Genomic DNA, 144,179 nt, shown 5'->3' on the forward strand with positions numbered 1-144,179 from the left:
ATCGCTTGGGCCCAGGTTTTGGGGCACGAAAGACCTCGCCTCGATTGTTATATTACAAAAGGGGGGGAAGGCAAACAACTAAAAGGCCTGTTGGACACTGGGGCGGATGTCACGGTCATTCCTTCTCGGGAGTGGCCGTCGCATTGGGAGTTGCAAACCGCGCCTGGACATGTCCGTGGTGTTGGGGGTTTACAATTGGCCAGACAATCTAAGAGCATCGTGCAAATCACGGGGCCGGATGGGCAATTGGCTTCTATACGCCCATTCGTTTTGGATTATACGGAGCCCCTGTGGGGGAGAGACCTCTTAGCCCAGTGGGGAGCCCGAATTGACCTTCCAGCGGCTCCCCAGGTTTTTCGGGCGGCGGCCACTGATGAGCGCCCTACCTGGAAGCTCAATTGGAAATCAGATAAGCCTGTCCAGGTAGTGCAGTGGCCGCTCAACAAACAGAAATTGGCGGCGCTCAAGGGGCTCGTCGAGGAGCAGCTACTTAAGGGCAATATCGTGGAGACCACGTCACCATGGAATTCTCCCGTGTTTGTCATCAAAAAGCCCAATAAGGACAAGTGGCGGCTCCTCCACGACCTCCGCCAAATCAACAACATTATAGAAGATATGGGGCCTCTCCAACCAGGGATGCCCTCCCCAACGATGTTCCCACAAAATTGGGAATTGGCTGTGATTGATATAAAGGATTGCTTTTTTCAAATTCCCCTCCACCCGGACGATGCCCTGAGTTTTGCGTTCGCGGTTCCTTCCATCAACCATGAGTCCCCAAGCAAGCGCTACCATTGGCGGGTTCTCCCGCAAGGCATGAAGTGCAGCCCAGTGATCTGCCAATGGTACGTCACTTCCTTGCTGTCCCCAATACGTGCAGTGGTAAACGACGCCATCATTTATCATTACATGGATGACATCCTGGTGTGTGCCCCAACCGCCGACATACTTGGCCACGCCCTTGACCTGACAGTCGATGCGCTGGTTGCTGCAGGGTTCGAGCTCCAGCAGGAAAAAATTCAAAGGGTGCCGCCTTGGAAGTATCTGGGCCTGGAGATTACTAAGAGGACCATTGTTCCTCAGAAATTGGCTATTGTAACAACTGTCAAAACCTTGGCGGATGTCCACCAGCTGTGTGGATCTTTGAATTGGGTAAGACCTTGGCTGGGCATACCAACAGAAGACTTGGCCCCCCTTTTCAATTTATTGAAAGGGGGAGAGGAGCTAAGTTCTCCCAGGACCCTTACCCCAGAGGCGAGGATTGCACTAGAGAAAATTCAGAGACTCATCTCGGCTAGGCAGGCCCACCGTTGTCATCCGGGCCTGCCATTTAAATTCATTATTTGCGGCAAACTGCCACACCTCCACGGGGTGATTTTTCAGTGGGACGACGCCATCAAAGGCAGAGACCGAGGCTCGAGTGACCTCCTCTTAATCATAGAGTCGGTATTCCTCAGCCACCATCGGTCCAAGAGAATGACACAGCCCGCTGAACTGGTGGCAGAGTTGATCCGAAAAGCTAGGCTGAGGATCAGAGAGCTGGCAGGTGTTGATCTTGCGTGCATACATATTCCTCTTAAATTAGATTCGGGCCACCTAAAACAAAAGGTAATTGACAGCCTCCTGCAAACGAATACAGCTTTGCAGTTCGCTCTGGATAGCTACTCCGGCCAAATTCGTGTTGATCGGCCGGCCCATAAATTATTTAACTAAGAATTCGTGTTATCTACAAAATCGATCCAGAGTAGAACCCCTCTAAAGGCAATGACCATTTTTACTGACACGTCCGGAAGATCCCACAAGTCAGTCATGACTTGGAGGAATCCCCAAACTCGGGAGTGGGAGTCCGATGTCACCGAGGTTGAAGGTTCACCTCAAATTGCCGAGTTGGACGCAGTCATCAGAGCCTTTGAGAGGTTCCCTGGACCTTTCAATTTAGTTACGGATTCGGCCTATGTAGCGGGTGTAGTGTCCAGAGCTGAAAATGCTGTGCTGCAGGAGGTGTCAAACCCAAAATTGTACGACTTGCTCTCCAAATTGGTTCAATTGGTCTCCCACCGAGAGCAACCCTTTTATGTCATGCACGTGAGATCACACACCGATTTGCCGGGGTTCATAGCGGAGGGCAACCGGCGTGCTGATGCCCTTGCCGCCCCTGTTCAAGCGGCCCCGCTCCCTGATCTCTTCAGTCAAGCCAAGATCAGCCACCAGTTGTTCCATCAGAATGCGCCTGGCCTAGTTCGGCAGTTCCATCTGACGCGCGAACAGGCCAAGGCCATTGTGGCTACATGTCCTCACTGCCAGTCCCACCAGCTCCCTTCCGTCCCTCTCGGAGCTAACCCCCGTGGTTTGTCCAGCTGCGAGGTGTGGCAGATGGACGTGACCCACTATCCGTCATTCGGCCGTTTTAAGTTTGTACATGTCTCTGTGGACACTTTCTCTGGTGCTGTCTTTGCCTCTGCCCACACAGGTGAGAGGGCTGCTTATTGCAGGAAGCATATGCTTCAGGCATTCGCGGTCCTGGGCATCCCTAAGGTAATCAAAACAGATAACGGCCCAGCTTACAAATCCAAGGAACTGCGGAGCTTCCTGCAGCAATGGGGAATAGAACACAAGACCGGCATCCCCTATTCCCCAACAGGCCAAGCCGTGGTGGAGAGGACCCACCAGAGCCTTAAAAGGGTTTTGGAGCAACAGCATTCGGCAGTGAAGGTGGAGTCCCCTCACATCCGTCTCGCACGGGCGTTGTATACTATCAACTTTCTAAATTGCTCCTTTGAAAATCTCAACCCGCCCATAGTGCGACACTTCGGGAAGCACGAGGAGCTGCGACCTAGGGCCAGGCCTCCGGTCCTCATTAAGGATCCGGAGACCTGGAAAACGGAAGGGCCATTTGATCTCGTGACCTGGGGTAGGGGATACGCTTGCGTGTCCACTCCCTCAGGTCCGAGATGGATTCCATCAAAGTGGGTCAAGCCCTTCCGCCCTAAGCGGGGTGCAAAACCAGAACCGGTCCCACAGGTAGCAGAGGCGTGTTGGCGGCGGAAACGGAGGAACTGGTGGGCGAGCCACCATTGACCACGGTCCTGACCCCCCCCCTCTCGAGCCAGACCTTCTTAATTTATATTTCTGTTTCTTTTTAGTTGATCTCCCGCCTGCATAGACCCGATGCCATAGTTCGGTCCGCCTCATATTCTGTTTTAGTTATATTCGTAATTGTCATCGCCTGCTCCCTAATGTGGGGATTGGTTAAGAGACTTCTGCTGAATGCCTCAGCGGCCAACATAAACCATCTGGAGCTTTCAGATGTCGAGGAGGACCCTGCCTCGACTTCAGACTCTGAAAGCGTGAGCGGTGGAAGCCTGGACTTTAAAACAGCACAAGAGACAACTGCCGCCTGATTATAAGGGACTGTTTGTTTTCTCCCTTCCTTTTCTTTTTAAAACAAAAAAGGGGGAGATGTTGTGGTTTGTGTTTGGTTTGTTCCGTTCTCCCCTCTCCTAGCTTGGCAAGTTGGTCTGGCTCAAACCCCCAGTTATGTCAGTCACGGTTTTCCCCTCCTTATTTTCCCTCATTATCCCTTATTTGTCCTTGTAGCCCCTCCCCAGGCCTTCTGCCAGTCACCGGCACCCCACCCCAAGTTCCAGAATCTTCCAGCTAGGGTGTCGAGTGATTGGCTGGTAGGCCTGGGCTCCTCCCCTGACCTATCCCCATTGATCCACACCACCCATCAGTCTTCAATGTACCCAAATTTTCGTTCTATGATTGGTTTCTTGTGTACCCACCCCTTCCCTGTAAAACCCGGTCCCCGGAGGGGCTCGGGGCTCCTCCTCCGCTCGCCAACTTTGGGTGGCCACCCTGCACTTCCCCTACCCTGGATTAAACCAAGTTATTTCACCCAGCAGAGGAGGGCCGTCTCTTTTCTTCACTCCTGCGGTGTGGTTGCTTTAATATCGGTGACTGTTTCCTCTCGCCCCACCCACGGTCGGCACATGCCTCTGGCTTCGTGCCAGGGGAGTGCTGGTGTAACTGAAGGTGGCTGGTCTCTCTAAATCCCTTCAGCCGGGCCCCCCTTAAAAACAGCCACAGCTTCACCTGGTTTTGTTTTTATTGTGACAAATGTCAAAGAAGCCAAAGACTTGTAGTGTTCTTCTCATTTCTTTTTCAGTTTTTAACTTACTCCTTCTTCTTCCTTATCCCTTGGAGCCTTGCTCACCTCGTGTGGTGTTTTGGATACAATCTCAACTTAACTTCTTGGACAGAGCACCTCACTTGTGCCCTTTCATTAGTATTTTCTCCAAGATGTTTTTCTGCTGTTCTTCTTGAGGTTTGACTTCCTGACATCTGACAGGTCTTTTCCATCATTGTGTCCACAAATTCTCTGTGTTTTCCCAACATGTCTCTTCTGGTTTTCTTACCCTTCTCCATCTAGGGAGAAATTTCAGAAGAATAGGATGAATTTGAAGTAAAAATCTCTTAGAAAGTGGTGATCACATAAATGCCAACATAGCTAGTTGTACTCAGTAACATAAAAAATAATACAAAATATTTTGACTGAGTTTGTGAAATGAAGCAAAGTTCCTAGTAAAACTGCTTTTAGGAAAAGAACTCTTCCTTGGCATTTAAGCTTTCCCAGAGAAGTAGATCCAGTATTTCCCTATCTTGGGGCAGCCATTGGGCTGAAGATTTAAATCTCTTGAGCAGCAGTAAATTTCCCCAGAAAAGCTAAGCCTTTGCTCATTAGCCCAACCTGCCTAAGGTTTTCCTTGAATCATTTTCATGTGGCAGGTGTCTGTCCTTATTGTTACTTAAACTGAGCTTGAAATTAATTGATACAGACTGAAGTGTCTCATAACTATTTGGCAATAAGCTAGCCAAGTGTTGCAGAAAAATGTAATTAAGTTATTAAGTTCCCTATGCTATAGAGGCCTCACTTGAAAGAGTTGAATTTTTATTCCTTTCCAAAGGGAGAAGAGCTTAAATTTGAGATCTAATTTTTTGAAATCTAATTTTCTCAATGCTTTTGAGAAATCTCCAAAGCATTTCTATGTCCTTGTGTGAAAGATGCTACAGGAACACAAGATGTGATTGTTTCTCTGTAGTGAAACTGGAAGTGTTACTGTTCCAGTGTTTCACAGGATACCACAATACACAGAGGAACTTATGTTCATTATACTCTTTCTTTTTCTGAACATGCTTATTTTTTTCATTTTCTTTTCCTCTTCCTCTTTTTTTTTTGTGGTTTTTTTTTTTTTTTTTTTTTGGTTTTTTTTGTGAACAACAGTAATGAATGACGAACACCAGCAGAAAGCATCAGAGACTGAGAAAATAGTTAAAGATTTGCAGTGGAGATGGATAACATCCACAGAGTACACCTTGCTGAGCTAGAATTCCTTTTTAAAGAAAAAGCTGAAGCAGAAATGGCTTTTCAGGTATGATGTAGTAATAGATGGAAAGTTCCATGAGATGCTGGCTGAAAGTTTTTTGATGCCAAGTGTGTGGTAGGTTGGAGTTTTTCTGGTTTAAGGGAGAAAAAAAATCCCCCAAATAGCTAAATACTGCAGAATAGTTCTGAAGATTACAGAAGTAATGAAGTTACAGAGTTATGAAGTTACACTTAGTGTGTAATGCTGGTAGTGAAAAACAGAGGAGCTTGTGGACAGGACAGGAGCTGCGGACAGGACCTAATGTCCTTCTCAAAAGAAGCCAGTTTTTATTCAAAGCTGATTCTTGTAAAGGTAGGGCAGGACATAGGCTGTGAAGAAGCCTACTTTTAGATAGAGTTTTCTTTTTTAAGTTGCCAGGGGCAGCAGGGTAAGCTCTGAGTTCTGCCTAACAGTGAGTGGCTGAGTTAGTTTGAGGAGGCTCTGGAAGGGTATTGCCTTCTGTTGTGCACAGTGTTTTGTAGAAGCTACCTTCAGAGAGTTTAATGCTGCATCAAAAATCAGTGTTGAAAAAGTCTGCCATGCTCTGTCGAGTGATGTTTGTCCTTGAAAAAGGACAAAAGGAGCAGTGTATGGCTCAGGACATTGTCTTCTCTGTCAGTTCCCTGGCAGTGTTCTCTGACAGTGGTTGTGGAGGAAGGGGTTTTGTTGGTAAATGTATTAAAGCTACAAACTTGTAGGAAATGTAATTCACATGAGTAGACTAAGATTGCCATGAATACATGTAGCTCGTTAAACAGGCCAGAGTGAGCTGTAGGGTTTCAGAATCTTGATGTCACTGGACTCAGAAGTCTTTCAGAACTTTCAAGAATCACTGAAAGGAAAATGTGACTCACTGCTAGGTGCCAAACCCTAACCTGCCTTCAGTAGTAAAAATGTTACATTTTTCCACTTTGCTTTTGTAGCTGCTCCCCTGCCCCTCACCCTAGAGTTATGTTACGTATAATTATAAAATTCTGGGAAATAAAAAAATCTTACATCTTGATTGTCCTTGACTCGACCGCATTGAAAGCTTAATTCATTTGAGCTTGTCAGATGAACATCAGAAATATCTGGGTTTATAAATGATGACTTTGAATGCATTGCAGTCTTTTGTGTTGTGTATTTATAGGCCCAAATTTAAATCTCCTTGAGTTATTCTGAGTTATAAAATGAAATGAGTTATAAAATGAAAGGAGATTTAATTGTGGTCTTAATACATGCAGAGAAGTGGGATTCTGAGCATGTAGGCAAATCCTGACTGGAAAAACTACACAAACTGTAATTCTGAACTTGGCTGTGAAAATGCTGAGGTAGGCGTGGGAGTGGAGTCATGGAGTATTGAAATGTGCCTCTGGAACGAGCACGCAGGAAAAATCACCCTCCCTGCTGTGTGACAGGATCTATTGGGCGGATCCTGGCCCGGGATGGGAGGGGTCGCATTCGCTAGGAAGGGCAATAGCATCACCTCGTGGATAGGCAGGAGTTCATATCCCTGCACGTTTTTTTCCTTCAAATACTTGGGAGAGTGTGTCGTTCACAAACGGTTTAAAAAAAAAAAAAAAAGACCAGCTGTGTTTTTCATGAGCAAATATTTGCAGGTGGCTACGGGGATAGTATTCAACAGTCATATCACCTCCAAAAAGTTCAGAAATTCTTCAAAATTCTGAAATCCTGCAGCTCATGCCGACTTGTTTAATGAGCTTGATATACTCACAACAGTTTTAGTTTTCTAATGTTAATTATATTTCCAGTAGAAAATGTTTTAAAATTTTTTGTTGTATTTCACAGCAAACTATCTGTTATTTATTTCACATTTCCCAGTTTATATTTGTTAATATTTAGAAGATAAACCTGAAGAAATAAATATTTCTGTATCTTCCCAGATATAGAGAAGAAATGTTAGAAAATGTAGAAAACAGTTAATTTTGGCTTCTTTATTTATTTATTTTGCATTCTGAAGGGTAGAAACCTGTCTTGCTGGACGTGCAAAGCTAGAGGATTAGCTTAAATTTAATCCAAATTCATATGGACAATGGGGATTTTGTAGCAGTGACTTCATGGAGCTGCAGTGTCCAGTAATGTTAATAATGCTTCCAGCCTGTAGCTGAGTTCAATTTCTGTATGCAGAAATTGAAGTGGGGACCAGATCATTTTATTCTACTGAGGACTTCTTATTTCATCAGTTTTTAAATTCAGTTTCTAGAAAGAAGAAAATGCTTTTCAGAAAAGCAGAAATCAAAATTATTTAGTCTGTGGGACTAACAGTTTCTAAAAACATCTGAAGTTTCAGCAATCAAAATCATAACAGAAATGAACTTTTGTCCCCATGCATAATTTCCCCAAATGCACTCTGTTTCTATCATTGCCACTGAGCTGGGAGACAGAAGAGATTGGAAGGGCTGTACTCTTTTAGGGAAAGGTTTCCAGTGGAGATCTGGCTCTGATTTTAGTGTTACCACAGAAGATCATGTTCACAGTGATTTTTGGGCCAACACAGATTTCTTGGTGGTGAATCAAAAGCATGTCTGCTGTTGGGTAAACACTTCTGTTGACGTGTGCTGGCGTCGTAGATTTTAAAATTCTAACATCATCTTCTGATGCAGTCTCCATTCCTCTCAAACTGCAGCTGAACTCTCAACTGCAATACTTTATCTTAGAAAAAGTGCCTCTTGATGTATTGATTTATTCCTTTACCTATTTATCTTTAGAAAACTAATGCTGCCCTGCAAAGCACTGCCAAGAAGTTGAAGGATATGGAGGCAGAGCACAGTGGCTGCACCAAGATGCTGAAGCTCCAGGCCGCCTGTTTGGAAATCAAGAATAAACGGCAGGAGAGGCTCCTCCAAGAACTGGAGGTAAAGCTTTCTGCCTGCTGCTGGGAGCCTCAGCAAGCACTGGCACAACTGAGCGGTTTCATTTCTGAGGGGTGAAACCTCTGAGTTAGGCTATGAGTGCCCCGTGTTTGATTAACAAAATGCAGAGCATCACTTGGCAGGAAAGGTGGATTCACAGGTGAATGCTGCGAGCCTGACCTGAGAGTGGTGTTTGAACTGCAGATGGAAAGGGGTTTATGTCACTGGGAAAGTACTCTTAGCAATATGGGTACAGAGGGAGTATTTGCGCAGGATTTGTGACTTTTTTATTTTTTAGTTAAGCATCTTAAGCAGATAGATCTTGTGGGAGGAGGCAAAGCTTAAGCCTTTTGGCTGATGCTTTTGTGGAGTGGGTTTGGTAAGCTCTGTGCTGTGACTTTCTCTTTAATAGGCCTTCCACAGATCTCTGTTTCTCAATTATTTCCTTTTGTGAATGTGTGAGCTTATACATAGTTTAAATTTATTGCCAACAGCTCGTATGTTCATTTTATGTATTAATTTATTTTTCAGTTAATGTTTCCCTAACTGAAGTGCTTGGAGTTAGGATTCAGTCTCACATGCTTGCTCCTTTGCTTTACCTGTCCAAAATCAATGACTTGACTTGTATCTGTGTAACCTTGAGTGTCTTAAATTACTTTTAATATGAATGTCCTTTTCTTCATCTTTCTGGCATCACTTGAAGGCAGAAGTCATTTTGGGGTGTATTGTTCTTTTCAAATCAATCATCAGTCAAAGTGAGATGATGTTTTTGATAGGAAACAATGTAGCTAAAATTTCATGTGGATTTCTATTATAGCAGCTCTGTAGTTACTGCTTCTGCTAAAAACATTTTTTCTATTGAAATACCATGTCCAGGCCTTTAGATAGAGACAGGTATCTGTGACTATGAAAACTGTAGCAAGAACGTAATCCTACATCAATTTCTTTAACTAAACAGAAAATATTACTTTAATATTCTGGATATGTAATTGTTTCCTTTCATTTATTTATTGACATGAGTTTTCACAGTTCCAAAGTGCAAGTAGTTCAGATACCACAGGTTGGTGTATGGAGACCTAATAAACTGAAGAAATTAAGTTGTCTTTACATGATGTCATCATCTTTCCGGACTTAGATATTTTTAAAATGTACTTTTAGGCAGCTGCAGTGAAAATAAAGAAACTGGAGGATGATGCTGCAGCAGCAAGACGAGTGCATGTAGAATGTAAATACACTACAGAAGTCATGCAGGTAAACTTTTGATTAAATATTTGGTAGAAGTTTGCAGTAAAATGGAAGATGAACTTGTAAAGGTGCAATCTTCCAAAAATGTTCAGACTTCCTTGCTCCAGTGAAAACACTGAGTAGATTTTTTGCAGTGATTGATGATTGTCAAGACTGTAAAAGGTAATAGAAAAATATCTCCTTGATTTCCAGGAGATATGGAAACACATTCTTGTGTTTTAGAATTCAAAGGAGCATTGAAAGAGTGAGGGGAAAGGAAATGTTTCACAATAGTTAAACTGCTGAGATATTCTGTCCTATATCTTTGGAATGGGCACTTAGGTAATTTCAGAGATAGAGTGCATTCTCCCAACTTCTCTAGGTGTGAGATATTAATGCATCCTGAGACTGCAGTTCCAAATGTAACTATTCAGAGTACATTTCAGCTATTACATCTGCTGTTGCCAGAAAAGTTTGAATATATGAAAAAATGTGATATGTATATTGAATATTAAATTTTTGTATCACTAAACTGTGTCACACAGGGTTTGATCCATTAAAGTAATTAGGGTTTATTAAAAAAACAAAAGTGAAAATCCTGTAAGGTGATTGTTGAGTGATCTTGTAGTGACTAAGGAAGACTTCCTAGTGGATTTTTGAAGAACTAAATGAGAAAACAAAAGGGAATTTCATTATTTTTTTCTTGTTTTCTGAGGAACACAAACAAGCATTGCCACTTCTTCAGTCATTTTCTTATGACCTTCTCTAAGTACAGGCACTTGGATTTCTGAAGTGATGATTAAATAAATTGTGATGATTCAGGTTTTTTATTCCCTCTCTACTTTTACAACATACAAAGGAGCTGGAAAAGTAACATTCCGTGAAGTTAGAGATTTATCTTTTATGGGTGAAGACCTCAGAAGGTTTTCTTCCTTGTTTATGTACATGAACAAGCTCCACATGAGCTTTGCTCTGAGTGCAAGTGTAGCTTTTACTGTTAATCCTACCCTTTTATGAGTCTACTTAATGAATAGAATTCCCCTGGAAAACTTCAGTAATATAAATAATGGAAAACAGGAAAATCCAAACACCATGCAAGGAGAACAAAAGGTGCTTTGGGTCAGCATATCTATTTCTTTCTGTTTTGGACTCTATGTATAAATCCATTTTTATGTGTGTTAAATGCTTTCTAATTCCATATAGAATTAATAGAAGATATTCACCTATAAAAAGCAGAACAGAACAGTGAAGAGCATTAAAGACCATGGCAGTCTTTCCTAACTTCCTTCAACTGCTTTCTTATCACTTGGTAGTTGAGAATTCAAGAACTGGAAGACATTTTGAATGAAGGGCATCGCGGCAGGAGAGAAGATTTTCCAGAAGGGATAGCAAGGGAAGAGTTCAGAGAGCCAGTAAATGCACTTGAGACAGGAAAAAAAGAGTAAGTTTCCTTTTAAAGCCATTGCAAAATGGCACTAGACAGCCTCAGTACAACTCGCAGTTTACATTCCCTGCATTTTTCAGTCAGCAGAAAATCTGGTGCAAAGTGCCAAACCAAACTAAAGGTTCAGAACCTGGCAGTCCATTAATAACAGGCCCATATCAGTAACCAAAGGTATTGTGAATGGTACAGATAATAACTGGCCTGCTACAGATTATTTGCCAAACCAAAAATTTTGCAAATCATAGTTATGGTTAGGTCCAGGGTCCAGTAATGGTTGGGGTGAGTGTAGGAAAAGATATCCAGCAGGTCTAGAAAAGATGGCTTTTCTATATACACTTAGATTATTATGAAGACATTGTTTTCCACTTCAGTGAGTCAGTTGGATCTCTAAGACTCCTGTCAAGAAGTTGTGTATCATTTATAGTGGATAATCTTTGTTTTCAACTTTTGAATGGCCGTAGAAAGCTTTAAATGGTTAAAAAGTATCGAAAAGTGTGAGAGCAGAGGAAATCTCTTGGGATGTTTCCTGGCCAGCACAGTCTGCTGTGCCTGTGGTAGCAGAACTTGGGTGAGCTCTCTTTCAGCCTGTATACACAGGTGTTTATGTTGACTTACTCACACAAGGAGCAGTGGAGAAGGAAAAAATTGTTTTCCCACAAGGAAGGAAGTTTGTGGCCTGAGCAACTCATTCAAGATTCATGATTATGGCCATGTTTTTAGTAAAATATTTAAAACTTGAGCTGGAAAAGCCTTTGTCATCCTGTGCAAACATCAATTTGAAGCAAGCTTTTGGCTTTCCTGACACCATGCCTAAATACTCAGGCAATCTTTTAAAATTCTTCCTTGGATTCCCTCTCTGTGCTTCTGTGTCCTTTATGCTATTGCTTGGCCTTGGAGTTTCCTCATCAGCTGCCTGTTTAGTCATGCCAGGCTCTTGATAGATCTGTTTTCCTGAGTGACACAGTACAAGAACAGATTAAAATTCTGGATAGTTTGCTTTAAAAGCCAGACAGAGTAGAGTCAGGCATGTGGAAACCTGGAGAGCAAGAACTGTACTTGAAATCAGGGTTGATGATGCAAGATGTGACACGGTCACTCTGAAGACAGCTGTTGTGTTAATTAAAATACGAAAAATTCTGTTTGTTATATGTAACTTTGAGGCCACATCCAAATAATCTTATGAATTACATGACACGAGGCTTGGTAACTGAAAATATAACCTCTTGCAAAATCTTCCTTAGAAGGAATATAAATTTCTTCATTCAATTAGGAAAGGCAAGCAGCTTCAGAATCCATGTGTGGTGCTAAAGTAGTATCTGTCATATCCATTGATTATCCTTTAAAAGAACACAGTGCATTTGACAAAAGTCATTTTGGTTAAAGTATCTTTTTTGTGGAAAATTTCCAGTTCACAAGGACAGCGTTTATCCTCCGGTGTGCAATGGAAAGACCAGGCTGAGGAAGGGAAGAGAGCTCAAGATGCCAATGCAACATTAGTGGCTCCTCCAGACAGCTTCAGCCTGCAGGAAGGCTCAATAGTAAGGAAAAAAAGCCTCAATAGTAAATAGTAAATAGAAAAAAAGGCTCAGTAGTAAGGAAAAAAATGTGGCACACATTGCTTAGGTTTTTTTAAAGCATACTGTCAAAATATTTACTGTGGGGAGAATTTGCTGCATTTGCTGCGCTGAGCTGCGGCAGAATTCTGCCGTTCTCTCACCCTTTTTGTTATTATGTTACCTTTAAAAAAATTTACTACATGAATAAATGTAAGCAATGCCTTGGAGAAGCTAATTTGAAAATATTATTTAAGTATGGGCAGGATGTACTGGCATTCCTAATTAAGGCATTTTGTAGATATTGATGATCATTTCATGTGAAGAATGTTCTTTCTACCTAACTTTTTTGTCAAGTTTCATGAGCTATCATTCAAGAAATGTTTTTTTTTATTTCATACACCCTTTTAGTTTTAGTGCAAGTATTTGACTGTAAAAATTGCTTGAATATTATTTCAAGCTTTCAGGTGGAAAAGCACAGGGGATTTTTTGTTGTTGTTTTGTTTTTTACTTGTTTTGCTGTGGATTTGGCACATTGGATGTATTTCGCTGGATTATTTTCTGAAAAATTTCTCCTCTTATATGACCACTTTGGGCTTTTCTACTGTCTTTACTCAGCTACATCTTGAATAACAATTTTGCCATCTTTTTGCGTAGCAGCAGGGACAAAGGAAAGTTGTCAGCATGTTTAGAAAATCTCTCCTTTCATTGTGTGGTTACATTTGCTCTCTTTCTACTCTTAGCAATATACAATTTTTTTTGCTGGTGCCTTGGAAACTTCTCCTCTTTCTCTGTCAGAGCTCTGAGCATGGAAGGTGCATGAGGTCTGTTCCCTGTGGAGAGGAGCAGAGACCTGCATCAGAGAGTCTTCAGATCTGTGGGTGTCTTTTGTTCAGCTGATGGAGTTATTCCACACTTTGTCTTAGTGCTGTCCACTGCCCAGGCAGATCTGTCATTCATAAACTGGAGACAAATAAAATCAGGATCTTCTTTTTTCTTTCTGGGAGAATAACAGCTCCTTCCATGCAAGCATTAATGTATTAAAAGACATCTGCTGGCCTAGTTAGCCTGAAAAAGTCATTTCATCAGGCACAAAAGGAATGCATACAGAGAAAAGCAACTGTCTGCCCTAACTACAGGCATTAATGATTGCTATTTCTAACTACAAAACACAATTGCAAGCTGAAAATATTCTACTGAAGTGCTTGCTTCCAAACCTGAAGTGCTTGCTAGCTGTTGCTGTGGTAGGAGTTTTCCTTTTTATTTGTATTCCTTAGTAAAATATATGACATGACAAGAACTATGGACAAGATTCCATTCATGATCAAGATTTCTGGTAATGGAAACAGTATTTAATGCTAGACTCAAAATTAATGTTACGGTATTGAAAGGGTAAAAAATAATAATAATTAGCTCACTGTCATATTCATAGAGCTGGTTGTTTTAATTATTTTACTCAAAGGCGTTCAAACCACAAGACTGTGATAAAAATATTCATTTTTGGAAGAGTTGTATTAGTGGTTGCCTTATGAGATCAGGTATTTATGGCCTTGGATGGCTTTGCATTTTTCCCAAAGCTGTATTTGTTTGGGAAGCAGAAGTGCCTGTGTGTGATCCTGTTTACTCCATTGAGATAGCTCTGATTTTGCTGCGCAAAATGAAAAAGCAGAAGACTGTAGCAGAACCTAAGTATAGATAACATTTAATATATTGCTGTTGGTCTTTGCTATACCCATGCTTAAATTGGGTAAAAATGTCAGTGTGTTCTCTTCCCCTCATTTTCCCTTCCTGCTTTCCTGACCTGTAGAGTATTTTTTTCATATTTTATAACATTTTTATGCTTCCTGAATATGTTTTTCCACTCTAGTCTGATAATCTTATCTTGATCTCTGACTGTACTAATACAGCATCTGAGAAACAGCTTTCTATTATCTTAACTTGAAAAAGATTCTAAGGCACTTGTATGTACTAAAAGTATGAAGAATTGAATTTCTACTGCATGCTTTTGTTGCTAAAATTTATTTATAATCTGAATCAATTTAATATACCACTGATTAAAATCACTGTAAATAAATGAGGCACAGCTTGTGGAGTTTGACTGATGGAGCTGTAAGCCCATTTTGGCCAGCTGTTTAATCATATCTAATCCATGCAAAACAAATTTTTAAAGGAATTTAGAGTGTGTTGTGCTGCCAGGCCAACTGGACAGTTTTCTGTGTGCTGTGCAAGTGTTGGGGCACAATTTGGAGGCACCTCAAGGTATTAACATGGGTGAATGAATTGCATCCACTAGAGCATGGAAATTTTTATCAGTGCCAGATCATGGTTGTGGCCCCCACAGGACTGGGATCTACTCACATACTTTATTTACATACTGTGTCTAATTAGATAAATTTTGTGAAATCTGTTTTCTTACTCTGCTGTAATATCAGGCAATATTATGGCTGCAATTATTAGAAATGAACTGAGGAATTTTGTGAAGCTGTGAGAAGGAGCCTTGAGGGCTCATTTTCAGCTGCGCGCAGCACTGCTACCACACATATGATGCATCTCTTTTGATTTGAACATTGCCCAGCTACAGCAATTAATTTTTTTCTTTGTGTTCCAGAGGGAGATGTCCATCCTCCTGAACACATACCAGACTCTGGCAAATGCCCAGGTGCTTTCCAGACAGACAAACGTCCCCCTGGAAGAGTTACCTTGGACAGAGCTTTGTGCCCTCTTGCATGAGAATGTTGAAGCCCTGGTCTCGAACTTCAGCAAGGCTAACCAGAGGGTGAGTGTCCCCAGGCATCAGCTGCCTCTGCTGAGCTCAGTGACATTTGTTCACACTGCAGTCTCGTTAAAAAGGACTGATATTCATCCCCCCCAAAGGATTTGGACACTAACAAATAAACACTGTTTATTTTGGCTTGTCCACAGCTCAGTTTGATGCTGTTGCTGTGGGCCTTTAGATGTGACTGGAGTGTGCCTCAAGTCTCTCAGCTCCACCTTCTGTGCAGGACATTCTGAAAGGAATATCTGATACTAGCAACAGGGACCTAATTAAAAGATAATAAATTCATCTTACTGATGAAGAATTCACAGAATGTAGTCATTTACAGTCATAAAGCAAGTTTTTCTTCTACCATAATCCATTGGCAAAATAGGCTTTCTCCAGGAATACCATTTTTAAATTATGTGTTTATGGTTCAGATCTACTATTTGAAAGAATGCCAGTGTGGGTTTTTTGTTTAATTGTAACTTTTGGATTATGACATTTTTGGAAATACCTATTATAAAACATGTCAGCATTTGTGTGAAGGAGGAGCTGTACTTTTCTGCATGATAATAATGCAAGTGAGCTTACATGACCTCTCCTCCCAGAAAACCTTGTGGTTTTAGGAAAAAAAAGCCCCTTTTTAGGTAAGTCAGCTGGCTCCAGAGACTAAGCTAAGAGTGGCTAAGCCACTCTTTAGGATTTCACTTTGTTTTCTGGTTTATTTCTCTTTTGAAGTAGAAGAGGAAAGGGAAGGAAAGAGAAGCTGGAAGGGGTGAATATTGTTGAGAGTGTTTGTGGGGCTTGTATCTTTTTGTGCCTGCTTTTTAATTAAGCATTTTTTTTGAGACTGATCATGAGGTCTGTAGGGCTCTTCTCATGTACTTAGCATCTGTTCTGGGATTTTAGACTGTTGTTTTTTTTCTACAGTTCAGTTTTCCTACAGTTCAGTGTGATCTATCTGGAAGTGTCTTGCTAATATTTTCTAGCACCAAGTGCAAGTGTGTGCATTTGGAGATCATTGTTGGCTCGGTTCATTCCTCCATTTAGTTTGCATGGGATGTGTGGTGTTAAAACCACAAGAGTGAATCCTTTCATGCTTGTTGAAAACACATCCTAAACTTAGGAGCTATTTATAAAGAAAACATTCTCTATGTTAGAATTCCCTGAAATTGTTTTAAAACTTCATAATAATCTGGAATGTCTTGGCTTTGCAAAAAAAAAAAAAAAAAAACCAAAAAAAAAAAAACCAAACCAAAACCAAAACAACCCCACCAAAACCCAAAAAAACCCAAACAAAACAAAAAATTAAATGCCATTTTAAATTATTGTTTGCAATCATCACAAGATTTCAACGGAGTTAAGCGTCTCTGCTTTACTGATACTACGGTGAGAAGTGGTTTTAAAATGTAAAACTGTCACTGCTTATTAAATGAGTTATTTGCAATCCAAAATGTTATTCCACAAAAACTATTTACTGTCTTTATCATCACATTCCTTCACACCTGTTTCAGTTAAAAGCATTGTAAAGAAAGGAAACAGATGTCCCTTTTTATTTGTGAGTTACTGCAACTTACTTCACAGAATAATGCTGTATTTGATGCAGATTTCAGGGCTGGAAGTCTTTGCATGGTGAAAACTTAAATTTGTCTAGTTTCATATTCCAACCTTCCTTACACTTTTCCTTTCACTTACACTGGTTTTCTACTTGGTAGAGCAGTGTTCTCTCTGAAATTGGAGGATGTTACTACTAAGTCAACCCCTAAAACTGTACTGTGGGCAGACAAGTGGTGTTGGACCTTCTGTGAGCTGTCACAGTATTGGTGAATTGTTGTCAGAAATCAGGAGTACATTTGCAGTTGATGATCGTGGCAATTTCCCTCCTACCATTGCTTTGGTTTCATATATCTGATTCTCTAATTGTTGACTAGAAGAGATACTTTTATCACTGTCATTACTAACATTTTTTATTCCTTTAATGAATCACTGGAATGGCAAAACTAAGAATTTTCTTTTTGCTCTTGTCTAGGTAAAAACCATCTAGTTAATATTTCTTCCACTTTGGTTTGGTTTCTTTCTGTTGCAGGAATGTGAAGAGAGGAAGCAGAAAAGCAGGCAAAAACTGTGTGGCCTTGAACAAATGCGTGCACAACTGACCCAGGAAAACAATTCCTTGAAAAATTCATTATTAGACGCTCACCCCTGCTGGCAGCCTGTGCGCTGCTGTCAGGGGCCCTGTGCTCTCTCTACGGCCGACTGTGCGCCACGTCTTGCCAAAGAGACATTCTCCAGGAACAGGTGAACCAGAACCAACTCCTGAACCACAAGATCGTCAGCCTCCTTTATGCTCTCCCTGCTGTCATGGAAAGAAACCAGGACGAAGGCAGGCTGAGGCAGAGAAGAGCCAAGAACCTGGTTTATGTGTTCCGAAGAGCCGTGATCGCAGTTCTGGCTGCTAACAGGCTGAGGGCTCTGGCCCGACATTCTTGTACATTTTTCATCTGGACAGATGGATGCAGAGGAAGCTCTGGAATTCAAGTTTGTCTGGGAGAATCCAGAGGCAGGCATCCTTTGACACGCAAGTGAAATGTTCTTAAGATGTCAAATTACATGCTTAGGGAATAACAAAGAGCAATATTATTATTATTGCTAGAGCATAAAGACATATTTAATGACATTCTGACAATTACTATTTATGGATTTATGTTTTTTGTGTTTCTTCATGAAAGTATTTCACTCTAAGAGCAAATGCCTACTCTTATGTTAAGCATTGCAAGTAAAATTGCAATTATGCACATGAACTCAACAGTATCTGATATCCTTGATATTTGTGTTACGGATTTCAGAACTAGGCGCTGCAGCATCTTCTCTGTGGTAAAGATCTTGCAATGTTCCTAAATGATTAACTGTCACCTTTTTTTTTTTTTTTTAAAGTATTTCCTCTTCTTTTTCTAATAATTTTTAATACCTATTTCCTACCAAAATTCCTAGAATTTTCCACCAAAATTGCTTTCTGATTCAGGTAAAATATTAGCATAGGATTTTAAAATTTTCTTTCGAGATTATGTCTACTTGCCCCTTTCTGTTACCAGATCAGTTTATACTTCCCTCTAAAAGGATAAATAGTATCAAAATGTTTTCCAAATTAGAAGATTCATCTACTTTTTTTAAAAAAAGTAATTCTGGAAGCATGCTTAAAACAGTCTAAATTGTTCCGTCTAATTTGTTGTTTATATGCTTATTTTTGGTTAATTTCTGAAAGAGCTGGAGATAGCAGTGTGCCATATCTTAGTGATTCAGTTATCCTGCTAGCTGCAATTCTCTTTCACAGGTTTTGGAGAGGAAGGAGTTGACTGTATTGAAGCACTTCACTGGTTGACTAGTTCTAACCTCTATACCGCAATAATCAGTTCCATCTCAGAACTGGAGAGTGTTCTCAGCAAACAAGGTAATTTTAACTGGATATTGTTGTAGCAGAAATACATAATAGACGCCTTTGACTAGAGGTTATATCCTGAGCTAGTCAATACAGATTTTAGTGGGACTGTTTCCCTGAAGGAGTAATTTCATTGCAAGATACAATAGTAACTCTTTTCTACATTCTCTGAATGATCACATCTCTGTACTGTTGGAACAGATCCATTTTCTTTAACAGCTGATAGGATATTTTATCCTTTCAGTATACAGAGCCATGGAAGCTGAAGGCTGGAGAGTGTTTCTGCAGTTTATTTACAGTGAGAACTGATACACGTTCCCTTGGTCCATCTGCATTGCTGCCATCCCTGGTTCTTTATTAACCTCTACTTTTAGAGTCTCCACATTTTTGTCCCAGAAAAAAGGATACAAGAAGAGGGATACTTTATGTGAATAAAGGGAAATAGCAGGACAAAGACAAGATGATGCATTTTCCAAAAGGCTAAACACTAAATTGGTATAAAAGTTGCCATTCAATCAAATGTCTTTAGATTCAGTTGCAGGCACTTTCTTCTTTGATCATGCTGTTTTCAAGAAATTGAAAATTAAAAAGCAAAGTTTGAACAGTGCTTCAGATTCTGTATTCTGTGTTTCAGAATATTTACAGATTCCATCTTGTATAAATGAAAAAGAACGGGATATTACAAGAAACCGGAACTAATAACCTGCTCCATGTTTCCTTTGTGGTGGTGTTTCTTAAAGATGCACAGTCCTGGCTTTTTGGACACTCACTTATCAGTGCAGCCAGGAACTGCTTTGCACAACTGATGGACAACCTGAGCCTTCTGATGGAGACAGTTCAAGGGAACGCTCGTGGGTGCAGAGCCTACCTGGAGAGGGACTTGCTGATAGAGAGGCTGGCTCGTGGCCTCCAGACAGTAAATGCCCAGGCCCTGGAAACTGGATTGTATGACAGACTGCCCAGCACAGTAAGCAGATTTACAGTCCCCCTTCAGGAAAATAGGTTTACAGCAATGGTGAAGCTCCCTCGATAGCAGCATTTATTTGGTTTCAGGCTGGTAATGAGTCCATGACAATGAAGTACTACTACATGGGCACTAAGAACTAGATTTGTCACACATTAGAGTGTGAATAGGTCTTTTTCTTTATTGACAAACGATTTCTGGAGGAGGCTTAGTGAAGTCGGCCGGCAGATGGTGAACGCCCAGGCTAGCCGGCCAGCCCGCCTTCAGCCAAAGGGACGTTGCCGTGCAGGACTGCCACTCCGCAGGAGGAAGAGGCGACTCTCCAGCTAGTGGCAAAATACGGTTTATTGAGCCCCCGGAGGGACCAAGCACACCCAAGCAATCCAGGAACAACAGAGCCCCGAGGGCGGGGAAACACTGCGTTTTTAAAGGGAGTGGGAGGTAGGGGTGGTAACAACACATGAACAAATCAGAGTCTGGGGAAGGGGGATACATAGGTGACAGACATAAAAGGAGAACCAATTCTAACAAACGGAGGGAGGGCCCCCGGCCCCTGAACCAATCACCCGACGCTCTGGCTAGAAGGTTCTAGAGATAGAGGCAGGAGTGCCGGGTGACTGGCAGGCAGCCGGGGGCGGGGAATTAAAAAGATACATCGGTAACTGGGGCAACCGGGGAGGGGTTGGGAGATTGACAAGTAACTGTGGAACAGAGGGGAACAAAGGCAGAACCATTAACATCATAACATGGGGGAAACAGAACATACTAGACACAAACTACAACAGGTTAGCGTATCCAAGGAAAAGATATTTTTTTAAGTTCTATCAGATCTGTATTAGCTTATAAGAACAAATTTGCTTTTGGCTTGGTGTAAGTGTTAAGGTTGCTTTTTATTATTGTTTCCTATTTTCTCATGTTTACCATCCTTTCTTTCAGTAAAGATAACCTTCTTCCCTTTAACCAAAATGAAAAGACAAACACTTTCTCTCATAATATTTTATAGTAGACTTTAGGTGAAAATAGTAGTTCTTTGTAAACAGAATTTGCAGTAACCCTTGGTAGGTGACAGGTTCAGACTTTTGTGTATGTCTTTTAGAGATAGAGGAAAAAATGATGGTTTTGTCTTCACTTTCTTGGGTCTTAAATATTATTCATTTTATTGCTAAAATAGCAGACTTTATAGCCCATCAACTTGTTTTTGTTTGCTGACAGAGAAACATAGCAATCTTGCAGCAAGAAGTATTTGGATTTTTACAAAGGCTTCATGCAGCAGAGGTAGAGTCCCACTCACTGCACCTGCAGCTTGCAGAATGCAGATGGGCTTTCAACAAGATGCAAAAAGATGCTGAAAAAGCCTGCAGACTGCAAGAGCAATTAAATGAACTTCAGCGTGTAAGTACATTTGACTTGGAGACTCTCTTGCTTAAAAGAGATTCTCCTTTCTACACATTTTTTGATTTGTTTTATTTTGGAAAACAAGCATAAAATTGATTTCCTTTCAATAGAATTTTCCAGAAAACTTGTCCAGTAAATGTCACTAAACTAGAAGACAGATGTATTTAGAAATACCCTTTTCCCACTGGAGTTTCCTTTTGATTTGTAGAAGGAGGTATCCTGTATAAATGACAGTTTGGTCTTCAGCAATGCAGGTTCTCCCATTTGTTGGAAATGTTGATGTGATTTATGTATCCTAAAAGAAGATTTCACTTCCACAGAGTAAAGTCAGCTGGAATGAACGTATTCAATAAGAGTACGTTCATGAGAAGTTCATGAAATATAAATGTAGCAGTTTTAATTCCGAATGGATGTTGATGAAAAACATAGTAATGGATGTTGTTATAATAAAAACAATTCAAATTTTACTGGGTCTGTTTCCATGAAGAAGTTACTTTATGGCAGGGGGAGAAAAAGCCTTCTCCGACATTCTCAGTAGCACAAATGCCCAAAATTCCCCTGAATCTTTTGCTGTTGCTGATTGACTTACTGAGACACTGTGGGTTCCCTAACCTGAAGCCTAGTTGGTAGAACCTGTCAGGGTGTCCCAATCCAAACACTTCCAAGCAGAGAATATCTGCTAGATGATGTCTCACCCATTGTCCTTCCTATTCTTAGCTAGTGAAATGGATTTTTTTTTTAACTCAAAAATCTCTAATCATCTTCAGTTTTGTTCTTAACAGGTTTTATTCCCTTAGTGTTTTGGGACAGTTAGATGAAACTTGCCGCATTTTAGATTGTAGTTGAAATGTAGATGATGACTTTCCTTGAAGAATTATTTTCTCTATCTGGAACAGTTTTTGGAGGAGAAGAACAGTCCACAAAGGTGTTTACGAGGATTAATAAGCTATCCACTAAGTTTTTGAACATTGATCTGCGTATTTTTCCTTCTAAATATTGAAGTTTTGCATCCTAGGGTGCTACTTTGACAAGAATTATGAATGCCAAAACTTTACATGAATGTTCTTTATAAAAAACACAGCAATTAACTGGTCTGCCATTTTACTGTCCAGTGATCTGTCTTCATGTTAAAAAAACTTCAATACTAATCCTAAGCATGCATTTGTTTTGGAATTTGCTAGGTTTGCAAGTGGAACTCACTTAGTGGTAGGGAAAGCACTGAATATAATTACAGAATCAGGCACAACTTCTTTCTCTTTCCAGAGAATCAACCAAGACAATGTACAGGAGGAGTTAGATAATGCTGTGCAGCATGAGCATGAGGCACAATTGCTTTTACAAGAACACCAGCGACGGGTTCAGGAACTGAGCAATACACTGGAATTGCACTCATGTACCAACAAAGATAGAAGCCAGGTCTCCAATGTACCTCTGATGGTAATGTTATTCTTCTGGAACAGTCACCAGAGTTTCACCTTCTGTTCAACAAGCCAAATAGTGCAGTCCTTGTATAAATGAAATAAGAGGAGTAAATACACACACTACTCAGTCTGCTGAGAATTTTAGGCTACTGAGAAAACACTTCAAAGACTCCATTTTTTTTCTTAAGCTATGGATGTTTTATTTTCAACAATTAAGGAAAAAGTCTTCAGTGGGGGTTTGATTTGGGCTTTTTACCTACAATAATTTTGTTTTCTAAAACTCGGGGGGGGGGGGGACGGGGGGGGGGGTTCTGAGTCATTAATGCTTTTGCTAGGAAATTCATAAAACTTTAGTATGCAGTGGTCCAAATCTACTTCGCAATCAATTTGTCTTCCACGTTGGTCAGTAGCCAGTGGCATAAAGTGAGGTTTATTTGGGTTAAATAGCAACTCTGCTCTCTGCTGGCAGAGCCTCTCTAATGCAACAGAAGAGCTGAGGAGAAGAGACCAAGTTCTGGATCACCAGAATAGACTCCTGAAAGACCCAGAGCAGGACCAGCAGCGGCTGCAGGAGACTCTCCAGGAGGCAGAACGTGCCATCCAACAGGGAGCAATGTGAGCCCTGGGGCGCAGGGGATGTCACTTAAAATGTATAAAAACTGAAATTCCTACTTCCATGGGCAGGTTTTAGCCCTGGAAAGTGTAAGGTTAGAAGAGAAAAGTACATCTGTCTCCTTTTTTTTTGAAATTCAGACATAGTCTTCTAAAAGCAAAAGTGTTAGTTCAAAATACTAGGTCATACATTTTATGCAGTTATCCCCTAATAGTGCTCCAAATTCTGGGTGCTGAAATATCTGGTAAACAAAAGACCTGTGTGATCTTACTGATCTGACAACATCTCTTTGGCACATCCTTAAAGTTCTGTTTATTTAAGAAATGATTGTTTGTTCTCTGTGTTTCCACGCCATCTTGTTATAGGCAGATACAATTTATTTATAGTAAATACAGAAGCATCAGCTAGGGGACAGGTCTTCACTGCCAAAGGGACTGAAACCCATTTTGGATCTCGCCTTTCCTGTGGTACAAGACAGATCTTCCAGCTGATTTCAGGGAGTTTTGGATTTACACCTAATCCCCACACCACTTGCACCATAACCTGGAGTGGCAGGAAAGGCTCAGGCACTGGTTTTGAAAAGACTGGTAGTCAAAAGGAGCCCCCATGACTTGAAGGAGCTTATTACTAACCAATTCTTACGCCATATGGTGAGATTAAAATAAAACAACAACTTCGCAGACTTTGTTTCTAATACTTACCATAGTATGAAGCATGTATTATGAATATTGTTGTTGTTCCATGGCTAGGATCTAAAAGACTTTTAGTCATACATGGGTTCATTTGACCTCTGAAGACCAACGTCTGAGAAGCTGTAAGGGCTTTATGCACGAGGGAAATAATGCAATTTGTATAATCCTCCATGAAATGTTTAACAAGCTCATTAAAATGACAAATGTTATTTGGTAGGATTTGATCCAAGCAGCTGTCACCTGCAGAAGGATTTGTTCTAGAACGCTTGCCCTTTCCATTGTAATCACCCCAATCTATTTTGGACATTCTTCTTTGTGGCCACACATATATCCAGAAAAGATTATTTTCATGTGAAGAGACTTTAAAAATGGCATTTTCTTTCTGTATATAGCAACTGAAAACCAACAAAGATAACTTTCCCTTCATTGTTCTAGCAGCTCTTCACAACTAATAGGGTTTTTTTTCTCCCTTTGGAACATAAAAGCAAAGCAGATGAAATAAACAGAATCTGTCAGTGTTTTCCAATACAAGAATATAATACCATCCTGCTAGAGACTTTTAATGACCTCTGTATCCAAGCCATGATAGTTTTGATAGGCATATAATTACATCAGTTTTAATTGCTCATCCTCAACAGAAGCATCTTTCATTTGGAAATGCACCAAATGCACCAATATGAACTATTTTTAGGGTTTGCATTGGAGTTTATCAATAATTTATCAACAATTTAAACAGTTTATCAACAATTATTTTACAAGACATCAAAACCATAAAGTAGCTGAAGAATAATTTGTACATTGGAAGAGCTTCAGTTCTATAAAGTTACTCCATTGTTGTTTTGTTTTGTTTTGTTTTGTTTTTCTTTTATAATAGAGACGAAGAGTTGATCATTAATCATATAAAAGCTGCGGAGGCCGCCCTGAATGAGGTATGAATTTGAAGTGCTCCCTCTGATTTGTGTTCCAAACATGCCAAACTCTTAGAACTGTTTATTCTCAGGGGAGGAGAAAAGTTGTTGCAAAGCAACTTCCTTTCCTTAGAGTTGAAGTTTCCTTCCTCAACTTCTACCATCTTAAAAAACTATTGTGGAATAAAATGCAAGCTTGCAGTATACACACACCTTGTTCTAAATGTAGAATTTATGACAAAATTCACTTGCCTTCCCTCGCTGAGCACTATTTCTGGTTGCCAAGACTAATGCAACATACAAAAAATTAGCAATTGTGGTGGTTAACCCTCTACTGAAGAATGAGAGATCACATACTTGGTGGCCATAAAACATTTGGCTTTGTGTCTGCTACTTTAACCTCTGAAAATTATTAATAGGAAAAGAAAATGCAGGAAGTCATAATCTGTGGTCAGAACCTTCCATGGTATTTTTTTAAAGCTCATTTTAAATTTAATAATAATCTCAAGTTTTCTCTCTGACTTGTACAAGTGTGGCCTGGTATAAGACTATTTGAAGGTCCAACAAAGCTATACATATTAATTATTTAGGAGAAAGGAATATTTTCATATTATAGTATAGCTCTAATGGTAGGTGGTTTTATAACTGCTTTCAATCTACAGCAGCACAGAGCAAGAGATGTTTTCATTACCTTGGAGTGTCCATTTCCCTTACTACATCTTTAATTCCTAGCAAAATGGGAATCTCTTCTTTATTTTAGTTTCTGTATTCACCAAAACTGTTGTTAACTTTATTTTCAGATATCTTTTTCAAGTCTCTTTCCTTTAATGCTCATGGAAAGTGACAGAACCTAAACTGCGTGGTTCACCTACAGCAAACTGTGCTGATAAGAAATTTCCTTTGTGCCACCACCATCTTCATACTGGCTTCTTTCAAACTTTGCAAGTGAATGTCATGCAGCAACTGCTGTGTTTTTACAGTAATAGATATGTCGTGCCATGTCCTTGGCCTTTCTCTTTTCAGGGCAGGGTGCTTTTTTCTTTTTTTGGTAGCATTCTCTCCCAGCACTGTGAATGAGAGATTTATTTGCAATGAAAATTCAATCAGTCGTACTTTATCCATGGATGTTAGGTCCAGTGATCAAAGCAAGTCCACTCAATGGGCTCAAGGGGACACCGTTCATCCCCGCTCATGTGTCTGAAGGAGAATTACCACTGATGCTGGGGTATTTTCCCTTTAGGTCAGAGACGAGGCTGTGGCATCAGATGCTGCAGCAGCCGCGCCACTCCCCAGCCTGAAGACCCTTTCAGAGGAAGCAATGAGAGACAGGCCAGAGGCTGCATCATTCCAGGTTAGAGTCTAAAACCAATCCTGTTTGGTTTTTTTTTTAATTTTCTTTCTTTTTTGCATCTGAGCTGCAACAGGCAGACAGATTATGCTCTGAGCATGTGGAGAGCAAAACGCTTCAAAAGTATTGCAGTCAACGGTTGAAAGAATTTCCATGTATACGCTTGCACATGGTATTTCAGAGATGATGTCAACTTTCAGTTTTGCAGTTACAGTATTAAATAATGGATGGGAAAACAAACATGGACAGAAGTATATATAATTGAAAATTAATATCCCTCTATCCCCTTCACTTTTTTTCCCATTAATATACACAAGACTAATTAAAAAAACCCCACAAACAAAACCAAAACTAAGATCCCCACAAAAAAGCAAAACCGAACAAACAAAAAAGATGAGATTTTCAGGCTCCTTCTTGGTCAGTATCAGATTTTTTCAACCCACGGTTCTAGAATTAACTGTGGTGTTTAGAGCATTCCTCATTTAAAAGAGACTGCTATTTACAATGTTTAAATATAGAAGCTATTTTGCTTCTGTAGGTTTAAAGACTTGCACATTTCAAAATACTAATTTTTTTAGGACAAAACAATGAGTGGAAAAAAAAGAGAAATTTACCAATAATGTGCCATATTTTCAGCTCTGAATGCAGATTCAGTGCAATGCATCCTTATTGTTTTTAAGTTTGGTCTTCTACAGAAACTATCCCTTAGTCTTTATAGTTGTGCAGAATACATTAGTGCTAAAGCAGAATTTTTTTCCTAATGAGAGAACAAAAGGCAGAGTGAGTACATATTTCTTTCATTGTGCTTCTCTGTCTGAATTAGGGAGAGAGTAGGTAATCAAGTAAAGTGCAAGGAACTTAGACAGGGTAAGTATTGTATACAGTGTGTAAGCTTCTGCAGTAATTCCTCCCAACTGATTGTAGATTTTCTGTTCTAATGCAGAATACAATGCAGGATCAGGGTCACAAAATCAAACATTCAAGAAAGGCAGATTATAATTTCTCACTGTTGCCCTCTTGCATGCATACATACATTTCAATATGATAAAGACATAAATTATGTGTGCATTATCGTGTTTCCACACTAAAATATGGAAATATGAAATATATAATGCCTTGAGAGTCCCATGAAGCTTAATTAGCACAGATGAATTTTTTTGTCAAACGGTTGAATTACAAATATTTCCCCAGTACAGTGATGATCCATTTTAGAGCTGCACAAAAGGTCCCATGGGTGGCATCTTTCCACAGGAGGCATTTGTGGCAATCACCAGCTTTAAAATCCTTATTTTCTAATTTGGTAGTGGATGCTGCTTTTTTTTTTTTTTTAAGTCCCATCTCAACTCCCATTCTTTTTTGACCTCACAATGATTGCAGAAGCACCTGCAGCCTTTTCCCTCTTTCTCTCCAGAAGAGAATCATAAACACGAAAAGTTGCATTTCATATTTGCACAGAGTGCTTGTGGTATAAATAAGATAGTACAGTATGTGCTGGGGAGCTCGCTGGTGGGGCAGAACTGTGAAGTTCTTGTTCACCTGCAGCCTCAGGTGCACTTGGCAACTCAATACATATACAAACAGCAGCAATGGCTCACAGTCTGTGTCACTGTGAACTTCCTTTTCTCCACACCTTTTCCTCTTTCTCCCTTTTCACATCTCTCTTTCCCCCTTTTCCCTCTCTCTCTACTCTGCCCTCATCTCTAGTTCCTGTTTGATTCCTTTCCAAGCACATTATTGAGGTTTTATGATAAAATTTGCCTTTTTATAGACAGAGGTCACCTAATGGATTTTAATTTTACTCCATGCCAAACTGTATTAAGGGCAATCCTGTAATCTTGAGTGAGGTAAGCATTTAGGAATCATTTTAGGGACACTTGTCATTGAAAGCAATGGAGTTGTTTGCAGGCACATTCTCTAGAACTGCCTTAGTTAGTCTGCGATGCGCATATTTAAATTAAAGGCCTTATAATCTTCAAGAATCCTCTTTTAGGACTAGAACCACAGAACCAAGACATTTTGGAGATTTTTTTCTCATGAAAAAAGATGTGGTATGGGTTAATTTGCCACTGCTGTTTCCTAGGCACCACAATGAAACAACCCGATTGATTTTAGCTGGGTTAACATCTATTCTGAAGATCAGCAATGTGAAAACTGAAAAGGAAAACTGAAAAACCTTTGTAAATCCCTGTTTGTGGTACAAGGTTAATTTTTGTCTGTATCACAGGTTTACATTCAAAAGTCCAATTTCATACCATCTGAAGGGAAAAATTATAACAAATAAAATATGATTATGCATTGTAAAGAAGACCAATAATTTCAACAGTTAGTTGAGACTACTTGGGGTAGATATAAAGTGACCAATACTGCCAAATCATCTGTGCTCTCTTGTCCTGCTAACTTTATCATCAATCTAAACCAATATAACAAATTGGGACATTATTCCACTACATACATGGAAACAGCTACATTTTTCCAGTTCTAGTGCAATCAGATTATTTGTTTTCAGAGGTCTGTAGGTTTACAATGCTTCTTTTGTTACTGCAAGTTAATTGTTTTGCTGTGGAGTGGAAGGATTAGTAAATTGACTCATCTTGGAAGTGTGAACATCAGCTTGAAACTATGTGGTAATTTTTTGTGAACAAAAATTGAACTTGCAGTGAGCCTTGTATTTAAATAAAATGAAAAAATTGTATCAAGAGCTCAGTGCTGTACTGCATACTTGAAAACATCACAGCATCTTCTAAATAGGGTGTGGACTCATTCCCTGCTCCTCAATTACATTAGTATTCAACATTCTAGAAGAAATACAAAATCCAGTGTTAGACCTTTTTGATGTTCAAGTCCTGGGACTAAGAATCTGCCTGGCTTACAAACTGTATTTGATTTCTCTGCTAAAAAAAATTTCTGTCTTTTGTAACAAATGTGGATGTCTGCTATTTGGCATTTAAGTGTAGCTAATGATTCCTTTTACTTTTATTTAAAGAACATGTTTAGACATCTTAGGGATCTCTACTCACTGGCAGCTGCCAGAATTGGAGCATTAAGTGCAGGAAGACAATCTTCACAGGCTCACTTTGAATCCCAAGCAGCTTTGGTGCCTCTTACTCCTGTTCCTGATGGTAAGTGTGCTTTGCAAGCAATTACAGTCACTTGGATGTGGGTTCCCAGCCAGCATCTCCCTTCATGCTGCACAGCTTCTGTAGGAAAATACAACAGCAATTAATTGTAAACATATTGAAGCAATAAAATTAGTGCAAACAGAAATGTTCAGAGACATTTTTCAGAAGAGAAAGAAGGTGATGAAAGTTAACACAGGACTTAAAATTAGTGCTGTATTTTTTTTCTATTGGTCATTATTTGATTAGGGGTTTTTTTGTTGTAGTTTGAATGTTGCTTGGTTGGTTGGATTTCTTTTGGTTTTGGGGAGTGGTGGTGGTGGGTGGGTATGTGTTTGGTTTTTGAGGTTTTTTGGTTTTTTTTTTTAATATTATTATCCTTCCTCCTTTCCTGGAACTTTCCTTTCCTGGAACTTTCCTTACCTTGAAATTTCCTTTCCTTGCCTTGAAATTTCCTTTCCTTGAAACTTCCTTGAAATATCTTTTCCTTTCCCTGAAATTTTCTGTCCTTTCCTTGAAATTTCCTTTCCTTTCCCTAAAATTTCCTTGAAATAGCCTTTCCTTGAAATTTCCTTTCCTTTTCTTGAACTTTCCTTTCCTTGAAACTTCCTTGAAATTTCCTTTCCTTTCCCTAAAATTTCTCTGAAATTTCCTTTCCTTTCCTTGAAATTGCATTTCCTTTCCTTTTTTTAAAATATCCTTTCATTTCCTTGCCTTGAAATTTCCTTTCCTTGCCTTGAAATCTGCTTGCAATTTCCTTGTCTTGAAATTTCCTTTCCTTGAAACTTCCTTGAAATTTCCTTGAAATATCCTTTCCTTAAATTTCCTTTCCCTAAAATTTCCTTGAAATTTCCTTTCCTTTCCTTGACATTTCCTTTCTTAAAATTTCCTTTCCTTTCTTTGAAATTTCCTTTCCTTTCCTTGAAATATCCTTCCCTTGAAATTTCCTTGACATTTCATTTCCTTTCCTTGAAATTTCCTTTCCTTGAAATTTCCTTTCCCTTTCCTTTCCTTTCCTTGAAATTTCCTTTCCTTTCCTTCATAGACTTTTCCCTTTCTTTTTGTTAGAAGCCATTAACATTTTGTAACAGCCTTTCCTTGCAAACACAACCATTCCAGTATTGTGCATTTCCTTGCTTATTACAATTTACTTTCTCCAAATTGAATCTTCACACTGCCACATTGAATCTGAAGCAGGTGGTTCACCGCCTCCACCTCCACCTCCTCCTCCTCCTCCTGCTCCCACTTCTGCTCCTCCTCCTCCACCTCCTCCACCACCATCACCTCCACCTCCACCTCCTGCTTCTGCTCCTCCTCCTCCTCCTTCTGTTGCTGTTCCTGCTGCTGCTCCTGTTCCTGTGGGTAAGTGTGCTTTGTGCCTTTCAAGCAATTAAAGTCACTTGAATGTGGGTTCCCAGCCAGCATCTCCCTTCATGCTGCACAGCTTCTCTGGGCAAACAATACTTAAATATAAACATAAGGGAGTATTAAAACTAGTGCTAAGAGAAATGTTCTGAGACTGTTTTCAGAAGAGAAAGGAGATGGTGGAAGCTAATACATGGATTAAAATTATTAGTCTAGTGTTTTTTATTATTGGCTCCTATTTCCTTGTGGGGTTTTTTGGTTTTAGTTTGGGTTTGGATGCTTGGTTGATTGGAATTTTTTGGTTTTGGGGAGGGGTTGAGGTGTGTGGGTGGGTGTTTGATTTTTGATTTTTTTTCTTTTTTTACTTCTTTTAATTGCTTGCTTTCTTTCTTTTTAACCAAAGGCTTTTCCCTGTCTTTCTGTTTTAAACCATTAACATTTTGTAATCACCTTTCCTTGTAAGCATAACTATTTCCATTCTGTGCATTTCCTTGCTTATTAAAACTTACTTTTACTAAACAGATCTTCTTCAGCATCACATTTCACCCCAAGCATCTGGTAGAGCTGCTGCTCCTATTCCTGCTCCTGCTGGTAAGTGTGCTTTTCAAGCAATTACAGCATGTGGGTTCCCAGCCAGCATCTCCCTTCATGCTGCACAGCTGCTGTAGGCAAACGCAACAACACTTAATTGTAAATGCACAAAACACTTAATTGTAAATGTAGCATTCCATAATGTAGCATTAAAACTAGCGCAAACAGAAATGTTCAGAGACGTTTTTCAGAAGAGGAAGGGGATGGTGAAAGCTAAGACAGGGATTAAAATTTTTGTAATTTTTAGTAGGTTTTTTTTTTTCCTAGTGGTCCCCATTTGCTTGGTTATTTTTATTTTTGTTTGTGTTTGGTTGCTTGGTTGTTCGGATTTTTTTGGTTTGGGGGAGTCTTGGTGGCAGGTGGATGGGTATTTGGTTTTTCATTTTTTTCTTTCATTACTATTTTAAATTTTTTTAAAGGCTTTTTCCTTTCTTTCTGTTTTAAACCATTAATGTTTTTGTAATAGCCTTTCCTTGCAACCGCAACCATTGCAGTTCTTTGCATTTCCTTGCTTTTTAAACTTTGCTTTCTCTAAGTTGTAGAAATTTGTCAGACTGGGCTTTTTTCTTGTCACCTTCTGTCTTGCATTTTTTTTTCTTGGAAATAGTGTAGGACAGAATTCAGTAAATGTGGACCTCAAATAATTGTAACTTTTTCTTAGTACTGTTAGTAGTGAATGGTTTATTTGCTTTGAAACATGTGAATGTTCTTACAGTGATAGTAAGTAAAGTAAAATCTGATAGTGTCATGGGTTTGACATTGGCTAAAAGCCAATGCACCTACAGTGCATTAAAAGCCAGTGCACCTGCAAAAAATCCTTTACTTATTCTCCTCTGCCACAGTTGAGTAGAGGAGGGGGAAAGAACAATTAAAAAGCTCATGGGCTGAGATAAGGATTAGAAGTAAAACACTTCAAAGGCAAAACAGGCTCAAAACTTTAAAATATATAAAGAAAAATCTATTAATGAAATTTAAAAAGAATCATGAGATTTAAAACCCTTCCATAGCCCTTCTTTCCTTCCGACCAACAACAGAGGGAGACAAAACATGGGGCTTTTAGTCAGTTTGTCACTTCTAAAAGTCTTTCTTCAGTCTGCTTAGGGAGAGGTGGATTTTGCTATGCCATGGAGTCTCTTCCACAGGAGACAGTTCTCTGTGAACTTTTCCAATGTCGTTCTAATTTTCACGAGTAGCAGCCCCGCCCAAATTTGCTGCAACATGAGTCACTCCCAAGGGCAAAGAAGTCTTCCCACAACTGTTTTTTCATGGGCCATTTGGTTCATGGGGTTTTGTTTTAAGGATAAGCTGTTCTAGTATGAAAGCAAAAGTGTTTTTCTTCTATCTCTGGAAGCAAGGCTTCTCTCTCTCTTTCAAGTCTTTCACTTGATCACAGCTTCTCAGCATCCACACATTCCAGGATGAGCACCTCTTTCTCACAGGCTGCAGGTGATTTCTGTATTCCCCCACGCACTTAATGAATTACAAGGAAATAGATTGTTGTGTTATAGTCCTCACCACAGCTTGCAGGAGAATTTCAGCTTTGAGGCCCAGAGCACCTCCTCCTCCCCCTCCCTCTTCTGCACCAACCTTAGTGTCGCCATGTTGTTCTCCTCGCATGTCTTCCCCTTTTCCTTTACTCTGACTCAGGAGAGAATTAGTGTTCGTAAGTTCATTTGTTCTCAAGTTCTATCAATTGAAAAGTTTTATAGACCTCTGCAGCGTTGAAAGGTTGATCCCATCCAGGCTTCACCCTGGGCAATTGCTCGCCATGCCCCTCACACTGATCACACGGCTCCCACCGGCGCCATGCGGGACGCGCCAGCTGCCAGCTCCACTCAGTGCCTCTCCTCATGTGGTGCACCAAAAAGGGGAAAAAAATCCACTGCCACTACTTCTGGCTCTTCTGTTGGCAGCATGGCTGGCTAAAAGCGGCTAAGCAAATAAAGCTCATTGTGAGCCACACTGAGACAGCCGCACCACATGGCGCCAGCCTGGCTGTGCCCATCTTGGCTGCGCTGTCCTGGCCACATGGCCAGCCCTGGAGCAGGAAGACCGTGGCACCTACCCACCTCTCCGAGGAAGAAAAAGAGAGTTCCCAAGGTTTTGTCTTTCATAAATAAATTATCATAGAGGCAATACAAGCTTTTGTAATTGACTTAGCAGTGTGCCTATTCTCAGAGGGAGACAGCAATTGGTTTTGCTTAGCATGGAGGAAGCTTTTAGCACCTCCTCACAGAAATATCACTTTCATGGCTGGCTTCTTCCCTCCTGACCAAAAATAAACCCATGCAAAACCAACATATGCCACAAAAGAGAATTTTCCAGCTACTGAGATGATGGCAGACATGAAAGAATGGAGATATCAGTACAGGCAAAACAGAAAAGCATACTGACAGTGTTTACTTATCTGGAAGTGTCTATAATACACCAAGCAGCGATGTCTCCCAGAAACTAATTTTTTACAGGAGTAGTAGCGATTCTTACCTGACTTTAATCAACTGAGCATCACTTGCCAACATTACTACATAGCCAAGGAATGCACATATCCCAGTACAAATGCTCTCCTTGTCATGTGTCTTTGCTTACACAAGTAATAGTTGTAACTAAATATTACAAATCATGCAGTTTAAAATAATAACAATATGAAACTTATATTATAAATCACATTATGTAACTTAGGACAAAGTTTACAAAAACACGTTAGTTCAACCCCACACATGCTATTTGGTAAAGAAAGTGCCTTTTCTATGCAAAAATGGTTTGATACTCAGTATTTTAGTTATGTGAACTTTTAACTTGTCAGATTATTGTAACATACTGGAATATTACAGTAATTTCATTAAAATGTTGCCTGCAACAATATGCTTGACTAATATTTGAAGAACATTAAGTGTTGATTTCAATTAATAGTGAAATATATCCAAAAACAAATAAATCCCTTCTGTGGCCAACAGGGCAAGTGTTCCCCAATAACAGTGACAGGGAGACTGTAGAATAAGTTTGTTTACTTGATTAAAAAACACAGCCTTGGAATTATAATGATGAGGGATAAAAGATCTCTGTAAGTATTGTGTAGCACTTCAAATAAAGTGCCATTGTTTTCCAACCCTTCTGAGGGCAGGATACTTGTGCTAATGTCCTTTGTCTATTAAAGATTAGTATCTATAATCAGGTGCCGTGTGTTTCAAATGAGCACTTAAGAAGCAAACAGTTATAAGTACTTCACATACATACCCTTGTGAGAGGTATTTAACAGGAAACGTAGATTTGCTCTTGATTTGTTTTTCTATTTTTATTATTCCAGCACACAGAGGAGAGCTGAGACTCAGAACCTATACTGTTTCTGGAACTGACACAACATCCACTGTGGCACCAGACAGAACTGTGCCTGTACCCAGGGTACCTTCCAGTGTGGTACCACGCAGAACGCGCACTCTGTATACCACCAACACATCATCCAGTGTGGCACCAGACAGAACAGGTGTTGGATCATCAGTGGACATATCCTCCCACAGGATATCCGACAGAAGTTACAGTTTGTCTGCAAGCAACATACCCATGTCCATTGTGACGCCAGACAGAACAGGTTTTGGATCATCAGTGGACATGTCCTCCCATGGGATATCTGACAGAATGTACCCTCTGTCTCCAACCGACACATTCTCCAGTGTGACACCAAGCAGAACAGGTTTTGGATCATCAATAGACATGTCCTCCCATGGGGCACTTGACAGAATGTACCCTCTGTCTCCAACCGACACACTCTCCATTCTGATACCAGAGAAGGCAGGTTTTGAATCATCAATGGACATGTCCCCCCATGGGGTATGTGACAAAATGTACATTCTGTCTCCAACCGACACATTCTCCATTGTGACACCAGAGAAAAAAGGTTTTGGATCATCAATGGACGTGTGCCCCCCATGGGATATCCAACAGAATGTACACTCTGTCTCCAATCGACACATTCTCCAGTGTGACACCAAGCAGAACAGGTTTTGGATCATCAGTGGGCATATCCTCCCATGAGATATCTGACAGAACGTACCCTGGGTCTGCAACCAACACACTCTCCAGTGTGACACCAGACAGAACAGGTTTTGGATCATCAGTGGACATATCCTCCCACAGGATATCCGACAGAAGTTACAGTTTGTCTGCAAGCAGCATACCCTCCAGTGTGACATCAGACTGTCCAATATGTCCACTGATGACCCAAAACCTAAGTACAAGTTTTGGATCATCAACGGACATATCCTCCCACAGGATATCCGACAGAAGTTACAGTTTGTCTGCAAGCAACATACCCTCCAGTGGGACACCAAGCAGAGCAAGCATTGGTCATCAAGGGACACATTCACCAACCTGACACCAACCAGAAACAGTACTGGGTCATCAATGGGTGCATCCTCCCATATGACAGGGAGCAGAACTGGTACTGGGTCTTCAGTCAACAAAACCACACAGAACTAGTTCTTTGCCTTCAGTCAGGTCTTTCAGCCTGAAGGTCTTACCCAGCACCAGGAGAAATCAGGGAATTTAATTATTGGATGTGACAGTTTTCTTGAGCAGTATCCTAGCTTCTCTTCAGAAGAAAAAAAAATCCAGCAATGTAAAAAGACCTAATTAAAGTACAATTAAAAAAGGAGTAATTAAAGTACCAACCTTTGTATTATAGTTCAGTGTATGTAGTTTTTGGTTGTGACAGCTGTAGGTGGCCTAAAGCTGCACAGATGATGTGGCATAACAAGACAGCAACTCAACCAGCCTAATCCATTGGATAGTAGAAGCAACCAAGTCCCCGGGTGTGTTACTGATAGGCTGGATTCAAGTTCAAACAGGGGACTTCAGCCAATCCGTTTGAACCATGAATGCACCCATATCATTGGCCAGTGAGCTGGTGGAGCTAAGACCCTTGTCCAATCAGCTAGGTAAGAGTGGGAAATTTGAAGCCCCTATAAAAGAGGGTGCCTTTTGTTGGTTTTCCCAGCTTTTACAGAGATGGGCAACTGGAAGGCATTTAAAAAGATTTGATTCCATTATCAGTCTCGATGAATAGTGAGACACAAGAGATGTAAAACTCAATGCCATTCCATCAGAAGCCAACCTATTTCCTGGTTACAATACCTTATAAATGTTTTTCAACCTATTAGCTTTTGCCACACAATGCTGCTATTAACTCTAACACAAATTGCCTCTATTTTTCCCCACATGGTCCTGCTACAATGCATCTTTCACAGTTCTAATTCTCTAAAATATCTAGTCTTTTTGCAGGGCCATATTTTGAAACTTGTTGAAACTTGTTTCTAGTTCAGTCTCTCTCCACAATGTCATCTCTATTCCATGGCCTTCCTAAGTCAGCACACCTTACCTCAGTGTTTGCATACAGGTGTACAAGACTGTGAGCTTTCTGTCAGGTTGTGAGAATTCTTCACAAATCCATTTCCCACAGCCATTCAATAAGCATTGGCTGTTGCTGCATGGACTCAGTGTGTGTGTATGTCACATTCCTGTCTCTACCATCAGCGACTTTTGTCTGTAATTTCATATTTTTATGAAAATATGCATTCATATCTTCACATTTCTGTGTTTCTAATTATTTGTACACCAAAGAACTTACTTTTTAAATTCTTACTTATTGCAGTTGTTAATTTTTATGTAGTATATTTTAAAATGTTACAAAAAACCACCTTTTGAGTAATTTTCCTCATTCTTAAAAAAAAAAATCCCATAAGCCATTTTAGTCTCCGTCTCCCAAAGTTGTTTCATACCTGTCTATTTTAAACCAGGACTAGAGTACTTTAATAGGATTGAGAGAGGTCCATGAAATGCACACCAGTGATTCCTCTTGTGGAACGTCATAGCCCTGCCATGAGGCTCTTTTTTTATTGGTGTTTTTTTGTTTGTTTGTTTGTTTTGTTTTTCTTTCCTCCTCATCAGTGTAACTGCAGCCACACATTGAGTTGCAAACTTAAGCCAGATGAGCAGAATAAAAACGATGTGATGGGCCTTTGGGAGCACCCTTGCTGATCTTTCTGTTTTTTCCATTGAGCAAGGCTCTGATCCAGGCAAAGAGATTGCACTTAGCGCTACAGAACCATTTGGCAGGAACTCCATTGATTTCTAGGAACAGCTGGAGGCCTGTGTCTCCCCAGAATGTTTTGGCTGTCCCAGACTTTGTTGGGTTTTGGCTGCAAACACCATTGCCTTTGCTTTCTGATCTAGAAGTACCATGGCTGGGCAAAAACTGCCCATGGGCCATATTTCAAAGGCAGTTTGGTCTGGAGTTTGTGAATGAAGGAGACCTTCATCCAATTCCATAGGAAAAACCATAGGAAAAAAAATCATAAAAGAGAAGTTCCCATCCTTAACAAGCAACTGACAATTCAGAAGGGAATGTAGAGCTTATTTACGGAATGAAAAGGAAAGGAATCTTCCAATGGAGTTGTGGTTTACAGAGTCTTTATTCCGACTCCCACTCACAGCTGGCACTGGAGAAAGCCATGTCCCTGGAATTGTCAGTGTCTTCTGTCTGCCATGAATTGTTTTGCTGCAACAGAGGCATCAGGTGGAGAGAGGCTCAGCTGATGTTAGGAACAGGAGCTGCCCCAAGGAGAAAAAAATAAACAAATTTTTACTTCCCAAATCCATCTCCGCACAGGCTCAAGCAGGATTCCTCTGGTTCCCAGAAATACACAGAAATAGGGCTGAGAAGGCCATCTGGACATACATGTTCATGCCCAAGACCTTGCTGATGCCATTTGGGTTTTGCCTTTTTTTCTATGTTTTCTATATTCTTTGCATATATGTTTGTAGCTCTGTATCCTACTGTATTAGTCACCAGTTTTCCCAATACTTTTCCAAGTCCTTTCCCTAAGCAGAAAGACAAAACAAATTCCAGAGCTCCAAGCGCTGGGGGGGGTCCAAGGCCCTGGTGCCATCTTGGTTCTTCCTGGCACACAAGAACAACTCTTTGAGATGCATTTTAATGGACAAAGTACAGCCAGTGCCAAGAGGGGGGACTCCAGAGAAGGAACTTGACCTGGGGGGGAATTGCATCACCACTTGTTGTCCTAATTAGTGCTTTTTATCAATTACGCTAATTTCCTAAAACCTACAAATATGTACTCATCTCTGGAGGGAGTGGGCTTTTGTGGACATCTTCCATAACTGCCCCTGAAAACTTCCAAATAAAGATCCATTTTTATATTATCTCCTTACTAAAATTATCTCTACTTTCATTTCCAGGTTTGGAAAAAGGCAACATTGCCATCACAGGCAAACGTGGCTCATAATCTCACTAATCTGTTCATCAAGGTATCTTCAGTTTGCTGCTAGCTCTTTGGGAATGCTGCTTGCTGTCCAAGAATTTTGTTCTTTTCAGGAAACTCAAGATACTTGCTTAAGTTCCCCTTTTCTACAGACTTGGGCTATTGTTGAAAAAAATGAGGGGCACAAACCATTGCTTAGGCAACTTCAACAAATCTAACGTTGATCCCAGTAGGTCTTAGGCCCTTGTTCTGTCAATTGACAGGGGTGTTTTAAAGGACACAGACACCAATGGAAAGAAAGATCATATTTTACTAGGAATATTAAGGCAACAGAAAAGTGAAACAATACATTCAATAAAACTGTGTGCTTGGCTTTAGTGACAAGCAAAAACAAGCAAGGTAATCTCATTACTATATGAGAGACGGGACAGTGTTTGAGAAAGATCCATCACCAATGGCGTGAACGCCTGGATCTCTTGCCAAAAAAATGAAATTTATTTACTGTATCTGGGTGATCTTCAGGACAATGAATAACTACTTTTTAAGCTTTACATGACATATACCCGGTATTGAAGATTAATGCTTATTCCATAAAATAAAATTAAAGAAAAAAATTTACTCTGCTCTAATCCATTTCATTTTGCTCCAAATTCTGCTTAGCATTTGGATCAATAGAAACACATGTGCCTATGTATTCCTCCGTCTTTCTCTTTCAATTTTGCCATTCATATTTGTTGTAAAATTGGTGAAATTAAAGATTCTGAAGCAGGATTTCTGTTTGCAGCATTTATACTGAGATGGAATGTCCACAGTTCACTATTATAAAGAAGACATTTATTTTATAGCATGATTTTCTGGAACGTGTGTTGTTTTTAAAAAATAAGAATGCTATATCATCACTAGTACTTTGTGTTTCAAATAAATTGCTACAATGTTCCTGAAGGTAATACTAAAATTAGATGAATCAGACCGGACAGCGAACTGCAGTATAGGGAATACTACATTAATTTCAACTACTCCTTCACTTGTCTTTCTAACACAAAAAAGGAAAAAAAAAGCAAAGTATCTCCCCTCGAAGGTTTCAAAGATGGGTAGGGGGGTGGCAGCAGAAAACAGGAGAACAATGAAACAATAAAAATTAAATACTAACAGAATCTGTCGGCCTCAAAACAATTAAAAGATTCAGAGTTCGTTCAGCCCTTGTCTGTCATTTCTGTACATCAGAAAAGAGGGAAATCAATATTTGTTTCTTGGAGAGTTCCAACCCCAGCACGTGGTATTGATAGTTTCAACAGTGTAAAAGATCAATACTTTTCACAACAAACCTTTCACTTTTCCGCTGTTAGAAAAGGTTTGTGAATTGGCTGGTAACACTGCTCTTGTTTAACGTTTTCTTTTGGGGAGTTTATGTTATTTCTATTGGCATTACTAGTGAAAATTTTTGCACTACTATTGCTGTTTTAACACAAATGATGAATGCATAAATAAAAAAAACCTTCACCACACAGGTGACAGCCATGAGAAAATATGCAACCAAAAAGTGCTGCAGCAAAGTCCCACTAGCCATGGGTGACAGGAGCTGCTTTGTCCCCAACAAATGCCTGAGGCATTTGCAGGCTGCAGCAGTTTATGGCAGGCCCTTTTTATAATTTTCTGATCTCATTGCTATCCTGCAAAGCCCAGAGACACATCTGTGGAGGCATGGCCAGTCATGACTTCTAGTTGTCACGGAACCTTGACACAGCTGGGACCTCTCTACTGGCAGATTGTTTTCTCAGTTTCAGCTCTGAATGGGAGGAACTCATGCGAAAATGAAATTTATCCTGAACTGGTACTATTGAAAAATGCTATCTGTGTTTCTTTGACTCCTGTTTTCAATGTGTCATATCACCTGATTCTTTTATACAGCTTCTGCATTATCAGTCTACTAAGTGCTGTAAGGGGGTTTATATCTCACCCCTCAGGAGAGGGGGGAAATAAAAGGCTCCTTACTGTGTTTGCAGGAGAAAAAGTAACCGATCTCTCTTAGAGCAGAGGGAATAGGAAAGGGGATGCTAGAATTAAACTCCTACCTGCTATCACTAAACTCTTCTCTACTTTTCCAGAGCAAATTTACAAAAATCGAACTTGCATGTGGTTTTCAGATAGGACCTCATGTGCTCTCCAGCAGGTCTGAGCACTGCTAATTGCTCTGTGGCTGTCTCATTCTTCCCAAGAGTGTTGTAAACTAGGCTACTGGAACCACAGCACATTTGGGATCTGGTAGCAAGGCAAATCTCCCCGTTCTCCTTCCACAGCTTCAAGCATTCTGGTTTTAGACATTATTGTTTCATTCAGTTTGTGCCTCCCAGTATGCTTCTCTTGAACATTCTTTGATTCAGGATGATTTTTTTTTCCATTGCTCCAGGCTTCCAAAATCAAGTGTGAATTATTTTACCTTTTCTCCAGAGTGCTAGGACTGTTCTAGGTTGGACCAGCAAAACATTGCTGTTCAAAAGTCCAAAGTCTGTAGAGCACTTCTTGTCACTATGGTCTGTGGCAAGCAACACTGGGTGAACTAGTGGAATTTAAGCATATATCTTGCATGAAATATATTCAAATAAGTCAGTGTCACTCTGCATTTATGAAAAAATTTTGTTTGATCCGCAAAAAAGAGAACCACAATACTAGAGAATATCGGTTCCAGGGAAACGGGCCTTGGAACGCGCCCTCTCCATGCATGCCGAGAGAAATACAGAGAGCTGCCTGGATAGCTCAGCCTCCCACGGAAGAAGAAGAAGAAGATTTTACTCCCTTAGATCGTCAACTTCTAGAAGTGCCAGTGTAGAAGTAGAAACCACAGTAGCTGTTACCATCACAGACTCTGCTGTACACCTGATGGATACTAATGTAAAAAGACCCTTGAAAGATAAGCTTAGTTCTTTACTGTTAGAGAGATCATCTGCCAGTAAAAAGAGATGAAATAGAATTCCAAGAGTTATTGATGCAGACTATCAAGGGGTTGTTAAAATTATGGTTAGAACATTTTTCCCTCCTGTATCTATTCCCAAAGGTTCACCAATTGCTCAGCTTATTCCTTTTAAGTCTTGCGTCCCCTGTACGGACTACAAGGAATGGGGAACAGGAAGCTTTGGTTCCACAGGTAAACAAGAAATATATTGAGCCACAGACATCACAAGACCTAAACCAGACAAACAGGTAACCCTGACACATCCTAATGGTGATTCTATTACAAAGAAACTTTAAAAGCCACCATTGTTACACGGCCTTTTTAGCAGCGGCCACTGGAAGGCAGCCAATCCTCAAAATCAGCTAGACCACTGATACACCTGTTTGGATTGATCAGTGGCTGCTGTCAAAGGAAAAGCTGCCCATAATCCAACCATTAGTGCAAGAAGAGCTGGAGGAAGGGCACATAAAGGCATCGATTACCCCTTGGAACACTCCAATTTTTGCCATCCCGAACAAGAGTGGGAAATGGAGGTTGCTCCATGACTTATGTGCTGTTAATGCAGTCATGCTAAGTACGGCTGCCTTGCAACCTGGTCTTCCATCTCCTACTATGATACCTGAGTCGTAGAATATATTGATCATTGATCTCAAAGATTGTTTTTTTACCATTCCCTTGCATCCAGAAAACACTAGTCAATGTTACATTTTCTGTTACATCTATCAATAAGGCAGAACCGAACAAAAAGTATGAAGAACTTTGTTTGCCCCAAAGCACGCAAAATTCCCCTACGATGTGCCAAATTTATGTGGCTTGGGCATTAGAACCTGTTCGGCAGCAATTCCCTGAGTATATCATCTATCACTACTTGGATGATATATTAGTAGCTGCAAATTAAACTATGTAACTGTTCTAAAACCATGACAGTTTTGCTAGAAGAAAGGGGTATAAGAATTGCTCCTTATAAAGTGCAATCTTCTGCTCCTTAGAAATATCTCAAGTAGCAGATTGATCAGTCTGTAATGAAGCCACAGAAACTCACCATTACAACTGAGATGAAAACTGTACCTGATGTGCAGAAGTTAGTAGAAAATATTCAATAGATAAGACCTATTTGTGGGATAACTAATGAAGAACTTGGACCACTAATACAGTTACTAAGTACTGCGTCTTGAGCAGATGAATGCCAGATCCAAGATAAAAAACAACAGCAAGCCTTAGATCACATTGCCACAAAGGTTGCTACCTCACATGGACCTCCTCTGATTGAAGATGTTCCAGTTCAACTGATGATCATCACCCAGAACAAAGAAGATGACAATTATGCCAAGCATCCTTTCACCTTGATTTATCAATAGGTTAAAACTTAAGCTAATCCTTTCGTTATTATAGAAAGAGTATTTTTACCTGTAAAACAATCTAGAAATATTACCACTCAACTAGAACTTTTTGCTCATTTGACTATGAAGGGCAGTGAGAGAATATTAGAAATCTAGAGACATGAACCATATTCAATTGCTGTAGCATTAGCTAACTAATATCTTAAATAGAGAATTAAGCATTCTGTTTCTTTACAGATAGCTTTGGCTGGATATGATGGTAAAGTTCACAATACTTATCCATGGCACCGGGTGGTATCTTTAGTGGAGCATGAGCGTCTGGAGGACAGACCCTGGAGATTTGACTGTCCGGTGTCTGGGCAGACAGTATTTACAGATGTAGGTAAAAGGCCCAAAAGGGCTGCCTGCACTTGGCAGTAAGACAAAGCGTGGAAAAAGCATGTCATTTTTGGAGAGGTAAAAGATATATTGCAGACAATAGAATTGAAAGCTGTGATTTGGGCTTTTGAAAATCGGAATAATGAGGTCATTAACATTGTTTCTGATTCGCTTTATGTAGTTGGCTGTGTCCAACGCCTAGAAGGAGCAGTGCTTGAAGAAATGAGTAATGAGCATTTGTATTCCCTTTTAAGCTGATTGCTTAAAATCCTAAATCAACAACGGCAGGAATACTTGATTATTCATGTTCGTGGTCATCAAGCTCTCCCTGGTCTGTCTGAAGGTAACGCTCGAGCTGATCGGTTAGTAGCCACTGTCTGGCCAATGCCAAACTCTGATAAATTTCAGCAAGCCAAAACTTCCCATGCATTTCTTCATCAATCTGCAAAAATGTTAGGTAAACAATTTGCTATACCACTTACTGATGCTTCTGGTATTGTGCAATACTGTCCTGACTTGTCAACCAGATGGCATTAGTTTAGTCATGGTGTTAACCCTAGGGGTACTCAACCCTTGCAATTATAGCAAATGGAAGTAACTCATGTAGCAGAATTTGGTCAGAAAAAGTTTGTACATGTTTGCATTGATACCTATTCTTGAGTTATATGAGCTACTCCCTTAACAGGTGAGACGTCGTGTTGAGAAACATTTGTGCAATTGCTTTGCCATATTAGGTATCCCCTTAGCAATTAAGACAGACAATGGTCCTGCTTACTGTTCCTTAAGATTCCAACGTTTCTGTAATTTGTGGGGTATTCGACGTGACACTGGTATTCCTCACAATCGTACCGGACAGGCAATTATTGAGCGTGCCCATCAGACATTCAAGGGCATGCTGCAAAACAAAAAGGGGGAACTCCAAGGTTATCCCCTGAGGAAAAAACAGCTAAAGCCATTTTTGTGCTTAATTACCTTAGAACAACAGGAGATAGGGAAGATCCACCTATTCTTGTGCATCATGCCCTCACACGTAATCCAAGTGAGGAATTGCCTGACGGCATTCAGGTCATGTTCAAAAGTCCAGAAACAGGGGTGTGGGAAGGACCAGCTACAGTCAAATTAAGAGGAAGAGCTTCTACGTGCTTACTTACAGATAAAGGCATTCGTTGGATTCCAGCCACGTGGGTGAAGCCCTATCTGAAAGCACCGTCCTCAACCCATGTTGTGCCCAGAGGCGGAGAGTCGGCAAAAGCACCGATTCCAGACAGCCCTGAATCCAATTCTTCGACAGCCGACCGTTGAACAACGGTTAGAATATCTACCAAATTTGCTGGACTATGCAGAGGAAGTACTAGCAACTTCACATAAGCTTAATACACACAGGTTAGATGTAGACAGACTTCTTTTACCTTCACTTCCATCACAAGTTGTAAATCAGATAGAAAATGCTTGATATCTGCATGGTTGTGCATGTAAGCCACAGGCTTAAGGCTCGTTGTATAAAGCGTCACTTAAAAACTTGGCGACAAGTTTGTCAAGAACATCATTTAGCAGTGGTCCGAGGGAAAAAGCAAAAATTTAAGCCTATTAACCTAATATGCAATAACTGTTCTTACACACTTAACACTATTACCCCAAGAATGGCAAGAGCTAAATTTTTAAGGCGTAACTCAAGAAGATATCAGAGTTACCTCCAAGATGTATCTTTGATAGAAATACATAAGCAAAGATTGTTACTGTGGTTGCAGTTTAAACTTGCTTTAATTGCTGTAGTAAACCAAATTGTACTAGAGAGCAAGATAATAGCTACTGAATGGAGAGTAAGAATAGCAATACCACAAATACGTCACTTTAGAGATTTTTAGTGAGAACAAGCTAAAGCAATTGGGGCAAAGCGCAGGCGTGATGGATGACAAGGGCAACAATGGCACCAGCCTGGCAAATATTAACAATGTTGCTTAGTGGAGTGATTAAGGAAACGCAGGGAGTATACAATATAGAGCAGCGAGCTGACATGAGGGTTACATAGGCTACCAGAACAGGGCAGAATCTTTCTGCTTATCACTAGCTACACCTTTGCATCCATTTTGCACCTGTTTAATTGGAATTCCCTTAGACTCAATGGAAGAATTTGGAAATTGGACCAGAGCTCACATTTATGGCAACTTAAGTAAGGCCTGGTCCAATTGGTGTACTAATCAAAATGGGATGATCACAGAAAATTGGTGTGAAACACAAAAAATCCCTAGAAATCCTTTAGGAGTTGAGGCATTTACAATCACTCAAGGTTTAAATACTACAAGCCAGTGGCCGCCGGAATTGGATATTTTGGGATCAGTGCCAGGAAATTACTGTTTGTTCTTTGAGTACCACAAGGGTAAAGAGCTGATTAGGGAGAAATCAGGAAAACACGGCGATGGTAGCACTTGGATATCTCCTCTTTCTTCCTGGTATTACAATACCACAGCATACTGTGCCAGTTGGACATGGTCTGTATCCCTAAAACAAAAATCTGCAAGGATGTAACCTCCTGGAGTTTTCTCATTTGTGGAGATAAAGCTGAGCCTGTGATTCCTCAGAAAGCATTAGGAGGACTGTGCTATTTTGGGAAATTGACACTGTTTGCCCCTAGCATTCAACAGATGCTTGACATCAGGCACAAATTCCAACGCCCAAAATGTAATTAGGCTCAGACTGTAAGGATAATGTAGAATTGTAGAATACACATTTCGTTATACTGGCATCACTTTTTACACCAGATGTAGCTTCATCAAAGGCCCTCACACAATTCAAATGATTGGCTTGTTGGACAGGAAAACAAATTAACATTACATCTGCAATACTGAATGAGCTTACCAACTGATGTAGGTAGCATATGCCACGCTGTGTTACTGGATTGGGCTGCTCTAGATTTTTTGTTGCTAGCACAAGGAGACGGATGTGAAGATTTTGAAGGGATCTGTTGCATGAATCTCTCTGACCACTGAATATATTGACAAGAAACTGTCATTGCTTAAGGAGAATATGAAAAAGCGGGCAGTTGTTTAGAATTCTTTTGATGAGTGGCTAAAATTCTGGGGAATAACAGGCTGACTCAAGGACTTAGTACGCTCTGGCATTATGATACTTTGTATTCTTTTTTCAATTCTGCTTATAGTGCCTTGCTTACTATGCTGTGTGCAAAAAATAATTGACTGTGCTTTTAAATCAGTCTAGTTTGTGCAAAAATAAAAGCGGGGAACTGGTGAAGATATTTTGCAGGTTGAGGAGTTTTGGCAAGACAATGGCCATATTCAGCCGATGCACAATCCAGCCTGCTTGTAATAATGGACAATGAACACGTTCACAAAGAATGAATTATGGACATATTCAGAAATGGGCTCGGTATATCCTTGAAAAAGATACAAGAAGAAGAGTCATCAGGACTCAGCAAGTTTGTCAGCAAGCTTGGGAAAATGAGCCATGGGTGAGCCAGACAACCACAGCAAGATACGTAAAAAATTAGATGATCCAATCAGCATTCTATTTTAGACGCGTGAACAGCTAGGATTAACCAATCACGTATTAGCTAGAGACACATGGATAGCAGAGACTTATTATAAATATAGTCTTTTAAAGGATAATAAATTTGGATTCACTAGATCATACTGCTTATGGTGTGATGTCCCAAAACCTCTGCGCCCTGCAGCCTGTTCCTGCAGGAGGCTCTGGTGAGCCCCTTGCGGGACGCTCTGCCGTGCACGCAGCACTTCTCCTCTTCTCCTGCCCGCCCAGAACGCTCCTGGGACAGCAGGACACAAGCTGGCGGGCTCTGGGCTCAGCACATCCCAAACAGAGGGGCAGGAAGATACAGTGGCTGTTTTGCAGCCCTGCCCAAGAGAGGTGGGAAGGGTCTCCTCCCTCTGGTCTCACTTGGTTGGGTTTCTGACTGGGCCTGAGGCAGGGGCTGCCATTCCTCACTTGTGGGGACACCAGAGCTGCCAGAACCACACCGAGCCTGCAGGCACTGCCCGACAGCGCTGCGGCCACTGGGACGGTCGCGCCTCTGGGGCTCAGCCATTCCCTGCTGCTGCTGCTGCTGCTTTTAGGCACACCCAAAGCTCACTGTTAGGCCATGACGGTCTCTGCTTCTGCCCTCTTCCTGTCCCTGTGTAGGGATGGAGCATTGCTGTGCTTTCAGGAAGCTCTCTGGGAAAAACTTCCAGCATTGCAAGCTCCTCTGCCCTCCATAGATGCATGCTGTGGAATCCCTCACAGTTGGCTTCAGAGCATCCTCAAGCTGGCTTTTCTAAAACCCAGGGTCCTTGTTCCCTTCAGCGTGCTCAGCACGACCTTCAACTCCATGATGCTGTGCAACTGAAGCAGCAGGACAGGGACCTTTGCAGCCTGAGCTGCCCTTGTTCCTCTCTGCCCGTGCACAGAACACAGCGTGGAAGAGAACGGCAGCAGGGCCCTGCGTGTTCCTGGGTTCAGGATTTGTGCCGCTTCAGCTCCACAGACACGTGGGTAAAGTGACAAAGCCAAACTGTTTATTAAGGGAGGGCAAAGCAAAGGGGTGAACTGGGAGGCAAAAAAGGGGATGGACAGGGCCTGGGGGCTGGAGGGAGGAAGGGAGGGAAGGAGCTGCCAACAGGGAGGGAGATGACAGGAGCTCCTGGAGCTTCCCACAGGCTCAGCTGTGACCAACAAGAGCTGGGCCTGGAGTTCCAGCTGGTCCCCTGTGCTCTGCAGGTGGTCTCATCTTCATTGGGAACTGGGGGTTGCCGAAGGACACGGATTCTTCTGATCCTGCAGACCAAGTTCGGCAGCTCTTGCCTCGAACTTCAGCTGGATAAATTGGTTGATGAAGGAGGGGCACTCGTATTCCCTCAAGGCTTGAAGGGCTGGAAAAAAGAAGCACACAGCCACGGTTAGAGGCCGGATTGCAGGAATCCAGGGAAACACTCCTGCCAGGGCCATCCCAGCCGGCTTCTGCTATGGCCAGAAGGGAGCCGGAGACAAGGGCTTGGGCCGGAAGGTTGTGGCCTCGGCTCCCCCACGTGTGCCTGAAAGCTCTCCGGGCTCTGTCCCCGCCGCCCCTCGTCCGTCCGCACAGGGAGCAGAGCCCTCGGCAGCTCGGGCTGGGATTGTAGCTCCGGAGCTGGGATTTAGAGCTGCTCCCGGCGGCCCCCGCTGGCACCCGCGCGGCTGCCCCCACTCACCCTGACTGAGGACCTGGAGCTCCTCCTTCTGCCCCATCATGAGCACTCCGGCGACCCCTGGCAAGACAGAGCCCGTGGCGGCGCCAGGCGGCACAGCTGCCCGACACGGGCGCTGGCAGCCCTGCGGCCGCACGCCCTCCTGCCCCGGCAGGGCTGCTGCCGGGCCCCTGCCGCACGCTGCCGCCCGAGGGCACGGCTGCGGGGGGGCGGCGGCAGCGCCGAGGGCGGGCGGGGCTGCAGCGGCCTGGGCGCGGCTCCCGCTGTAGCCGGGGCAGCAGCCGGGCCGGGGGCAGGGAGGGGCGCGGGGCTGCTGGCTCACCCATCAGCCTGACGGCTGCCTGTCGCAGGCGCTTCTGTGGGCTCTGCAGGAAGGGCAGGGCCCAGCGCAGGTGCTCGGCCGCTCGGCTCTCGTCCTCCAGCAGCTGCGGGGAGCACCAACAGGGAAGGCTTGGCGCGGGCTCTTCCCCTCGGCCGGGCGCTCCCTGCGCCCAGCAGCGGCCGAGCCGGCCCGCACGGCCCAGGGCAGGGAGCGGCGTGTGGGGCGCAGGCTGGCGGGCCCGGCTGCAGCGCCGGGCAGGGGCACAGCTGCCAGCCCCAGCACGGGGGGCAGGGGGGGCTTCTCCAGCCTGCGGCTGGGGCTCCCGGGCTGTCCTTACCAGGCGCTCAGCGAACTTCATGCGCTGCTGCTTCGTCAGCAGCTCCTCCAGGTCCCTCCTCCTCCGGAAGCGGGCCGCACAAAGCAGGGCTTGGAAAGAGGCCTGGAGAGCAGCAGAGAGCCAGTGGTGGCACCAGAACCCAGGCCACAGGACCCACATGCCTGTGCCAAGGCCAGGGAAGGCTGGAACCTGCGAGCTGCCAGGGCAGGAGGCAGCCCAGCTCCTTGCCAGGGATACAGCAGTGTCACACAAAAGCTGACCTTTGCCACACGCCGGTTCTCATCGTGCCAGCGCAGGAAGAGAGGGAGCAGGCTCTGGCTCACAATTCTTGTGAGAGGCTTTTCCCCCTCTTCCACTACCAGCTCCATCACTTTGCAGAAGAGCTGAATGGAGAGCAGCTGCACGTGGCTGTTGTCCTGGAGGAAAGGAAAAGACCTCAGCACCAACTACTCCAGGCCCATCAGGGCAGAGGCCCAAAAGTGCATGAGGCACAACATTTCTGGGCAGCGTCCACTGCTGGGGGCTGGCCGGGGACACAGAGCCTTACATTCTCCAAGTGTGGCAGGAGTGGCTCAGCCAGTTTCAGGGCGGTGGCGCTGGGTATCTTGAGGCCTTTCTCCTGGAGCATGTGTGTGAGCACAGAGAGGATCATGCCGACCATCTCTGCATCAGGATCCGCCAGCTGCTCCAGCAGGTGTTGATAGAGGCCGCGTATTCCTCCGCCCTGTGTGCAAGAGCAGGCCGTGCTGTGAAGCCAAGGACAGCCGCAGCACCAGCAGCTGCTTGGGGCACTCAGGCAGCTGAAGTGGGAGGCAGGAGAGCTGGGAGCAGCTGCCTCTGCTGCCAAAGGCCAGCCAAGGCCAAAGGTCTGCGTTGGCCAGCCCCACGCTGTCAGCGCAGCTTCAGCCACTGCCCTTTCTCACCAGCGAGGGCTCCTTGCTGAGCACCACGAGGCCTCTGAGCTCCAGGCGCAGCCTGTCCCTGCACTCGCTCGGCAGGTGCCTGGACACAACCGACAGGGCACTGGCACCGTCCTTGGTCAAGTCCAGACACTGCAGGACCTGAAAGGCACAGGGCAGTGACAGGGGGGCCGGCCAGCAGGAGCCCAGTGAGGGATTCCACAGCATGCATCTATGGAGGGCAGAGGAGCTTGCAATGCTGGAAGTTTTTCCCAGAGAGCTTCCTGAAAGCACAGCAATGCTCCATCCCTACACAGGGACAGGAAGAGGGCAGAAGCAGAGACCGTCATGGCCTAACAGTGAGCTTTGGGTGTGCCTAAAAGCAGCAGCAGCAGCAGCAGGGAATGGCTGAGCCCCAGAGGCGCGACCGTCCCAGTGGCCGCAGCGCTGTCGGGCAGTGCCTGCAGGCTCGGTGTGGTTCTGGCAGCTCTGGTGTCCCCACAAGTGAGGAATGGCAGCCCCTGCCTCAGGCCCAGTCAGAAACCCAACCAAGTGAGACCAGAGGGAGGAGACCCTTCCCACCTCTCTTGGGCAGGGCTGCAAAACAGCCACTGTATCTTCCTGCCCCTCTGTTTGGGATGTGCTGAGCCCAGAGCCCGCCAGCTTGTGTCCTGCTGTCCCAGGAGCGTTCTGGGCGGGCAGGAGAAGAGGAGAAGTGCTGCGTGCACGGCAGAGCGTCCCGCAAGGGGCTCACCAGAGCCTCCTGCAGGAACAGGCTGCAGGGTGCAGAGGTTTTGGGACATCACACCATAAGCAGTATGATCTAGTGAATCCAAATTTATTATCCTTTAAAAGACTATATTTATAATAAGTCTCTGCTATCCATGTGTCTCTAGCTAATACGTGATTGGTTAATCCTAGCTGTTCACGCGTCTAAAATAGAATGCTGATTGGATCATCTAATTTTTTACGTATCTTGCTGTGGTTGTCTGGCTCACCCATGGCTCATTTTCCCAAGCTTGCTGACAAACTTGCTGAGTCCTGATGACTCTTCTTCTTGTATCTTTTTCAAGGATATACCGAGCCCATTTCTGAATATGTCCATAATTCATTCTTTGTGAACGTGTTCATTGTCCATTATTACAAGCAGGCTGGATTGTGCATCGGCTGAATATGGCCATTGTCTTGCCAAAACTCCTCAACCTGCAAAATATCTTCACCAGTTCCCCGCTTTTATTTTTGCACAAACTAGACTGATTTAAAAGCACAGTCAATTATTTTTTGCACACAGCATAGTAAGCAAGGCACTATAAGCAGAATTGAAAAAAGAATACAAAGTATCATAATGCCAGAGCGTACTAAGTCCTTGAGTCAGCCTGTTATTCCCCAGAATTTTAGCCACTCATCAAAAGAATTCTAAACAACTGCCCGCTTTTTCATATTCTCCTTAAGCAATGACAGTTTCTTGTCAATATATTCAGTGGTCAGAGAGATTCATGCAACAGATCCCTTCAAAATCTTCACATCCGTCTCCTTGTGCTAGCAACAAAAAATCTAGAGCAGCCCAATCCAGTAACACAGCGTGGCATATGCTACCTACATCAGTTGGTAAGCTCATTCAGTATTGCAGATGTAATGTTAATTTGTTTTCCTGTCCAACAAGCCAATCATTTGAATTGTGTGAGGGCCTTTGATGAAGCTACATCTGGTGTAAAAAGTGATGCCAGTATAACGAAATGTGTATTCTACAATTCTACATTATCCTTACAGTCTGAGCCTAATTACATTTTGGGCGTTGGAATTTGTGCCTGATGTCAAGCATCTGTTGAATGCTAGGGGCAAACAGTGTCAATTTCCCAAAATAGCACAGTCCTCCTAATGCTTTCTGAGGAATCACAGGCTCAGCTTTATCTCCACAAATGAGAAAACTCCAGGAGGTTACATCCTTGCAGATTTTTGTTTTAGGGATACAGACCATGTCCAACTGGCACAGTATGCTGTGGTATTGTAATACCAGGAAGAAAGAGGAGATATCCAAGTGCTACCATCGCCGTGTTTTCTTGATTTCTCCCTAATCAGCTCTTTACCCTTGTGGTACTCAAAGAACAAACAGTAATTTCCTGGCACTGATCCCAAAATATCCAATTCCGGCGGCCACTGGCTTGTAGTATTTAAACCTTGAGTGATTGTAAATGCCTCAACTCCTAAAGGATTTCTAGGGATTTTTTGTGTTTCACACCAATTTTCTGTGATCATCCCATTTTGATTAGTACACCAATTGGACCAGGCCTTACTTAAGTTGCCATAAATGTGAGCTCTGGTCCAATTTCCAAATTCTTCCATTGAGTCTAAGGGAATTCCAATTAAACAGGTGCAAAATGGATGCAAAGGTGTAGCTAGTGATAAGCAGAAAGATTCTGCCCTGTTCTGGTAGCCTATGTAACCCTCATGTCAGCTCGCTGCTCTATATTGTATACTCCCTGCGTTTCCTTAATCACTCCACTAAGCAACATTGTTAATATTTGCCAGGCTGGTGCCATTGTTGCCCTTGTCATCCATCACGCCTGCGCTTTGCCCCAATTGCTTTAGCTTGTTCTCACTCAAAATCTCTAAAGTGACGTATTTGTGGTATTGCTATTCTTACTCTCCATTCAGTAGCTATTATCTTGCTCTCTAGTACAATTTGGTTTACTACAGCAATTAAAGCAAGTTTAAACTGCAACCACAGTAACAATCTTTGCTTATGTATTTCTATCAAAGATACATCTTGGAGGTAACTCTGATATCTTCTTGAGTTACGCCTTAAAAATTTAGCTCTTGCCATTCTTGGGGTAATAGTGTTAAGTGTGTAAGAACAGTTATTGCATATTAGGTTAATAGGCTTAAATTTTTGCTTTTTCCCTCGGACCACTGCTAAATGATGTTCTTGACAAACTTGTCGCCAAGTTTTTAAGTGACGCTTTATACAACGAGCCTTAAGCCTGTGGCTTACATGCACAACCATGCAGATATCAAGCATTTTCTATCTGATTTACAACTTGTGATGGAAGTGAAGGTAAAAGAAGTCTGTCTACATCTAACCTGTGTGTATTAAGCTTATGTGAAGTTGCTAGTACTTCCTCTGCATAGTCCAGCAAATTTGGTAGATATTCTAACCGTTGTTCAACGGTCGGCTGTCGAAGAATTGGATTCAGGGCTGTCTGGAATCGGTGCTTTTGCCGACTCTCCGCCTCTGGGCACAACATGGGTTGAGGACGGTGCTTTCAGATAGGGCTTCACCCCCGTGGCTGGAATCCAACGAATGCCTTTATCTGTAAGTAAGCACGTAGAAGCTCTTCCTCTTAATTTGACTGTAGCTGGTCCTTCCCACACCCCTGTTTCTGGACTTTTGAACATGACCTGAATGCCGTCAGGCAATTCCTCACTTGGATTACGTGTGAGGGCATGATGCACAAGAATAGGTGGATCTTCCCTATCTCCTGTTGTTCTAAGGTAATTAAGCACAAAAATGGCTTTAGCTGTTTTTTCCTCAGGGGATAACCTTGGAGTTCCCCCTTTTTGTTTTGCAGCATGCCCTTGAATGTCTGATGGGCACGCTCAATAATTGCCTGTCCGGTACGATTGTGAGGAATACCAGTGTCACGTCGAATACCCCACAAATTACAGAAACGTTGGAATCTTAAGGAACAGTAAGCAGGACCATTGTCTGTCTTAATTGCTAAGGGGATACCTAATATGGCAAAGCAATTGCACAAATGTTTCTCAACACGACGTCTCACCTGTTAAGGGAGTAGCTCATATAACTCAAGAATAGGTATCAATGCAAACATGGACAAACTTTTTCTGACCAAATTCTGCTACATGAGTTACTTCCATTTGCTATAATTGCAAGGGTTGAGTACCCCTAGGGTTAACACCATGACTAAACTAATGCCATCTGGTTGACAAGTCAGGACAGTATTGCACAATACCAGAAGCATCAGTAAGGGGTATAGCAAATTGTTTACCTAACATTTTTGCAGATTGATGAAGAAATGCATGGGAAGTTTTGGCTTGCTGAAATTTATCAGAGTTTGGCATTGGCCAGACAGTGGCTACTAACCGATCAGCTCGAGCGTTACCTTCAGACAGACCAGGGAGAGCTTGATGACCACGAACATGAATAATCAAGTATTCCTGCCGTTGTTGATTTAGGATTTTAAGCAATCAGCTTAAAAGGGAATACAAATGCTCATTACTCATTTCTTCAAGCACTGCTCCTTCTAGGCGTTGGACACAGCCAACTACATAAAGCGAATCAGAAACAATGTTAATGACCTCATTATTCCGATTTTCAAAAGCCCAAATCACAGCTTTCAATTCTATTGTCTGCAATATATCTTTTACCTCTCCAAAAATGACATGCTTTTTCCACGCTTTGTCTTACTGCCAAGTGCAGGCAGCCCTTTTGGGCCTTTTACCTACATCTGTAAATACTGTCTGCCCAGACACCGGACAGTCAAATCTCCAGGGTCTGTCCTCCAGACGCTCATGCTCCACTAAAGATACCACCCGGTGCCATGGATAAGTATTGTGAACTTTACCATCATATCCAGCCAAAGCTATCTGTAAAGAAACAGAATGCTTAATTCTCTATTTAAGATATTAGTTAGCTAATGCTACAGCAATTGAATATGGTTCATGTCTCTAGATTTCTAATATTCTCTCACTGCCCTTCATAGTCAAATGAGCAAAAAGTTCTAGTTGAGTGGTAATATTTCTAGATTGTTTTACAGGTAAAAATACTCTTTCTATAATAACGAAAGGATTAGCTTAAGTTTTAACCTATTGATAAATCAAGGTGAAAGGATGCTTGGCATAATTGTCATCTTCTTTGTTCTGGGTGATGATCATCAGTTGAACTGGAACATCTTCAATCAGAGGAGGTCCATGTGAGGTAGCAACCTTTGTGGCAATGTGATCTAAGGCTTGCTGTTGTTTTTTATCTTGGATCTGGCATTCATCTGCTCAAGACGCAGTACTTAGTAACTGTATTAGTGGTCCAAGTTCTTCATTAGTTATCCCACAAATAGGTCTTATCTATTGAATATTTTCTACTAACTTCTGCACATCAGGTACAGTTTTCATCTCAGTTGTAATGGTGAGTTTCTGTGGCTTCATTACAGACTGATCAATCTGCTACTTGAGATATTTCTAAGGAGCAGAAGATTGCACTTTATAAGGAGCAATTCTTATACCCCTTTCTTCTAGCAAAACTGTCATGGTTTTAGAACAGTTACATAGTTTAATTTGCAGCTACTAATATATCATCCAAGTAGTGATAGATGATATACTCAGGGAATTGCTGCCGAACAGGTTCTAATGCCCAAGCCACATAAATTTGGCACATCGTAGGGGAATTTTGCGTGCTTTGGGGCAAACAAAGTTCTTCATACTTTTTGTTCGGTTCTGCCTTATTGATAGATGTAACAGAAAATGTAACATTGACTAGTGTTTTCTGGATGCAAGGGAATGGTAAAAAAACAATCTTTGAGATCAATGATCAATATATTCTACGACTCAGGTATCATAGTAGGAGATGGAAGACCAGGTTGCAAGGCAGCCGTACTTAGCATGACTGCATTAACAGCACATAAGTCATGGAGCAACCTCCATTTCCCACTCTTGTTCGGGATGGCAAAAATTGGAGTGTTCCAAGGGGTAATCGATGCCTTTATGTGCCCTTCCTCCAGCTCTTCTTGCACTAATGGTTGGATTATGGGCAGCTTTTCCTTTGACAGCAGCCACTGATCAATCCAAACAGGTGTATCAGTGGTCTAGCTGATTTTGAGGATTGGCTGCCTTCCAGTGGCCGCTGCTAAAAAGGCCGTGTAACAATGGTGGCTTTTAAAGTTTCTTTGTAATAGAATCACCATTAGGATGTGTCAGGGTTACCTGTTTGTCTGGTTTAGGTCTTGTGATGTCTGTGGCTCAATATATTTCTTGTTTACCTGTGGAACCAAAGCTTCCTGTTCCCCATTCCTTGTAGTCCGTACAGGGGACGCAAGACTTAAAAGGAATAAGCTGAGCAATTGGTGAACCTTTGGGAATAGATACAGGAGGGAAAAATGTTCTAACCATAATTTTAACAACCCCTTGATAGTCTGCATCAATAACTCTTGGAATTCTATTTCATCTCTTTTTACTGGCAGATGATCTCTCTAACAGTAAAGAACTAAGCTTATCTTTCAAGGGTCTTTTTACATTAGTATCCATCAGGTGTACAGCAGAGTCTGTGATGGTAACAGCTACTGTGGTTTCTACTTCTACACTGGCACTTCTAGAAGTTGACGATCTAAGGGAGTAAAATCTTCTTCTTCTTCTTCCGTGGGAGGCTGAGCTATCCAGGCAGCTCTCTGTATTTCTCTCGGCATGCATGGAGAGGGCGCGTTCCAAGGCCCGTTTCCCTGGAACCGATATTCTCTAGTATTGTGGTTCTCTTTTTTGCGGATCAAACAAAATTTTTTCATAAATGCAGAGTGACACTGACTTATTTGAATATATTTCATGCAAGATATATGCTTAAATTCCACTAGTTCACCCAGTGTTGCTTGCCACAGACCATAGTGACAAGAAGTGCTCTACAGACTTTGGACTTTTGAACAGCAATGTTTTGCTGGTCCAACCTAGAACAGTCCTAGCACTCTGGAGAAAAGGTAAAATAATTCACACTTGATTTTGGAAGCCTGGAGCAATGGAAAAAAAAATCATCCTGAATCAAAGAATGTTCAAGAGAAGCATACTGGGAGGCACAAACTGAATGAAACAATAATGTCTAAAACCAGAATGCTTGAAGCTGTGGAAGGAGAACGGGGAGATTTGCCTTGCTACCAGATCCCAAATGTGCTGTGGTTCCAGTAGCCTAGTTTACAACACTCTTGGGAAGAATGAGACAGCCACAGAGCAATTAGCAGTGCTCAGACCTGCTGGAGAGCACATGAGGTCCTATCTGAAAACCACATGCAAGTTCGATTTTTGTAAATTTGCTCTGGAAAAGTAGAGAAGAGTTTAGTGATAGCAGGTAGGAGTTTAATTCTAGCATCCCCTTTCCTATTCCCTCTGCTCTAAGAGAGATCGGTTACTTTTTCTCCTGCAAACACAGTAAGGAGCCTTTTATTTCCCCCCTCTCCTGAGGGGTGAGATATAAACCCCCTTACAGCACTTAGTAGACTGATAATGCAGAAGCTGTATAAAAGAATCAGGTGATATGACACATTGAAAACAGGAGTCAAAGAAACACAGATAGCATTTTTCAATAGTACCAGTTCAGGATAAATTTCATTTTCGCATGAGTTCCTCCCATTCAGAGCTGAAACTGAGAAAACAATCTGCCAGTAGAGAGGTCCCAGCTGTGTCAAGGTTCCGTGACAACTAGAAGTCATGACTGGCCATGCCTCCACAGATGTGTCTCTGGGCTTTGCAGGATAGCAATGAGATCAGAAAATTATAAAAAGGGCCTGCCATAAACTGCTGCAGCCTGCAAATGCCTCAGGCATTTGTTGGGGACAAAGCAGCTCCTGTCACCCATGGCTAGTGGGACTTTGCTGCAGCACTTTTTGGTTGCATATTTTCTCATGGCTGTCACCTGTGTGGTGAAGGTTTTTTTTATTTATGCATTCATCATTTGTGTTAAAACAGCAATAGTAGTGCAAAAATTTTCACTAGTAATGCCAATAGAAATAACATAAACTCCCCAAAAGAAAACGTTAAACAAGAGCAGTGTTACCAGCCAATTCACAAACCTTTTCTAACAGCGGAAAAGTGAAAGGTTTGTTGTGAAAAGTATTGATCTTTTACACTGTTGAAACTATCAATACCACGTGCTGGGGTTGGAACTCTCCAAGAAACAAATATTGATTTCCCTCTTTTCTGATGTACAGAAATGACAGACAAGGGCTGAACGAACTCTGAATCTTTTAATTGTTTTGAGGCCGACAGATTCTGTTAGTATTTAATTTTTATTGTTTCATTGTTCTCCTGTTTTCTGCTGCCACCCCCCTACCCATCTTTGAAACCTTCGAGGGGAGATACTTTGCTTTTTTTTTCCTTTTTTGTGTTAGAAAGACAAGTGAAGGAGTAGTTGAAATTAATGTAGTATTCCCTATACTGCAGTTCGCTGTCCGGTCTGATTCATCTAATTTTAGTATTACCTTCAGGAACATTGTAGCAATTTATTTGAAACACAAAGTACTAGTGATGATATAGCATTCTTATTTTTTAAAAACAACACACGTTCCAGAAAATCATGCTATAAAATAAATGTCTTCTTTATAATAGTGAACTGTGGACATTCCATCTCAGTATAAATGCTGCAAACAGAAATCCTGCTTCAGAATCTTTAATTTCACCAATTTTACAACAAATATGAATGGCAAAATTGAAAGAGAAAGACGGAGGAATACATAGGCACATGTGTTTCTATTGATCCAAATGCTAAGCAGAATTTGGAGCAAAATGAAATGGATTAGAGCAGAGTAAATTTTTTTCTTTAATTTTATTTTATGGAATAAGCATTAATCTTCAATACCGGGTATATGTCATGTAAAGCTTAAAAAGTAGTTATTCATTGTCCTGAAGATCACCCAGACACAGTAAATAAATTTCATTTTTTTGGCAAGAGATCCAGGCGTTCACGCCATTGGTGATGGATCTTTCTCAAACACTGTCCCGTCTCTCATATAGTAATGAGATTACCTTGCTTGTTTTTGCTTGTCACTAAAGCCAAGCACACAGTTTTATTGAATGTATTGTTTCACTTTTCTGTTGCCTTAATATTCCTAGTAAAATATGATCTTTCTTTCCATTGGTGTCTGTGTCCTTTAAAACACCCCTGTCAATTGACAGAACAAGGGCCTAAGACCTACTGGGATCAACGTTAGATTTGTTGAAGTTGCCTAAGCAATGGTTTGTGCCCCTCATTTTTTTCAACAATAGCCCAAGTCTGTAGAAAAGGGGAACTTAAGCAAGTATCTTGAGTTTCCTGAAAAGAACAAAATTCTTGGACAGCAAGCAGCATTCCCAAAGAGCTAGCAGCAAACTGAAGATACCTTGATGAACAGATTAGTGAGATTATGAGCCACGTTTGCCTGTGATGGCAATGTTGCCTTTTTCCCAACCTGGAAATGAAAGTAGAGATAATTTTAGTAAGGAGATAATATAAAAATGGATCTTTATTTGGAAGTTTTCAGGGGCAGTTATGGAAGATGTCCACAAAAGCCCACTCCCTCCAGAGATGAGTACATATTTGTAGGTTTTAGGAAATTAGCGTAATTGATAAAAAGCACTAATTAGGACAACAAGTGGTGATGCAATTCCCCCCCAGGTCAAGTTCCTTCTCTGGAGTCCCCCCTCTTGGCACTGGCTGTACTTTGTCCATTAAAATGCATCTCAAAGAGTTGTTCTTGTGTGCCAGGAAGAACCAAGATGGCACCAGGGCCTTGGACCCCCCCCCAGCGCTTGGAGCTCTGGAATTTGTTTTGTCTTTCTGCTTAGGGAAAGGACTTGGAAAAGTATTGGGAAAACTGGTGACTAATACAGTAGGATACAGAGCTACAAACATATATGCAAAGAATATAGAAAACATAGAAAAAAAGGCAAAACCCAAATGGCATCAGCAAGGTCTTGGGCATGAACATGTATGTCCAGATGGCCTTCTCAGCCCTATTTCTGTGTATTTCTGGGAACCAGAGGAATCCTGCTTGAGCCTGTGCGGAGATGGATTTGGGAAGTAAAAATTTGTTTATTTTTTTCTCCTTGGGGCAGCTCCTGTTCCTAACATCAGCTAAGCCTCTCTCCACCTGATGCCTCTGTTGCAGCAAAACAATTCATGGCAGACAGAAGACACTGACAATTCCAGGGACATGGCTTTCTCCAGTGCCAGCTGTGAGTGGGAGTCGGAATAAAGACTCTGTAAACCACAACTCCATTGGAAGATTCCTTTCCTTTTCATTCCGTAAATAAGCTCTACATTCCCTTCTGAATTGTCAGTTGCTTGTTAAGGATGGGAACTTCTCTTTTATGATTTTTTTTCCTATGGTTTTTCCTATGGAATTGGATGAAGGTCTCCTTCATTCACAAACTCCAGACCAAACTGCCTTTGAAATATATAGCCCACATATAAAAACAGTAGTTTTTGCCCAGCCATGGTACTTCTAGATCAGAAAGCAAAGGCAATGGTATTTGCAGCCAAAACCCAACAAAGCCTGGGACAGCCAAAACATTCTGGGGAGACACAGGCCTCCAGCTGTTCCTAGAAATCAATGGAGTTCCTGCCAAATGGTTCTGTAGCGCTAAGTGCAATCTCTTTGCCTGGATCAGAGCCTTGCTCAATGGAAAAAACAGAAAGATCAGCAAGGGTGCTCCCAAAGGCCCATCACATCGTTTTTATTCTGCTCATCTGGCTTAAGTTTGCAACTCAATGTGTGGCTGCAGTTACACTGATGAGGAGGAAAGAAAAACAAAACAAACAAACAAACAAAAAACACCAATAAAAAAAGAGCCTCATGGCAGGGCTATGACGTTCCACAAGAGGAATCACTGGTGTGCATTTCATGGACCTCTCTCAAGTCTATTAAAGTACTTTAGTCCTGGTTTAAAATAGACAGCTATGAAACAACTTCGAGAGACAGAGACTAAAATGGCTGGTGGATATTTTTTTTAAGAATGAGGAAAATGACCCAAAAGGTGGTTTTTTATAACATTTTAAAATATATTACATAAAAATTAAGCACTGCAATAAGTAAGAATTAAAAAAACCAAGTGCTTAGGTATACAAATAATTAGAAACACAGAAATGTGAAGATATGAATGCATATTTTCATAAAAATATGAAATTACAGACAAAAGTCACTGATGGTAGTGACAGGAATGTGACATACACACACACTGAGCTCATGCAGCAACAGCCAATGCTTATTGAATGGCTGTGGGAAATGGATTTGTGAAGAATTCTCAAAACCTGACAGAAAGCACACAGTCTTGTACACCTGTATGCAAACACTGAGATAAGGTGTGCTGACTTAGGAAGGCCATGGAATAGAAATGACGTTGCTGAGAGAGACTGTACTAGAAAAAAGTTTCAACAAGTTTCAAAATATGGCCCTGCAAAAAGACTAGATATTTTAGAGAATTAGAACTGTGAAAGATGCATTGTAGCAGGACCATGTGGGGAAAAATAGAGGTGATTGGTGTTAGAGGTAATAGCAGCATTTTGTGGCAAAAGCTAATAGGTTGAAAAACATTTATAAGGTATTGTAACCAGGAAATAGGTTGGCTTCTGATGGAATGGCGTTGAGTTTTACATCTCTTGTGTCTCACTATTCATCTAGACTGATAATGGAATCAAATCTTTTTAAAGGCCTCTCAGTTGCCCCGTCTCTGTAAAAGCTGGGAAAACAACAAAAGGCACCCTCTTTTATAGGGGCTTCAAATTTCCCACTCTTACCTAGCTGATTGGACAAGGGTCTTAGCTCCACCAGCTCACTGGCCAATGATATGGGTGCATTCATCGTTCAAATGGATTGGCTAAAGTCCCTGTTTGAACTTGAATCCAGCCTATCAGTAACACACCCGGGGACTTGGTTGCTTCTACTATCCAATGGATTAGGCTGGTTGAGTTGCTGTCTTGTTATGCCACATTATCTGTGCACCTTTGGCCACCTACAGCTGTCACAACCAAAAACTACATACATTGAAATACTACACAAAGGTTGGTACTTTAATTACTCCTTTTTTAATTATGCTTTAATTAGGTCTTTTTACACTGCTGGATTTTTTTTTTTCTTCTGAAGAGAAGCTAGGATATTGCTCAAGAAAACTGTCACATCCAATAATTGAATTCCCTGATTTCTTCTGGTGCTGGGTAAGACCTTCAGGCTGAAAGACTTGATTGAGGGCAAAGAACTAGTTCTGTGTGGTTTTGTTGACTGAAGACCCAGTACCAGTTCTGCTCCCTGTCATATGGGAGGGTGCACCCATTGATGACCCAGTACTGTTTCTGGTTGGTGTCAGGTTGGTGAATGTGTCCCTTGATGACCCAATGCTTGCTCTGCTTGGTGTCCCGCTGGAGGATATGTTGCTTGCAGACAAACTGTAACTTCTGTCGGATATCGCATGGGAGGATATGTCCACTGATGATCCAAAACTCGTACTTAGGTTTTGGGTCATCAGTGGACATATTGTACAGTCTGGTGTCACACTGGAGGGTATGCTGCTTGCAGACAAACTGTAACTTCTGTCGGATAGCCTGTGGGAGGATATGTCCATTGATGATCCAAAACCTGTTCTGTCTGGTGTCACACTGGATGATGTGTCAGTTGCATACAGAGTTCACGTTCTGCATGGTACCACACTGGAGGGCACGCTGGGTACAGGCACAGCTCTGTCTTGTGACACACTGGAGAGTCTGTCAGTTGTATACAGAGTGCGCGTTCCGCATGGTACCACACTGGAGGGTACGCTGGGTACAGGCACAGCTCTGTCTTGTGACACACTGGAGAGTCTGTCAGTTGTATACAGAGTGCGCGTTCCGCATGGTACCACACTGGAGGGTACGCTGGGTACAGGCACAGCTCTGTCTTGTGACACACTGGAGAGTCTGTCAGTTGCATACAGAGTGCGCGTTCCGCATGGTACCACACTGGAGGGTACGCTGGGTACAGGCACAGCTCTGTCTTGTGACACACTGGAGAGTCTGTCAGTTGTATACAGAGTGCACGTTCCGCGTGGTACCACACTGGAGGGCACGCTGGGTACAGGCACAGCTCTGTCTGGTGTCACACTGGATGATGTGTCGGTTGTATACAGAGTACACATTCTGCGTGGTACCACACTGGAGGGCAAGCTGGGTACAGGCACAGCTCTGTCTCGTGCCACACTGGAGAGTCTGTCAGTTGTATACAGAGTGCACGTTCTGCATGGTACCACACTGGAGGGCAAGCTGGGTACAGGCACAGCTCTGTCTCGTGCCACACTGGAGAGTCTGTCAGTTGCATACAGAGTGCGCGTTCTGCATGGTACCACACTGGAGGGCACGCTGGGTACAGGCACAGCTCTGTCTCGTGCCACACTGGAGAGTCTGTCAGTTGTATACAGAGTGCACGTTCTGCATGGTACCACACTGGAAGGTACCCTGGGTACAGGCACAGTTCTGTCTGGTGCCACAGTGGATGTTGTGTCAGTTCCAGAAACAGTATAGGTTCTGAGTCTAAGCTCTCCTCTGTGTGCTGGAATAATAAAAATAGAAAAACAAATCAAGAGCAAATCTACGTTTCCTGTTAAATACCTCTCACAAGGGTATGTATGTGAAGTACTTATAACTATTCGCTTCTTAAGTGCTTATTTGAAACACACGGCACCTGATTATAGATACTAATCTTTAACAGACAAAGGACATTAGCACAAGTATCCTGCCCTCAGAAGGGCTGTAAAACAATGGCACTTTATTTGATGTGCTACACAATACTTAGAGAGATCTTTTATCCCTCATCATTATAATTCCAAGGCTGTGTTTTTTAATCAAGTAAACAAACTTATTCTACAGTCTCCCTGTCACTGTTATTGGGGAACACTTGCCCTGTTGGCCACAGAAGGGATTTATTTGTTTTTGGATATATTTCACTATTAATTGAAATCAACACTTAATGTTCTTCAAATATTAGTCAGGCATATTGTTGCAGGCAACATTTTAATTAAATTACTGTAATATTCAAGTATGTTACAACAGCGTGACAAGTTAAAAGTTCACATAAATAGAATACTGAGTATCAAACAATTTTTGCATAGAAAAGGCATTTTCTTTACCAAATAGCACGTGTGGGGTTGAACTAACGTGTTTTTGAAAACTTTGTCCTAAATTACATAATGTGATTTATAATATGAGTTTCATATCGTTGTTATTATTTTAAACTGCATGATTTATAATGTTTGGTTACAACTATTACTTGTGTAAGCATATTAATAGTTGTAATGACAAGGAGAGCATTTGTACTGGGATATGTGCATTCCTTGGCTATGTAGTAATGTTGGCAAGTGATGCTCAGTTGATTAAAATCAGGTATGAATTGCTAATACTCCTGTAAAAAATTAGTTTCTGGGAGACATCACTGCTTGGTGTATTATAGACACTTCCAGATAAGTAAACACTGTCAGTGTAATTTTCTGTTTTGCCTGTACTGATATCTCCATTCTTTCATGTCTGCCATCATCTCAGTAGCTGGAAAATTCTCTTTTGTGGCATATGTTGGTTTTGCATGGGTTTATTTTTGGTCAGGAGGGAAGAAGCCAGCCATGAAAGTGATATTTCTGTGAGGAGGTGCTAAAAGCTTCCTCCATGCCAGGCAAAACCAATCGCTGTCTCCCTCTGAGAACAGGCACACTGCTAAGTCAATTACAAAAGCTTGTAATGCCTCTATGATAATTTATTTATGAAAGACAAAACCTTGGGAACTCTCTTTTTCTTCCTTGGAGAGGTGGGTGCCAGGGTCTTCCTGCTCCAGGGCTGGCCATGTGGCCAGGACAGCGCAGCCAAGATGGGCACAGCCAGGCTGGCGCCATGTGGTGCGGCTGTCTCAGTGTGGCTCACAATGAGCTTTATTTGCTTAGCCGCTTTTAGCCAGCCATGCTGCCAACAGAAGGACCAGAAGTAGTGGCAGTGGATTTTTTTTCCCCTTTTTGGTGCACCACATGAGGAGAGGCACTGAGTGGAGCCGGCAGCTGGCGCGTCCCGCATGGCGCCGGTGGGAGCCGTGTGATCAGTGTGAGGGGCATGGCGAGCAATTGCCCAGGGTGAAGCCTGCATGGGATCAACCTTTCAACACTGCAGAGGTCTATAAAACTTTTCAATTGATAGAACTTGAGAACAAATGAACTTACAAACACTAATTCTCTCCTGAGTCAGAGAAAAGGAAAAGGGGAAGACATGCGAGGAGAACAACATGGCGACACTAAGGTTGGTGCAGAAGAGGGAGGGGGAGGAGGAGGTGCTCTGGGCCTCAAAGCTGAAATTCTCCTGCAAGCTGTGGTGAGGACTATAACACAACAATCTATTTCCTTGTAATTCATTAAGTGTGTGGGAGAATACAGAAATCACCTGCAGCCTGTGAGAAAAAGGTGCTCATCCTGGAATGTGTGGATGCTGAGAAGCTGTGATCAAATGAAAGACTTGAAAGAGAGACGCCTTGCTTCCAGAGATAGAAGAAAAATACCTTTGCTTTTATACTAGAACAGCTTATCCTTAAAACAAAACCCCATGAACCAAATGGCCCATGAAAAAACAGTTGTGGGAAGACTTCTTTGCCCTTGGGAGTGACTCATGTTGCAGCAAATTTGGGCGGGGCTGCTACTCGTGAAAATTAGAATCACATTGGAAAAGTTCACAGAGAACTGTCTCCTTTGGAAGAGACTCCATGGCATAGCAAAAAAACCACCTCTCCCTAAGCAGACTGAAGAAAGACTTTTAGAAGTGACAAACTGACTAAAAGCCCCATGTTTTGTCTCCCTCTGTTGTTGGTCGGAAGGGCTATGGAAGGGTTGGTCAGAAGGGCTATGGAAGAGTTTTAAATCTCATGATTCTTTTTAAATTTCATTAACAGATTTTTCTTTATATATTTTAAAGTTTTGAGCCTGTTTTGCCTTTAAAGTGTTTTACTTCTAATCCTTATCTCAGCCCATGAGCTTTTTAATTGTTCTTTCCCCCTCCTCTACTCAACTGTGGCAGAGGAGAATAAGTAAAGGATTTTTTATAGGTGCATTGGCTTTTAATGCACTGTAGGTGCATTGGCTTTTAGCCAATGTCAAACCCACGACACTATCAGATTTTACTTTACTTACTATCACTGTAAGAACATTCACATGTTTCAAAGCAAATAAACTATTCACTACTAACAGTACTAAGAAAAAGTTACAATTATTTGAGGTCCACATTTACTGAATTCTGTCCTACACTTTTTCCAAGAAAAAAAATGCAAGACAGAGGGTGACAAGAAAAAAGCCCAGTCTGACAAATTTCTACAACTTAGAGAAAGCCAAGTTTAAAAGGCAAGGAAATGCAAAGAACTGCAATGGTTGTGGTTGCAAGGAAAGGCTATTGCAAAAACATTAATGGTTTAAAACAGAAAGAAAGGAAAAAGCCTTTTAAAAAATTAAAAATAGTAATGAAAGAAAAAAAATCAAAAACCAAATACCCATCCACCTGCCACCAACACTCCCCCAAACCAAAAAAATCCAAACAAGCAAGCAATCAAACAAAAATAAAAATAACCAAGCAAATGGGGACCACTAGGAAAAAAAAACCTACTAAAAATTACAAAAATTTTAATCCCTGTCTTAGCTTTCACCATCCCCTTCCTCTTCTGAAAAACGTCTCTGAACATTTCTGTTTGCGCTTGTTTTAATGCTACATTATGGAATGCTACATTTACAATTCAGTGTTTTGTGCATTTACAATTAAGTGTTGTTGCGTTTGCCTACAGAAGCTGTGCAGCACGAAGGGAGATGCTGTCTGGGAACCCACATTCAAGTGACTTTAATTGCTTGAAAAGCACAAAGCACACTTACCCACAGGAACAGGAGCAGCAGCAGGAACAGCAACAGGAGGAGGAGGTGGAGGAGGAGGAGCAGGAGCAGAGCAGGAGGTGGAGGTGGTGGAGGTGGAGGTGGTGGTGGTGGAGGAGGTGGTGGAGGAGGTGGAGGAGGAGGAGCAGGAGCAGGGGGTGGAGGTGGTGGAGGAGGTGGAGGAGGAGGAGCAGAAGTGGGAGCAGGAGGTGGAGGTGGTGGAGGTGGAGGAGGAGGAGGAGGAGCAGGAGCAGGAGGTGGAGGTGGAGGTGGTGGTGGTGGAGGTGGAGGAGGAGGAGCAGAAGTGGGAGCAGGAGGAGGTGGTGGAGGTGGAGGAGGAGGAGGAGGAGGAGGAGGAGCAGAAACAGGAGCAGGAGGTGGAGGTGGAGGTGGTGGAGGTGGAGGTGGAGGAGGAGGAGGAGGAGGAGGAGCAGGAGCAGGAGCAGGAGGTGGAGGTGGAGGTGGAGGTGGAGGTGATGGTGGTGGAGGAGGTGGAGGAGGAGCAGAAGTGGGAGCAGGAGGAGGTGGTGGAGGTGGAGGAGGAGGAGCAGCAGCAGCAGCAGGAGCAGGAGGAGGTGGTGGAGGTGGTGGAGGAGGTGGAGGAGGAGGTGGTGAACCACCTGCTTCAGATTCAATGTGGCGGTGTGAAGATTCTGTTTGGAGAAAGTAAATTGTAATAAGCAAGGAAATGCACAATACTGGAATGGTTGTGTTTGAAAGGAAAGGCTGTTACAAAATGTTAATGGCTTCTAACAAAAAGACAGGGAAAAGTCTATGAAGGAAAGGAAAGGAAATTTCAAGGAAATTTCAAAGAAAGGAAAGGAAATTGCAAGGAAGGGAAATTTCAAGAAAATTTCAAGAAAAGGAAAGTTCCAGGACAGGAAATTTCAAGGAAAGGAAATTTCCAGGACAGGAAATTTCAAGGAAAGGAAAGGAAAGGGTAACGGAATTTCACGGAAAGGGAATTTCAAGGAAAGAAAATTTCAAGGAAATTTCAAGGGAAGGGAAGGGAAGGGAAGGGAAGGGAAGGGAAGGGAAGGAAAGGAAAGGAAAGGAAAGGAAAGGAAAGGAAAGGAAAGGAAAGGAAAGGAAAGGAAAGGAAAGGAAAGGAAAGGAAAGGAAAGGAAAGGAAAGGAAAGGAAAGGAAAGGAAAGGAAAGGAAAGGAAAGGAAAGGAAAGGAAAAAGGAAGGGAAAGGGAAATTTCAAGGAAGGGAAAGGGAATTTCAAGGAAAATAAATTTCAAGGAAAGGACATTTCAAGGAAATTTCAAGGAAAGGAAATGTCAAGAAAAATTCAAAGAAAGGAAATTTCCAGGACAGGAATTTCAAGGAAAGGTAATTTCAAGGAAATTTCAAGGAAATTTCAAGGAAATTTTAGGGAAAGGAAATTTGAGGAAACGAAATGTCAAGGAAGTTTCAAGGAAGCTTCAAGGAAGTTTCAAGGCAAGGAAAGGAAATTGCAAGGAAAGGAAATTTCACGGAAATTTCAAGGAAAGGAAAAGAAATTTCAAGGAAAGGAAAGGATATTTCAAGGAAGTTTCAAGGAAGTTTCAAGGCAAGGAAATTGCAAGGAAATTTCAAGGCAAGGAAATTTCAAGGCAAGGAAATTTCAAGGAAATTTCAAGGCAGGGAAATTTCAAGGTAAGGAAAGGAAATTGCAAGGAAATTTCAAGGAAAGGAAAGGAAATTTTAAGGCAAGGAAATGAAAGGATATTTCAGAGAAAGGAAAGGAAAGGAAATTTCAAGGCAAGGCAAAGAAATTGCAAGGAAATTTCAAGGCAAGGCAAGGAGATTTCAAGGAAAGGACAGAAAATTTCAGGGAAAGGGAAAGATATTTCAAGGAAGTTTCAAGGAAAGGAAATTTCAAGGCAAGGAAAGGAAATTTCAAGGAAAGGAAAAGGAAGGGAAGCAAAGTTCCAGGAAAGGAAAGTTCCAGGAAAGGAGGAAGGATAGTAATATTAAAAACAAAACAACTCAGAAACCAAACACATACCCACCCACCACCACCACTCCCCAAAACCAAAACAAATCCAACCAACCAAGCAACATTCAAACTGCAAGAAAAAAACCCCAAATCAAATAATGACCAATAGAAAAAAAATACAGTACTAATTTTAAGTCCTGTGTTAACTTTCATCACCTTCTTTCTCTTCTGAAAAATGTCTCTGAACATTTCTGTTTGCACTAATTTTATTGCTTCAATATGTTTACAATTAATTGTTGTTGTATTTGCCTACAGAAGCTGTGCAGCATGAAGGGAGATGCTGGCTGGGAACCCACATCCAAGTGACTGTAATTGCTTGCAAAGCACACTTACCATCAGGAACAGGAGTAAGAGGCACCAAAGCTGCTTCGGATTCAAAGTGAGCCTGTGAAGATTGTCTTCCTGCACTTAATGCTTCAATTCTGGCAGCTGCCAGTGAGTAGAAATCCCTAAGACGTCTAAACATGTTCTTTAAATAAAAGTAAAAGGAATCATTAGTGCCAGGCAAGCTACGCTTAAATGCCAAATAGCAGACATCCACATTTGTTACAAAAGACAGATTTTTTTTTAGCAGAGAAATCAAATACAGTTTGTAAGCCAGGCAGATTCTTAGTCCCAGGACTTGAACATCAAAAAGGTCTAACACTGGATTTTGTATTTCTTCTAGAATGTTGAATACTAATGTAATTGAGGAGCAGGGAATGAGTCCACACCCTAGTTAGAAGATGCTGGGATATTTTCAAGCATGCAGTACAGCACTGAGCTCTTGATACAAATTTTTCATTTTATTTAAATGTAAGACTCACTGCAGGTTCAATTTTTGTTCACAAAAAATTACCACATAGTTTCAAGCTAATGTTCACATTTCCAGGATGAGTCAATTTACTAATCCTTCCACTCCACAGCAAAACAATTAACTTGCAGTAACAAAAGAAACATTGTAAACCTACAGACCTCTGAAAACAAATAATCTGATTGCACTAGAACTGGAAAAATGTAGCTGTTTCCATGTATGTAGTGGAAGAATGTCCCAATTTTGTTATATTGGTTTAGATTGATGATAAAGTCAGCAGGACAAGAGAGCACAGATGATTTGGCAGTACTGGTCACTTTATATCTACCCCAAGTAGTCTCAACTAACTGTTGAAATTATTGGTCTTCTTTACAATGGCTAATCACATTTTTTTTGTTATGATTTTTCCCTTCAGACAGTATTACATTGGTCTTTTGAATGTAAACCTGTGATACAGACAAAAATCAGCTTAGTATCACAAACAGGGATTTGCAAAGATTATTGCAGTTTTCCTTTCCTTGGTTTCACATTGATGATTTTCAGAATAGATGTTAACCCAGCTAAAATCAATCGGGTTTTTCATTGTGGTGTCTGGGAAACAGCAGTGGCAAATTAACCCATATCACATCTTTTTTCATCAGAAAAAATCTCCAAAATGTCTTGGTTCTGTTGTTCTAGTCCTAAAAGAAGATTCTTGAAGATTATAAGGCCTTTAATTGAAATATGCTCATCACAGACTAACTAAGGCAGTTCTAGAGGATGTTCCTGCAAACAACTCCACTGCTTTCAATGACAAGTGTCCCTAAAATGATTCCTAAATGCTTACCTCACTCAAGATTACAGGATTGCCCTTAATACAGTTTGGCATGGAGTAAAACTAAAATCCATTAGGTGACCTCTGTCTATAAAAAGGCAAATTTTATCATAAAACCTCAATAATGTGCTTGGAAAGGAATCAAACAGGAACTAGAGATGAGGGCAGAGGAGAGAGAGAGGGAAAAGGGGGAAAGAGAGATGTGAAAAGGGAGAAAGAGGAAAAGGTGTGGAGAAAAGGAAGTTCACAGTGACACAGACTGTGAGCCATTGCTGCTGTTTGTATATGTATTGAGTTACCAAGTACACCTGAGGCTGCAGGTGAACAAGAACTTCACAGTTCTGCCCCACCAGCGAGCTCCCCAGCACATACTGTACTATCTTATTTATACCACAAGCACTTTGTGCAAATATGAAATGCAACTTTTTGTGTTTATGGTTCTCTTCTGGAGAGAAAGAGGGAACAGGCTGCAGATGCTTCTGCAATCATTGTGAGGTCAAAAAAGAATGGGAGTTGAGATGGGACTTAAAAAAAAAAAAAAAAAAAGCAGCATCCACTACCAAATTAGAAAAGCAGGATTTTAAAGCTGGTGATTGCCACAATGCCTCCTGTGGAAAGATGCCACCCATGGGACCTTTTGTGCAGCTCTAAAATGGATCATCACTGTACTGAGGAAAAATTTGAAATTCTGCCTTTTGACAGAAAAGTTCATCTGTGCTAATTAAGCTTCATCGGAATCTGAAGGCATTATATATTTCATATTTCCATATTTTAGTGTGGAAACACAATAATGCGCACATAATTTATATCTTTATCACATTGAAATGTTTCTAAGCATGCAAGAGGGCAACAGTGAGAAATTTCCAGTTTAGAATCTGCCTTTCTTGAATGTTTGATTTTGTGACCCTGATCCTGCAATTATATACTGCATTAGAACAGAAAATCTACAATCAATTGAAGGAATTACTGCAGAAGCTTACACACTGTATACAATAATTACCTTGCCTAAGTTCCTTGCACTTTACTTGATTACCTGCCCTCTCTCTAATTCAGACAGAGAAGTACAATGAAAGAAATATGTACTCACTCTGCCTTTTGTTCTCTCATTGGGAAAAAAATTCTGTCTTAGCACTAATGTATTCTGCGCAACTATAAAGACTAAGGGATAGTTTCTGTAGAAGACCAAACTTAAAAACAATAAGGATGCATGGCACTGAATCTGCGTTCAGAGCTGAAAATATGGCACATTATTGGTAAATTTCTCTTTTTTTTCCACTCATTGTTTTGTCCTAAAAAAATTAGTATTTTGAAATGTGCAAGTCTTTAAACCTACATAAGCAAAATAGCTTCTATATTTAAACATTGTAAATAGCAGTCTCTTTTAAATGAGGAATGCTCTAAACACTATAGTTAATTCTAGAACCGTAGGTTGAAAAAGTCTGACCAAGAAGGAGCCCGAACATCTCATCTTTTTTGTTTGGTTGGTTTTGCTTTTTTGTGGGGATCTTAGTTTTGGTTTTGTTTGTGGGGTTTTTTTAATTAGTCTTGTGTATATTAATGGGAAAAAAAGTGAAGGGGATAGAGGGATATTAATTTCCAAATATATATTCTTCTGTCCATGTTTGTTTTCCCATCCATCATTTAATACCGTAACTGTAAAACTGAAAGTTGACATCATCTCTGAAATACCATGTGCAAGCGTATACATGGAAATTCTTTCAACCGTTGACTGCAATACTTTTGAAGCTTTTTGCTCTCCACATGCTCAGAGCATAATCTGTCTGCCTGTTGCAGCTCAGATGCAAAAAAAGAAAGAAAATTTAAAAAAAAAAACCAAACAGGATTGGTTTTAGACTCTAACCTGGAAGGATGCAGCCTCTGGCCTGTCTCTCATTGCTTCCTCTGAAAGGGTCTTCAGGCTGGGGAGTGGCGCGGCTGCTGCAGCATCTGATGCCACAGCCTCGTCTCTGACCTAAAGGGAAAATACCCCAGCATCAGTGGTAATTCTCCTTCAGACACACGAGCGGGGATGAACGGTGTCCCCTTGAGCCCATTGAGTGGACTTGCTTTGATCACTGGAACTAACATCCATGGATAAAGTACGACTGATTGAATTTTCATTGCAAATAAATCTCTCATTCACAGTGCTGGGAGAGAATGCTACCAAAAAAAGAAAAAAGCACCCTGCCCTGAAAAGAGAAAGGCCAAGGACATGGCACGACGACGTTATCTATCGCTGTAAAAACACAGCAGTTGCTGCATGACATTCACTTGCAAAGTTTGAAAGAAGCCAGTATGAAGATGGTGGTGGCACAAAGGAAATTTCTTATCAGCACAGTTTGCTGTAGGTGAACCACGCAGTTTAGGTTCTGTCACTTTCCATGAGCATTAAAGGAAAGAGACTTGAAAAAGATATCTGAAAATAAAGTTAACAACAGTTTTGGTGAATACAGAAACTAAAATATAGAAGAGATTCCCATTTTACTAGGAATTAAAGATGTAGTAAGGGAAATCGACACTCCAAGGTAATGAAAACATTTCTTTTGCTCTGTGCTGCTGTAGATTAAAAGCAGTTATAAACCATCTACCATGAGAGCTATAGTTGAAAATATTCCTTTCTCCTAAAATAATTCATATGTACAGCTTTGTTGGACCTTCAAATAGTCCTATACCAGGCCACACTTGTACAAGTCAGAGAGAAAACTTGAGATTATTATTAAATTTAAAATGAGCTTTAAAAAAATACCATGGAAGGTTCTGACCACAGATTATGACTTCCTGCATTTTCTTTTCCTATTAATAATTTTCAGAGGTTAAAGTAGCAGACACAAAGCCAAATGTTTCATAGCCACAAAGTATGTGATCTCTCATTCTTCAGTAGACGGTTAACCACAACAATTGCTAATTTTTTGTATGTTGCATTAGTCTTGGCAACCAGAAATAGTGCTCAGCTAGGGAAGGAAAGTGAATTTTGTCATAACTTCTACATTTAGAACAAGTTGTGTGTATACTACAAACTTGCATTTTATTCCACTATAGTTTTTTAAGATGGTAGAAGTTGAGGGCGGAAACTGGAACTCGAAGGAAAGGAAGTTGCTTTGCAACAAATTTTCTCCTCCCCTGAGAATAAACAGTTCTAAGAGTTTGGCATGTTTGGAACACAAATCAGAGGGAGCACTTCAAATTCATACCTCATTCAGGGCGGCCTCCGCAGCTTTTATATGATTAATGATCAACTCTTCGTCTCTATTATAAAAGAAAAAAACAAAACAAAACAATGGAGAAACTTTATAGAACTGAAGCTCTTCCAATGTACAAATTAATCTTCAGCTACCTTATGGTTTTGATGTCTTGTAAAATAATTGATAATAAACTGTTAGGATTTTCTCTCTTTTTCATATCTCCAATGCAAACCCTAAAAATAGTTCATATTGGTGCATTTGGTGTATTTCCAAATGAAAGATGCTTCTGTTGAGGATAAGCAATTAAAGCTGATGTGATTATATGCCTATCAATGAACAACTATCATCGCTTGGATACAGAGGTCATTAAAAGTCTCTAGCAGGATGGAATTATATTCTTGTATTGGAAAACACTGACAGATTCTGTTTATTTCACCTGCTTTGTGTATAAGTTCCAAAGGGAGAAAAAAACCCTATTAGTTGTGAAGAGCTGCTAGAACAATGAAGGGAAAGTTATCTTTGTTGGTTTTCAGTTGCTATATACAGAAAGAAAATGCCATTTTTAAAGTCTCTTCACATTAAAATAATCTTTTCTGGATATATGTGTGGCCACAAAGAAGAATGTCCAAAATAGATTGGGGTGATTAGGATGGAAAGGGCAAGCGTTCTAGAACAAATCCTTCTGCAGGTGACAGCTGCTTGGATCAAATCCTACCAAATAACATTTGTCATTTTAATGAGCTTGTTAAACATTTCATGGAGGATTATACAAATTGCATTATTTCCCTCGTGCATAAAGCCCTTACAGCTTCTCAGATGTTGGTCTTCAGAGGTCAAATGAACCCATGTATGACTAAAATTCTTTTAGATCCTAGCCATGGAACAACAATATTCATAATACATGCTTCATACTATGGTTAAGTATTAGAAAACAAAGTCTGCAAAGTTGTTGTTTTATTTTAATCTCACTATATGGTGTAAGAATTGGTTAGTAATTAGCTCCTTCAAGTCAAGGGGGCTCCTTTTGACTACCAGTCTTTTCAAGACCAGTGCCTGAGCCTTTTCTGTCATTCCAGGTGATGGTGCAAGTGGTGTGGGGATTAGGTCTAAATCCAAAACTCCCTGAAATCAGCAGGAAGATCTGTCTTGTACCACAGGAAAGGCGAGATCCAAAATGGGTTTCAGTCCCTTTGGCAGTGAAGACCTGTCCCCTAGCTGATGCTTCTGTATTTACTATAAATAAATTGTATCTGCCTATAACAAGATGGCGTGGAAACACAGAGAACAAACAATCATTTCTTAAATAAACAGAACTTTAAGGATGTGCCAAAGAGATGTTGTCAGATCAGTAAGATCGCACAGGTATTTTGTTTGCCAGTTCTTTCAGCACCCAGAATTTGGAGCACTATTAGGGGATAACTGCATAAAATGTATGACCTAGTATTTTGAACTAGCACTTTTGTTTTTAGAAGACTATGTCTGAATTTCAAAAAAAAAGGAGACAGATGTACTTTTCTCTTATAACCTTACATAGTACAGGGCTAAAACTCTGCCCATGGAAGTAGGAATTTAAATTTTTATACATTTTAAGTGACATCCCTGCACCCCAGGGCTCACATTGCTCCCTGTTGGATGGCACGCTCTGCCTCCTGGAGAGTCTCCTGCAGCCGCTGCTGGTCCTGCTCTGTGTCTTTCAGGAGTCTATTCTGGTGATCCAGAACTTGGTCTCTTCTCCTCAGCTCCTCTGTTGCATTAGAGAGGCTCTGCCAGCAGAGAGCAGAGTTGCTATTTAGCCCAAATAAACTTCACTTTATGCCACTGGCTACTGACCAACGTGGAAGACAAATTGATTGCGAAGTAGATTTGGACCACTGCATCCTAAGGTTTTATGAATTTCCTAGCAAAAGCATTAATGACTCAGAACCCCCCCCCCCCCCAGTTTTTAGTATATTTTCTACGTATAAATAAGTTTTAGAAAACAAAATGATTGTAGGTTAAAAGCCCAAATCAAACCCTCACTGAAGACTTTTTTCTTAATTGTTAAAAATAAAACATCCATAGCTTAAGAAAAAAAATGGAGTCTTTGAAGTGTTTTCTCAGTAGACTAAAATTCTCAGCAGACTGAGTAGTGCGTGTGTATTTACTCCCGTTATTTTATTTATACAAGGACTGCACTATTTGGCTTATTTAACAGAAGGTAAAACTCTAGTGACTGTTCCAGAAGAATAACATTACCATCAGAGGTACATTGGAGACTTGACTTCTATCTTTGTTGGTACATGAGTGCAATTCCAGTCTATTACTCAGCTCCTGAATCCCTTGCTGCTGTACCTGTAAAAGCAATTGTGCCTCATGCTCACGCTGCAAAGCATTATCTAACTCCTCATGTATATTGTCTTGGTTGATTCTCTGGAAAGAGAAAGAAGTTGTGCCTGATTCTGTAACTATATTCAGTGTTTTCCCTACCACTAAGTGAGTTCCACTTGCAAACCTACCAAATACAAAACAAATGCATGCTTGGATTAGTATTGAGGTTTTTTTAACATGAAGACAGATCACTGAACAGTAAAATGGCAGACCAGTTAATTGCTGTGTTTTTTATAAAGAACATTCATGGAAAGTCTTGTCATTCATTATTCTTGTCAAAGTAGCACCCTAGGATGCAAAACTTCAATATTTAGAAGGAAAAATAGACAGATCAATGTTCAAAAACTTAGTGGATAGCTTATTAATCCTTGTAAACACCTTTGTGGACTGTTCTTCTCCTCCAAAAACTGTTCCAGATAGAAGAAATAATTCTTCAAGGAAAGTCATCATCTACATTTCAACTACAATCTAAAATGTGACAAGTTTCATCTAACTGTCCCAAAACACTAAGGGAATAAAACCTGTTAGGAACAAAACTGAAGATGATTAGACATTTTTGAGTTAAAAAAAAATCCATTTCACTAGCTAGGAACAGGAAGGACAATGGGTGAGACATCATCTAGCAGATATTCTCTGCTTGGAAGTGTTTGGATTGGGACACCCTGACAGGTTCTACCAACTAGGCTTCAGGTTAGGGAACCCACGGTGTTTCAGTAAGTCAATCACCAACAGAAAAGACTCAGGGGAATTTTGGGCATTTGTGCTACTGACAATGTCGGAGAAGGCTTTTTCTCCCCCTGCCATAAAGTTACTTCTTCAGGGAAACAGACCCAGTAAAATTTGTATTGTTTTTATGATAACAACATCCATTGTTATGTTATTTGTCAACATCCATTCAGAGTTTAAACTGCTGCATTTGTATTTCCTGAACTTCTCATGAACAGTCTTATTGAATACGTTCATTCCAGCTGACTTTACTCTGTGGAAGTGAAATCTTCTTTTAGGATACATAAATCACATCAACATTTCCAACAAATGGGAGAATCTGCATTGCTGAAGACCTAATTTATACAGGATACCTCCTTCTACAAATCAAAAGGAAACTCCAGTGGAAAAAGGGTATTTCTAAATACATCTGTCTTCTAGTTTAGTGACATTTACTGGACAATTTTTCTGGAAAATTCTATTGAAAGGAAATCAATTTTATGCTTGTTTTCCAAAAAAACACAAATCAAAAAATGTGTAGAAAGGAGATTCTCTTTTAAGCAGAGAGCCTCCAAGTCAAATGCACTTACTTGCTGAGCTTCACTTAATTGGGTCTGCAGTCTGTGGGCTTTTGCTTTTTCAGCATCTTTTTGCATCTCATTGAAAGCCCATCTGCATTCTGCAAGCTGCAGGTGCAGTGAGCGGGACTCTACCTCTGCTGCATGAAGCCTTCGTGAAAATTCAAATATTTCTTGCTGCAAAGTTGCTATGTTTCTCTGTCAGCAAACAGAAACAAGTTGATGGGCTATAAAATCTGCTATTTTAGCAATAAAATGAATAATATTTAAGACCCAAGAAAGTGAAGACAAAACTATCATTTTTTCCTCCATCTCTAAAAGACATATACAAAAGTCTGAACCTTTCACCAACCAAGGGTTACTGCAAATTCTGTTTACAAGGAAGTACTATTTTCACCTAAGGTTTACTATGAAGATTATTAGAGAAAGAGTTTATCCTTTCATTTTGGTTAAAGGGAAGAAGGTTATCTTTACTGAAAGAAAGGATGGTAAACATGAGAAAGGAGAAAACAATAATAAAAAGCAACCTTAACATTTACATCAAGCCAAAAGCAAATTTCTTATTATAAGCTAATACAGATCTGATAGAACTTGAAAAAAAATCTTTTACTTGGATACAATAAACCTCCTCCAAAAATTCTTTGTCAATAAAAGAAAAGACCTATTCACACCCTAACGTGTGACAAATCTACTTCTGAGTGTCCACATAGTAGCACTTGACTGTCATGGACTCATCACCAGCCTGAAACCAAATAAATGCTGCTATCAAGGGAGCTTCACCGTTGCTGTAAACCTTCTGTTTCCATGGAGGAGGACTGTAAATCTGCTTACTGTGCTGGGCAGTCTGTCATGGAATCCAGCTTCCAGGGCCTGGGCATTTACTCTCTGGAGCCCACGAGCCAGCCTCTCTATCAGCGAGTCCCTCTCCAGGTAGGCTCTGCACCCACGAGCGTTCCCTTGAACTGTCTCCATCAGAACGCTCAGGTTGTCCATCAGTTTTGCAAAGCAGTTCCTGGCTGTGCCGATCAGCGAGTTACTAGAAAGCCAGAGCTCTGAATCTTTAAGAAAAAACAACAAAAAGGAAACATCGAGCAGGTTATTAGTTCCCATTCCTTGTAATATCACGTTCTTTTTCACTTCTACAGGATGGAACCTGTAAATATTCTGAAACACAGAATGCTGAATCTGAACCACTGTTCCAACTTTACTTTTAAAGGATATGAATTCAATTTCTTGAAAACGGCATGATCAAAGAAGAAAGTGCCTGAAACTGAATCTAAAGACATTTGATTCAATGGCAACTTTGATACCAATTTAGTGTTTAGGCTTCTGGAAAATGCATCATCTTGTCTTTCTCCTGATATTTCCCTTTATTCACATAAATTATCCCTCTTCTAATATCCTTTCTTCTGTGACAAAAATGTGGGGACTCTAAAACTAGAGGTTAATAAAGAACCAGGGATTGCAGAAATGCAGATGAACCAAGGGAACCTGTATCAGTTCTCACTGTAAATAAACTCCAGAAACACTCTCCAGCCTTCAGCTTCCATGACTCTATATACTGAAAGCATAAAATATCCTATCAGCTGCTTAAGAAAAGTAATCTGTTCCAACAGTACAGAAATGTGATCATTCAGAGAATGTAGAAAAGAGTTATTATTTTACCCTGGAATCAAATTACTCTTTCAGGGAAACAGCTCCACTACAATTTGTATTGACTAGCTCAGGACATAACCTCTAGTCAAAGGCATCTATCATAAATATCAGAAATATCTCTTCAGAGCTATGATCCAGAAGAGTTTAGATAAAATCATAAAAATGGAAATGATATGACCACCCTGACTTATTTATTTTTAAAATATATTTCTGCTACAACAATATACAGTTAAAATTACCTTGGTTGCTGAGAACACCCTCCAGTTCTGAGATGGAACTGATTATTGCAGTATAGAGGTTAGAGCTAGACAACCAGTTAACTGCTTCAATACAGTCAACTCCTTCCTCTCCAAAACCTGTGAAACAGAATTGCAGCTAACAGGATAAGTAAATCACTAAAATATGGCACACTGCTATCTCCAGCTCTTTCAGAAATTAACCAAAAATTAGCATTAAACAAGAAATTAGTCAGGACAATTTAGACTGTTTTAAGCATGCTTCCAGAATGACAAAAAAAAAAAAAAGTAGATGAATCTTCTAATTTGGAAAACATTTTTAATACCATTTATCATTGTAGAGGGAAATATAAACTGGTCTGGCAAAAGAAAGGGGCAATCTAGACATAATCTCTAAAGAAAATTTTGAAATCCTATGCTAATATTTTATCTGAATCAGAAAGCAATTTTTTGTGGATTTTTAGGAAATAAATATGAAAAATTCTTTTTAAAAAAAGAGGAAATACCTTTTCCAAAAAAAAAAAATGGGAACATTGCAAGATATTTACCACAGAGAAGATGCTGTAGCACCTAATTCTGAAATCCATAAAACAAATATCAAAAATATCAGATAGTGTTGAGTTCATGTGCATAATTGCAATTTTACCTGCAGTGCTTAACATAAGACTAGGCATTTCCTCTTAGAGTGAAATAAATTCGTCAAGCAATATAAAAATCATAAATCCGTAAATAGCATTTGTCAAAATGTCATTAAATATGTCTTTATGCCCTAGTAATAATAATATTACTCTTTGTTATTCCCTAAGCATGTAATTTGATTTAACTCTTTAAGAACATTTCACTTACGTGTCACAGGATGCCTGCCTCTGGATTCTCCCAGACAAACTTGAATTCCAGAGCTTCCTCTGCATCCATCTGTCCAGATGAAAAAGGTACAAGAATATCGGGCCAGAGCCCTCAGCCTGTTAGCAGCCAGAACTGCGATCACGGCTCTTCGGAACACATAAACCAGGTTCTTGGCTCTTCTCTGCCTCAGCCTGCCTTCGTCCTGGTTTCTTTCCACCACAGCAGGGAGAGCATAAAGGAGGCTGACGATCTTGTGGTTCAGGAGTTGGTGCTGGTTCACCTGTTCCTGGAGAATGTCTCTTTGGCGAGACGTGGCGCACAGTCGGCCGTAGAGAGAGCACAGGGCCCCTGACAGCAGCGCACAGGCTGCCAGCAGGGATGAGCGTGCCTTGAAAGCATCTAATAATGAATTTTTCAAGGATTCGTTTTCCTGGGCCAGTTTGTCAGAGAGTTGTTCAAGGCCATAGAGTTTTTGCCTCATTTTCTGCACTGTTTCTTCACATTCCTGCGACAGAAACAAACCAAACCATAACAGAAGAAACATTAACTACATGGTTTTTACCTAGACAAGAATGAAAAGAAAATTTAGCTTTGCCATTCAAATGATGCATTAAAGGAGCAAAAGTTGTTAGTAATAATCGTGATGAAAGTGTCTCTTCTAGTAAGGAATTACAGAATCAGATGTATGAAACAAAAAAAGTGGTAGGAGGGAAATTTACACGATCATCAACTGCAAATGGACTCCTGATTTCTGAAAACAATCCACCAACACCGTGACAGCTCACAGAAGGTCCAACACCACCTGTCTGCCCACAAGACAGTTTTATGAATTGACTTAACAATGGTAATAACATCCTCCAATTTCAGAGAGAACACTGCTGTACTAAGCAGAAAACCAGTGTAAGTGAGAGGAAAAACATAAGGAAGTCTGGAACATGAAAGTAGACAGATTAAATTTTTCAGCATGCAAAGACTTCCAGCCCTGAAATCTGCATCAAATACAGCATTATTCTGTGAAGTAAGTTGCAGTAACTCACAAATAACAAGGGACATCTATTTCCTTTATTCACATCGCTTTTAATTGAAACAGGTGCGAAGGAGTGTGATGATAAAGACAGTAAATGGTGGTTGTGGAATAACAGGGAACATTCTGGATTGCAAATAACTCATCTAACAAGGAGTGACAGTTTCACACTTTTAGGCCACTCCTCACTGTAGTATCAGAAAAACAGAGTTGCTTAACACCGTTGAAATCTACCACTGCTCTTAGGGTCACTACATATGTAACTAAATTTATCCCCAGGTGATACCACATTATTGTTATTCTATACAATCTCTGCAAATGATGATGCTGAAAAGTAGCTGCTGCCCTCAGTAATTCTCAAAACAAGCCAATTTGATCTTACAGCTTTAACATTCTCAGAAAAAGAATCTGCCATCTGTAGATGAAATCAGGCTTCTCAGCTGGGCCTGAAGACTAAATTCTCTTCAACAAATGCTTGATCAAAGTAATTGATTTCTTATTTTAAGTGATGGTAATATTAGCACAGGGATGGGTTGGCTTGTTGTTTGGTTTTGGATTTTTTCAAACTTTAAACATATACTAAAATTCCCAAATGACCTTTAACTGCTAAGAGGCTTCAACTATTGAAATAATCCATTCAATTTTTAAAGAAAAAACAAGTAGAAGTTCACAGCACCATACCTGTGATCTTGCATGAAATTCTGCAAGGACGTTTGAGTACTGCTGTTCAAGATATTGCTTTTCTTTCTGCCACCAGCGTTCCTGTGCTTTTAATTGTTCAGACATTTTCTCCAAAGCCTCCTCCTGGTTCTGCTGAAGGTCATTCATAGTGTCAGTCTTGTGCTTGCAAATATATTCTAGGTGAGATATCTGTGTGACAAGCATTTAAGTAGAAATTATTATTTACCTTTTCACTTTAAGTTAAGCACAGACTATTCCAGCATCAAATCTAAACTGCAGTTTTTTCAATATTTTTATTAAAACTAAGTAAAACCCTTTCACAACAGATGAATTACTTGGTTCTCAAAACAAAACTGAAAAATATTTTGAAACAAAGTATTTTATTTGGTTTTGGTTTTGCTATCCTTCTACCAGCTTGCAGAGATATTTGTCACCCTCTTTGCAGGAAACCTGAGCCAGACACTTGATACGTTTTTTTTTTAATGATTGTATTAAATTTTAGTAAATTAGTAATCCAAGTATATCCTTTAGAAGTTTGTGATGATTGCAAACAATAATTAAAACACAGCCTTTATTTTTTGTTTGTTTGTTTGTGGTTTTGGTTTTTTTCTTTTGTTGAAAAGCCAAGACATTCCAGATTATTATTAAGTTTTAAAACAATTTCAGGGAATTCTAGCACAGAGAATTTTTTCCTTACAAGTAGCTCATACATTTAGGATGTATTTTCAACAAACATGAAGGGATTCACTCTTGTGGTTTAACACTGCACCTCATGCAAGCTAAATGGAGGAATGAACCAAGCCAACAATGATCCTCAAATGCACACACCTGAACTTTCTGCTCCTAGAAAATATCGAGATACTTCCAGATAGACCACACTGAACTGTGTGGAAAAAAAGTTTTTTCAGCCCAGTCTAAAATCCCAGAAAAGCTGCTAAGTACATGAGAAAAGCCCTAGAAGACCTCATAATCAGTCTCAATAACAATGCTTACTTAAAAAGCAAGCAACAATAAGACACAAGCCCTACAAACGCTGCCAGCAGTGTTTACCTTCCCTTCCCTTTCCTCATCTATTTCAAAAGAGAAATAAACCAGAACACAAAGTGATACCCTAAAGAGCTCTTTAGGCATAGCTTAGTCTCTGGAGCCAGCTGAGTTATTTAAAAAGGGGTTTTTCCTTCATAAAACCAGAAGGCTTTCTGGGGAGAAAGGCCATGTAAGCTCACTTGCTTTAAAACCACTCAGAAAAGTACAGCTCCTCCTTCCTACAGATCCTGACATGTTTTATAATAGGTATTTCTGTTGTGTTTCTGAATAAAAATGTCATAATCCAAAGTTACAATTCAACAAAAAAACCCCACACTGGCATTCTTTCAAGTAGTACAGCTGAATCATAAAGACATAATTAAAAGGTGATATTCCTGGAGAAAGTGTATTTGGCCTCTGGATTATAGTAAAAGAAAGACTTGATTTGTGACTGTAAATGACTAGGTTCAGTGAATTTCTTCATCAGTACGATGAATTTATTATCTTTTAATTAGGTTCCTGTGGCTACTATCAGATTGTCCTTTCAGAAGATCCTGCACAGAAGGTGGAGCTGAGAGACTTGATGCACACTCCAGTCACATCTAAATGCCCTGGCAACAAAGTGAGCAGTGGACAAGCCAGAATTAATGGTGCTCATTTGTTAGTGTCCAAATCCTTTTGGGGGGATGAATATCAGTCCTTTTTAACGAGACTGCAGTGTGAGCAAATGTCACTGAGCTCAGCAGAGGCAGCTGATGCCTGGGGACACTCACCCTCTGGTTAGCCTTGCTGAAGTTCGAGAGCAGGGCTTCAACATTCTCATGCAAGAGGGCACAAAGCTCTGCCCAAGGTAATTCTTCCAGGGGGACGTTTGTTGGTCTGGAAAGCACCTGGGCATTTGCCAGAGTCTGGTATGTGTTCAGGAGGATGGACATCTCCCTCTGGAACACAAAGAAAAAAATTAATTGCTGTAGCTGGGCAATGTTCAAATCAAAAGAGATGCATCCTATGTGTGGTAGCAGAGCTGCCTGCAGCTGAAAATGAGCCCTCAAGGCTCCTTCTCACAGCTTCACAAAATTCCTCAGTTCATTTCTAATAATTGCAGCCATAATATTGCCTGATATTACAGCAGAGTAAGAAAACAGATTTCACAAAATTTATCTAATTAGACACAGTATGTAAATAAAGTATGTGAGTAAATCCCAGTCCTGTGGGGGCCACAACCATGACCTGGCACAGATAAAAATTTCCATGCTCTAGTGGATGCAATTCATTCACCCATGTTAATACCTTGAGGTGCCTCCAAATTGTGCCCCAACACTTGCACAGCACACAGAAAACTGTCCAGTTGGCCTGGCAGCACAACACACTCTAAATTCCTTTAAAAATTTGTTTTGCATGGATTAGATATGATTAAACAGCTGGCCAAAATGGGCCTACAGCTCCATCAGTCAAACTCCAAAAGCTGTGCCTCATTTATTTACAGTGATTTTAATCAGTGGTATATTAACTTGATTCAGATTATAAATAAATTTTAGCAACAACAGCATGCAGTAGAAATTCAATTCTTCATACTTTTAGTACATACAAGTGCCTTAGAAACTTTTTAAAGTTAAGATAATAGAAAGCTGTTTCTCAAATGCTGTATTAGTACAGTCAGAGATCAAGATAAGATTATCAGACTAGAGTGGAAAAACATATTCAGGAAGCATAAAAATGTTATAAAATATGAAAAAATACTGTACAGGTCAGGAAAGCAGGAAGGGAGAATGAAGGGAAGGAAATGCACTGACATTTTTACCCAATTTAAGCATGGGTATAGCAAAGACCAACAGCAATATATTAAATGTTATCTATACTTAGGTTCTGCTACAGTCTTCTGCTTTTTCATTTTGCGCAGCAAAATCAGAGCTATCTCAGTGGAGTAAACAGGATCACACACAGGCAATTCTGCTTCCCAAACAAATACAAACAGCTTTGGGAAAAATGCAAAGCCATCCAAGGCCATAAATACCTGATCTCATAAGGCAACCACTAATACAACTCTTCCAAAAATGAATATTTTTATCACCCGCTCAGGACAGTCTTGTGGTTTGAACGCCTTTGAGTAAAATAATTAAAACAACCAGCTCTATGAATATGACAGTGAGCTAATTATTATTATTTTTTACCCTTTCAATACTGTAACATTAATTTTGAGTCTAGCATTAAATACTGTTTCCATTACCAGAAATCTTGATCATGAATGGAATCTTGTCCATAGTTCTTGTCATGTCATATATTTTACTAAGGAATACAAATAAAAAGGAAAACTCCTACCACAGCAACAGCTAGCAAGCACTTCAGGTTTGGAAGCAAGCACTTCAGTAGAATATTTGCAGCTTGCAATTGTGTTTTGTAGTTAGAAATAGCAATCATTAATGCCTGTAGTTAGGGCAGACAGTTGCTTTTCTCTGTATGCATTCCTTTTGTGCCTGATGAAATTACTTTTTCAGGCTAACTAGGCCAGCAGATGTCTTTTAATACATTAAGGCTTGCATGGAAGAAGCTGTTATTCTCCCAGAAAGAAAAAAGAAGATCCTGATTTTATTTGTCTCCAGTTTATGAATGACAGATCTGCCTGGGCAGTGGACAGCACTAAGACAAAGTGGGGAATAACTCCATCAGCTGAACAAAAGACACCCACAGATCTGAAGACTCTCTGATGCAGGTCTCTGCTCCTCTCCACAGGGAACAGACCTCATGTACCCTCCATGCTCAGAGCTCTGACAGAGAAAGAGGAGAAGTTTCCAAGCCACCAGCAAAAAAAAATGTATATTGCTAAGAGTAGAAACAGAGCAAATGTAACCACACAATGAAAGGAGAGATTTTCTAAATATGCTGACAACTTTCCTTTGTCCCTGCTGCTATGCAAAAAGATGGCAAAATTGTTATTCAAGGTGTAGCTGAGTAAAGAGAGTAGAAAAGCCCAAAGTGGTCATATAAGAGGAGAAAGTTCAGAAAATAATCCAGCAAAATACATCCAATGTGCCAAATCCACAGCAAAACAAGTAAAAAACAAAACAACAACAAAAAATCCCCTCTGCTTTTCCACCTGAAAGCTTGAAATAATTTTCAAGCAATTTTTACAGTCAAATACTTGCACTAAAACTAAAAGGGTGTATGAAATAAAAAAAAAAAAAAACATTTCTAGAATGATAGCTCATGAAACTTGACAAAAAAGTTAGGTAGAAAGAACATTCTTCACATGAAATGATCATCAATATCTACAAAATGCCTTAATTAGGAATGCCAGTACATCCTGCCCATACTTAAATAATATTTTCAAATTAGCTTCTCCAAGGCATTGCTTACATTTATTCATGTAGTAATTTTTTTAAAGGTAACATAATAACAAAAAGGGTGAGAGAACGGCAGAATTCTGCCACAGCTCAGCGCAGCAAATGCAGCAAATTCTCCCCACAGTAAATATTTTGACAGTATGCTTTAAAAAACCCAAAGCAATGTGTGCCAGATTTTTTTCCTTACTACTGAGCCTTTTTTTCTATTTACTATTTACTATTGAGGCTTTTTTTCCTTACTATTGAGCCTTCCTGCAGGCTGAAGCTGTCTGGAGGAGCCACTAATGTTGCATTGGCATCTTGAGCTCTCTTCCCTTCCTCAGCCTGGTCTTTCCATTGCACACCGGAGGATAAACGCTGTCCTTGTGAACTGGAAAGTTTCCACAAAAAAGATACTTTAACCAAAATTACTTTTGTCAAATGCACTGTGTTCTTTTAAAGGATAATCAATGGATATGACAAATACTACTTTAGCACCACACATGGATGCTGAAGCTGCTTGCCTTTCCTAATTGAATGAAGAAATTTATATTCCTTCTAAGGAAGATTTTGCAAGAGGTTATATTTTCAGTTACCAAGCCTCGTGTCATGTAATTCATAAGATTATTTGGATGTGGCCTCAAAGTTACATATAACAAACAGAATTTTTCATATTTTAATTAACACAACAGCTGTCTTCAGAGTGACCGTGTCACATCTTGCATCATCAACCCTGATTTCAAGTACAGTTCTTGCTCTCCAGGTTTCCACATGCCTGACTCTACTCTGTCTGGCTTTTAAAGCAAACTATCCAGAATTTTAATCTGTTCTTGTACTGTGTCACTCAGGAAAACAGATCTATCAAGAGCCTGGCATGACTAAACAGGCAGCTGATGAGGAAACTCCAAGGCCAAGCAATAGCATAAAGGACACAGAAGCACAGAGAGGGAATCCAAGGAAGAATTTTAAAAGATTGCCTGAGTATTTAGGCATGGTGTCAGGAAAGCCAAAAGCTTGCTTCAAATTGATGTTTGCACAGGATGACAAAGGCTTTTCCAGCTCAAGTTTTAAATATTTTACTAAAAACATGGCCATAATCATGAATCTTGAATGAGTTGCTCAGGCCACAAACTTCCTTCCTTGTGGGAAAACAATTTTTTCCTTCTCCACTGCTCCTTGTGTGAGTAAGTCAACATAAACACCTGTGTATACAGGCTGAAAGAGAGCTCACCCAAGTTCTGCTACCACAGGCACAGCAGACTGTGCTGGCCAGGAAACATCCCAAGAGATTTCCTCTGCTCTCACACTTTTTGATATTTTTTAACCATTTAAAGCTTTCTACGGCCATTCAAAAGTTGAAAACAAAGATTATCCATTATAAATGATACACAACTTCTTGACAGGAGTCTTAGAGATCCAACTGACTCACTGAAGTGGAAAACAATGTCCTCATAATAATCTAAGTGTATATAGAAAAGCCATCTTTTCTAGACCTGCTGGATACCTTTTCCTACACTCACCCCAACCATTACTGGACCCTGGACCTAACCATAACTATGATTTGCAAAATTTTTGGTTTGGCAAATAATCTGTAGCAGGCCAGTTATTATCTGTACCATTCACAATACCTTTGGTTACTGATGTGGGCCTGTTATTAATGGACTGCCAGGTTCTGAACCTTTAGTTTGGTTTGGCACTTTGCACCAGATTTTCTGCTGACTGAAAAATGCAGGGACTGTAAAGTGCGAGTTGTAATGAGGCTGTCTAGGGCCATTTTGCAATGGCTTTAAAAGGAACCTTACGCTTTTTTTCCTGTCTCAAGTGCATTTACTGGCTCTCTGAACTCTTCCCTTGCTATCCCTTCTGGAAAATCTTCTCTCCTGCCGCGATGCCCTTCATTCAAAATGTCTTCCAGTTCTTGAATTCTCAACTACCAAGTGATAAGAAAGCAGTTAAAGGAAGTTAGGAAAGACTGCCATGGTCTTTAATGCTGTTCACTGTTCTGTTCTGCTTTTTATAGGTGAATATCTTCTATTAATTCTATATGGAATTAGAAAGCATTTAACACACATAAAAATGGATTTATACATAGAGTCCAAAACAGAAAGAAATAGATATGCTGACCCAAAGCACCTTTTGTTCTCCTTGCATGGTGTTTGGATTTTCCTGTTTTCCATTATTTATATTACTGAAGTTTTCCAGGGGAATTCTATTCATTAAGTAGACTCATAAAAGGGTAGGATTAACAGTAAAAGCTACACTTGCACTCAGAGCAAAGCTCATGTGGAGCTTGTTCATGTACATAAACAAGGAAGAAAACCTTCTGAGGTCTTCACCCATAAAAGATAAATCTCTAACTTCACGGAATGTTACTTTTCCAGCTCCTTTGTATGTTGTAAAAGTAGAGAGGGAATAAAAAAACCTGAATCATCACAATTTATTTAATCATCACTTCAGAAATCCAAGTGCCTGTACTTAGAGAAGGTCATAAGAAAATGACTGAAGAAGTGGCAATGCTTGTTTGTGTTCCTCAGAAAACAAGAAAAAAATAATGAAATTCCCTTTTGTTTTCTCATTTAGTTCTTCAAAAATCCACTAGGAAGGCTTCCTTAGTCACTACAAGATCACTCAACAATCACCTTACAGGATTTTCACTTTTGTTTTTTTAATAAACCCTAATTACTTTAATGGATCAAACCCTGTGTGACACAGTTTAGTGATACAAAAATTTAATATTCAATATACATATCACATTTTTTCATATATTCAAACTTTTCTGGCAACAGCAGATGTAATAGCTGAAATGTACTCTGAATAGTTACATTTGGAACTGCAGTCTCAGGATGCATTAATATCTCACACCTAGAGAAGTTGGGAGAATGCACTCTATCTCTGAAATTACCTAAGTGCCCATTCCAAAGATATAGGACAGAATATCTCAGCAGTTTAACTATTGTGAAACATTTCCTTTCCCCTCACTCTTTCAATGCTACTTTGAATTCTAAAACACAAGAATGTGTTTCCATATCTCCTGGAAATCAAGGAGATATTTTTCTATTACCTTTTACAGTCTTGACAATCATCAATCACTGCAAAAAATCTACTCAGTGTTTTCACTGGAGCAAGGAAGTCTGAACATTTTTGGAAGATTGCACCTTTACAAGTTCATCTTCCATTTTACTGCAAACTTCTACCAAATATTTAATCAAAAGTTTACCTGCATGACTTCTGTAGTGTATTTACATTCTACATGTGCTCGTCTTGCTGCTGCAGCATCATCCTCCAGTTTCTTTATTTTCACTGCAGCTGCCTAAAAGTACATTTTAAAAATATCTAAGTCCGGAAAGATGATGACATCATGCAAAGACAACTTAATTTCTTCAGTTTATTAGGTCTCCATACACCAACCTGTGGTATCTGAACTACTTGCACTTTGGAACTGTGAAAACTCATGTCAATAAATAAATGAAAGGAAACAATTACATATCCAGAATATTAAAGTAATATTTTCTGTTTAGTTAAAGAAATTGATGTAGGATTACGTTCTTGCTACAGTTTTCATAGTCACAGATACCTGTCTCTATCTAAAGGCCTGGACATGGTATTTCAATAGAAAAAATGTTTTTAGCAGAAGCAGTAACTACAGAGCTGCTATAATAGAAATCCACATGAAATTTTAGCTACATTGTTTCCTATCAAAAACATCATCTCACTTTGACTGATGATTGATTTGAAAAGAACAATACACCCCAAAATGACTTCTGCCTTCAAGTGATGCCAGAAAGATGAAGAAAAGGACATTCATATTAAAAGTAATTTAAGACACTCAAGGTTACACAGATACAAGTCAAGTCATTGATTTTGGACAGGTAAAGCAAAGGAGCAAGCATGTGAGACTGAATCCTAACTCCAAGCACTTCAGTTAGGGAAACATTAACTGAAAAATAAATTAATACATAAAATGAACATACGAGCTGTTGGCAATAAATTTAAACTATGTATAAGCTCACACATTCACAAAAGGAAATAATTGAGAAACAGAGATCTGTGGAAGGCCTATTAAAGAGAAAGTCACTGCACAGAGCTTACCAAACCCACTCCACAAAAGCATCAGCCAAAAGGCTTAAGCTTTGCCTCCTCCCACAAGATCTATCTGCTTAAGATGCTTAACTAAAAAATAAAAAAGTCACAAATCCTGCGCAAATACTCCCTCTGTACCCATATTGCTAAGAGTACTTTCCCAGTGACATAAACCCCTTTCCATCTGCAGTTCAAACACCACTCTCAGGTCAGGCTCGCAGCATTCACCTGTGAATCCACCTTTCCTGCCAAGTGATGCTCTGCATTTTGTTAATCAAACACGGGGCACTCATAGCCTAACTCAGAGGTTTCACCCCTCAGAAATGAAACCGCTCAGTTGTGCCAGTGCTTGCTGAGGCTCCCAGCAGCAGGCAGAAAGCTTTACCTCCAGTTCTTGGAGGAGCCTCTCCTGCCGTTTATTCTTGATTTCCAGACAGGCGGCCTGGAGCTTCAGCACCTTGGTGCAGCCACTGTGCTCTGCCTCCATATCCTTCAACTTCTTGGCAGTGCTTTGCAGGGCAGCATTAGTTTTCTAAAGATAAATAGGTAAAGGAATAAATCAATACATCAAGAGGCACTTTTTCTAAGATAAAGTATTGCAGTTGAGAGTTCAGCTGCAGTTTGAGAGGAATGGAGACTGCATCAGAAGATGATGTTAGAATTTTAAAATCTACGACGCCAGCACCCGTCAACAGAAGTGTTTACCCAACAGCAGACGTGCTTTTGATTCACCACCAAGAAATCTGCGTTGGCCCAAAAATCACTGTGAACATGATCTTCTGTGGTAACACTAAAATCAGAGCCAGATCTCCACTGGAAACCTTTCCTTAAAAGAGTACAGCCCTTCAATCTCTTCTGTCTCCCAGCTCAGTGGCAATGATAGAAACAGAGTGCATTTGGGGAAATTATGCATGGGGACAAAAGTTCATTTTTGTTATGATTGTGATTGCTGAAACTTCAGATGTTTTTAGAAACAGTTAGTCCCACAGACTAAATAATTTTGATTTCTGCTTTTCTGAAAAGCATTTTCTTCTTTCTAGAAACTGAATTTAAAAACTGATGAAATAAGAAGTCCTCAGTAGAATAAAATGATCTGGTCCCCACTTCAATTTCTGCATACAGAAATTGAACTCAGCTAGAGGCTGGAAGCATTATTAACATTACTGGACACTGCAGCTCCATGAAGTCACTGCTACAAAATCCCCATTGTCCATATGAATTTGGATTAAATTTAAGCTAATCCTCTACCTTTGCACGTCCAGCAAGACAGGTTTCTACCCTTCAGAATGCAAAATAAATAAATAAAGAAGCCAAAATTAACTGTTTTCTACATTTTCTAACATTTCTTCTCTATATCTGGAAAGATACAGAAATATTTATTCCTTCAGGTTTATCTTCCAAATATTAACAAATGTGAGCTAGGAAATGTGAAATAAGTAACAGATAGTTTGCTGTGAAATACAACAAAAAATTTAAAAACATTTTCTACTGGAAATATAATTAACATTAGAAAACTAAAATTGTTGTGAGTATATCAAGCTCGTTAAACAAGTCGGCATGAGCTGCAGGATTTCAGAATTTTGAAGAATTTCTGAACTTTTTGGAGGTGATATGACTGTTGAATACTATCCCCGTAGCCACCTGCAAATATTTGCTCATGAAAAACACAGCTGGTCTATTTTTTTTTTTTTTTAAACCGTTTGTGAACGACACACTCTCCCAAGTATTTGAAGGAAAAAAACGTGCAGGGATATGAACTCCTGCCTATCCACGAGGTGATGCTATTGCCCTTCCTATCGAATGCGACCCCTCCCATCCCGGGCCAGGATCCGCCCAATAGATCCTGTCACACAGCAGGGAGGGTGATTTTTCCTGTGTGCTGGTTCCAGAGGCACATTTCAATACTCCATGACTCCACTCCCACGCCTACCTCAGCATTTTCACAGCCAAGTTCAGAATTACGGTTTGTGTAGTTTTTCCAGTCAGGATTTGCCTACATGCTCAGAATCCCACTTCTCTGCACGTATTAAGACCACAATTAAATCTCCTTTCATTTTATAACTCATTTCATTTTATAACTCAGAATAACTCAAGGAGATTTAAATTTGGGCCTATAAATACACAACACAAAAGACTGCAATGCATTCAAAGTCATCATTTATAAACCCAGATATTTCTGATGTTCATCTGACAAGCTCAAATGAATTAAGCTTTCAGTGCGGTCGAGTCAAGGACAATCAAGATGTAAGATTTTTTTATTTCCCAGAATTTTATAATTATATGTAACATAACTCTAGGGTGATGGGCAGGGGAGCAGCTACAAAAGCAAAGTGGAAAAATGTAACATTTTTACTACTGAAGGCAGGTTAGGGTTTGGCACCTAGCAGTGAGTCACATTTTCCTTTCAGTGATTCTTGAAAGTCCTGAAAGACTTCTGAGTCCAGTGACATCAAGATTCTGAAACCCTACAGCTCACTCTGGCCTGTTTAACGAGCTACATGTATTCATGGCAATCTTAGTCTACTCATGTGAATTACATTTCCTACAAGTTTGTAGCTTTAATACATTTACCAACAAAACCCCTTCCTCTACAACCACTGTCAGAGAACACTGCCAGGGAACTGACAGAGAAGACAATGTCCTGAGCCATACACTGCTCCTTTTGTCCTTTTTCAAGGACAAACATCACTCAACAGAGCATGGCATACTTTTTCAACACTGATTTTTGATGCAGCATTAAACTCTCTGAAGGTAGCTTCTACAAAACACTGTGCACAACAGAAGGCAATACCCTTCCAGAGCCTCCTCAAACTAACCCAGCCACTCACTGTAGGCAGAACTCAGAGCTTACCCTGCTGCCCCTGGCAACTTAAAAAAGAAAACTCTATCTAAAAGTAGGCTTCTTCACAGCCTATGTCCTGCCCTACCTTTACAAGAACCAGCTTTGAATAAAAACTGGCTTCTTTTGAGAAGGACATTAGGTCCTGTCCGCAGCTCCTCTCCTGTCCACAAGCTCCTCTCTTTTTCACTACCAGCATTACACACTAAGTGTAACTTCATAACTCTGTAACTTCATTACTTCTGTAATCTTCAGAACTATTCTGCAGTATTTAGCTATTTGGGGGATTTTTTTCTCCCTTAAACCCAAAAAACTCCAACCCACCACACACTTGGCATCAAAAAACTTTCAGCCAGCATCTCATGGAACTTTCCATCTATTACTACATCATACCTGAAAAGCCATTTCTGCTTCAGCTTTTTCTTTAAAAAGGAATTCTAGCTCAGCAAGGTGTACTCTGTGGATGTTCTCCATCTCCACTGCAAATCTTTGAACTATTTTCTCAGTCTCTGCTGCTTTCTGCTGGTGTTCGTCATTCATTACTGTTGTTCACAAAAAAAAAAAAAAAAAAAAAAAAAAAAAAAAAAAAAGAAGAGGAAAAGAAAAAGAAAAAAAATAAGCATGTTCAGAAAAAAAAAAGAGTATAATGAACATAAGTTCCTCTGTGTATTGTGGTATCCTGTGAAACACTGGAACAGTAACACTTCCAGTTTCACTACAGAGAAACAATCACATCTTGTGTTCCTGTAGCATCTTTCACACAAGGACATAGAAATGCTTTGGAGATTTCTCAAAAGCATTGAGAAAATTAGATTTCAAAAAAATGAGATTTCAAATTGAAGCTCTTCTCCCTTTGGAAAGGAATAAAAATTCAACTCTTTCAAGTGAGGCCTCTATAGCATAGGGAACTTAATAACTTAATTACATTTTTCTGCAACACTTGGCTAGCTTATTGCCAAATAGTTATGAGACATTTCAGTCTGTATCAATTAATTTCAAGCTCAGTTTAAGTAACAATAAGGACAGACACTTGCCACATGAAAATGATTCGAGGAAAACCTTAGGCAGCTTGGGCTAATGAGCAAAGGCTTAGCTTTTCTGGGGAAATTTACTGCTGCTCAAGAGATTTAAATCTTCAGCCCAATGGCTGCCCCAAGATAGGGAAATACTGGATCTACTTCTCTGTGAAAGCTTAAATGCCAAGGAAGAGTTCTTTTCCTAAAAGCAGTTTTACTAGGAACTTTGCTTCATTTCACAAACTCAGTCAAAATATTTTGTATTATTTTTTATGTTACTGAGTACAACTAGCTATGTTGGCATTTATGTGATCACCACTTTCTAAGAGATTTTTACTTCAAATTCATCCTATTCTTCTTAAATTTCTTCCTAGATGGAGAAGGGTAAGAAAACCAGAAGAGACATGTTGGGAAAACACAGAGAATTTGTGGACACGATGATGGAAAAGACCTGTCAGATGTCAGGAAGTCAAACCTCAAGAAGAACAGCAGAAAAACATCTTGGAGAAAATACTAATGAAAGGGCACAAGTGAGGTGCTCTGTCCAAGAAGTTAAGTTGAGATTGTATCCAAAACACCACACAAGGTGAGCAAGGCTCCAAGGGATAAGGAAGAAGAAGCAGTAAGTTAAAAACTGAAAAAGAAATGAGAAGAACACTACAAGTCTTTGGCTTCTTTGACATTTGTCACAATAAAAACAAAACCAGGGAAAAAAAAAAAACAACAAAGAACAAAACAAAACAAAACAAACAAAGAAACCCAACCAAAAAAAAACTGTTTGCGAAATTTAAACCAACCAAGATTTCTGTAATCTGTGTGTTCTCCAAATGAATGAAAGTGCAGAATTCTTATTATCTTTTTAAAAAAACCTGGCAGTATAAATGCACTTTCAAGTTTCAGAGTCTCCTTCCATCCTTGTAAGGTTACAAACTCCAGGAGTCCTCCAGTCTTTTCAGTGAACACCAAAGATTCACAAATACATCTCCTGTACTGAATTTAAACAGTATTATATTTACTTAGGTAACAATAAAAAAAAAAATCTCCCCAGCTTTTAAGAGTGAGAAATTCCTCTCTGTTTGAGAAGGTTTAAGAAAATTTGAGTTTCTGAATGCAAAACTAGTAGGGGAAAAATGTGTAGGTAAAAGCCTTCCTTTCCACATACTACTGTCATAACCCATGTTATTTGTATAAAAACAAAACCAAAGATGACTTGAAGAGGCCAGATATGAGCAACAAAAAGCTAGAAATATCTGAAAAGGTGAAAGAGAAAAGCAGCACGAGAACTCCTGGGGGAAAAAAAAAAGTTTTTGGAAAGAGTGTAAACAAATAAACAGGATTTGATTTTATTTTTTTTCCCCCTGAAAATAAAAAGGAAGAACAGCTGGATATAGTGATAAGCAGGAAGTGGAGAGGGACTCCTTAATTACAATTCTGTGCACACTGAAGGAAGGAAAAACAGAAGGTAAGGAGCAAGAGAAAAAAAAAGGTATTGATAGGCTTAGCAGGTTATATTTAATTGGTATGAGACAGCAAGGGTTTTGCAAACTCTTATGAGCTTATAGGAGCAGATGAGTAAGACATGGGAAAATAAGAAAATAAGAGACTTTCCAAAAAACACTGTAACTGTAAAACCTTGTGCAATCTCTGCTTTTTTAATGACTTGGGACTGATGTAGCCTCTGGCCTATGATTTTTTTTGTTTTTTTTGAAAATTACCTTGAAGTTCCATAACTTTGGCTTTTGCATCACACAGTTCATCCTCTGCAGCATAGAGCCGTAAATCAGCTTCTTTACTAGCAAATGTCATTTCACTCTCCAGATGTTGACGAAGAGCTTCTCCTTTCTCAAGTTCCAACCTTAATTTCATTATTTCTTTTTCATAATGAGACATCTAGAAAAGAAATATTTCAGAAATTGCATTCATAGCTGCCATCTTATCCCATCTGATTTTGAAATACAGTCTTGCAACCACACATTTTAGATCCTTTTATTTTTTTTTATGCAAACTGTTCCTAGATCATTTTCATGTACCTTAAATGTACCTCTCTGTTTTTCCAAACATGCTCTGCCTTAAGAAAATAAAAGCTACAATTATATTCCACAGGCAATTTTATGGTAGCTGTATTTAGGAACCAGAAAAGCAGTTGAGTTGGGATACTAGATTATCAGACACCTAGGAACTCAGTGTGTAAACACAAACTTCAGTCCAATGATGTTCAGCAGTCAAGCAGAATGCTATTAAACACAACAAACAAAACAAAGAAAAGGCTTCAAAAAGGATTCTTATCTGGTGTAAGAAAGATAGTCTAGTCACCGCTGCCAAAAACTGGAGCCAGGAAACCACATTCAAGCCATTAGAACTCAAGAAGGTGGAAAGTAAACCATGAATTTCTTCAGAACATCTACAAAGCAGCAGCATCCTTCATGGATGCCCCATTCATAGGAAATAATTTAACAGGAGCTCCACTCATAGGAAATAATTTAACCCCATTAAAAAGGTTTTCCCTGATGCTCTTGTGGCAAACTAGGACCTAAATGAAGTAGCAGTGAGAAAAGACTTCATTAAAATTTTCTTTACTTTGAATTTTATTACTGCTAAAAGTAACAATTCTGCTCTTAGCAGTTTGTTAGGGGCATCTGGTGTGGGTGCTCGTTCAGCTGTTTCCTGCTAAACACAGCCAATAAACCAAGTTTGTTGTTCCCTATCCACTTATTTAAGGATTCCTGCTTCTTACAGAGTGACTTGCCCTTGTCATGATCCCGTTGCTCTGTCAATGGTGGGGTGATTCTGTAAAATGGACCCCTGGAATTCCTGGGATTAAAAGACTCAAACAGACAAACAAACCACATCTTACCTTGAGAATTCCAAAGCTGAGGGTGCAAAATATTCTTCTGCATGATTTTACTGTTGTGTAGTGCTCAAGTTTCTTACACACACCTTCAACTATTAGCAATGACGCTAAAAGTGATACCAGTTTCTAGGGACAGGCATGAGATGTCTGTACAGTGCTACTTTGTTATTCTCCAACTACTGAATGTCATTTTGACTCACCTGATGAGAGGATTATTTCAAGGAAACAAATTGCATTTAAGGAAAGAAATTACATTTATTCTCCGGGTAAAATAAAGCAAACAAAGAAAAAAACTCCTTACCTCTTGATTGTGTTGATTGTTTAATTCCAAATTTATTTTCTCCAGACTATGGAGTTTTCTTCTCAGATCTTCAACAGTGTCCATTTCCATTTGATTTAAATCCTGAGGCAATGGTAACTCTTGTAACTGATTATCTGAGCTCAAAAGTGTGTTTTGAAAAAACATGAGTTTTTTCAAAACATGTGTTTTGAAAAAACATTAAAGAAGTTTTAATGCTTCTTTACCTCAATTACCCAATCATGGGTCCAGAGTTTTAAACCTTCACATAAGTAAAATTATTTTGTGCAGTTTTCATCTTACTATTGCTCTTTGAAGAAAGGATTATATAGAATTGCTTATTGTGCAAGATATGAGAGATGTGGCAGCAGGAACTTAAAAGAGAGATTCACTTTCCATTAATAAAGTTGATTTAAGCATAACATATTTATTATTATATTTTAGTATCTTTGTTTCTCATAATGAACTTCCATAATTTTTGATAATTAACTTCCAGGAGGCTTAGAAACGTAATTCCAATTATGTGAGTTAAAACAACTGCAAGCTTTTTGTCTCCACAAAAAGTCTCATTTTTTAACATTAGTTACCATCTCAAAACCATCTCTGTCATGAAACAAATCCACAGATGTGGGAAAAAACCTCTCTTTTTACACTTTGTCTTCTGAGATACATACATTCAAACCACAGACATGCAACTGATCACAGACACAACAGAAATTGAAGGTTTAGGCCTCCAAACTACCCTGTTTTATCATAATTTCCACTACTATTTTAGTTAAAGCAAAATCTACTTGGCAATTAGCAGAATCAGCCCTCAAGCACCACAAACAATAACAAAAGAGTCAACACCAAGTTTCTATATATAAAGTGAAAAATTTATACATACAATATATAAATTTCTATAGATACACACACACAACCATGTATAGATACATATATATATGTTACATATATATATATAGATATGTATGCATATACATATAAATAGTTACATTAAAAATATTTATTAACCAGGTAAATAATTTAAAGTGAAATTATTATAACTTCAAACTGGAAAACTTTTCAGTTATTTCAGTTCTTGAATATCAGTGTTCACATTATTTGATATGTTCATTTTCACATTATTTTAAGTACGTAAGACTGCAACAATTATTTTATCCAGACTTGCAAAAGTGCAAGAGTTTATGGGCAATAAATGTGAAATACACTGATAAAAGAAACATGATTAAATTAAGCACTAAACTGGTATCATATAATGCAGAAATGTAAATACTAAAATACCATATCTTTGTCTACATGAAGTATTTTTTACAGAAGTAACACTGTCCTGGCATTTAATTAATAGATCTTTAAGTCACCACTTTACCCCTAGATTTGTGTATAGGTACAGTTAACATTTTTCATGACCAAAAATTTACCTGATGACATATTTTTCTCTTTTTTTTTTTTTTGGCTGGCCAAAGAGATACAAATACTATCAATAAGGGGATCTGTAACTTAGATAAAAGCTTGCCTTTGAAGACATCTCTCTTAAAGGATGACATTTCAGTATTTTAGCTGCAGACCATAAATATCTTATAATTGAATAAACAGTAAGTATATTCCCATTTAAAAAGAAGACAGACATCGTCTGTCAGATCAGAACAGCTCGATGTCATCAGAAATTGTTCCACAAGGTGCCGTGTTCTTAACCCATTTTATGTATTTAATAAATGTAGGAGATAATAATCATTAAAACCTGCAAGAAAACCACAAGGTCATGATTAGTTTTCAGAACTTACTACCAAAGCCATACCCAAAGCAAGCAACATGAACCAAAGAGCAAGAGATCAGCAACAATTAAAATCACTATTTTTAGTGTAACTCTGCTCCTGCAGTAAGAAGATTGGGAAATAATAGAACCTGAGCAGCTGGAGCATCTGTAATAAAATCGGAATAAAATCTTGTTTGTGGACATCATGTAATTGGTTTGAGTGACCCTTTTTTCTCCCTTTCTGGGGAAAACACAGAAGAAATAAAGGCAAGTAATATTATTCAGAGATGATGAATGAAGTACCAGTCTCAGCTGAAAATAGCTAAAAGCCAGACAGCACCAAGGGGGAAAAATGAAACCCAAACTGAAAACTGGGGAAGACTTGGTCCAAGAAACAAAGGTTATGGAAAGGGGAACCATTTATTTGGTCTGGAGGCAGCAGGGGAGTCATTGACCTTATTTAAACTTGGTGAGATGCAATATTATTTTCATGGAGACCACACAGAATGGAAGCAAGAGAATAATGACTTTTTGTAAAAACCTTTAAGGCTTTCATTAAATGACATTGGTTTGTGTGGCAGTCAGAGCTAAAGCAATCTCTTTCTTTCAGCTCTCCTATGAAATCTCCACCAACAAAAAATCATAATGGAAAGACATTAAAACTTACTCGGAGGAGAAACTAACTGCAATTAACTATTCTGCTTAACTGAATCTGTGGGGGAGAATCAAAAAAAAAAAAAAACCATACCATGCACAAAATTTGTGATACCACAAGCATTAGCAAATTAAGGATGCCATGGAAATGAAAAATATGTATCAGAGCATTAAAACAGGGAACATAATATTAAGTATTGGCAAAAAAAAAAATTAGACACCTTTTGAAATAGCATTTTACGCACAGCTTCTGAAGTCACGATGCAATTGGTGGAAACTTAAAAATATATATCAGAAAACCCTAATTTTTTTCTTAGTATAGAACAAAAAAAACACCCAAACCAACAAAAACAAACAAATGAACAAAAAATCCCCCAGCTAACAAAAAATCCCCCAGTCCCAGTGTCAGAACTGTTGAACTATTACTTATGTTGCCCACTTCATTTTGGTTGTCTACTTATACATTTTCAAATAAAATGGAAACTAGCCTTAAGAATTTTTGTTTCTGTAATACTTTCTTTAATTGTCACAGCATGGCCAGCAAATGCAATACTTTCTGAAAGCTTCCTCCTACCACTTCTAGGAGATTTTTCCTCCCATCTTCGTATAACAGCTACAAGTGTTACAACCACAAAGCTGTCAGAAGATTCAGTCAAAGACAAAACCACACCAAGTCCCTAGAAGGTTTCGAAATATGCACAATTTGCAACCTATCAAAATTCAGAGAATGTTTTCTACTTCCATTTTCACATATTAGGAGTTCATCAACCCTTGGTTTTGAGCTAAAATATGGTTTTTTACCAACTACAGCTTTTAATAAGATACCATTTTTATTAAGACACCATTTTTAACAGGAATTTAAGAGGTTTCAATAAAGCATGTGAGCAGGTGAAATAGCTCCTGATTTCTACATTGTAGAAGTTATTTTGTAGCTCAAAACCTAAATTCTCAGTTTTCACTTCACAAGTCCACTGGTTACAGTCAGCATTGACCATTGCAGAAAAGCAACTTTTCACTAGCTTCAATTCCACAGCTGGCAGAAAATGCAGAGTAGTTTTGCAATTGAGAGAAATGTTCTTGCACTTACTACCTAGGAGTGTAATTTTGCTGAACTTCTGCAGCTAAGAGAGCAGCCTGCAGTCTGATTTTCTAACCAAACTCCGTATTTGTGGAATTTTGCAGTTCCCATAGAACTGGCAGTTTTGTACAGACTAAAGAGAGACAAATTGTTTGTGCCAAAGATCAAACTCTTATCACGTTATAAAACACGGGGGTCATGGTAAGACTTCAAGCCAACATCTACCAGCCCAATTAATGTGGAACACCCTCCTGTGCCTCCTGGGCTGTGCTCCTGCTTGCTGACAGAAACTATCTCTACCTCCTGATGACTCTATGACACTTTGCATGTGTCACACCATATCTGGTTCTTCCTCTGCCTGAATTGTATCATTTCAGGCATCTAGAAAATAAATAAGCCACAAAAGCAGGAATTAAACTGCTACACTTAAAAATCCAGAACTGGACCTCACCGGATAGGTTCCCTGGAAGCGATGTTGTCTGAAGGGGCTGAACTCATGGTTTCCAAACTGTGGTTTTCTTAAGTCTATAAACTGTGGAGGATGAAGAACACAGTTAACCATACATACTTCTACTTGATGAGCTTCAAAGATTAGTCTCTTCTGCATCATTAAACTATCAAGGCCTCTAGCAGACACATGCTTTGCTTTATTTGTCAGCCTACTAAAATATTGATTTTTTTAAACACTCATACTACCATGTCACGTGAACAATTACCACAACTGCAATTTGACATCAGCTTTAGAAAATAGCATTGTACTGTTAGTCTTCTAAGCCTGACTATTGTAGAGAAATAAATATATATATGTAGCAGGATATCCACTGTCAGAGTTTTCAGAACACCAATAAAAAAATGTTATGTTTGCATAGATTGAGCTACCTTCCTCCTAAGCAGATTACAAACTCTGCTTCTCTTCAAAAAATTCTACACAGTTCTTAGGGAGATAAATGGTACTATAAAAGGTACTGTGATTTTTTAAGTAGATCAGATAGCCAAGGTTGCCTGCCTAATAGAACACTTGCTATCCTAAAGGCTGCTAAGTCTTTCACAAATTGCGCAGAATTTTTGCTTTAAGATGTAGCTGTGAAAACTAACAAATTCGTTTTTCATAACATCATTCTATTTGGTATTGCAACTTACACCAAAAACTCATAATGAACAGGGGAAAAAAAATTGTAGTTTCATAACAGACTCAAAATGTTTTCTGTCACATCCACATCATTCTGAAGTTTTAAAACTTCTTTAAATTACTCTGAAGTCACATAGAGGAAAAGAACAAACTAAATCTGAAGAGTGTCCCCTGAGAATGCTAAAGATTTTGAATATGCAATATTCCTCTGTTAATATACCTATGAATAGCTTACTAGCACACCAAGAGATAAATTCAAAAAATGGGCTATTTCACCTAGGGAAAAAGATAAAAATCCAGTGCCATGGAGCAACTTGTGGAAGCTCCATAATTAACCAAAACAGCAGAGGAAGTTTTTGCTTGGGGAATTACATTTGATGTGTCACTAAAAACTTGTGTCAGCTTCTTCTTGCAAACTTCTGAATATATGCTGAATACTTCACAATAGGCCACTGATTTAGATGTGAGGAATAAATTCTCCTCAGTGAGGGTGGTGAGACCCTGGCACCGGGTGCCCAGAGCAGCTGCGGCTGCCCCATCCCTGGGGGTCTCCAAGATCAGGCTGGACAGGGCTTGGAGCAGCAACCTAGGATAGTGGAATGTATCCCTGCCCACGGCAGAGGGTGGAACAGGACGACATTGGAAGGTCCCACGACGTTTGAAGGTGATGGAGACCACTCACGGATAAACCCAACCGTGATCTTAAGGGGCACTAACTTAGAGCAGGCAAAAGCCCCGACTAGTAACAAATCCGCAGCGAACCTACAGAAACTCACCGGAGTGTCTGCAGCGCATTTCTGGAGCTGTCCCGACGGTGCTCGCCCTCCAGCATGACGAGCTGGGACTGCCGCAGGAACTCCAGGGACCAAGGCGGAGCCCTGGACGGGAATTCCGCGGCTGCCTGGATACGGGGGCTGATGTCACAGTGCCCCGAACCCAGTGTGGGGCTCCGCCGGGCTCCCGCCGCTCTCTGCCGCCGCCCAGAACTGTCTAAAGGCTTAAAAAGGGTTCCCCAAGGTAAAATATAATGCAGGCAATCAAAAGGACCGACTGACACCACAGCCAGGCAGAGATGTGCGTGTCCTCAGGGCAGCACCCAGGTTATGGAGAGCAAACAGGCAGAAAGTTTTGAATGTCTGTGGACACAATTCAAAGCAGGGCCTCTCTGGACCACAGGAGCACATCTCCCTCCATGAGGAGGGACTTAGGGTTAGGGAAAGGTTCTTGTGAAACCTCCCAAGCGGCGAGATTTAGAGCCCCAGCTGTGTCAAACAACAACTGAATAAAGCTCACTCCACAGTATCCTGGGAAAGCACTTGCTCCCTCTCCAAGCACTGCTGTACTTTCTGCAGCTCCGTTTTTAAAGTTCCTGTTAAATTGTCTCTGTCTGCACACTCAGAGTGCAGATGATTTGACAATTTGCTGGCACCAGCTATGCTATCCTGAGCTTTTTTCAGGTTTTGTCTTATGGCACACATCTATCAGGATACCCAGGATATATCCTTTAAGACTAAAGATTTCAATTGCAAGAGATAAAAACTCCACAACATTCCACACACTCTCTGGGATAGCTCTCAAAACTTCATTTCTCATATGTGACCTGATCTTTGTAAATGGCTTTCAGCTGTGATTTTCTTCATTCTATGTCATGTAGTTCTTTTAAAGATATTGTGTCAAACGAAATAAGGAGGGCATGGAGGGTGTCTTGTGTGTTGTTTCATTTTTTCATAATTATTTCCAAGAGATTTTAGTGCACAAGGTTGTGATTTTAAAACAAATAAATAATAAAAGTAGAGAGTAAGACAACAAACTAACTCCATGGAGAAATCACACAAAAGTAAGGTTTAAGTTTGGAGATCTGAAATAAAGATTGAGTTATGAAATGCAGACTTTATCACAGTTGTCTTCTATTTCCTTTTGTGAAGAGAAGCTGTCAGGTCCAGTCCATGGCCATGCTCTCTGTGTTTTCTTTTAGAGTTTTGTACAAGGCTTGGCTTTTATCTACTTCTTCACTGGGGTGCAATTCTAGTTTTTTGCTTGACTCCTGTAGCTGTTCCTCCTGTCCATTCCAAAGTGATTGTACCTGATGCTTCCAATGGAATGCATTATTTAATTCTCCTACACTGTCAAACCTCTCACAATGCGATGAATCTTTGCTGAAGCATATTTAATTGCTCTCACAGGCCCTGGGCTTGGTCAGCTTCTTTTTTTCATCTTACTGAAATTCCATTTGAATTCTGCAAGTTGTAGGTGCAGTGAGTGGTGTTCCATCTGTGCTGCATGAAGCCTTCCTGCAAATTCAAATATTGCCTTCTGCAAGTATGATTTTCATACTGGACAGTCTGTGACACAACCCACACTCCAGACAAGGACTCTTTCTCCAGATCAGTGGTGCACTTGTTGTGGGCTAGTGGAACTGAACTAGTGGAAGATTTCTACATTCAGCTTGTCCATAATTTCTGAAAAGGAGTTTCTGGCTGCACCTAGTTTTAAATGTCCACAAAGCCAGGACTTAGGTTTGTTAACAACATTCTGCTGTCCAGTCATGGAAGTGATTATTGCAGCATGGAAATTAACTACGAAACCAGCTGAGTGCTTCAAAGCTCTCAATTTCTTCATTTTCACAAACTGGCAGATTATGCCTGTGTTTGGATACTCCTACACACACTTGAAATCCAGAGCCTCATTTTAAGCCCTTTTGTCCAGGTGAAAAGGGAGCAAGAAAACTGGGCTAAAACTTTAAGCCTTTTAGCTGCCAAAACGGCAATCACAGCTCCTAGGAACACATAAGCCAGGCCTTTGGTTCCCCTTTTCCTCATCCTTGTTTTGTCTTCTTTTCCTCATCAGCAGGGAGAGCATTCATTAGGCTCCTGATTTTCTGTTCCACTGATTTCTGGATGTTAACCTGGTCATGGAGGGAGTCTCTTTGGGAAGACATTAGCACACAGTAGAGGGGGCACAGCCATACCATGCTCCTTTTTGCCCACTCCTACTTGTTGCAGTCTCTAAATCCTTTCTATAATTGCCTGCTAATGTCCTGCAGGTTGCCTGAAGTTCATAAGTAAGAAGAATTAGAAGCTTATGGAAGTTTTCTGTGCATGGAGAGAAATAAAAAAAGGCCACCATTAAGCAAAGGTGCAAATAAGGAAAAATAAAATAAAAAGCAACTGCCCAGCCACTGTTGCATACAAAATGTATGAGAATTTGTTTCTTGGTCTCAGCAAGACCCAGCTACTGAGGATTTGGAAGGCAGCAGATCTGTTTGTGGCAGCTCACCATTACTCTGGAGCCCAGCAATCACATGCCCTGACTATCATGGATATCCTTTAGGAGGAAAACATGCCAGAAAAAAGAATTCTCTTCCAGAGGCCACTCTGATTTCTGCAGGAATAATGATGATTTGTGTTGTTCTGAGCCAGTTAGCTGGTGGGAAGAGAAATCCTCATGCAAACCTGGTAGTTCTAAATTGGACAAATTAGGACTGATCCTAGGAAGCTGAGTTTTGAAGCATTCAGCAGTTTACTCTCCATCCATCAGCTCTTGAGGCATGGACAGTGCAAAATGAGACACAGAGGGAGAATTGGAACAGAGAGTTTGGAGATTTCAGTGTTGTTACACCAAGCAGAAAATGCTGGAGAGGTTTTAGCCTTAAATCCTGCTGCTGAGAGCAAAACCTCTTACTTAATAACCCTGTTATTCTCTGTTGCTTTTGGGAATTAAACCTCTGTTGCAGGCAAGGATTTTAGAGACATTTAACCCCAACTTCAATTTCCTTGATGCATTTGGGGAAAGGAGCTGTTTTCCTTGCTATAAATCATGCCCTGGGTGCTGTCATCACTGTCACAGGTGCTGGTAGAAGATGCCTTCAGGTTTGATCTCATCAGCCAGATTTTCAGCTGCAAAAAAGCAGCTTAAACATCACTGAACACTGCTGAACTTCAAGATGCAGTTATTTTAAGGTGTAAGAAAATGGTATTGAAAGTGGAGCCCTGGAAAATGTTAAAAATAGTCGGTGGTCAGTGTCTTGATCATCATTCAAAGACTGATGACTGATGGTCAGCACTTTGGCCACTGCTTGAAGGTTGCCTGCTGGCCACATTCTGTTTCTGATGTTGCAAGTCAGGGTGAACACTCCTTGCAGGTATCCATCGTACCCCGGTACCTGCGGAGACATATGCATACCCTCAGGCCATAAGGTGGCACGGGCCCTCCCACTTCTTGGTGGCAAGGTCCCATATCCAGACCTTGGCTCCAGGCAGGTGCGTCTCACCTGCTGAATTCAACGAGAGAAAATGATTCAGAATTACAGGAATCTCTGAATTCTTTGGCACTGTAAGGTGATTAATTGGATATAAAGCTTTTTCTAGTCGACTGTGTCAAGTCTCTCCCGGCATTCCCCTTTTACATTTTTCCAGAACATGCTTCAAGTGCATGAGCGCATTCAACAATAGCTTGACCCATTGGGGAATGCAGAATACCAAGTTTATGCAAGACTCCCCATAAGCATACATGTCGTGAACAGCAGAAGAATTGCAGCACACAATATGCGTGAACAGCAAATCCCAAAGTTTATTGATAACTCACACATATTTATATTGGTGTTAATGAAGCTTATACATATTGCAAAAGCTGAGCTCATTATTGGTTAAAGCACACTTAGATCAACCACACCTACTTCTATGCTCTAGTGATTATTTTGTTTCTATGTTTACATTCTTATAGCTACTCTACCTAGGCTATCTTCATTTTTTGGCAAACGATTTTCTCCCCTATCTTCCTGTTGAGGCGAAGGTCACCATGACCTCTGTCAGTGATTGGACACTTATTACTTAATCCCCAGCTTGTTTCCCTTATCCTTATCCAACGGTATCACATCAAAGTGGCCTTTCTCAGCTAGCCAATTATCCACAAAGTTCTCCACACATACAAAATGACGTGTTTTCTTGTGAGACAAGGCAGGGCCATTGTCAGTTTCCACAGAAGAAGGTAGCCCCAAAACTGCAAAAGCCATCCTCCAATGGGCAATCACGTCGCAACCCCTTTGAGCAGATGCCCATGTGGCAGAGTGTCGCAGACATCTTTTCCCTAAAAATCCTTTCTTTAGGATTTTTCCTTCTGAGAAGCTGAGAGGCCTCAGAGACAGAATGTAAACAATGCTGATCTGCTGCTGTGGAATGCAACAGGTTCACCTGGGATTGGCCCATCTTGGCTGTTTATAATTAATGGCCAATCAAGGACCGAGCTATCTCGGACAGAGTCCGAGAGATCTGCCTTTGTTATCATTCTTTTCTCTTCTTTTCTTAGCTTAGCTAGCTTCTGAGAAAACCTGTCCTTCTTTTTCTTTTTAGTATAGTTATAATGTAATATATATATATATATATAATCAAATAAGAAATCGAGCCTTCTGATCATGGAGTCAAGATTCTCATCTCTTCTTTCACCTGAAAACCCCTGTGAGCATGGTCACAGCAGAGGAGAAGGTGTCAATAGACACATGCACATAGGAAACTCGGCAATGTGAGTAACATCTATTTGCCAAAGCTCCAAGCCCCTTAAGCCTCTGGGGTTCGGCCCTGCTGGTAAAGGTGCAGCAAGTCCATGACAGTCAGCACAGGAACTGACAGTGTCATGAGCTTCAGTCAACATTAACTGAAATTGCTTTTGCAGAGTAGGTGCACTTTGATGAAAAAATCATGCGATGCTTTGGCTTGCGCAACCTTGTCAGGCTGAAGCGCTACCCATGCAGGGTTAGCCAACCTGTCAGCCCTGCATTACCTTCTGCTATGAAACCTGGTAAAGTGGTGAGACTCCGCATGTGCAGGATGGAATACAAATGAACCTGGCTTTCAATTGCACACCACAAGGCTTTCAATACTGAAAACAAGCTGCCTTCTTGACCTCTTTCAGAAGTGAGCAATCCAAATGCTTGGTTATGTCTGCCACATAGGCAGAGTCAGTGACCAAATTCAGAGGCACCTGAGAAAATTTCTGGAATGCCATAGCAACAGCCTTTAGTTCAACCAATTGGGCCGAGCCGGACACGTGGCCTTCCAGCACTTGCCATCCGGACTCATCCTTCCAGGTAACAATAGCCTTCCCTGTTTTTCCTGAGCCGTCAGTGAAGACGGTGGGTCCCTGCACTGGCACTCAACTATTATTTGGCCGTAAGGACAGACTGATTGCTTTTGCCAGCTGCAGTAACTTGTGACTGGGCAGATGATAAGCAATGTAGCAGGCATAGGGCCTGCAAGGGCTCCTTGGCATGCAGAAGCCTAAGACAGGAAATGCCAAGTCATGGTAATTGGGCTAGAAGCCCCTCTCTTCTGCCTTCAGACCCCTGCTTATCTCTCTGTAAGACTATGGGTCACTTTCCTTGAACCCTTTCTACTGGACAATTTCTCATACCCCTGTACCCTAGATAAAGAGCTGCTTTTGCCCAGCTCGGGCAGAACAGCTGTCACTGGGAACTCCGCAGAGGAATCAATAAAGACGCTCCTGTGGAACCCCACAGAGACTTCTCCTCTCTCTCCCTGTGTCTGCCTGCCTAGGCACCTAGCAAGCTGAAGGGCTGCAATCACAATGAGCTGATAGTCACTAAAGAGCTGATATCACTTAAACTTGCTAAGGTGGCCTGCAGCTAAGAATTGCTTGGGAGCTCAGACAGTCTGTCCTGACCCGGACTGCGCTACCTGGGCCGCTGCAGCCTGCTGGAGACACCCCGAAACCCAGCAAAAGGCCGCAATAAATGGAGAACAGAAGGAACTCTGGAGCAGCATTTCTTTTGAAATCCTTATTACCTTCAGATTGCTAGGACCCCCGAAGAAAAGCCTCCATTATAGCAGGCCTCTTCTGCAAGGGGGGGGGGGATCAGTCGACCCTCACAGCTGACATCTGAACGAGTGTTCGAGGAGACTGACAACAGCAGACCGCTTCCAGCAGACCCTTGACCCACACCCAGCTGAAGAAGTGTAAGTTTTAAAAGAGCTTTTATCACAGGCATCTTGGGTATCCTTTTTGTTTTTTTTTCTTTTTTCTTTTTGTCCTTTTGTCTGCTGGTAGGGAACGGGAAAACATGGGATCAAAACTTAGTACATTGAAAGGATCCCAGAATGAGAGGGATTTATACTTAGTAATCCTAGAAATCCTGTCTTCTAACAACTTTTCTTTCTCTAAATGTAATCTTTCAAAAACTAACCTGAAAAAATTTATAAAATGCATTTTTCTCAGTTTCCAGATACTAACACAGACATCATTACTAAAGACTTCTTTTGGGACAAAGTCGGAAACATGATATAGAACTCCAAACTAACCAAGATTTCTCTGTAACTCAGTTCTTTCCTATGTTCTACATTATAACTAAAGCCATAGAGAAAGCCAACAGAGATAGCTCACATTCCCTGAAACCTCCTGCAGCAGGGACAGACAACCTCCCTTCAAATCCTAATCGCACTGATAACAATCTTTCCCTGGAATTCCGCCCTCCGGCTCCGGGTCCCATTGGTCCCAGCTCTGCCGCTCTTCCATCCTCTGTCCCTTTCCCTGCAAACCTCTCGCCGCTTCCCCCCACCACCTCCGCACCTGCAGGGTTCCAGTGGTCCCCCCTTCCCCAGCCTGGATGCGCCAAACGCGAATACTGCAGCATCCTGTGCGTTATCTGCAAGTGCAAAAGTGCCTCTTTCCACGGAGTCAGCTCCCCCCACGCTTCTTGCTGCTTCTCCTACCCCTACCACGGCTTCCCCTGCCCCCACTGCGCCCGCCCCCACTGCAGCCACCTCTGCTGCGGCTCCCCCTACCCCTCCTCCCGTTCTCCCCACCCCTCCCGCCGCAGTCCTTCCCGCCCCCGCCACCAGTCCCTCAATCCCAGCCCCCACCGCTGCTGCTGCCGCCTGCACCCTGGTGTGTATCCCTGTCCCATCCCTGCCTGCCCTAGCGGGAGGTCTCCCTGCATGCCAGCGCACCCCAGCCCCAGCACACCTCGCTGTACCCGCGGCAGCCCAGACCAATCCCACCGCCCCCTCTGCCCCGCTTCTCCCTTACCGCCACCCCCAGGCTTTCCAGCTGCCCACCCACCCTCAATGTCACCCGAACGCAGCCTCAGAGACCCCCCCACGGTACCAGCCCACTTCCCCAACCCTGTGCACGCCATGGTGCTGCCATTCCAGCTCCACTGCTGGCTCCCTTGGCCAACCTCTGCCACGTGCCTCTTCGCAGCCACAAAACCCCTGCAAAATCTCGCTCCAACACGCCGTAAAAAGCATAGGGCATGGCCTGCTCGCTCTCATTCCTCCTCTAAGAACAGCAGTGACAGTGATTCTGATTCTGACACAGAGGACATTGACTCATGGGCTCTAATTAAGATAGAAGTGACCAAGGCAGACTGGGAGATGGCACAAAAAATTAACACCTTCTCCATAGATTTAAAAAAGGAAAAAAGAGGAGGGGCCACTAATAGAAAGACATGGGAACCTAACTCAAATAAGAACTCATACAATTAAGAAATATTGCCAAAGAAGATGGCAGAAGTTCACATCTTTTTAGAAATTTCCTAGAAGCTATGTTCTCAGCACATGTTTTAGTACCTCATGACATTAAAAATATTGCTCACTGCCTCCTTTCCCCAGCAGAATATATCTTATGGAAAAGGCATTGGAAAAGACAATTAAAAACATTATCAGACTCATATTCTACAAATGCTGATAAGTCAGATTTTACGGTTGAACAGCTGGCTGGGGAAGAGGATTTACAGAAACTCTCTGACCAAGCTGATACCTAAGGAAGCATTACAAGATGTGGCACTTGCAGCAAAAACCTCCTTACTTCTTACCTACCCCAGATCACTCTTTCCCTAGCCAACACTTTTCGAATATTCAACAAGGAGTAGATGAAAGCTTTATCAAATTTGTGGACAGAATTAAAGATACTCTGAAAAAACAGATAGAGAGCACAGCGGCAAGAAAGGGGCTGGTATGCAAGCTTGCCATGAGTAACTCAAATGAACAATGCAAAACAATTCCGAGGTCTCTGCCCTTGGATACAGAACCTACCTATTACATGCCCTGTTCTAAAAGACTTTTCTACTGTTTTCCCTCTCCGTTTTCACACTTGTTCAACAAGGTTTTCTTTCTAAGAATATTAATCAGAATATCTCAAAGGATTAAAAAATGCTTGGGTATTTCTTCCCTAAGTATTTACAAAGGAACAATTAAAAAAAATCTGTATACATGCTGGATGCAAAATGCAAATAAAAATAAGCTTGAGAGTTCTCCCAAAAAACCTTAAGAAAAAACTCCATGTATTCTGTAAAACCCAGAGTATTCATCTACAGAATACTAAAATGGGCACGTTCTAGAAGAGAAAATTTGTACAATGATTCTGCACGGAACTATATGCTTTCAAGCTTTTTGCACTTCAGGGGCAGTGCCATTCTCTCAACTGTAATGCTCTGAGCATCTTCTGCTCACCATGGCAGCTTTCTGCTCTCCCCTGGTACAGATCACCCTCCCAGCAAAGGGAGAGTGCAGCCACCACAACTCGCAGCCCCTTCCCACGCAGCAAGAACCTGAAGGAGAGAGATGGCTTTCACCAGCTGCTGCGGGTTCTAATAGTGCCAACTCTCGGCTGCTGAAAGCCTGAATGTCTGTGTTGCAGTGTGTTAGTTTCTGAGTCAAATCTTCTGTTATCTTGTGCTATGTTCAAGCGCCCCCTGAGTTACTACAGTTAGTTTCTCCCCTGTGTTATGCCCTCCTACCCAGGAGTCCCTCAAGGAATCCCCTCCCTCCTTCCTGGATTTTTCCCTGTCTGTCAAGACAACCCAGCCCCTTCGGCCCATCCATCAGCCCAAACCCTACCCTTTGTTCCAGAAAGTTCCCTGTTGCTCACCCTAAGATTCAATCCCTATCCCAACCCTCTCTCCTTCCCTTGTTCTGATTTGTTGTAGCCCTCAAAACCACACCCTGAGAGTCGCTTATTGCTTACTATATGGTGTCCACCCTCCACTTTGAAAGATTTTAAAAGCCTGTGCAGAGGGGTGCTGGGAGTGCTTTTTACTTCTGCTTGCTTTTAGGGTGTTCATGTCTATGTACCTTTCCCCTGCCTCTCCTGATAAATTTGCTGTGTTTTACACTGCAGAAGAGCCTCTTCTGCCTCCTTCGCCTGGTCCTCGTCGATCCTCCAGGGATCTTCGCTGCTAGGCAATTGGCCTAGAGGTTCTGGCTAAGGCAAAACTCTAGCCTAGCCAGTTCCCCGCTCTTGCCATTGCCTCTGGAACATCCCAGAGCTAGCCAGGGCTCTGGAGGCCAGTGACAGTGACCCATGCCCTGGCATGTCCCAGCTTCCAGAGCCGCACCTGCCAGGCCACAAGCCCCAGCCCTGGTCCCCACTGCCGGCCTCAGCGGCTCCTGGGCATCCTCACCCAGGATGCAAAGGCAGCCACAGGAGCCCCCAAGGGCGCTCTGGATCCAGGCTGCAGACACCCTAAAGCCAGCACTGAAAGGGATGTGGATGGGGACTGCAGCTGGATCTTGCAGTGCTCACCACCCCTACCTGCCCTCTGAGTGAACCCAAACCTCACCTGCTGCACCTTGAGCACATTTATGCTTCTTGCCCATCCTGGCATGTGGTGTTCCCGCATCACAGAGCAGCCCTTTGCAGGGAGTGACCAGCTCCCAGCTGCTCTGCTAGCCTGGCCTTACTTTCTGTTTCCCAGCAATCAACTGAACGGATACACTCATGAGACTTGTAGCACAACATTGGCTTCTCAGGAGCTCTTAGGCAAAAAAACTCCACTGATGACTAGTTTTTGCACAGAAGAGGAGGTGCCGACAAGCATAAGGCACAGGCAGGGCTCTGGCATAAGAATTCCTGAGCCACAGGATTGCAGGCACTGCTGTTGCCAGCTGTTTTGCTCATATTTTACAGCCAATTGTGGACAAAGGCTGCTGTTGACAGGGTAGGAAAATGTAGAGAAAGAAAGGTGTAGGAAACAAGCAAAAAACCTCAAGAGAGCAAAGGCTTAGAAGTCCTGGGGGAGATGGTTCAATGGAAAATGGCAGCAGCAGTGAGCAGAGCCCGAGGCTGCTCACTGCCACCCCAGGGGCTCCTCAGTCGCCTGCTGCTTTGTGTCTGATCCCTGCTGGGCTCTCTGTGCCCCTGCAGTAGATGCAGCCCTGCCTGGAAAAAGGGCTCCATGCTCTGGTGTTGCAGCTTGCTGCAGGCTACATTCTTAGCAGCACTGAAGGAAGAGGTGAAAGCAAGAGGCATTTTCTGTCCTGCCTGCAAACTCTTGTCCTTCAGTGCCACTGGCAGAGATCATCCCTGTGTCAGCTTGGCACTGTGCCTGCTGCATCGTGGTCCCTGTGCCTTCCATCAGCTGGAAGTCTCCTGCACATCAGCACTCGCTATCCCACATGATGAAGAGAGAGCTGTGTCAGAAAAGCAAAGCTTGCATTTTCTTGGTCTTTCTAACAGCCAGAAGAAACATGAGTCCAAAGAACTTTGTTGGTTGTTCCTGGCCTCCTTTTAGACAACTCTTTTCTGCTTTAATGCAGAAGTCTCTTTTCTCACATGGATGGAATGTGGTGGAATTGGCAGTTGCTTCAGGCTGTCAGGCAGCATGGGAGTTTTGTCTTGTCTCTGCTGAGGATTTGGTGAATTTTCCATTGGTCACTTGGTGGTGTCACCATGGGCTGAGCTCAGCGGCCGACTCTGCTGCCCGCAGGGGATGCATTGGGACGCCAAGGCCCTCAGGGCTGGAATTCGGGGGAGGGCGGGCTCGGAGCGCGCGGAGGCTGGGCCCGTCAGGAGCTGCTGCTGCTGGCGCTCGCTGTGCTCAGCCAGCTGGGCCGAGCAGCCGCGGCCATGGAGACACAGGCGGGAGCTGTGGCCGAGGCCGGCAGGCGGCCCGGGCCGGCTCGCAGCTGCGAGGACGGCGGCAGCCCGTGCCCTGAGGCCGAGGCCGTGGCGGGCGCTTTGCGGGCAGGGCTTTTCCGAGCCGGCCGCAATGTGCTGCCTCCCGTGTGGGCCCGGCTGCGGCAGAGGCAGGCGGCAGCGCGGCGGGGCCGGCAGCGGTGGGCAGAGGCCGCAGAGAGCAGCAGCCCGGCCGGGCCCGCTGCGGAGCGGCAGGGAGCTGTCAGGCAGCCCTCGGCCGTGTCTGTGCGCACAGGGCAGGAGCCGCGGCAGGAGCCGGCCATAGCGGCAGCTGGCCGTGCCCAGGGCCGCAGCCGCAGCTCTCCCCTGCCGGCCACAGCAGCAGCTGCTCGCCTCCGAGGCTCCGGCGCTTGCCGAAGATGAGGGGCCCGGCCCCCAGCGAGCCCTGGAGACCCGCAGCGAGAGGAGCCGCCTGCGCCGCAAAGAGCAGCGCAGAGGGTGCAGGTTGAGGAGGAAGAGCACATGAGGCTCGGGCTGGGGCAGCTCGGGCCTCTCGGCCTTCACCTTGAGCCCTTTGCTTCTTTTCCATGAGCCCTGATGGCCGTCCTTGGCCAAGGGCCCCTGCAGCTCTTCCCAGGGCTGCAGGAAAAGCTGCCTCAGTCAGCGATGCACAGAATCACTGCCTTGGAAGACAGGCACCTTTGAGATGATGGAGTCCAAGCCATGCCCTAACACTTCAACTAAAGCACGGCACCGAGTGCCACATCCAGTCTTGTTTGAAAGGCTTGCAGGGATGGGGAGTCCACCAGCTCCCTGCAGGGCTCTGTCCAGGAAGAACCTAGCTAACACTGGGGCCTTCTACCCCCCAGCGCTTGGAGCTCTGCAAATTTGTCTTTCTGCTTAGGCAAAGGCCATGGAAAAGTGCTGGGAAAAGTAGTCACAAATAGATTCGCCTACAGAGTTCTAAAGAGATGTGCAAAGAATCCAGAAACCCAACAAGAAAGAAAAAAACGGGGGCAAAAGCCAAATGGCATCAGCAAAGTCTTGGGCATAAACAGCTAGCTGCAGATGGTCTTGTCAACCCTCCTTCTTTGTATTTCTGGGAAGCAGAGGAATCCTGCTTGAGCCTCTGGGGAGATGGGTTTGGGAGGTAAAAGTGACTTCTTTTTTTCTCTTTGGGGCAGCTCCTTTTCCTAATGTCAACTGAAGCTCTCTGCAGCCTGCTGTCTGTTGTGATTGTTGCAGCAAAACAATTGATGGCAGGCAGACAGAAGACACTTGACACTTGCAGAGAGTTGCCTTTGCCAGTGCCAGCTGGGAGTGGGAGTCAGAAGAAAAACTGGAGAAAGCACAACTGCATTGGAAGATTGCCTTCCTTTTCATTGGGTAAAGAAGCTCTAGATCCACCTGTCAATGGTCAGTTGTTTGTTAAGGATGGGAAGTTGTCTTTGAGGAATTTTTTCATGTGCTTTGCAAGTGGATCATGGTCTCCTTCATTGACCAACTGCAGACCAAAGTGCCTTTGCAATATGAGCCACGTGGCAGTTTTTGCCCAGCCATGCTACTTGTGGCTAGAAGAAAGCAAGGGCAAAGGGCATTTGCAGCCAAAAGGCAGCAAAGCTTGGCTCAGCCAAAATATCCTGGGGAGATAGAGGCCTCCAGCTGTTGCTAGAAATGAGCAGAGTTCCAGCCCAATGGTTCTAAGTGCAGATCTTTTTGCCTTGCTCAACTGAAGAAGCAGAAAGATGAGCAAGGAGTTCCCAAAGGCTCATGACATAAGGGGTTTTTTTTGCTCATCTTGTGGAAGTTTGCAACTGAAGGTGTGTTTGCAGTTGAGCTAGTGAGAGGAAAAAACAAAGAAAGAAGAGGCTTGGGACAGGGCCATAACATTCCACAAGAGGAATCAATGGTGTGCATTTATTTTATGGACCTCTCTCAATGCTCTCAAAAGTATTGTAGCCCTGCTTTAAATAGACTGGTATGAAGCAACTTGGAGAGACAGAGACTCAAATGGCTTCTAGGGTTTTTTTTTAAGAGTGAGGAAAAGTACGCAAAGGGTGTTGTTTTGTGACATTTGAAAAAGAGACTAGTTGAGAATGAGCAACTGCAATAAATCAAGAGTTAAAAAAGAAGACTTTTGGTATAGGAATAATTAGAAAGACAAAACCTGTGAAGATAGGAATGGATGTTTTGATACAAATGATGAAATGATAGGGAGAAAAATAGATGCCCTGAAGTACAATGCAAAGGCAGGTAGAACTGGACTTGAATGATCTCTTTTTCCATTGCTGGAGTTTCTTCCTTGTGAAGAGGAGCTAGGGTATTGCTGAAGAAAAGTGAGACAAGCAGGACGGGGCAGCGAGCCGTGCTCTGTGCAGAGGCTGCCAGGGGCTGCGCGAAGAGCGCCCTTCTGCAGCCGGAGCCCTCCTGGCCTGGGGCCCGGCAGCAAAGGGGCAGGGCAGCCATCTCTTCCTTGTCCTGACCCTGCCACTGCTTCCTGCTGCTGCTGCTGCTGCTGAGGGAAAGAGAAGCAAAGGCCGTCAGTGGAGAACACCAGGCCAGCACTGCCACAGCCTGTCCTGCCCTGCCCAGCCTTCAGTGCCCTGCCAGAGGCATGTGGCATCGTGGGCAAGGAGCAGCAGCTGGCGTGTGCCTGTGGCTCGGAGGCTCCTGAGAGCTGGCATGTAACTGGGAAAAGCTGCCCCAGGCCTGGCCCTGGCCTCTCCAAGCTGTGGCAGCAGTGCAGACTGTCTCTGCACAACCACCTGCAGTGCCCACAGTCCACTTGGTTCCCTTGCCTGCCCAGGGGACGCCCTCCCTCCCTCAGGATGCCACAGCTCCATGGCTCCACTTGGGGGAAGAAGTGAGCACAGCTTGGCCAGATGAAGAGGTCACCTTTTGTTGCCAAAGTCACCTGGCGAGAGGTCAATACTTGGATGTGGCCGGATGGGGCGGGGTCAGGCTCTTGCTTGGGATCAAGGGCACTCTTGACTGCTTGTTCCTTGTCATAGCCTCTGTACACGCTTGCAAGCGTGTCAGCAGCTGCCAGCGGGTGTCCCTGCACTGCCACCAGCACCATTTTTGGGGAGCTGGCTGTCACTCCAAGCAGCCCCACACCCACATGCCCGGAAGACTGCAGCTGACCAAGAATCTACTGAGCCAGCTTGACAGAGCTGTCAGTTCTGAGAAGGATGTTGGCGCTGTAGACATCTTGGTGGATCAGGTGGTTTGAGTGCAGAAAATGTAGTCCTCGCAGGCCCAGCGAGAGAAAACAGAAAGAGGAGGGCAAGAAATTGATGAAGCGAGTTCATCACACAAGAAAGGAAAGAAAGACTCTGAAAGATTGCCTCTCCAGGGCAATGGGCAGTAATGGCAGAACACGGTGCCATTGAGAGGAAGAGCTGGCTCAGCCACTGCCAATATCTTCCAGTTCAGTGAATTTCATGATGGCATTTTCCTGCTTGACTATTTTCCCGGAGGCAAACAAAATGCAAGATGCCTACTTGAAAGCAGAGATCCCAGCTTGCAGGAGATAGAAAAGGCAGCCCCACTCGCTGGGGCTCTGAGCCCTCTGTGATCGGCTGGGGAACAACAAGCACAAGAACAACAGGACAGGCAGGCCTGCAGCTTTCTTTTCCACCAGATTTCCAGAAGAAGACCAAGCGCATCTACACCACCACTGGATCTTCAGAGGAAGACTCCAGCCTTCTCCAGGATCACTGCTTGAAAAGAAGCACATCTGCCACTCCAAGAAAGCTCCAGCCACCATGTATCTTTGGACTGCTCCCAACACCCCAACCAGCAGAGTGGCAGGGCATATGCTGACTCTGTCAGTAGCTTGTTTTCCTACTAGTGCATTTGTATTTTAATTTTCCTAATAAAGAACTACTATTCCTGCTCGCATGTCTTGGCCTGACAGCCCCTTAATTTCAAACTGATAATTCAGAGAGAGGGAGTTTGCATTTTCCATTTCAAGGGAGGCTCCTTCCTTCCTTAGCAGACACCTGTCTTTTCAAACCAAAAGACAAGGCCATGACATTCCACAAGAGGAATCACTGGTGTAGATCTTATGGACCTCTCCCAATCCTATTAAAGTATTGAAATCCTGGTTTAGAATAGACAGGGATGAAACAACTTTGAGAGACAGAGACTAAAATGGCTTGTGATTGATTTTTTCTTTAGGAATGGGGAAAAGTACCCAAAAGGTGTTGTTTTCTAACGTTTTAAAATATACTACATCAAAATGAAAAACGGCAATAAAAAGAGTTGTACAAAGAAGTGCTTTTGACTTAGAAACACAGAAAAGTGGAGATATGAATGACATTTTCCTAAAAAAATGAAATTACAAACCAATATATACAGTGAACTACAATACAAAGGTAGAGAAGAGTGTACTTTATTTAGATCTTCTTGTATTGCTGCTGTATTTTCCTTCTGAGGAGAAGCTAGTATTTCAATGACTAAGTGTCTCACATCTGATAATTAAATGTCCTTCTTTCTTCTACTGCTGGGTAAGACATCCCGGCTGAAAGGAGCACTGAAGGTAAAGAACTGGTTCTGCGTGGTCTGAAACTAAAGGATGGTTCCATTGCTGACACAAAACCTGTTCTTTGTGGCATCGCAGCGGAGGCAATGTTTGTATCAGATGCGCTGTAGGGTCTGGCCGGTAGCACAACGGGAGGTACGTTGGTGTCAGACACAGTATGGACTCTGTGTCCAGGCACTCTCCGCTGTGCTGGCGTTAACAAAAGGATAAAAAACAAATCAGGAGAGAATCTATGTTTGCTGTCAAATGCTGCTCACAAGGGCACGTATGTGAAGTACTTAGAAATGTTTGCTCCTTAAATGCTTCTTTGAAACACATGGCACCTGATGATGAGATAGAAATATTTAATGGCCAAAGGACATTAGCACAAGTATCCTGCCCCATAAATTGGTGGTATAGCACTTTAAGTCAAGTGCTACAAGTACTCACTTCAAGACATCTTTTACCTCTCATCATATTCACTCCAAAGCTGTGTTTTTTATTCAAGGAAACAAACTTATTCTGCATGTTAATGGTTTATAACAGAAAGAAAGGAAAAAGCCATGGCTCTTAAAAAGAAAGCAAGCAAGAAAGCAAGAAGGCAAGAAAGCAAGAAAGCAAGCAAGAAAGAAAGCAGTTAAAATAAGTGAGAAAGGAAAAATTCAAAAAGAAGACTTAGCAGCAGGAGCAGAAGTAGCAGATGTACGGGGTGCTCTGGGTCCAAAGCTCACCTGAAATCTATATCTGTTCAGAGAGAATAAATTTACTCCAGAGAAGGTAAATTTTTAAAAGCAAGGAAATGCACAGAACTGAAATGGTTGTGTTTGCAAGAGAAGATGATTAAAACATGTTATTGGTATATAATAGAATGAAAGGAAGAAGCATTTGGCAAAAAAAAAAGAGAAAATAAGAAAGAAAAATGTAAAAAGTCAAAAAACCACCCACCCACTACTGCTACTCTGCAAAAGCAAAAAAATTGTAACAAGCAAACAACTGAAAAAAAACCCCAAACCAAAAATAGGCAAGCAATTGGGCACCAATAGGAGGAAGCACGGTAGTAATTTTAATCCTTGTGTTAGCTTTCACCACCCCTTTCTCTTCTGAGAAATGTCTCAGAATATTTCTGTTAGCAAGAGTTTTAATGCTCCATTATGTTTCCAATTAAGGATTGTTGTATTTGCCTGCAGAAGCTGTGCAGCATGAAGGGAGATGCTGGCTAGGAAGCCACAGCCCAGGGACTACAAGTGTTTGACAAGCAGACTTAGCATCATGAGCTTGTGCTGGTGCAGGAGGTGTACGAGCAGCTTGGGCTGAAAGAGGAAACTGAAAAGAGGCTGTTCAGAGAAAATAAAATTACTTCAGAGGAGATAGATTTTTAAAAGCAAGGAAATGTACAGAATTGAAATGGTTATCGTTGCAAGAAATGGCTCTTTCAAAATGTCTGCAGTAGTGTTATTGCTCCATGATGCTTACAATCAAGTATTGTTGTATTTGTCTGCAGAAGTGTTGCAGCATGAAGGAAGATGCTGGCAAAGAACCTACATCCAAGTGACTATAATTTCTTGACACCAGACTTCCCATCAGGATCAGGAGTACGAGGTGAAATGGGTCCTTGGGGTACGAAGACAAGCTGAAATGATTCTGTGTAGAGCAAGTAAATGTACTTCAGGGAAGGTGCATTTTAAAAATATGGACATGCATGGAACTGAAATGGTTATGTTTGCAAGGGCAGGCTATTACAATGATTTATCACATCAAGAAAATAAGTGCCTTCAGTAAAAAAAAAAAAAGTTGAAAGTGGAGATAATTTTAAAAAAGAAAAAAATTACAACCTAACCCCAAAGCACCCAGTGGAACCACTCCCCAAAACCAAAGAACCCAACCAATCAACCAAATCCAAACTGGAAAGAAAAATTTTGCCATGCAGTCGAGAACCAAAAGGAAAATGACAGAAGTAATTTTCATCCCTGTGCTAGGTTTCACCATCCCCATTCTCTCCTTTAAAAAATCTCACATTTCTGTTAGCACTCGTTTTACTGCTCCATTATGTTTAAAATCAAGGATTGTTGTATTTACCTACAGGATCTGTTGGGCATGAAGGGAGATGCTGCCTAGAAAGCCACATCCAAGAAACTATCATTTCTTGAAAAGCAGACTTAGCATCAGGAGAAGTAGGAGCAGCAGGTGTACTGGCTGCTTGGGATGAAATTGGAGGCTGAAAATTACCTGTTGAGTAAAAGTAAGTTTGAAAAAAACAGGAAATAGTCAGAACTGAAATGCTTATGGTTGAAAGGAAAGGCTATTAGAAAAATGTTAATGATTTCTAACAGAAAGAAAGGAAAAAGGATTTCGTGAAAAACAATGCAATTCAAAGAAGTCATAAAAGAAAAAAAATCCAAACTAAAACACCGCCCAGCCACAAAGACCACTTTGAAAAACCAAAAAGAATCCAACCAACCAAGCAGCTAAACCCAGAGTAATAAAAAACTATCTAAGCAAATAAAGGACCCATAGGGAAAAAAAAATCCTCCAGCGTTACTTTTAATCCCTGGGTTAGCCTCCAACATCCCCTTTCTCATCTTTAAAAAGTATTAGACCATTTCTGTTTGCATTAGGTTTCACGCTCCATTGTGTTTATAATTAAGTGTTGCGGGATTGGCCTGCAGAAGCTGTGCAGCATGAAGGGAGATGCTGGCTAGGAACTCACATCCCAGTGACTAAAATTGCTTGCAAAAGTGACTTAAAAGAAGCAGGACAAACAGGAGGTGTAGGAGCTGCTTGGGGTGAAACATAAGGCTCAGTATTATCTCTTGAGGAAAAATAGGATTTACAAAGCAAGGAAATGCACCAATTGGAAATGGTTATGGTTCAAAAAAAAAGCCTATTGCAGAATATGATAGGTTTGTAACAGAAATAAAGGAACACCAATTTTGCTATTTAAAAAAAACCAAAAACCAGAATGAAAGAAGCATGCAATTAAAAGAAGTAATAAAAAAAATGAAAATGCAAACATCCACACATCCACCTCAACTACTCCCCATGGATGTGGGCTCTGAACCCACATCCAAATGGCTATAATTTTTTCACCAGCAGACTTATAATCAATAGCAGGAGCAAGACCATTAGGTGAAATGGGTCCTTGAGGACACTGTGAGGAGTCTGTCCAGAGAAAGTAAATTTACTTCAGAGATGGTAAATTTGAAAAAGCAAGGAGTTGTATGGAATGGAAATGGTTCTAGTTGGAAGGAAAGGCAATGTAGTTTCCAACCACAGTAAAAATTCTGTGCAAACAGAACACCGGCAAATACGTTGCTTCCAGACGCAGTATAGTATCTGCTGGGTGAGTGGCCTTCAGTCGCAGTCTAGTATCTGCTGGGTTGGAGCGGTGGCCGGATTAGAGGAATGCCCAGGCTAGAGGAGAATCCCGGCACGCCACGTTCTTGTTTGAGGTCGCCACCTCCTTGATGATGGTGTCACGCGCACCTTCGTCAGCCACTTGCTGCTTGACTGCCTTCCTCAGCTTCTCGACGAAGTCGAGGAATGGCTCATCCGCGCCCTGAAAGATCCTTGAGAAAGGGAGAAGAGGGGCCGCCCCTGGCAGCGCCAGGAAAGCCTTTTCCGCCGCCCGGACCGACTCCCGAAGCGCTTCTTGGGGAAGGACACTCGCCTGCGAGTGCCCGTCAACCCAGTTCCCAGTCCCCAAAAGCTGGTCGATAGCCAAGGGGTTACCCAGGAGATCAACCCCTGTGTGGGGCTGACCCCACAGGCCTGGGAGAGCTTCTGTCACTCCCCTCTTCCAGGCGGCCTCCCACAGTGTCCGCTCGGTGGGAGTGAGCAGACACGTGAAGAGGCGCCGGATGTCATAGGGGGTGACATCCACCTCGGAGAGTGTCGCCTGCAACACTCCCCGGAAGTATTCGCTCTCCCGGCCGTAATCTTTCTGGGCCTTGACCAGCTCTTTAATCTGCATATGGCTGAGGGGGACCCACTGACGACGCACTCCCCCACCCTCCTCGGGCTGGTAAATGACCGGGGCCGCGGATGGGACGGCGGCAAGCCCCGGTCTCCGGCACCCAACCCTCCCCCCCCGGACCCCGAAGCGTGGGAACCGGAAGAGGGAGCGCAGGAACCGGAAGGGGAGGTGAAGGAGGAGTGGCTGGGAACTGGGTGGTCCGATGACGTAGGACCTTCCCCGGAGGCGGGGTCAAGAGGCGGAGCGGAACTGAATGCGGGAGGGGGGGAAAAGGGTGGTGACGTGGGAGGAACCGTAGGAGGAGCCACCGTGGGAAAAATGGGTGGGGAAGTGGGAGGGAAAAAGGGTGGAGTAACGAGATGGGCAGATAAATGGGAGGAGTTTGAGAAAGGGCGTGAACCGACAGGTGACGTGGAGGAAGGGGTAGGGTATTGGGAGTGGCCGAGAGGCAGGAAGGGGTTGGAACTTGGGAGAAAAGGGTTCTGGGAAAGAGACGGGGGTTTTCCCGCCAACTCGGCCATGCGGTCGCCTCCATTTTGGACTCCAAGGGAGCCATTTTGTGAAGCCGGAGGCGACTGGGAACAAACTAGGGATTTTTCAACTGGGGTTCTACGAACTGGGGATTTGGGGACAGGAGTAAGGGAGGCAGGAGAAGCCGAGGAGTCCCCAAGAGTCTGGCCAGGACTCCTGGGGCGGGGGGGCCGGGACCTCCGAGAGGAGCCAGGGGACAGATGGGCACCCTGCGCTTGGCTGGAGGAGCGGGCTGCTCCCCTCAGAATCCCGGTTTTGGATTTAGGATGTCGGGAAGACGAGTTGGGGCTAGAGGGAGAGGTACACGAACTGGGGCAACCTCTAAAACTAACAGATGCCCTTTCTGAGTTCCCTTTTTCCTTTAAGGTCTTTCTAATTTGAGCAACTAACCTTGCCAATTGGATAAGCGATGCGTCTCCTGGTCTAGTCAACTCCGAGAGCCTGAGTTTGACTCTCCGCCAAAAGGCAGGATCTTTGACTAGATCGGGAGAGACCTCCGGGAACTCTGAAACGAGCCATTTCACTAGCTTCTTAACTTCAGCTTTGTTATAAGAACAACCCCCCCCAACAAGGATTCCCCCAACTTGGACAACAAGCCCCTTTTGGGCCGCGGAAAGCCTAGCACCCATGGCTTGAAGAGATCTTACAGTCCGCGACCTAACTAAAAGCCCTCCCCGTACCGGAAAGGAAAACGAAAAGGGAAAAAGGGTGACTACCCACCAGCCCCTGGAAAACTCAAGGGAGGGCGACGAAACACCCGGGGAAAAAGGATAACAGCAGGGAGAGTGGCGAAACACTCACAAGTCCGGTGGCAGTCAACGGAAACCGGGACGGAGCGGGACCTGCGACTGGACGGCTCCGGGTGCAGGAGTTGTCGTCCGGATCCCCAGGGAGCGTTGCCTAGAAGGCCTGCTCAACCGTGGGGTAGCGCTGCGGCCAAAGAACTGAAGAAGTCCGGTCCGTGGGGTCCGTGCACTGATGGTAATCCAAGCTCTACTGACCGTCGCTGGTCAGGAGCTGCCAAGAAGAGCAGAGGGGCCCCACGTTGGGCGCCAGCACTGGAGCGGTGGCCGGATTAGAGGAATGCCCAGGCTAGAGGAGAAGATGCGAGTCCAGCCAGACTCCAGCTAACCAACACTCCCTCGGCCCGAAGCCAAGGGCTTGTGCTGAACCGTGGGTCGGGTTCACGGGCAGACGGCTGCAGATGGAGAAACTCCGATGTCGCAGGGTGAAGAAAGAGGCGACTCTCCAACTCCTCTGGGGTAGCGAGTTTAATAGGGAGCAGAGGGATGGGAGGATGAAAGGGATGAGAGCTGGAGAGCCCCGAGCCCTCTGGGGACCCGGATTATAAAGACTAGAGGAGGGGTCTGGGATAACAAATCACAGTTCAGGGACGGGAGATACATTTAAGAGTGACAAGAGAAAGGGGCCAATAGAACAGCGTTGGAGGTGGAGATCCGGCCCCACAGCCAATCACCCGACACCCTAGCCAGAAGATTCTGGAAAAAGAGGCAGGGGTGCCGAGTGACGGGCAGGTAGCCAGAGGAGGGGACTGAACATTACATAACAGGTAACTAGGGAAACAGGGGAGGGGTACAATGATTGACAAATAACTGAACAATGGACTAGACCGTTAACCTGAACAAAGGGGGGGAAACCAAACAGGCAAACACAAACCACAACACTGGGTGATGTACTGAAGGCTGAGCTGCTTCCAGACACAGAATAGGTTCTGTCGGGTGTCATGATTCTGTAGCCTTGGTCGGTTCCAGACAGAGTATAGCTTCTGTATCTCTGACGTCCCCACTATTTAGAAACACGCCAGGGACAGCCAGGGCTGGAAGTGCTGCTCCGCCCAGCCCGGCCGCCAGCTGGGACCCAGCACAGGGACAGGGGACACAGGGGGCACCGGGGGAAAAGCAAGAGGTGAAAAAGGCAGCCGAGGGGGGAAAGCTAAAAATGCAGCCTAGGCCTGGAGCAGTGGCCGGTAGAAAGTGAAACGCCCAGGCTAGCAAGTGTCCAGCTCACCTCCAGCCAACAAGGCACTTCCCTGACACAAAGTCCGGGCCTTGTGCCTAAGCGATGTCAGGCTTGCGGATGTTTGGCCGTTGTAGGAAACTCCAAAGTCGTAGGACTGAATGAAGAGGCGACTCCCAGGTCCTTCGGGGTAGGAAGGTTTTTTGGCAGGAGAAGTGAGCAGGGGAAGGAGGAGAGCCCAAGAGCCCTGAGGTTTTCCCCACCTCAGGTTTTAAAGGAAATGGGAGGGGTGAAGGACAACGAATCAAAGAGGGGAAGGGAAGGATACATTTGGGATTGACACAAAGGGAGAACCAATAGAACACAGTTGCGGGTGGGGCCCCAGTCCCTGAGCCAATCACCCGGCACCCTGGCCAGAAGATTCCAGAAAAAGAGGCAGGGGTGCCGAGTGACAGGCAGGCAGCCAGGGGAGGGGAACAAAATGATACATTAGATAACAATAGCAATGTGGGAGGGGTTCTAGAGACTGACAAGATCTGGGAACTGGGCAGAACCATCTACATAACAATGGGGGAAACAGGACAAACATAGAACAAACCACAACATAGGCCTACACAGCTCAATCCAGGAATCTAAACTTCCGCATAACTCTAACTAAATAAGTATGCGCATCACTAAATCTATATCTAAGCATCTAAATGTAAGCATCTAAATGTAAGCGTCTAAATGTAGGCATCTAAATGTAGACGTCTAAATGTAACTCTATAAATATATAAATGTAAATCAAAATCTATAAATGTAACTGATTCTTTCCCATCTATAACAATAAAAATCAATTTAACTGTATAGATGTATATATATACACATATAGACACATCTCTATAAATCTATAAATGCAACCATATGCATATAGAAATAGAATTGTAGAAATCCATAAATCTATGTATGTACTAAGGGATTCCACCTGCCCAATGGTCACAGGCTCTCCCTCTGATTCTTCTTCTCATGCAGGGCAGCTGTCCCGGCAAGGCAGACCAGCTAGAAGTCTGGAAGCAAAGGGAACACTGGGTCAATGTTGGACTCTGTGCATCTTTCCCTTTGGAAGTAACTGTCCTTCTATCAAAGTCTGTAAAAGATGGCCAGAAAGGCAGACTCTCACTTGCAGTTTCAAGCCTGCTCTTCAAAGAGCCAGATTCCAAGTGTTCAAAACTTGTGAAGTTTTGAAGTATCTCAATAAACTCAAAGCCCTGACAGTGCAAAGGGCCCCCACGAGAGCTTGAAACACAGACAGTCCCAGCTGCCACAAAGAAGCCCAGCCTTGCTCAAGAATGCAGATCCAAAGTTCTCTATCTCTCCTTTAGTTCTCTCTAATTTAAAGGTGTAATTTCAGTTTTTCCTTGAGCTGCTGGATTTGTGACTAATGATTTTGTTGGCCTCAGAGCTTCTGCTCCTTGTATTTTTATTGTATCTCACTACAGCTATCAGCAGACTGGTACTACAATGATTTAATGCTTGGAAACAAAAAGCTCAGACTTCTACATTCATTTTTTGCTGGGCTTTTCCTCTCTTGCTTCAAGAGTCACTCAGTGTTGCCTCCAGAGCACTGACACCCTGCAGCAAACTAATCCATGGACATCAGCACAAAACTGGGACACCCAGCTGGGTGACACAAGTGCCACAAGGTCAGGTTTATTTCCTGCTCTCTTGCCCCAGCAGAGGACTCAGTGTCAGAGCCTCTGGAGAAGCGTGAAGGGCAGGGCTCAGGCAGGTTGTGCCAGTGCAGGATTTGAACTCAAGGCACCAGGAAGCAGCAAGCCTGCAGACAGGAACTCAACCCTTCTCATCTCCCTTCCTGCCAGAGGCAGGCTCAGAGCAGCCATCTCACACCTCTCTAAACCAATGGGGGCTCTGTCCTTCCCAAGCTCCTTGGGCTCCTGGGAATTGTTCCTGTAGCTCTTGGTGCCAGGCAAAGCTCCCTCTGCTGCAGCTCTGTCCACAGGCTCCCCTCCTGAAGACTCAGGGCCAACAGTAATATTCCCCTTGAAAGAGAAAGAGAGAAAGGGAGAAAGGAAGAGAGAGGAAGAGAGAAAAATAGAGAAAGAGAAAGAGAAAGAGAAAGAGAAAGAGAAAGAGAAAGAGAAAGAGAAAGAGAAAGAGAAAGGAAGAAACCGTTTGTCTCCAGTTACACAAAACACCTGGTCCAACAACTCCATGGCTCACACACTTAATCCCTTTCTCCTGACAAGAACTCTGTGCTGCAAAGCCCTTCAACAGTCAAAAAATTTTGACTTCTCAGACACAGTCCAAAAGCGGTCAAAGCTGACAGTGTTGAACTGTGGGGTGAACAGTGCCCACAGCCAATGTCCACGCCACCCGCAGCTCCCACCCTGTCTCACCAGCTCTGGGCGGCTGCCCGGTGCAGAAGAGGGCACCGCCCACTCATTGTGGAGCTGCTGGAAGCGGCTGTGGCCATCCCGCCCCGCTGCCAGCTGCTGCCTGATGGCCATGCTCCAGTGCTTGATGCGGACAAGGAAGTTGGGGCGGTCACAGTGATGCTGTAGTGGAGCCAGGCCCTGGCATTGCCTGACGCAGCTGAGCCCACCCAGCCTTGCACCCAGTGGAAGCTGTAGCGGTGGAGCTGGAGCATGAAGCTGCGGAACTGCGCGGCTTGGAAGGAGTACAGGGCCACCCAGCAGGCATCGCCCGGGCTGAGCAGCTCCCACTGGAAGAGGGAGCGGTCGATGAGCAGCCCATGGGCACGGCTGTCCCAGCGCACAGAGCGGAGCGGGGGCTGTTCACCAGGCGCCACAGCTTGGCAGGGAAGGTGCTGGTGCTGAGCCCGGCGGGCAGCGGCATCTCCGCCATGGCACCAATCGCCGACTGTGGCCACGATGCCCGCAGCGCAATGGCCGCAGCTGCACCAGCGGCGCACGGCCTGAGGGGGGCGCTGCGCTCCAACGCAGGCCGGACTTGGTGGGGACGAGCGCGGCAGAGCCGGGGCTGCGGGCACAGCGCGGGCGGGGCGGCTCCACAGCTGGCCGGGCTTTGCATGGCAGGGAAGGGAAGGGCAAGGCCCGGTATGGCACGACAGGGCAGTGGAAGCCCCTGGCGAGGGCACTGGGAGCAGTGACAGGCTCTGTCCCCACGCTGCATCCCGTGCCTGGGTAACCATCGGGGACAGAGAGGAAGGACATTGCTCTGTCTTGGCTGGGGAAAGGATGAAAAGGGGGTGTTAGAAAATATTCATTTGGTCTCCTTTTCAGCAGACTAGCTGGTTTTATCTCACCATGTCTGCCTGTCTTTGCCAGAGTTGGCACATTTCTCATGATTTGGAGTCAGCTACAGCAGCAGAAAGGGGCAGCAATTTTGTCAGCAGTGTCACGAAACCTAAAGTGTTGCCCCATGGATGGATGTTGCTTTCCTCAAGGGATTTTTGGCCTAGAGTTGTAGCCAACTCACGCTGGTATCTTCCCAAAGGGCACTGCCTTTTTCTTTCCTCAGGAATCACTGCTTCTTTTTCTTCTCCCCTTCTGGGGAGAGCTCCAATGCAAATGCCTCCTGTGGCCAACTCTTGTCACTGCAGACTGACAAAGGAGATCTTGCAGTGGAGAGAGACTCCCTAGAGCTGTTGTGGAGAGCTGAAGGGGGAAGCTTTGTCCCTTAGTCTAGAAGTCTTGTTGGGGATGTGAAAAACAACTGCTCACCTTGAAAATTTTAAAAGGTTTATTAAACCTTAACAAAAATGCAACAAAGGATTGCATAAGGAAAAAGCTACAGCGCTGGGAACCGCCCCTCATGCACACCATGTGGCCAGTTCATCTCCAAGATCAATGCTCAGTCTTTTATAGCCCTGGGGGTTACATCAGCGAGCCCTGGCCTCTCCCAAAGTCTGTCAGTCAGCTCTTCTTTGCCATTTATTGGTGGAAACTGCTTTCTTGTAACTGGCTTGGAGGTCAGGTGTTGCCATGCCACACCCCCTAAGCAACAAGCTTTTCCATTCCCAACTGCCCCATGTAAGGGACACGTGTGCACACCTTCTTTCTGCCTGCCCTAGACAGCCCCGGCTGTCTGATGGCAACAATACAGGGGGAAAACAGAGGACATCTAAACTACAATAACATAACTATACTTATCTCTACAGCCTTTCTTAATATTCACACAATAGTTATCTTTTAATTGCAAGAGCAAATCATCTCATTATCCATCTATAACAGGAGCTTCATGTGTTCACCCTGGCAGTAAATTCTTGGGTATCATGATTATGAGCCTGGATTTACCCAGGCTTTTAAGTGGAGAAAACTTGGAGACATTTTTCCATGCAGTTCCTAGAAAACAAAGCTACATTTTCAGTGGAGGTTCTATTGTATTTTGATTCGTCTCTGATGGACTTGTGGGTTTATTTGCTGCTGGAGTTGAAAGGAGTTGATCAATAGTTACCTCATGTAAGCATGAGTTGGTTAACTATTAAGAGTCAGCAAGTATTAAGGACAAGCCTAAGAAGGAGGATGTGCCTCAGCCTTGTCAAGATAAGAGAAACAGGATGCACGTTGTTAAGATGAGAGGAAGAGAACCTGTTGAAACTGATGCAGAAACTGCTGATGAAGGACTGCCTGTGCTTGAGAAAGAATGGTGAAAAGTGCAAAGTGAGGAAGACTCCTGGCCTTCATCGCAGTGACCCCTGAGAAAGACTTGTAGCCTTCCTCAGTACAACCACCAGAGTTCACCATGCTTGCTTGTCAACTATGCTAATGATATTAATGACTTTGGAGAAATCATTTGTATAACCACGCCTATCCCAAGGAATGTAATGAATATGCATGAAATCTGACCATAAACTGTGCTGTGTAAAGTGCTGAATGTATGTGTTAGGAGGAGCAATCCCCCAGATAGTCAGCGCTGAATAAAGCAAATACCCACCTCACTGATTCAGTCTCTGAGGTGACTCTGGGATCACTGTTGGAGTGAATCAGAGTAGTTGCTGGATACGAATCATTTTGAGTAATGTGCTAGAAGAAAATACTCAACTGAGAGGTTGAGCATCTTTTGTTCACAAATAGTAGTGGCTTTCCAAAATGTTGTTAGGGTTAATAATTCTATGCTTTGGGGTTTAATTTTGTTTTATTTTGGGGCTTTTCTTTCCAATGGTTTACGAATAGCTAGCATAGAGTTTTGAATAAGAGACTGCCTGTGACAGTGTTCACAGGGGTTTTCAGGTGAGGGAAGAGATGAGAATGTTGACTCCATGTTCAGCGGGCTTGATTTATTATTTTATGATATACATTATGTTAAAACTATACTAAAAAGAATAGAAGGAAAAGTTTCATCTCAGCAGGCTAGCTAAGCTAAGAATAGAAAGGAATGAATAATAAAGGTTTGTGTCTCGGACAGAGAGTCCAAGCTAACTGGGCTGGGATTGGCCATTAATTATAAACATCCAAGATGGGCCAATCACAGATGCACCTGTTGCATTCCACAGCAGCAGATAATCATTGTTTGCATTTTGTTCCTGAAGCCTCTCAGCTTCTCAGCAAGAAAAATCCTAAGAAAGGATTTTTATTGAAAAGATGTCTGCAACATGTCACCTTTTTTTATTTAGTTAAATTAAAAAGAAAAATGTTCATAATTTTTTCTGCTGGGCTCATGCAGAGGAAAGAACAAACACTTGACAGGTTATCTGTTGCCAATCAAACCTCAATCAAGTGCTGGTGTGGAGGGAACAGGGAAGTTCTTCAGCTGTAGAACATAAAATTCTATCATATCATTAAAACAATCTTACAATATAAGAAAATGCAAAAACAGTGTAGAGAGCTTTTTGGATAATTGGTTAGCTGAGAAAGGACATTTCGATGTGATACCGATGGATAAGGATAGGGGAAACAAGCTGGGGATTATGTAACTGGTGTCCAATCACTGACAAAGGTCATAGTGACCTTCGCTGAAACGGGAAGACGGGGGAGAAAATCGCTTGCCAGAAAATGTAGATATCCTAGGTAGAGAAGTTAGAAGAATGCAAACATAGAAACAAAATAACCATTAGAGCATAGAAGTAGGTGTGGTTGATCTAAGTGTGCTTTAACCAATAATGAGCTCAGCTTTTGCAATATGTATAAGCTTCATTAACACCAATATAAATATGTGTGAGCTTTCAATAAACTTTGGGATTTGCCATCCACGCATATTGTGTGAGGCATTTCTTCCGCCGTTCACGACAAAACAGTGCAAAGAAATTTCAAGTCCAAACAGCTGAGTTTCAGGAAAAGTCCATGGACTGAAGATGTTCCTCTATGACATCTCTGAAAGTCCCTTTTGGTCGTGAAACAGGCTTGCAGAATCCTGAAACAACAAACTGCTAAAGAAAAATCCATCAATAGTTATCAAAAATCCATTGACAGTCATCAAACAATTTCAAAATTTTGAGAAAATTTCTGGAATATCTTGGCTACAGCCCTTTATTGAACAACTTGGGCTGAAGCTAATTTTTGGTTCTTCAATGCTTTTGAGCTGCTGCCAGCTCTTTAAAACCCTTTTTACTTAATTTTTTTTCCTCCGGAAACAGCAGCAGCAGCAAACAGCCTGAGAGACCCTGGGGGAATCCTGGCCCTCTTGGAAGGATCAGGAACCCCAGACCTGGCCCACAAAATGGTGGCCCAGGACCTGAAGGGGGAAGCAAAGCCCCCAAACCCAACAGAAGGCTGGGCGGTGGCCCTGGCCCAGGGAACCGAGCCAAACAGCCCAGGCCTGTCCCGTGAGGCGGGCTCTGTGTTCTCACAGCCTGGCACCCTGCTGCCAGTGCGATGGCAGAATGAGTGACCAAACGCTTCCTTCTCCCCGAACCACCGACACATCAGCAGTGGGGGAATAGAAGCTGTCCCGAGAATCTTTATCTCGGGTCTGGGGATATGTTTTCCCCACAGCAAGAAAGCGGTGATCTCTTCCTGCTGTTTCCTCTGCCTCTGCAATGCAAATGCAAAAGGTGTTCCTCCCATCTGCCTCCCGGTCTGGGGACCAAAGGCAGAACTTTCGGGAGCCACCTCCCCCTCACCGCTGGGCACACGAGGGACGGCAGGCACCCTGGAACCCCCCAGGGGAAACCAGCGACCAAACACACACCAACCCACCAAAAATGCTGATTTTGAAAGCAGGCAGCCGGGCTGAACCCACACTCAGCTGCTGAGCCACACCTCCTCCACAGAAGGAGAGGCTGGCCGCCGGAGCCACTGCCGCAGGGTCAAACGGCTCGGGACGGTCCGAGCTCGGACATGCTGCTGGTTCCAGGGCAGCCTCTGACGCAGACACGGAGGACGGAGTCCCTGAAGGCGGCAGAACCGCCGGGGCGGGCGGTGGGGGCAGCAGGGGTGCGTGGGAAAAGGCCACCATTGTCTCACTTGGCTCCGGGAATGGCAGCGACCTCTGTCCCTGCGGGAGGGGATGGAGGGGACAGCACGGGGTCTGCAGCAGCTCCTGCCCCTGGCACCAGGATCGGCCGCGGAAGCGCAGTTGCAAAATCTGGTGGAGTCCGCATGGGAGGCGGCAGAACAGCTGGGGGAAGTGGCGGGGGCGGTGCCAGGTTGGCCCTGGGTGCATCCGTAGGCAGCGCAACGTTGGACACTCGCTGCCGGTGACCGCCAGTGTCGCCGAGTGCGTTGCCTAGCAACACAGGCGGAGCCACAGGAAGTGCTGCTTCTGAGATCGGCCGCGCAGGCGCGGGCGGGGCCACCGCGGCCGGAGGCCCCACAGGCTCTGCTGGAGGGATGCCCGCGGGAGGGGCCACGCGGGGAAGCGCCCGCAGCCGTTGGGGCAGCCCCGCAGGCTCGGGAGGCGGGGCCCCGGGGACCGGTGCCGCCCCCAGCTCTGGGTGGGGCGGGGCCTGCAGGGCTGCCAGGGGCAGCGCAGCCCACTCAGATTCCCCCTGAGAGCAACGAGGGGCAGGAAAAAGCGTCTCCGTCTGAGCATGCTCCAAAGATGCAGGAAAAAAAACTTCTTTGGCTGTGGGCAAAACTTTGCCCCCCCTGCGAGTCAGGGGGGCTGGGAAGCAGCAGATGGTCTCCCTCCAAAGGGTCTTCTCCCGTGGGAACTGGGGGGAATGGGGCCTGCCCCCTGCAAGCAGCAACCCACTGAAAGGAAGCTGCTTTCCGTTTCAAGACCGGGAAAAGTGTCCTGAATGATGGATGAATGCATGGGTATCCAAGTCCAAGGGCCAAGGCGGCTTCAAAAATGGATTCCATGCATTCTCATATGAACATATCAAGGGCATAGGGCACATCCTTAAAAAACCCATAGAACTTTGCCCATCGAAAAAACTCCTAGAAATGTCTCTTCACCATAGGAACATTGTCCTCTTCACCCCATTTTTGCCAGAGGGCAATAAGTTTCTCCACCGAGGGGGAGAAATGAACCTCTGCCTCTGTGGGGACCCTCCCCCACATGTGCAGCTACAATCTGTGAAGGGCAGCATCTTCAGGAAGGGAAAAGCTAACAGTACCTTGTGACGGTGTCCACCAGGCTCTGGCTGACTGCTTGGTGCTGCTGAACTTTCCAGACATCTTCCCTGGAGGCTTTTCAAAAGGTTCTCTTTGTGGTCAGCCTTAGCTGTGAACTCTATCCAAATCAGGATCTTCAGTTCTTCATCTCCCGGCTAGAATCCACCTCTGTGGTCACTTGGGAGGTGACCAACAATGCCACACACCTGGGGGTTACCCAGTGTAGCAGCTCCTCTGGGGTCTCACCGTGTGATGAATTTCTTCCTCAGTTGAGGGTCACCATCTGTGAGAGTGTTCACAGGGGTTTTCAGGTGAGGGAAGAGATGAGAATGTTGACTCCATGTTCAGAAGGGTTGATTTATTATTTTATGATATACATTATGTTAAAACTATACTAAAAAGAATAGAAGGAAAAGTTTCATCTCAGCAGGCTAGCTAAGCTAAGAATAGAAAGGAATGAATAATAAAGGTTTGTGTCTTGGACAGAGAATCCAAGCTAACTTGGCTGGGATTGGCCATTAATTATAAACATCCAAGATGGGCAATCACAGATGCACCTGTTGCATTCCACAGCAGCAGCTAACCATTGCTTACATTTTGTTCCTGAAGCCTCTCAGCTTCTCAGCAAGAAAAATCCTAAGAAAGGATTTTTAATGAAAAGATGTCTGCGACAAATGCCAATTGTGGTACTTTAAAATAGGAAGGATTCCATAATAAATAATGGAAGTGGAGTTTTTGTTGTAGTAGTGCAAAAATGTATTTAGTGATGTAGTCAGTCAATTCTGCATATAAATATTCAATTAATATAGCATTAAGAAATATTCTAGGTGTATAGGCAGTCTATTATTAACAAGATTTTCAGTGTCTGCAAGTTGGTGTATCAAGGATCTCTATTTACTGCTTCCTTCTAATTTGTACTGTTTCCAGTTTGGGGTTGCTTTTTTACTGGGTTGGTTTTTTTTTAAATCTCAACATTTGAGTAAAATCTCTCTGCAGTGATCTTGTCTTTATGTTTTAGGCAGACCTGAGTCACTGCCATCAGGATTGAATTGTTCTTGTGAACGGTGGTGTGAAAATGCTTAAGGGCAGTCTCAGACACACAGCTGCATTGTTTGCTGTTCTAAATCCCATACTTAAATAGTTGATGTGAGTCTGTGCCAGTGCCATCTCATAACAACCCCAGTATAATATAGTGCTGGCTTACAGATGAATCCTGTGAGAAACAAATTTGAGATGTCTTTCAAGAGATGCTCCTAAACAAGAGATTTGTAGTCTGTACTTTGACAAGATCTGTAGAGTTTTTTGGGAACTGGGTAAATGGTGATCTGCTGGTGAATCACAGGCATCCTTTACAAACCATTAGTGTGGCTGACCTTGCTGGATCAACATCTCCCTCAGATGCAATGCTCATTTAACTATTGGCATTTTGTAGCACTTTTCCCTGTGTCCCATTAAAATATCCCCATGGACAAGGTTCTACATTGAGGCTGAGGTAAGGGAGATGGGGGTTTTGCCCAAAATCTTTGCATTGTTTCACATTCTGTTGTAAGTTAGAACTTTGTTCTGTGGCACTTGAAACAAACTTTTTAAGAAACAGTCTCTAACTGGTCTGGCTGCAAACAATTCATTTTCCATGTCACTGCCCCTTATGCAGTAGGATCTGCACTGTGACTGTAAACCCTGATTATTCTCCCCTGATGTCAGTAAAGTCAGCAACAAGAAGAAAACCACTACAGTTCTTAGTTCATGTGGAGGCGGCCGGTCGGGGATGGCTTGACCTGGGTGCCTCAACCTTCCCAGAGAGAGGTCCCACAAGAGACAGCTTTGGAGGAGTCTTAGGCAGTCCTTCAGCCTCAGGGTAACCTCAGCAAGGGGTAGGCAGCTCAGCTCTTAGCAGTGATTTCAGCTCTGCCTTGCGAGGTGTACCCTGGCCAACAGAGGGACAAAGAGACAGGAGCACCGTGTGGCTGTTCCGCAGAGGTGCCTTTATTCCAGCACCCCGCGAAGGACGCCGGTGACGGCAGCTCCCTCCTGAACGGGGCAGAAACTGGGGGTTTTGTGGGGAAAAGCGGGGGTGGTACAAAGGGGAAAAACCAATCGGTCCCAACAAATCTGCATGGGGTTCCAAAGCATGCTGGGAACTCACCATGACCAAGGAGGATTTCTCAATCCATGAGAGTTTGAGAAGATCTTATCATAGCCCATTCAAGGGATACCTTTCCAAGGGAGAGGGCCCATCTGTCTCCACAAGTTCATATATACCTGAACATCCTATTTCTGGCCCTCTAAGGTACATAATCATTCATGGGATCACAGTTTAAACTCAACAAACCAACACCTTAAGACTGAGTGTGAAATACATAGAAATGTTCATGTATGATGTTGTTTGCCTTTACAGTATGTGCTTCTAAACCAGTTATTTTCCTTTCTGAATACAGGTTTTTTCGTTGGTGGTGGCTATGTTGATTAAATTCATGTCTAATAACTGAATTCATCCTAAGAAATTAACATTTACATCTGTTGTATATCCTAATCTAGATGAAGCCCCTTGATTTTTGAGATATTGTTTCTGGGGAAATGTAGGTGCCCATTTGACTTGTGGATCTTGGTTGGAGCTGATTTGAAGATATATACTCATCTTCCCAGCAAGGCTGGCATTTAATGCTGAAATCTGTCCTTAGCAAAAGGGTAACCAAATGAGGACTGAACGCGGGAATTCCACAGAAAAAGCAAAGAAAGGTGTTTTGAAAAAATGGAGAGGAAGAACAGCCAAGGCCCCAGTAAACTTGCTGAAAGGGCTTTTTAAAGGCATTAAAGTGTTTCTTTTACTCCAGGTTAAATGCATGGGAGAAAAACCAAGAAGATATTCTCAAGGGTACAAACAACTTTACTGGGAAACTTTAGTAAATCAGCGAGCTTTGGGAAGAGATTTGGGCCAAGACTCAATCAACATAAAACACTTCTCAGAGCATTAACTTGACCCATTCCACTCAGCAAACTTTAAACCCATTTGATGTTAAGGTACTCAAAATGTTCCAAGAAGAGGCAATTAGAAGAAGAAGAAGAAGAGAAAGAGAGAAGATATACAGAAAAGCACACACATAGATACAAACTCCTGAGTTTCAGCAGTGTTCAAATAGATGCTTCAAGATGAAGATAGCATCAGGCCTCGTGCTGAGCCTTACATACCCCTGGGCTTTCATGGGCCCAAGCCCCGGCTGCCACTTCTGGTCATTTGGCCACTCAGAAGCTGGGTCAGGGGCTCCAGGGCTGGAGCGTGGGGCGCTTCCTCCAGTGTGCCAATGGCTGGCAGCTCAGCCAGGTGGGGATGCAGGCCCTTTGGGGGGTGTGAGGCAGTTCTCTGCCTTGCCTGGGGAAGGCCTGACCTTTCCTCCTCCACACACAGGTGTCCCAAAAGCTCTCACCACAAGAAATTCTGCAAGGATAAATCTGCTCTAGTTTCAGGTGGGCAAGTTCTCAAACAGAATAGAAGGGCTGATGTTACTTTGATCCTCTTGTAGGCACCTCCAGTTCATATTTATTAGAAGTGAGCAATAAGTACTATGACCATGACTAGAGGGGTTCTGTCCCCAGCTGAGGGGAGGAAAGAGACAGTCAACTCTCCAGGGCTGTGTGGACTGATGGCCTGGCCCATCAGACCCACAAGAGCAGGTGGCTTTTGTCGACACCGGTGCAAAATGTACCCTGATGCCATTGAGCCGTGTAGGGGCAGGATCCATCTCTGTTCCTGGGGTGACGGGGAATCCCAACAGCTGACTGTACTGGAAGCTGAAGTGAGCCTTCAGCTGAGCTGGCCACAAATGGCAAAACAGCCATGGCCCAGAGCCCTGTGTGTCCTTGGCATAGATTACTGCAGCAGAGGGTGTTTCAAGGGCCCAAAAGGGCATCATTGGGCTTTTGGGATAGCTGCTGTGGAGACAGAGGAAATTAGAGAGCTGGTCCCTGATGCCTCAGGGGATGCTTCTGCTGTGGGACTGCTGAGGGTCAAAGAACAAAGGCACCGATCGCTACCACACCAGTGCATTGTCAGAAACACAGCCCCAGGGGACTGCGCGACGCCATCCATGAGATGGTTCATGAACGGGAGAGCCCAGGAGTGCTCAGCAAGACTCGCTCAGCCTGTAGTAGTCCTGTATGGCCTGTGCATAAGTCCAAGGGAGAGTGGAGACTTACAGTGGAGTATCATGGCCTGAATGAAGTCACATCACTGGGTGCTGCCATGCTGGATGTGCTCAATCTTCAGTGTGAACTGGAGTCCATGGCAGCAAAGCGGTACCACCATAGACAGAACTCATGCATTTTTCTCCATTTCTTGATCAGGACAGTGCAGGCACGGTTTGCTTTCACCTGCAGAGGAATCCAGTGTAGCCCAGGGCTGGAAACACAGCCCCCCACTATTTACCATGGCACTGGAAAAGGGCGAGGCTCCAGAACATCTGCAGCACATCCATCATACCATTGTATAAGACAGCACAGCAGAGGAAATGTTTGGAAAGGAGAGAAGATAATCCAGATCCTCCTGAAAGCTGGTTTTGTCAGAAAACGAAGTAAGGTCAAGGGAACTTCACAGGAAATTCATCTTTTAGTAGTAAAATGTCAAGATGGATATCCTCTGATTCCAATTAATTCAGTCAACAGAATAGCAGATCTGCCCCCACCAACCAGCAAGAAGGAACACAAACTTTCCTAGGCCCTGTGGGTTTTTGAAGAATGTGTATTCCAGAGTACAGATCAGATGTGACATGGAGGAATAATTTTAAGTGGGGTCCTGAACAAATGAAACTGTTTATGCAGTAGCCCTTGGGGCAGTCAGGAGAGGAGAAGATGTTGACAATCTAGTGGATTGACCCTGGATGCACCCCGGCCAAAGCCAGTGTAACATTCCCCTCTCCCAAGGGGGCAGGTAAGAGAAAATATGGAGGCAGGCTGAGGGCATGGTGCTGTGACAGGACCAGCTGCCCCTGCTGCCCGCTCTGCCTATGGCATCTGCTGCTCTGTGGGTGTGCAGCTGCAGCAGGAAGCTGTGGGAAGAGGCACTGCTGCCATGGCCCCATGGCTCTGGGACCCCATGGGGCTGTGTCCCCAGCACCTGAGTGCCACCCACGGTGGGGCTTATGGGGAAGGGCATTAGAAGGGAGAGAAAGCAGCACACAGAGATTTTGTGAGGGAAATAACAATTTATTTCCTTTTCCTTGAAAAAAGGGTTGAAAGAGCCCTGCTAGAGCTGCCAGTGGGGCAGCCTCTGGCAGGCCTGGGGAGAGCTCTAGGGCTGGGTCCCCTCTTTTGTCAGATATGCTGGGGCCCAAGGGACAGTCAGTCCCTGCCCTGGGAGCAGAGGGGCTGTGACTGCTGCCCTGGGCAGGGGGAAGCCTCTGATGTACCAGCTTCCTCCTCCTCATCAGAGCCTGTGGGGCTGCTGTCGGGAGTCCCTTGCTGGGAACTGCTGGAGCTGCAGCTGTTGGGGCTGCAGCTGTTGGAGCTGCAGCTGCAGCTGCAACTACAACTGCAGCTGCAGCTGCAGCTGTTGCTGCTGAAGCTGGAGCTGCTGAAGTTGCTGGAGCTGGATGTCCTGAAGCTGGAGATCCTGGAATTGCTGGAGCTGGAGCTGGAGCTGGAGCTGGAGCTGGAGCTGGAGCTGGAGCTGGAGCTGGAGCTGGAGCTGGAGCTGGCCACAGGGCTGTTGTTGTCATCCCTGACAGCAGCAGAGGGCAGAAGCCTCTGGACCTCCTCACGGCATTGGCCCATGACGATGCTGATGACATCATGGACCAGTGGTGCCGTGTGTTCCTCGAGGAGAGGCTGCAGCACCTGGACCAGCATCTCAGCATTTGGCCCGTAGATGCAAAGGCCATGCAAGATGCTGCTCTCTACGGCGTCTACCACCCACCACCAGCCCTGGAATATTCCCTCCAGCCTCTCATGCAGCCAGGGCCTCATGGAGTCCAGGAGATGCTGTCGTTGACGGAAAATTTCTGCCCAGACCTCAGGCAGGACACTGCCCACAAACTCCAGCCTTGATCCTTCCTGCTCTGCTGGAGACACTATCTCCTGTGGAGGAGGGGAAGGGGACGCCACAGGAGGATGGGAGCTGTTCTCATCCAGGCTGCCAAGAGCTCTCCCTCCCTGGCTGCTGCCATCTAGCAGCTCCTCAGGGACTGTGATGGATGTCTCCAGATAGTCGTCTTCTCCATGATCAGAAAATCGGACAGTCACTATTGTTCTTCTGCAGAGTGGGCACACTGGATTTCTCTGTGTCCACCGCAGGATACAGCCCAGGCAAAACTGGTGGTGACAGGGCAGAGTAGAAGCCACGTCCTCACAAGTGTCCTGGCAGATGGCGCAGTTGCTGTTGCTCTCTGTGGACATTTTTGTGCTCTGCAGCAGGGTCGTGGAGAGATAAGGATCAGGGGCTGTTTGCCCTCACTGCGGTCACCTCCCGCAGGAGGGAGAGGCCATGGGCACTGGCTGTCCTGGGGCAGGGAGGAAGAAGTGCCAGGCCCCTGGAGAAGGCCACCCTCCCAGCTCCCTGAGTCCCATCACACACCCCACAGCCGCCCCAGAGGGACATTTTCCCTCACAGCTCACCCTCAGTGCTGCATCTGCAGTGCTTGGCTGCCTGAAGCACGCAGGGCAGTGAGACAGGAGTGATGGCTCTGAGACTGGCACCAAGATCTGGCAGTAACAGCCACCACCCAGCACTAGAGCAGCCTGCCTTGATCCTCCACTCCACAATGTTGCTTGGATGGAGTTCAGGCTGGAGCCAGACTGGCCCAGGCACTGCCAACTGAATATAAGCAGTGAGGGACACAATGTCATCATCCCTTCCTTCTGTGATGTCACAGTCCACTGCTCAGTGACATCAGCCTTCACTCACCAGTGACAGCAAATCTGGCATTTCACCTTCTGGTACACCCAAGATAAGCAGGGAGGGAAGTAAGGTCACAACTCATTGCTAAGGGATGTCACAGTCCACAGGCTGGCAACATCAGCCTCCTCCACCCGGTGTTGTCACCGCAGGCCTTCCATCCCTGTACGTACATGGTGTTGGAGAAAAAAAAGAAATATAATTTCTTGTTTCCAACTTCTACATTCCCATATTGCTCTCCCTTGGTCACCTGCATCATGTGTCTGTGGCCATGTGTCTCATCATGCTTTAAAGTTCTCTCTGGAATACAGTGACAGGACACATGGGGATAATTCAAAGCTCTGCCAGGAGAGGTTGTTATTGAAATTGGCCAAATAGAAACTTTCTAACACAGTTTTGAGTATTAAAAAGCAGGCAGTCTTTATTACACCATGCTGGTCACTCAGAGGATCCCTTCTCTTAATTGAGTGCCCTGAGTGTCAGGTGAACAGAGCTTTTATCATACACATTGATTACCCATTCATTAGCTATCCCTGCTTACTTGATGTATATCTGTTACTTTATTTTACAAATCTGCACCCCTTATTGGAAGTCCTCGTTTGATTCTTTGGGTCTCTCTTCAATGTGCGGTGTCCTTTTTAGGTGGCTGTTCCTTACCTCCCGCTTTGGAGTAAACACAATATCCTTTCTTGCCCAATAACTTCTGCTTTGTCAGCCTTGCAGAACTGAGCTGGTATCTTGCTCGTGTTTTGCATGACTTCTGTCTGCCTAAGTTACATCCTTCATCCACTTCTTCAAGGCCGTGCTGCTCCGTTCTATGGTTGTTATCAAGTGCCCCCTTTTCTTGAGACAAAATTCCTTATGGGAGCTCGTTTCTTAATACTATAATTTCACTTTACAGCATAAGGCATTACAACAGCTATATTCTGATGATTTAACCAGTCCAGCTGGGTAACCATGAAGTAAGTTTGGTCCAGATTTCTTCAAATCCCAAGGAGATGTTGTCTTGAGCTAAGGGGCTTTGGCTCTTTTGATTCTGGAATAATGTATTCACAATTTTACTCTGTCCATTTCAATGCAGTAAAATTGTCAACAGCACTTGCAAAGGTCCTGCTTTGGCTGTAGCAGAGCAGTTTCCCCAGTCTTTCAAGTACACCCAAGCTCTTGTTTGGAATTTGTTCACTGGTATGTCCAGTCCTGTTGGTCTGGAGATGGCCACTGCTTGCTGTAAATCCTGTAAACTTTTGCTAAGAGAAATGAGGTAATTATTCAAATCAACCTCTCCTTATCTGTGCGTGTTTCCTGAAATGTGTGCTACTTGGTAGGGTCAGCCATACAGCAGCTTACAGGGCCAGATTTTACTGGTGTCCCGTGGCTGAATTCTAATTCAAAGCAGAGCAAGAGGTAAGGCTTGGACCCATGTCAAGGAGGTTTCCTACATATTTTACCCAAGTTCAATTTGATTGCATAATTCATTCTCTCTACTTTGCCACTAGCTTGGGGCCTATAAGGAGTATGAAGATCTGTCCTGGTTTAGGGCAAATTTGGAAGAGAATTTCCAAAGGAGGGCCCCTCCAGTAAGCAAACCCACACATCCCCTCCCTCCAACTGGTTCAGGAAGGATTCCTCAGAGAGAAGTGGAAAGAACCTGTTTATTTAATAGGCACAGCACCCCCCAGCACGCAAAATGAACAATACCAGATGACACCGCTCTGAAAAAGATGACAAATTCAGAAAGTCTCTCTTGGGGGTGGTCGCTCTGTTCTCAGTCCCTCTGGCGCTGGGGCAGCTGCTGCAGCCACAAGGTGCAAACTCTCAGTGTTCCCAGGTCCCAGTCCGGAGCAGGTTCGAAATGGTCAGAAAAAGGAAAGGAGAAACAGTCCAGGAAGAAATTTGGACAGTTTAGGTAAACTAGCTAATGAGCAAAAGCAAGCAGAAGCGAAGCAAGCAAGAGCGAGAGAGAGCAAAGTGAAGAGCAAAAGCAGCAGTCTCTGTGTCCCGCCAGGCTGATAAGAAAACCAAAACAAAACTTTCCCTCTTCAGAGCCGGTCTTAAAGGCACAGGACATAATATCCAACATTAACAGAACACATGAATGGGGATACAAGCATCATAATGTCACCCTAGGACAAGATCCCAGGCTATTCCCAGGGCTTTCCTAACCCCTTGTGTCCCTTCTGCAATAAAGTGGGAACATCTATCTGATGATATTCCCAAAGGTACCCCAAATCTAGGTATTGTTTGATTCAACAGCATTTTGGCCACTTCCCTAGACTGGTTGGTATGACAAGGGAAGTCTTGTGGCCACCCGGAAAAGGTACCCACCAGAACTAGGAGGGATTTATACTCTCATTTTCTGGGAAATTGAGTAAAATCCATCTGCCACTATTCCCTTGGAACACCTCCAGATTTTATGCCTCTTAGCACTACATTGTGAGCTGTGTTAGGGTGGTCTCTTTTACAAACTATTCATTTTTGGAGTCTTGATTGTACAATCTGAGCCATTTCAGACCCAATTATAGATTTTTGCAAATGTTTCAAAAGCTTTTCAGTACTCCAATGAGTGGCTTTGTGTTTGCAATCCGCTTTTTCGTGCAAAAGTGATTCTGGGACTACTCTTTGCCCAGTTGGGATAATTACCTAGTCTTGTGGATCAAATCTTGCTTCTACAGTTTCAATTAATTGACAGTCCCTAGTATTATACTCTGGTTTTTCTACTGGGAGAGGTATCTCTGGCAAGGCTATTAAAGATAAAACTTTGTTTTCTAACATGTCTTTTTCTGCAGCCTTGTTGGCTAAATGTTTCCCCAATTCCAGTTTGGTCTTACCCACTTGGTGTGCTATGCAATGCCTGATGGCAACTTCCTCTGGTTTCTGGATACTTTCAAGTAGACCCAAGATTTGTTTTCCATTTTTGATCAATGTGCCTTGAGATCTCAAAAGGTCCCTTTCTTTCCAGAAATCCCATGTGCACATGCCACTCCAAAGGTGTATTATGAATCAGTTCAAACTCATTTTCCTCTACTCAATTCCAAAGCTCAATTGACTGAAATGAGTTCTACTTTCTGGGCTGAAACATCAGAGGGGAGTGCCCTTGATTGGATTACCTCGGGTTGTGGAGTCACTGTGCATCCAGATATTTGGATAGGAAGGTTAAGGGCATGGTGCTGTGACAGACCAGCTGCTGCTGCTGCCTGCTCTGCCTGTGGCATCTGCTCTGCTGCAGGTGTGGCAGCTGCAGCAGGATTTCCTGTGGGACCAGGTACCACTGCTGACATGGCCCTTGGACTCCAGGGGCCCATGGCTGTGCCCCAGCACAGGGGTGTCACCCACAGGGGGCACAAGGGGATGCGAAAGGGCATTAGAAGGGAGAGAAGCCAGTGTCTAGGGACTGTGTGAGGAAAATAACCATTTATTTGCTTTTCCTTGAATAAAGAGTTGCAAGAGCCCTGCTAGAGCTGCTGGTGGATTGGCCTCTTGCTGGGGCCCCTCCTCTTTTTGGGATACCAGGTCCACCTGGGCAAGTGGTCCCTGTTCCAGCCAGGAGCAGAGGTGCTGTGCCTTCTGCCCTGGGCAGAGGGACCTGCCACTGTCACCAGCTCTTTCCACAGTCATCCTGATGCTGGTCCTGCCCTGCAGGGATGGGCACAGGGGGAGAGTGGCTGTGAAACCCAGGGCAGGGGCTTTAACGTTGACTGCTCTCAATGAGTTGTGTGGAAATGACAGTTCTTCTGCCAACCAAGGCTGCCAGTGTTCCTGTGGTTGTATTAATGAGAAGGGTAGAGTGTGGGTTTGTGGTTTAATGGAGAGCAAAGCGGTGTCTGAATTAAATTGATTTCAATTCTTTCTTTCATGGTATTTTGTCTGTATTTATTTCATGGTATTTCAGACTGAAAAGTCTGAAAATCAAGGACATCTTTTTGGAGTCTGCTGTCTGTGACCTCAAGACTAGCCAAGTACCCTTCAGAACCTTGAACTGACTAAGCGAATGCAGGAACTCTTTTAGCTTTTTTTAGAGGGAGGAAAAAACCAAACCCAAACCTGCTTTCTGAATCCTTTGAAAATCTGACTTATGCAAGAAAGTATAATTTGGAATGTACAGATTTTCTGTTCATCATTCCTTCATATGCCTGTGAAGCCAGACCAATAATGCTCTCTTTAATGATTTAACACAGCTGATTGACATCAAACTGCTTGAAATTTTGGCCTCAACTTTCAATGATATTTTTAATATGAGAATTTCCATTTCAGGGAGGAACAGAATGCATTTGCACAGTTCCATTATGGTTTTTTTTTTTCAACATACAGGTTCTCTCATTTCCCCTTCTTTAGCCTTAAGCATTAAAGTCAACCATCTGCTTTGGAAACGCAGCTCAAATGTAACTCTTTCTCCTATTTTGCTTAATTTTTTTTTAGGGACTGTATATATTCAGTTGTAATTTGCTTTATAGAATTCTTTGTCCCTGTGGGACTGGAGAAAGATCACAGGAATTTCTCCCATCATAGATTTTAAAATATTTTTAAATGTTATTCTAAAGACTCTTTGACAATATTTAAATTTTGGTTTCTGTGTAACTTATTAAATCTGTACTTTAAAACAAGTGTTACCTAGCAGGCTTTCAGTTCAATTACAGCAATTGCTTT

At 42.6% G+C, this 144,179-nt stretch overlaps 1 protein-coding gene across 1 annotated transcript; it reads right to left on the bottom strand.

Moving 5' to 3' along the window:
• Positions 1 to 48,558: 48,558 nt before the first annotated feature.
• LOC136569494 (coiled-coil domain-containing protein 171-like) lies at positions 48,559 to 90,167 on the bottom strand. The gene is made up of 15 exons (XM_066569884.1): positions 90,066 to 90,167; positions 83,054 to 83,221; positions 81,255 to 81,443; positions 79,550 to 80,054; positions 78,707 to 78,823; positions 77,643 to 77,869; positions 76,824 to 77,009; positions 75,397 to 75,570; positions 74,779 to 74,924; positions 73,171 to 73,225; positions 49,823 to 49,960; positions 49,447 to 49,623; positions 49,160 to 49,315; positions 48,900 to 49,001; positions 48,559 to 48,828 (listed from the first exon to the last, which is right to left on the bottom strand). Exons 1-15 carry the CDS (start codon positions 90,165 to 90,167, stop codon positions 48,559 to 48,561), a joined length of 2,712 nt encoding a protein of 903 aa, XP_066425981.1.
• Between the last annotated feature and the right edge of the window lie 54,012 nt (positions 90,168 to 144,179).

The sequence above is a fragment of the Molothrus aeneus genome (genome assembly GCF_037042795.1).
Source record: "Molothrus aeneus isolate 106 chromosome Z unlocalized genomic scaffold, BPBGC_Maene_1.0 scaffold_33, whole genome shotgun sequence".
NCBI classification, from domain to species: domain Eukaryota; kingdom Metazoa; phylum Chordata; class Aves; order Passeriformes; family Icteridae; genus Molothrus; species Molothrus aeneus.

Excerpts from the sequence above, each read along its gene's own strand:
- LOC136569494 (XM_066569884.1), bottom strand. The coding sequence starts at position 90,167 with ATGGAGGCAGAGCACAGTGGCTGCACCAAGGTGCTGAAGCTCCAGGCC. Across the intron at positions 80,055-81,254 it reads AATTTCATGCAAGATCACAG|GAATGTGAAGAAACAGTGCA; the intron begins GTATGGTGCTGT and ends TTTCTGTCGCAG. Across the intron at positions 49,002-49,159 it reads AGAACCGGCGTGTGGCAAAG|GCCTCTTTCCAAGCCCTGCT; the intron begins GTCAGCTTTTGT and ends GCTGCTCTCCAG.